This window comes from Dipodomys spectabilis, unplaced genomic scaffold (genome assembly GCF_019054845.1).
Source record: "Dipodomys spectabilis isolate Male_0828 unplaced genomic scaffold, ASM1905484v1 ptg000030l, whole genome shotgun sequence".
Lineage (NCBI taxonomy): Eukaryota > Metazoa > Chordata > Mammalia > Rodentia > Heteromyidae > Dipodomys > Dipodomys spectabilis.
In genome coordinates, this window is record NW_024870707.1 from 7,097,089 (window position 1) to 7,214,745 (window position 117,657).

The 117,657-nt window shown below is 49.8% G+C and overlaps 2 protein-coding genes and 2 long non-coding RNA genes across 10 annotated transcripts; 2 read left to right on the top strand and 2 right to left on the bottom strand.

Moving 5' to 3' along the window:
• The first annotated feature begins 772 nt into the window (after positions 1–772).
• Cd6 (CD6 molecule) lies at positions 773–44,199 on the top strand. Of its 3 annotated transcripts, XM_042676537.1 has the most exons (14): positions 773–783; positions 10,713–10,841; positions 32,545–32,622; positions 33,863–34,216; positions 35,463–35,774; positions 36,789–37,091; positions 38,192–38,257; positions 39,103–39,243; positions 39,693–39,797; positions 40,860–40,982; positions 42,121–42,192; positions 42,330–42,569; positions 42,841–42,939; positions 43,683–44,199. In XM_042676537.1, the coding sequence occupies exons 2-14, from the start codon at positions 10,781–10,783 to the stop codon at positions 43,745–43,747; spliced, it is 2,019 nt and encodes a 672-aa protein (XP_042532471.1). In that variant the 5' UTR covers positions 773–783; positions 10,713–10,780; the 3' UTR covers positions 43,748–44,199. The 3 variants fall into 3 exon arrangements, with proteins under 3 accessions (XP_042532471.1, XP_042532470.1, XP_042532472.1); XM_042676536.1 differs by lacking the exon at positions 773–783 and having other exon boundaries at positions 10,665–10,841; XM_042676538.1 differs by lacking the exons at positions 773–783; positions 39,693–39,797 and having other exon boundaries at positions 10,665–10,841.
• Positions 44,200–50,669: 6,470 nt separating this feature from the next.
• On the bottom strand, positions 50,670–89,146 carry LOC122105328. Of its 3 annotated transcripts, none has more exons than XR_006147017.1 (3): positions 89,088–89,146; positions 75,813–75,902; positions 50,670–50,974 (listed from the first exon to the last, which is right to left on the bottom strand). It is a non-coding gene; the product is annotated as an uncharacterized LOC122105328 (long non-coding RNA). The 3 variants fall into 3 exon arrangements; XR_006147018.1 differs by lacking the exon at positions 89,088–89,146 and adding an exon at positions 76,820–76,906; XR_006147016.1 differs by lacking the exon at positions 89,088–89,146 and adding an exon at positions 76,715–76,794.
• Positions 89,147–89,995: 849 nt separating this feature from the next.
• LOC122105255 lies at positions 89,996–92,854 on the bottom strand. Of its 2 annotated transcripts, none has more exons than XR_006147012.1 (3): positions 92,815–92,854; positions 90,306–90,508; positions 89,996–90,149 (listed from the first exon to the last, which is right to left on the bottom strand). It is a non-coding gene; the product is annotated as an uncharacterized LOC122105255 (long non-coding RNA). The 2 variants fall into 2 exon arrangements; XR_006147011.1 differs by having other exon boundaries at positions 92,781–92,821.
• Positions 92,855–93,988: 1,134 nt separating this feature from the next.
• Positions 93,989–114,961, top strand: Cd5 (CD5 molecule). Of its 2 annotated transcripts, none has more exons than XM_042676651.1 (11): positions 93,989–94,095; positions 103,154–103,189; positions 106,486–106,806; positions 107,288–107,350; positions 107,482–107,865; positions 109,447–109,737; positions 111,061–111,186; positions 111,757–111,810; positions 113,123–113,236; positions 113,757–113,848; positions 114,530–114,961. In XM_042676651.1, exons 1-10 carry the CDS (start codon positions 94,044–94,046, stop codon positions 113,843–113,845), a joined length of 1,530 nt encoding a protein of 509 aa, XP_042532585.1. In that variant the 5' UTR covers positions 93,989–94,043; the 3' UTR covers positions 113,846–113,848; positions 114,530–114,961. The 2 variants fall into 2 exon arrangements, with proteins under 2 accessions (XP_042532585.1, XP_042532586.1); XM_042676652.1 differs by having other exon boundaries at positions 114,547–114,961.
• The last annotated feature ends 2,696 nt before the right edge of the window (positions 114,962–117,657 follow it).

A 117,657-nucleotide genomic window follows, 5' to 3' on the forward strand; every position in this document is an offset into this window, starting at 1 on the left:
GTAACCTGGAGGGCAAATCCATGAAGGTGTGGGGTTTAGGGAGACAGTGAGAAAGCAGAGCTCTTCACTCAGGTACTGTCTAGTAGCCAGAAACTGTGCGCCTTGCGTAAGGCAGGCAGAGACTACGGGACAGAAGCTGACTCAGGTGAACCACCCCTGCATCTCTTAAAGAAAGCTCGGGATCACAGCCCGCCGGGTTGACATGCAGGCCACCTCAGACCCAGCAGCTTTCTCTCTTGGCAAGGTCATTACCCTGGCAGAAATGCCAAATGACATTCCACAGGGCTGAGTCTTCCATGGGACACGGCTGATGTATTATAGGTGATCTTCAGGGGGTCGTGGATAGAGATAAGGTTTCTGTGAAGAAACAAGAAGAAGAGGAGGAAGAGAAGTGGAGGAGGAGGAGGAGGAGGAAGGAAGAGAAGGAGAAGGAGGAGGAAGAAGAAAATGATGACAATGACAGCAAAGTATGGTGACACATCATCCTATACCCTGGCACCCTGGAGGCCCAGGTGGGAGGATCAAGAGCTTGAGGCCAGCCTGGGCTACATAGACCCTGTCTGCAAACAGGAAGGAGAAGAGTGAGAGTGTAGACATATGGAAGAGGGGAGGGATGGAAAGGGGAGGAGAGGAAATCCATGACCTGTGGCATGCAGCCCACCCAGCCCACCCAGCCTCCGGCTTCCAGCCTCCATGCAGACAGGGGTGGTTTCCAGGGGGAAACCATGGGATATACTGGGCCAGGAAAAGGAAGGGGCGATTTGCATTAGACACACAGGGGAAGTAGTGTTCTGAAAGTAGATGTCATTGTCACCAAGACATGAATAACAGCACTGGTCAGTGTAAGAGGATGAGAGCAGGCTTTCAGCACTGAGGCGGCCCAGGGCTGATAGCTGTCGCCACAACCCATAAACCCGTGAGGCTTGTGCCAGGTAGAGTTTAGCCACATGGTGTCAAGATTTTTCTCTTTGGTTATTTTTTCTTATTAAACATTTTTTTTTCAGAACCGGGCACTGGTAGCCTCATGCCTAGCATCCTAGCTACTCAGAAGGCTGAGATCTGAGGATCACAGCTCAAAGCCAGCCCTTCCAGGAAAGTCTGTAAGAATTCTCTCCAATGAACCACAAAAAAGTCAGAAGTGGTTGGGTACCCATGGCTCATGCCTGTAATCCTAGCTACTCAAGATGCTGAGATCTGAGGACTATGGTTCAAAGCCAGCCCAGGCCAGGAAAGTCCATGAGACTCTTACCTCTAATTAACCACATACAAAATAGCTGGAAGTGAAACTGTGGCTCAAGTGATAGAGTGCTAGCCTTGAACACAAAAGCTCAGGGCAGCATCCAGGCCCAGAGTTCAAGTCTCAGGACTGACAAAAAAAGTCAGAAGCAGAGCTGTGGCTTATGTGGTGGAGTGCCAGCTCTGAGAGAAAAAGCTAAGAAACAGCATGAAATCCTCAAGTTCAAACCCCAATACTGGCATATATGTGTGTGTGTCTGTGCACACACACACACACAGACACACACACACACACACACACACATAATTTTTTTTTTTGTCAGTTATGGGACCTAAACTCTGGGCCTGGGCTCTGTCCCTCAGCTCTTCAGCTCGAGGCTAGCGCTCTACCACTTGAGCCACAGAGCCACTTCTGCTTATGTGTGCTAAGGAATCAAACCCAGGGCCTCATGCATGCAAGGCAAGCACTCTACCACTGAGCCACCTTCCCAGGCCCCCACCCCCCACGTTTTTAAAGCCTGGCTTATACCTATAAACATCTCTAGTCAAGAGACTGATATTTAAGGTCAAGGGTTGAAACTGGCCTGTCAGACAAGTCCTTGAGAATCATCTCCAATTAATCAGTCAAGAATTGGAGGCAAAACAAGAGACAGAGCTTCAGCTGTGAGCCAAAAGTTTTCACATTATTGGGAGAAACTGGGTTCACATTCCAGTGCCAGCACACAATTTAAAAAAATTAGCTAGCTCCTTAAAACTATTTGCTCAAGCTGGGAGCCTGTCATCCTAGCTACTCAGAAGGCTGAGATCTGAAGATCGTGGTTCAAAGCCAGCCTGGGCAGGAGAAGCTGTGAAACTCTTGTCTTCAATGAACCACCAAAAAGCTGAAAGTAGAGCTGTGGTTCAAATGGTCGAGCGCCAGCCTTGAGAAGAAAAACAAAACAAAACAAGGCTTGAGGATAGCACCCAGGCCCGAGTTCAAGCCCCAGCACTAGTACACACAAACACACGTGTGCACGTGCGCACGCGCACACACACACACACACACACACACAATTGGCTCAAAAGTTCAAGTTGTCTGGGATAGAGCGAGGGAAGAGGTGACATTACCCACAAAGAAATCTACTCTTTTTTTTTTTTTTGGGTCCGGTCGTGGGGCCCGAATTCTGGACCTGGGCGCTGTCCCTCAGCTCTTCAGCTCAAGGCTAGCGCTCTACCACTTGAGCCACAGCGCCACTTTCCGGCTTTTTTCTTTTTGCTTATGTGGTGCTGAGGAATCGAACCCAGGGCCTCAAGCATGCAAGGCAAGCGCTCTACCACTGAGCCACCTTCCCAGCCCCGGACTTTCTATCATTAATCGGTATCTATGTCATCTCACCCTGTGCATATAGAACATGAGCATTTCTTTCAAAGAAAAGCCTTACTCCACTACCACGATCTCCCCAAATTGAATTGGCTAGCTCCCGACCCTGAACTTCTAGAAAGAGGTGTTTTTTCTCTCTTCTCTTTTTTTTCCCACTTTAACCCTGTTGTACTAAAATAAATTCCTTGCTAAAACTTCCACCTTGTGAGACTCTCCTATTTTTTTCTCTGGCGAGACACCTTGAAATGCTTTTTGCACATGGATCTCAAGGGCCTGCAATTCTGCATGAAAATTGGGACCTCTGGCGACATCATGACAGGTCAACCTGCCATCAGAAAACAGTAAGGGACAATCTCCCCTGGAGACAGCAAAGAGCAAGCCAGGGCTGCTGACATCTGCACCCTGATTTCAGACTTGTAGCTTGCAGATCTGTCAGAATCAATTCCTGTTGCTTTAAGTCATCAAGTTGTGGACAGTTCCTGAGTGTTAGAACCTCATAGAACCAGAGGCTGCAGTAGTACAGTTACTATGTGCCAGTCAAAGCCCTTATGCTGAGACAACCGTGTCTTCTCTCCATCAAGAGGCTGAATTAGCTCGGTGGCTCACATCTGTAATTGTAGCTACTCAGGAGCTAGAGATCTGAGGATTATGGTTTGAAGCCAGCCCCAGCAGGAAAATCCATGAGACTCTTTTGTTGTTGTTGTTGTTGTTGTGGAGCTTGAATTCAGGGCCCTGGGTGCTGTCCCTGAGCTCTTTTGCTCAAGGCTAGTGCTCTACCACTTTGAGCCACAGTGCCATTTCTTCTTTTTTTTAATTTTTTATTTTGAGTGGTTCATTGAGGATGAGTCTTGTGGATTTTCCTGCCAGGGATGGCTTTGAACTGTGATTCTCAGATCTCGGCCTCTTGAGTTGTTAGATTACAGGCGTGAATTGCTCTCACCAGACCTGAGACTCTTATCTTCAGTGAACCACCAGAAGACCAGAAGTGGCTTTGTAACTCAAAGTGGTAGAGTGCTAGCTTTTTGCAAAAGAGCTCAAAGACAGCATCCAGGTTCTGAGTTAAAGCCCCACAACCAACAAAAAGCAAAGCAAAGCAAAGAGGCTGAATTATCTATGGGTCCAAGTTCAAGGTGCTGGTTGGATAGACAAGTGAGTTCAGGGCCCACTGCTAGAAGAATTTACCCCCTGTTAGCCATGGAGTCTTTAGCAAACATAGCCCTCTAATGTCAGTGTTCCTACCAGCAAAGAATCCCTAAGAATATAATCTATTTAGCAAACTAAAGCCTTAATAGAATGAAACTTTCCTTAAGGCTTCATAGAAGCATGAGCCAGCTCTGGTTCTCTTCCTTCTGGTTTAGAGATTTAGATCTCTTTCCAGAATATTGCTTATTCTCTTTTACTGGGCCAAGATCAAGAGAGAGAGGCAGACTGGATGGAAAAAAAATAAAGCTTGGATTCTTCAAGGATGGAGAATTACTAGGTGCTCCTTGGAATATGAGATCAAAAGATCCTGATTCTGAGAATTATAAATAAAGATGAGCTCATTGATTCAGCATCCAGCTAAGTTCATCTTCCAGCTTCCTGGTCAAAGCTTCGCCCATGCACTGTGAGTGGCTTGGGGAAGAGCCTATCACTGCAGCCTGCTGGCCAGCCTTTAGGTGGTCAGCGCCCCCTGCCAGCAGGCCCCTTCCCGCCGCCCTGCAGCCACCTGCCCATCCTCTGTTTGCCTGTTCTATTTCCTTTTTTTGTTCCTTTTCCTTTTCAGTTTTTAAAGAAAGGTATAGCAAGCCTTCTCCCTCTACTCTAGTTTATCGCTCTGCTAGTTTGTCATGCACATTTCATTTAACAACGTCAAAAACTACTCAACATTTTCCCCTCCCACCAAATGATGTGTGTGTGTGTGTGTGTGTGTGTGTGTGTGTGTGTGTGTGCATGTGATCACATGTTCAAGTCTACGCATGGATGCATACGCATCAGTGCTAGGACTTGAACTCAAGGCCTGGGTATTTTTCCTGAGCCGTTTTGCTCAAGGCTAGTACTCTATCACTTGAACTCAAACTCCGCTTCTGGCGTTTTGCTGGTTAATTGGAGATATGAGTCTCACAGATTTTTCTGCCCCCCCTTTTGTTTATTTTTTTTGCCAATTCTGGGGTTTGAACTCAGGACCTGGGCACTGTCCCTGAGCCTCTTTGTGCTCAAGGCTAGCACTCTACCACTTGAGCCACAGCCCCACTTCCTGCTTTTTTTTGAGTATGTGGTACTGAGCAACTAATCCCAGGGCTTTGTGCATGTAGGCAAGCACTCTACCACTAAGCCACATTCCTAGCCCTTAATTGGTTTTGAATCTCGAGCCTCAGATTTCAGCCTCCAGAGTGGCTAAGATTACAGAGTGAGCCACCAGTGCTCACCCAAATACAGCTTTCTAATCCTGATCACTGCTTACCGTTTGTTTGTTACAGCTCTCAGGTTTTTTAGTCTCATACAGGCTTCCCACCAACTCTATAAATTAGACATTATTATAAGTCTTTTATACAATTAGTATTTATTTGGTCTACCTATAATTCCATAATTTTTTAATTAGACCTTCTTTCTAGGTTTAGTTTCCTTATTCCTTTTTTTTTCTTTTTGACCAGTCCTGGGGCTTGAACTCAGGGTCTGAGCACTGTCCCTGGGCTTTTGTGTTCAAGGCTAGCTCTTTACCACTTGAGCCAGAACAGCTGATTTTTTTCTAAGTAGTTTTTTGGAGATAAGAGTCTCAGGGGCTAGGAAGGTGGCTCAGTGGTAGAGCGCTTGCCTTGCATGTATGAGGCCCTGGGTTCGCTTCCTCAGCACCACATAAGCAAAAAGAAAAAATCCGGAAGTGGTGCTGTGGCTCAAATGGTAGAGCACTAGCCTTGAGCTGAAGAGCTGAGGGACAGCTCCCAGGCCCAGAGTTCAGGCCCCACGACCGGACCCCTGCCCCCCCCCCCCCAAAAAAAAGAGTCTCAGAACTTTTCTGCCTAGGTTGGCTTCAAACTGCGATCCTCGATCCTCAGATCTCAGCTTCCTGAGTAGCTAGGATTATAGGCATGAGCCACTGGCGCCTGGTTTTGTTTCCTTATTCTTGAAGAAGATTCTCACAAATTCCTTTAGGAGAAGGTCTATTCATTTAGCTGTAAATGTTCTCAGGCTTTTTTTGGTCAGGAAATGTTTCTTCCTTGGTCCACTTTCTGTGGCGCTAGCAAATGTCACAGGCTGGAGAAGGACAAACTCATCTCTCCTAGTTCTGAAGGCTGAGAAATCCAATGTAAAGAAGCTGGGATCCGGTGAGGGCCATCTGGCCATGTTGAAACCTTCCATGGTGGAAGGTATCATGTGATAAGAGGCAAGAACCACAAGGCATGAAGTGGAGATCTTTCCTCTTCTTACAGTTTCCCTTTCTGGAGCAGGGGATCCCGCCCTTGTGGCTCCCTGTAACCCTAATCACTTTGTAAAGGTGCACCGTCAAATAGCATCAATGTATGCACTTGGAGACTCAATTTCCAACACGTAAGCTTTTCTCTTAGTACTTTGAGGTGTTAACTGTTTGAGTTCTGGCTTCAGTTGCGGACAGTGAGACATTAACTGCCTGTCTACTTCATAACTCATCCATCATCCCTCTAAATGAGCAGCTGCTTTCCCACCAGGCAAGCCTGGTGTAGACTTTTGTAAAATTCAAATTATGTTGGGGTTGAGGAATCTTCTCTAGGAAGATCTGAGGAGTATGTCTTTCATCCATGCTGGAAATTTCTCCATTTTCTTCTGAAGCACTGATAAAAACAGACCCAAGCTCTTCCCTGCTGCCTCTGAACCTCAGTACCAGGGTTTCTATGTCTCTGTTTCTGTGATATATTCTGGGTTAAGTTCTTCAGAGCAACTTTCCAGATTCTGAATTCTCTCTTCATGTAGTCAATCTTCTGTTTAATCTGGCCATTGAAATGCTATTTTTCTCCATTATATATATATATATATATATATATATATTGTTTATACAAGTACTACTTAATGTTTGCCAGTCTCTCTGATCATTTTTTTTAACTTAAAAGTTGTTATTGTAAAGGTGATGTATGGAGGTCTGGTTACAGTTATGTAAGTCAGGTAATGAGTACATTTCTTTTTTTATTTTTTTATTGTGAAAATACTGTACAGAGCAGTTACAGTTACATGAGCAAGGTAATGAGTATATTTCTTATCAAGCATTGTTGCCTCCTCCTTTGTTTTTCCTCTACTATTCCTTCCCTCCCATCTCCACAACTATACTCTCCCTCCCCACACGTTGTAAAGTTCATTTTTCAACATAGTGTCTTGTACATCTCATTGTTGCAATGGGTCCACCTGTATCCCTATTTAAACATTTTGTTTTTTCCCTTCCTCTCTCCAAATTATACCAACATCAAATACAGTGAAAACAGGGGTTATACGTGGGGGAGGAACATACAAAGCAACAAAAAAATCACATGGTACCTTATAAATACGTTAAAACCAATAGCAAGAAAGAAAAAAACCACTTGTGTCTCTATCTTGGGGTTCATTTCACTTAACTTCATCTTATCTGGTCATAGAGTACATTTCTTTTTGAACAATGTCATCCCTCCCCCCTCTCCCAGTTTTTCCCTCCCGTTCCCACCCACAAGATGCACAGTTCATTTTCAACATAGTATCTAGTGAGTACCACAGCTGCATTTGTTTACCCTTTGTCCCCCCCATTTCTGTGTCCTTCCTTTCCCTCCCAAAGACGGATAAACAAACAAACAAGACAGAAAAGAAAATGAAAATAGCAACAAGGAAAAGACCTCTTGTCTCCATTTCCTGGAGTTCATCTTAGATAAATATTATTTTATATGATCAGATACACATAGGCATTGTGCCTTTGTGTTCTTCCCCTAAGAATATCCTCCTTCAGTCTCACTGTGTGTGAATGCCTAGAGACCTGTATAACTTATCTTGTTCCAGTGTTCCCTGATCAGTTTTAATAAAGTCTACTCATTTTCTGTACCTTCAACTACCAACTTTTAATTCTTATTTTATGTGTCCGTATACCATAACTCCAACATCTCAAGTTTTTGAAGATCTCAGTCTATTGTCAACTGTTTTGTTTTACAATTCATTTTTTCATTCAAGCTCATGTTCCTTGGATCTTTTTCTCTGTGGGAAATCTTTGAGGCCAGAGCTTAAGGTGAGTAACTCTAGTGTTGTAAGGTGTAATTACTCCAGAAGCCGCATTTTGAAAGATGGAGTATTGGCGTCTTTATTATACAGTTAGCAGGCTGCAGGCAATTAGTTGTTACAAAGGCCTGCAGCCTCAAATACACATAACACAGCTAGGCAACAGGCCAGATAGAAAGAAAGACACAAACAACACCAACAAGCCAATTCATTCAGCTCTGATGGAGAGCTGAATTGGGACGCCATGATGCCCAGAGATAAGCCAGGAGACAAGACACAGGGTAGGATCACCAGCAGAATCACCGAGACATACATAGCATGGCGTGATGGCAGCTAGTCTTGTCTGGGCCTAAATAGGTTGGTGCAGGCAGAGTGGGGGGGGGTGGGGGGTGGGGGGAAGAACAGGTCTACAGGAAATTCCCAGTCCCAGTCACTGAACTGACAGATTCAGTAACCTATCAGCCAAGTGCCCTCCCCTACCTCCAGGGATCTGGGCACACCCATCACCTGAGGGGCAGGTGATAGGAGAAGGTGATTCCTTCCCCCAGCATGAAGACAAGATGCCAGACCTTACCATCCACCATGTGGCCAATATGGTACCCACCAGACGTGACCTTACTTCACTAGGAAGGATGTCCGCCATTTCCCCCTGCCAAATACATAGGGCACTGCTGTTTAAATTCTTACATCATGTGTGCTTGTTGGGTTGGAGGTATCGTGAATGAATTCTACTTCCAGACTCATGTGGGGCACAGCAGGGGAAGGGAGGGCTTGGAGGGCTTAGAGCATTCAAGGTGAGCTCAGAGCCCCCCCGGCAGAGCCTGGTCTGTTTTATCCAGGACCATTATTCTGAACTTCATGGCCATTCAAGAGCAGCAGCGGCTGCACAACCACCTCTGCCTTCCCGGTCATGTTTGACCTCTGTTGATTTTTTTTTTTTTTTTTAACATTTCTTGCCATCCCAACTGTGCTTTAAAAACAAGAAAAAACGTTGAAAGCTAGGCACTGGTAGCTCTAGCTACTTGGGAGACTGAGATCTGAGGATCTCTGTTTGAAGACAGTACAGGCAGGGAAGTCTGTGAGGGTCATATTTCCAATGACCCACCAAAAAGCTGGAAGTGGAGCTCAAGTGGTAGAGCACTAGCCTGGAGCAAAATATGCTATAGGACAGCAGCACAAAATAGTTTAAAATAATTTTCGCTGGTGTTCTGTATCAGGACAATTTCCCGCAAAGGCTCTCTACCCTATTGTCAAGAATAGAAGTCTCCATCCCCTCTGGTCTGTTTCAAAGGTGTTTTCCTCAGGACCAGGAGACCTTTCCTGTGGTCACCTTCCCCTGGTCTCTGATGGTCCGTTGGATTTGTGGGCCGCGAGCTCCTTGAGGGCAGGAAGCTGGTTTCCTCTCTCCCCTTTCATGCAGTTCATTCCAGAAATCCATATGCCCAAGTCTGGAGAACAGTGGAATTGAATCCAGCTGTTGGATCTACCCATGAGTCCCCTGTGCTGCCCATGACTGTAACTCTCCACTAGAGGGCAGTCGCAGCTGCTGCCCAAGCCGATCCTACCCCTCCAGACCCCCACCCACCCAGGGCCTGGTATGGCCTTCCGGTGGGTGGGGCCTGGCTCCAGGTGACTCCAAAACCTGCCAATCAAATAATTGATTCATCTTGAGGAATCCATGACATTCCACAGGTGGAGGGGGAAGTCGGAGGGCCGTAAGACTAGATCCTTCCAGGCAGGGCTAGAATGGAGAATCAGCTCCTTCTTCGACTCCACAGTTCTGCCTGGAGAGCCAAAATGATCTATTCCTTCATTTTTCTCAGCAAGCATTTATTCAGCACTTAGTGTATGCAACAGAGGAGAGCAGTGCTGAATCAAACCTGCTTCTTCCCATCTCTTTCTTACCCAGTCATTCACCGCAATCCAACGGGACCATGAAGCATTTCCCAGACAGCCCCTGCCACCCTCCACCAGCAACTTGCCCCTGTCATGTTTGTGGCTCAAAGACCCCCCATCTGCTTAGAGCATGTTGATTCCCACAGAGGGCACCCAGCTGGTACTCAGCTAGACCTTCTGTGCCATCTGTGGACAGCTTGTAGTTGAGTGGAGTCTGCCTCTCCTGCAGAACCCTCAGGGAGGACCACTTTCTCTCTGGTTCTTTTGAGAGAGAGAAAAAGAGAAAGAAAGAAAGCACATAAGTGTTCTCAGGGCTTGAACTCAGAGCCTGGGTATTGTCTTTTAGCTTTTTCACTCAAGGTTAGTGCTCTACCATTTGAGCCATAACTCCACTTTTGGCATTTTGGTGGTTAATTGGCGACAAGAGTCTCATAGACTTCCCTACCTGGCTTGGTAGCTTCAAACCTCCATCCTCAGATCTCAGCCTCTTGAGTAGCTAGGATTTAAGGTGTGAGCCACCAGAGCCTGGCTTTCTCTCAGGTTCTTTGTCGTCACTTCTGCTGGTGGAAAACTTAGGCTGTTGTCTCCTGAATGTGGCATTAGGACCACAGCCTTGCATTACGACCACAGCCCTCTTGCTCCTCAGCACCGTGGCCCGAGGAGAAGGGAAAACTTGGGACTGAGTCCCATAAGAGTCGGTTCTATGGAGAGGTTAACAGGGTGCCATTCGTTTGCTCTTGTAGCTTGTGTTGGCTTAGCATCTACTATGAGCCAGTGTGCCCTTGGGTCAACCAGAATGGAGGCACAGCATCTCACTTCCCTTTGCTTTCCTTGGAAGCTGTGTGTGTGTGTTCAGTTGGGCTGGGTGGGCTCATGGTAGAGGCATCTGGGGCTTCCTCCCTACCCCAGCCTCAGTAACACCAGCCTAGCTTCCTGGAGATCAAAACCACAAGCAGAAGCGTGAGATACTCGCAGGCCGCAGAGCAGGGCGGAGACAAAGACACCCACGGGAACAAAGAGGGCACCAGGGTGACAGGCACACAGTGTCCGTCTCCTGGCCCCAGGATGGCCCTTCCCCGGGGCAGGGACGTGTGATGCTCAGAGATGACAGCAGCCATGTGGTTCTTCGTCGGGCTCACGGGATTGCTGGCGACCACCCTCACAGGTAGCCCTTTCTGTCACCTCAGGCACGCAGGGACATGGGTCCCACTTACTTGGCCTCTTTCTGGCTACCTTTCTGGGATTTTTAGCCAAGGTCACACTAGGGAAACAGGGGACCCTGGTTGTGACAATAGTCTGGACTGTGTGGAGGGGGTGGGGGAGGGTGAGCAGGAACTCCCCTGAGGACCAGGACTGGCTGGACAGTACCCCGTGCTCAGAGACCTCCTGAGAGCTGCCATGGGCAGTGACCTTTGTGTCTTTTCAAGGATGTTTGAGGAGAGGGGCACAAGTCCCACCCACGGGCTTAGAGACTCTTCCCTCCCCCATTTCGTGCCAACTCACAGAAAGAAACTTCACCTTCCACAGGGACAGGACCAGAAAGGCATAGTTTCAAAATCAAGGCCAAAGCTTGGGGTTCACTAAGTCCCAGGAACAGGAGGTCCCAAAGAGCTACCACTAGCTAGTCACTGGTGGCTTTAGTACACTTACAGAGGGGTGCTCGTTTGAGCAGGAACGATCTCCAGGGCCACCTGCACCATCATGAGCTTCCCCGAGTGCTGAGGTATCGGCCAAGGACCAAGGCGCCCCTGGATTGTGTGCACTAGACCCTTGCTGGGCCCCGCAGAGTGCAGAGGCCATGCTGGTCACGGCTGGGCAATAGCTCAGAGACCCAGAATCCTGCCCCAGGTGGGCTTTCATGTACAGAGTTGGGGAGCTGATAGGGAAATGGAATTTGAGGCCTGGCCAGTTGGTGGGAGGCCCTGGGATGGGGTGGCTGAGTGCTTTCAGTTTGTTGCCTGTGGGACCCAGGAAGGCCTGGCCTGGAAGGGGCATTAGGCTGGCTGAGAGGCTGAGGGCAAGTATGCGGGGTGCTGAGATGTCTCCCCTCTGTCTACATCTCGGGCAGGTGTTCTGAGATGGTTCTGGGAAAGTCTTTTGAGGCTGGGAGTGGGATTTGCATGGCTTCGGCCCCGAAGGCCGAGGCCTCAACTTGACCAGTAGGTTCCAAACACAGTAGTTCCAGCCAGGCACTAGTGGCTCTATGCCTGTTAATCCTAGCTACTCAGCAGACTGAGATCTGAAGATCATCACTCCATCCCAGACTAGGAAGGAAAGCCCGTGAGACTCTTATCTCCAATTAATTACCAAAAAAATCAGAAGTGGAACTGTGGCTCAAATGGTTAAGCACCAGTTTTGAGTAAAAAAGCAAAGGGACAGCCCCCAGGCCCTGAGTTCAAGCCCAGGTAACAGAATTTTTAAAAAAGTAGCATTAGGGACTCAGCTGCCTTCTACCCTGAGCTGAGGGCAGATGATGGACAAGGCCCTCTTCCTCTACATCACCGCCGGCCACTCTGCGATTCTCAGGATTAAGCAGAGACCCAAAAGCTTGGTTATGACCTCCACTGATGTCCCAGGCTAGCTCCATCCACAGTTGCCCAATGAGAAGGAGAAACGGGGCTAGGCCAGATCCTCTGCCCTGGAGCCAATGGCTGGCGGGCCCAGACCTGTGCCTGTGGGGGAAGCGGGGCCACTGCGTGTGGCAAGATTCAGTGGACCCAAGGGAAGGCCCAGGATCTACTCCAAACCCCAGGTCTTTGTCACCCCCCCCCCCCCCACGTTCCTCTTACAGGCGCAGTGGTCTCTACTATGTTTTTCAAATGGTGTTGACTCATTGACTCGTTTCTTGTTACTCATACACGTTTAGATTGAGAGAAAAATCGACCTCACTTTTGTGAAGTGGAAAACAGCTATTCTTTGTCATAAATAAAGAAGAAAAAGAAAGTGGTGGTCAACACCGGTTTGTGATCCCATGTAGCTCATGGTTGAAAGGGGGCCAAGCAAGGCCCTGGAGCCAGAAGCCACAGTCCACCCTGTTAAAAGGGGACATGGAGATGAGAAAGGCATCCTCATTCCCAAGTCATTTTTTTCTCATGACCATTCAGGGGGGTTCCAAGCACTCTGAGCAGGGGAATGGCCTTCCACTGATGTGACTGATCGTCAGTCCATGCTGCTCCTGAAACTCTCGCGATGACTGGTCAATGCTTTCCCGCCGAGAAATGGTGGCCTGCAGGAAGGGCTTTAGAGGCAGAAGGAGAACTGCACCCCAAAGAAGCCCCGTGACCCCCACTGCAGTGCTTAAGTGAGGGAGGCCGAGGCGCTGGCTCCCAAGTCTAAGCATTTCTCTTCACCTAGTCTGAGGCCCAATGGACTCAGATCTCGTGGGGGACGGAGGTCTATGGTTGGGCCAGCTGTATTGGGGAAGGGTGATTCGGGATTCCAAGAAAAGGGGAGACAAAGGAAAGAAAGAAAAATGATATAGAGTAGTAGGAGAGGGAGGGAGATAATGAAGTAGAGGAGGGGATCTGGTCCAAAGGGCTGTGCCCAAATCCTGGGTGGGCTGCCTGGTTCTGTTTGCAAGACTTGGCTGGTGAAATCTGGACCTCCTGGGCACTGGTGGACCTCCTCTGTACTCAGTCTCGGCACTCAGCTATCTTCCCTGAATCCCGTTTCTCACCCAGGCAGCCTGAGGTCTGGGCTGGTGTCTGATTTGTCCTTTATGTCGTCGGGTGACCGGGACTTGGAGATCCCAGTTCTCTAATTCACTGATATGCTGCCCAGTGGCCGAGGTCCAGGACACTCCACTTCTGTACCTCAGTTTCCCGATCAGCCACTGGGAGGGTAAAAGAGCAGAGAGAATGAGCTAGAAGCCAATGATGGTGGTAGGTAGATGAAGTCAAGGCCTGAGGTTTTGTACCAGTCCTGCTTCTGCTTCTGCTTCCACTGGTACCCAGGCTCCGTTTTCCTTCCTCATTAGTGGAATGGCGCTGTGGGCCCTGGAAGGGCTTGCTCAGATCTGAGACGATGATGCGGTGTGAGAAGTGAGTGTTTCTCACCAGAGCAGGCGAGGTCTATGACTCTAATACCTTCCACAGTGCAGGGCGGTCCAGGAGAACCTTGTGGGCTGCTTTTGTGAGCTGAAAGGAAGCTCGTGCTTATTTTACAAATTAATAATTCCATGCCAGGCACTAGTGGCTCACACCTATAATCCTAACTACTCAGGAGGCTGTGAGCTGAGGATCATGGTTCAAAGCCAGCCCAGATGGGAAAGTCATTGAGACTCCCATCTTTAATAAACCATCAACAGGCCAGAAGTGGAGCTATGATTCATGTAGTACGGGCCATCCTTGAGTGAAAAATCTAAGGGACAGCACCCAAGCTCTGAGTTCGAGCCCCAGGACTGGCACACACACACACATACACACATACACACACACACACACACACACACACACACACACACACACACACACACACACACACAAAATGTCTTCTAGCTGGAACGGAGGCTCAGTGCTAGATTATTTGCCCAGTTTGTCCACGGCTCTGGGTTCAATCTGAAGCACAGAAAAAAAATATTTTTAAAAAAAATTAAGACTATTTCCTTAACTTGGAAATTCAATTTACAACTTTTTTTTATTTTTGAGGGAGCAAAAATACCATTACTGGGCCTTGAACCCAGGGCCTCATGCTCTCCCTTAGTTTTCCCTCAAGGCCGGTGCTCTAGCTTTTTGCTGGTTAATTAGAGATAAGATTCTCACATGTGTTTCTACTCAAGCTGATTTCAAATCATGATCCTCAGATCTCAGCCCTCTGAGTAGCTCAGATTACAGGCATGAGCCATCAGTGCCCGGCTCATTTCATTTTTAACAATGACTTTCAAGAGCCGTTGATTAATATTTGAGTCAATCAAGCTAAACAGGGGAAGCTGCCTTAAAAAAAATAGATGTCTTGTTCAGATGTAGCTAATTAATTCCCTTAAGATTGTGGTGTCTAATGTAGTAATCACTAGAGGTATGTGTTTAAAACATGGTAGCTTGATAAGATGCATTGCACTCATAAACTGACAAGTTGAATTGCAACCACTTTGAATAGCTACTTCAAGATAATAATAAAGTAATATGTGGTAGTTTGAATTGAGATATATACAGTGTAACATTTACAGCCGACTGTGAAGATGAGCATTGAAGGGATACAATAACTCTCCTTAATAAATTACATGTGAATCACAAGTTGAAATGCTAGTATTTTAACAGAACACTCAAAAAATTCGATTAGCATTAAGTTGGCTTATTCCTCTACTTTCAATGGAACTACTAGAGAATTTAAAATTATATCTGTAGTTTGCATTGCATTTCTATTGGCTAGATATGCTAAACTACAATTAGGAATTTAATATTTTTTTCTTGGGGTCAAGCCAGGGTCTCACATTTGTTAGTCTTCCAGCTAAGCTTCAACCCTAGTTTTGCTACTCCATTTTCTTATGGAATAGTGGAAAGAAAAAAAAAACCCAAACCAAAAAAACCTTCCTAAAGATTTCACAGTGAACTCAGACACTTGTAACTCACATCTGAAGTCCTAGCAATTCAGTTGGCTGAGATCTGAGGATCACACTTTGAAGCCAGCCCAGGAAAGAAAGTCTGTGAGACTCCTGTCTTCAATTAGCCACCAGAAAATCAGAAGTGGAGCTGTGGCTCAAAGTGGTAGAGTGCTCGTTCTGAGCAAAAAGGCTCAGGAACAGTGTCCAGGCCCTGATTTCAAGCCCCATGACTGACCAGAAAAAAAGAAAAAAGATTTCAGAGCAATTTCAGATATAAAAATTTAGTATAAGCCAAGTGACTATGAAATTCTCTTAAATATGCTAATGAGATTTACAGAGATTTCCAAACTCTTATTTCTTTAACTTACAATTTGAATGGAAGTCAACTACTCCCTCACATGGATCACGAACAAGGGCTACATTTCTGAAGCAGGAACATGGCGGGTAATGAAGGAACTGATGGGCCAAAGCATTGAACTTGACCCAATTTAAACCTAATGTAATCACTTATACTTTATACATTCTAATCTTCCTGGGCTAAAAGCCACTTAGTGCCAGGTGCTGTGGCTCATGCCTGCAATCCTAGCTACTCAGGAGGCTGAGGAATCAGATCATGATTCAAAGCCAGTCAGGCAAAAAAAAGTGTATGAATTGCTTATCTCCAATTAATCACCCAAAAGAGAAAAACAAAACAGAAGTAGAGCTGTGACCCAAGTGGTAGAATGCCAGCCTTGTGGAGAAAATGCCAAGCAAAAGTGCAAGGCTCCGAGCTCAAGCTCCAGGACCGACACAAAGGACAATAACAACAATAATAATAAGCGATTGTACCGTCTTAGGTTATCCTGAACAAGATGGAAATTTTCATCTTAGGACACAAAGTTCAGGTTAGCTTTCCTATTATTATTTATTTTTTTAAACAAAGTAAATATGACCCTTTTGAACAGCTGATGCTCTCCAGCTGGGCAAATCCCTCAAATCACGGCCTCTGGATATACACGAACCCAATCTATGCCTGCCTACTTGACTGGATTTAGTTAAACACACACTTCTACTTTTTTCTTTTTTTTTTTGCTGCTTCTGGGGCTTGAACTCAGGGCCCGTGTGCTATCTCTGAGCTTTTGCACTTAAACCTAGTGCTCTACCACTTGAGCCACAGCATTTTTGATAGTTTAGCAGAGATAAAAGAGTCTCTCGGACTTTCCTATCCCGGCTGGCTTCAAATCACGATCCTCAGATCTCAGTCTCCTTAGTAGCTAGGATTAGAGGTGTGAGCCACTAATGCCTGGCTCACTTTTACTTTTCCATTCTGATTTCTCCTATAGTCTTCCTGCCAGCAGTACAACCAGTGAATGTCACAGGAATATGGACTAGCTTGTGCCTATTTTCAGTGCAATGTGTTTTGTGGCCACTGGTCCATGGGCACACCTTCACTGCATTACTACCGTGGTTGTCCAGAGGTGACAGGCCTGGCTCATTGGCCATATCCCTCTATAGAGGGATCTGGGATGAGTCGGATACACCAGCCACCCGAGTTCAGTTTGAGTTTGGCGAGTCCTTCATGGCTGCCCCTGTCTTGCGGGTGGACAGGAAAAGGTGGGCTGTTAGGTTTTGAGGCTAGAGAACAGCATTGCCAGCCAGGCACCGGTGGGTGGCTCAGCCGGTCATCCTAGCTACTCAGGAGGCTGAGATCTGACAGCCAGGGCAGGAAAGTCTGTGAGACTCTTATCTCCAATAATCTACTAAGAAAAAACCAGAAGTAGAGCTGTGACTCAAGTGGTAGAGCGCTGGCCTTGAGCACAAAGGGACAGAGCCCAGACCCAGAGTTCAAGCATCAGGGCTAGCAAAAAAAAAAAGAATGAACAGTTTCTCTCTCTGGGACAAGGAGGATGAAGCAGGGGCTGCAGGATACAGGTTGGAGGACGTGCAAGGCTGCCGAGTAAGAAAATACCATTGGGGTATTGGCTTTTCTCCACAAGCCCTGTGCACCGACTGGAGCTGCCAACTTTAAAGGCACATCAGGTATAAGGTGATGCTTCAGTGCCCTTCCGCTGTCCATCCACCGTCAGTGCTCACCTCTCTGGCCTGGAGCCTAGAGTCAAGGCACAGGGAGTTATTCATACAGCGTTCTGGGGTTCTCTTTCTAGACCATCTCCCCTTGTCTGCCACGGAAGGTTTCGTCACCTTCTTCACTTAACACTTAAAGTATAAATGCATTTGTTTGTTTATTTGTTTGTTGCCTATATTAGAGCTTGAGCTCAGGTCCTAAGTATTGTCCTTTGGCTTTTTTGCTCAAGGCTGGTGCTCTGTCACTTGAGCCTCGGATCCCCTTCCGGCTTTTTGCTGCTTAATAGGAGATAAAGTCTCTCAGAATTTTCTGCCCTGGCTGGCTTATAACGATGATCTCTTAGACCTCAGCCAAATTCTTTGAGTAGCTAGGATTACAAGTATAAGCCGTTGTTGCTTGGCTACATATGTTTATTTTTACAAGAGACTTTATCTGGCTGGCTTCAGAGGGACACCATTGTAAAGCAATAGTGATAATGTATAGCGGAAACAAAATGGTGTCATTAATTTCTAGCAGATGCTTTGTTGCTGTCCTTTAGCTCAAAAGAGAGGCTAGTGAGTGTCAGGAAGGCATTCGTGACTAGATGCTTCTCAAAGCCATCAGGAAGGCTCGAAAAGAAACAATCGCCTACTCAGCTAGGTGCTGGTGGCTTACTCCTATAACTCCTGGACACATAAGAGTCTGTGAGACTCTTATCTCCAACTAAGCAAAAATCCAGCAAAATTCACAAAGTAAAGGTGTGGCTCAAGTGGAAGAATCCCAACCTTGAGCTAAAAAAGTGAAGCAAGAGTATGAAGCCAGCCACCAGTGGCTCACGCCTGTAATCCTAGCTACTCAGGAGGCTGAGATCTGAGGATCATGATTCAAAGCCAGCCTGGGCAGGAAAGTCCATGAGACTCTTATTTCCAATAAACCATCAGAAAACCAGAATGGCACTATGGCTCAAGAGGTAGAGCACTCGCCTTGAGCTGAAGAGTGCAAGGACAGCGCCCAAGCCCAGAGTTCAAGTCCTACAACCTACAAAAAAAAAGTGTGAGACCCTGAGTTCAAGTTTCAGGAATGGTGAACACACACACACACACACACACACACACACACACACACACACACACACACAAATGTATATAACTTGTTCCTGAGTGTGCTGTGTCTATTGCTAAAATTTTAAAAAATGCATCTCTAAAACCTAAATTCTGAAAGATGGGCTTCGGAGTGCTGGAGCGAGGAGTCAGGACAGGGGAGTGTGCCAAGGGATGACGCCAAGGAAGGACGCTTTGTGCTCTCTGAGCCGCTTCAGCACCGGTGGGAGGGTGGCGAGAACATTCCAGGAACAAAGGCATTGGAAAGCCAACGTTTGCAAGACGCAGCTGAGCGGTGCGTCACTGACAATTGCGGAACATTTGCAAGACCAGCGGCAGCTGAGCGGTGCGTCACTGACAATTGCGTCATCCCTACACTGACTTCCTGGCGGGGGATGTGTTCTGTCACCCTGGGCAGGGTGAGGGGGAAGTTGAATGATGAACATAGGACTTCTCCGTACCAGTTTTGGAATTTCTTGTATGGGATCCTAATTTTAAGGAAAAAGTGTTTGGGGCAAAGTACCCGGCTGAGTCAGACCCATTTGTGTGTGTGTGTGTGTGTGTGTGTGTGTGTGTGTGTGTGTGTGTGTGTGCTGGTACTGGGGCTTGAACTCAGGGCCTCTTGCTCACTCTCATTTGGCTTTTTCACTCAAAGCTGGCATCCTACCAGTTGAGTCACACCTCCACTTCTGGCTTTTAGCTGGTTAATTGGAGATAGGAGTCTCACAAACCTTTCTGCCTGGGCTAGCTTTGAACCATGATCCTCAGATCTCAGTCTCCTGAGCAGCTTAGATTCTAGGCTTGAGCCACCAGCACCTGGTGGGGCCAGGTGCTTCAGCCCAGGCTCTTTTTTCCATGTTGTCTCCTTGGATTGGATATGGGATGAGGATTCCATGATCTCCTGCTCACTGGAACCCACCAAGCAAGCAGTGGCTGACCTGTAGAAGATGCATCCACAGACATTCCCCCAGGCAGTGACAAGGACACTGATCTCTATGGTGGGACTCTGTGAGGTAGGCGAGACTGTATTCATTTTTGTGATTAACAGAAACAAGAGAGAATGCACAGCTAATCAGATCTGTGACCTGTCCTTCTGACTCAAAACCAGTACTCTTTCCCAACCCTGAATATTGGGCAGAGAACCCTACTCACCTCATGTCTGCAGGGAAGTTAGCTCCACTCTCTGAAAGCATTCCACACTATCAGCTAAGCTGTCATGGTCTAATGTAGAGTCTGAGTTCTGCTACTTCCGGGCTGAGCAGCCATTCTGAGCTTGTCTCTCCAGCTGTCAGCAAGACCAACAGCAGCAATCCTCATGGGATTGGAAGGAAGATCCATCAGGGGTTCACTGTGACTCACTTAGAGAAGTCCTAGAGTTGTTGGGATGCTAGGAGAGCCCTAGCAGGTCACAACTGCTGCTGAAGCCGAGGCCAGAGCAGGAAGATGCAGGACACCAGGAGGGGAAAATGGCGCCAAGCTCATTTCCGTCTGCCATTTTGTAGGCTCCTTGGGCTAGGCTGGCTCCTGCCTGAAAACGCAACCGAGAGGGGCCACGAGGAAGAGCAGTAGGCTGTGGAGGAGGCTGTGGGGCCTTCAGAAGCGGGTGCTCATCCTGGGAAAGTCATCCTTTGCTTTCCCCGGCAAGCCAGGATGCTGGTGGGTCTCCATCTTGTGCATGAGGGGGAACAAGGAGGTTGAACCTCCTGAGCTGCCTTGTGACGCGGTCCTAATAGTGGGGGGTCACCCCAAGTAGTGTGAACAGAAGCCCATGAAATCTTCATGAGACGGAGGGGGACACAGGCTGGGAGGGGCAGAGCCTCAGAGCTGGGAGCCTTTGGGGGGCACCTATCTAACTTTCTGTTTGGAACTTACTTGCTGCTCAGGCAGAATCAGAGCAGCAGCGTATCTTCATAGCTAGGTGCACAGTGGAGCACGGCTGTGCCCATTTTATAGAAGGGCAAATCGGGAGAGAGAATTTGGGCAATGACCACTTGTCACTTTCTGGTCCGGCTGCTTTTGCTTAAAGAGAGTGGGAAAGATTTTTTCTGTATGTTGTTATATTTTTAGTTAGGGTGCGCCTCTCTTCTGGGAGGGGTGCCTGAGAGACTAGGGCAGAAATGAGGCTGCACCCCCGGACTACAGGAAGCCCGGTCCTCTGTGTTTCTCACTTATGGGTTTACTCTTTTGGGGGAAACATGCTTGCCAGATGAATTCAGTTCCTTGGAGAACTGTGTTGCTCTGCCCAAATGGAATTCTAGAAATGCCATAGCAGCCTTAAGCTAGAAGAAACCCCAGAAGGCTGCCCACCAACCCATCCCTGGAGTCAGAAGATGAAACTGAAATGTTGAGTGGGAAGTGAGGCCTCCAGGGTCACGGAGCCCCTCGCTTGATCATTTTCCCCCTTCAATGTCGAGTTTGTGTCATCTGTTACTTTGTTCTGGACTAGTTGAGAGAAGGTTGTAGACATAAGGTCCCTTTCTCATACATACTTCAGTGTTTTAATTTTGTCTCCCCCCCCCCCCCCGCCCCCCCAGCCAGTCCTGGGGCTTGAACTCGGGGCCTGGTGCTGTCCCTGAGCCTCTTTGTGTTCAAGGTTAGCACTCTAGCACTTAAGCCACAGCACCAGTTCCAGCTTTTCCTGATAGTTTATCGGAGATTAGAGTCTCACAGACTTTCCTACTCAGGTTGGCTTTGAACCACGATCCTCAGATCTCAGCCACCTGAGCAGCTAGGATTACAGGTGTGAGCTACTGGTGCCAGGCTGATTTTTGCCTGTTTTTGTCTATGCATTTCCCTTTCCTTCTCATTTTTCTTGCCCCACCTCTGCAGTGTCTTTCTTTCTCTCCCTCTCTTTTTTTCCTTCCTTCCTTCTTTCTTTCTTTTTCTTCTTTTCTGGAGAGTCTTAGAGCTTCACTCTGTTCTTTAGGCTGGTCTCAAACTTATGGGTTCAAATGATCCTCCTGTCTAGCCTCCCAAATAGCTGAGACTACAGGCACCTGCCCCCATGCAAGACAGTATTTAGTTTGAAATAAAGACAGTCTCTTAGCAAAAACCAGAAATTAACATGGTTACACTACGGACTAGACTACAGATTTTATTTGGAGCTGTTTCAGTAATAACCCACAGAAAACTCTATTTAATTTGATGCATTTAATTCTCATGTCTCTTCATTTGCCTTTCTTCACGATGATCTATCAGGTTCCCTCTCTCTTTGAAGACATTGATTTTCTATATGAAACGTACAGGCCGAAGATTCATGATTCGATGTGAGTCAGGCTCCTTTGGGAAGAGTTCCACAGCTGTGAGGTTTCCTACTCAGTGCGGAGTCTCAGGAGGAGCATGGCTCATCTATCAACTAGTGGTCTCGTTAAGGTGTTATCGTTTGAGACTCTTTCCTCTTTGTATTTAGCGTGTATCTTGTAGGTAGATTCTCTGAGAATATATTAAATAAATGCACAGATATTTGGATCCATTCAAATCTTCCCTCACTAGCTGTGCTATTATTGATCATCCATGCCCCAATCAGTTATAATGACAGTTGGCAGAGGGTGATGTTATAATTCGATCATCCCTTCTACATTTATTATTTCTGACTTGATCTTCTTTGCTGGCTCAGTAGGCAGGTGAGAGCCAGTTGGGTGAGCACACTGAAGGCTGGCAGGACTGAGGTCAGGTTGGAGTTTGCCCTCAAGTAGAACCTCTGATGGCTGTCATCTTACTCTTCTGATTTTACAGTTGGCTCAACATCTCTTTACCACCAAACCAACTCTTCATCTACTCTTTCAATTTTTGCCATTCGTTTGTTGAGTCTCCACCGTCTGCTAGGCACTGACTCCAGCCACAGAACTTACAGAACAAAGCCCCAGTCCTCAAGGACCTTGTACGCTCACAGGAGAAATAGACAAACAGGTGAAGATATTTGAAAAACTAGCATCACAAGCTAGGTGCCAGTGACTCATGCTTGTAATCCTAGCTTCTCAAAAGGCTGAGATCAAAGGATCACAAATTGAAGCAGAAAACTCTGTGAGACTCTTAGCTAGCAAAATGCCCAAAGTGGAGCTATAACTCAAGTGATAGAGTACCTGCTTTGAGTGCAAAAGCTGACAGTACCCAGGCCCTGAGTTCAAGTCCCAGTATCACACAAGTACACACACGCACACATGCATGTGCATACACACACACACACATACACACACACACACACACAAGTATCACATCAGAAAGGAATATGTGCACCAAGAACACTAATAGAGGCAGAGACCCAGGTGAGGCCGTAGGGGAAATCTGAGCAGAGATCTGGGGAGGAGCAGAGTTGAGAGCTCCATCGGAGAGGAGACACTTGGGCAGAGGGAGCGGCAGCCACAGTGGGCATGAGGTAAGGGAGACCAACACCTACAGAGACGTAGTGAGGGCAGGGGAGTGGGAGAAAGGGAGGTGGAGGGTCAGTGGGGTTTGGAATTAATCCACGGGAAACGGAGAAGTCAGCAGACAGTTTTAAATAGGAAAGGATATATCCACATACACACTGGAAACAGGAACCAGAATACAGCCTGCTATCAAGCTGGTCTGAGCTTCCCCTTTGTTTAAAAACGAGAGGTTATTAAAGACTGAGTAGCATTACAGTGAGTCTTTCCTTCTTCCTTCTACCTCCTTCTTCCTTTCCTTTTGTGCCAATACTGGGGCTTGAACTTGAGGGCTTCATGTTGTCCATTAATTATTTTACTCAGGACTGCTGCTCTACCACTTGAGCCACACTTGTACCTCCAGCTTTTTGGTGGCTAATTGGAGATGAGAAGCTCTCAGATTTGTCTACCTGGGCTGACTGTGAACCACCATCCCCAGATCTCAGCCTCCTGAGTAGCTAGGATTATGGGTGTAAGCCACTGGTGCCTGGCTGAGATTGTCTTCTTGATGTAATGAGGATTGAAGAGTTGGAAAAGGCATTAATTTGCTCACCATGTGATTTCATACCATTACATGTTAAATTCTCTTCTGAACCAAGCCTGCTGCAGGAACTGCTTCATTAGTTGGCGGAAGCAGTAGGTGGGTAGAAGCAGTGGATGGTGGGGGTCTGTGTTGTGTGAGAGGAAAACACAACCTATAATCAGAAGTGGTGAGTCGGGAGGGGGTACCCCCCACTTCTTCAGTCAGACCCCCAAGTAGCCCAAGCCGCCCTGTGTTGTTTGTGACAGGGTCTCTTTAGGACAGGCTGCCCCTGAACTTGAAATCTTTCTGCCTTAACCTCCCAAGTGCCAAGATTATAGGCATGCACCACCACACTGGGCACTAACCCTTCCTCTGATCACGAGGAGATTGAGGCCCTGGTTGGATAAAGATGAACCCAGGGTCATAATAATGGCTCAGTTTTACCAACGTTTATTCCTCCCCACCCCCATTCTAGCTGAAAATTCAGACATGATGTAAACACATTAGTCATCCTTACTTGAAAATGTTGTAACAACCACATTAAATGGAAAATAGAGAGAGAGAGAAGTCTCACCCAGCACTTTTACATAGTAATGACTTTCATTTTTCTTTTTCCTCTTAAGGCTAGTGTTCTACCATTTGAGCCACAACTCTGTTTCTAGCTTTTGTACTGGTTGATTGGAGATAAAAGTCTCACAGACTTTGCTGCCCAGGCTGACTTTGAACTATGATCCTTAGAAGATCTCAACCTCTCGAGTAGCTAGGATGACAGGTGTGAGCCACTGGCACCCGGCATGAATTCCATTCTGGAAGGAGGGAGTTTGTGAGCCATGGGCTCACTGAGGGTAATTGGCACCATGAGCATGAAGGTGGCCGAGCAGATAGGCCTTGGGCTAGGTTGGGACCTGTTCGACAGATGGTTATAGGAACATGGGTTCTGGACTCTGTGAGACCAGAATTGATTCCAGGCTTCACCACTTGCTCTGGGAACTCGGGCAGGGCCCCAAACCTCTCTGAGGTAAAACAAGTACCACTCATAGGCCAGCCCCTCACTTTTCTGCCAGGGGCAGGATCCCAGTTCCCTGAGGACTCTCGAGGCTCATTCTTAGTCATCCACATCTGTGGGACTCAGTTCTAGCCATGGCCCCATGGCTCTGAAACCCACATGTGGGCTTCTGGAGTCTACAGGCCCCTGGCTATGGAGGAGGTTCCGCCCTCCATCTTTCTGGCTCCTCTCCTCCCTCCACAGAGTTCTCTAGAAACCCCTCTGGAGGTGACTTCTAAAAACATTTTTTTGTCAGTTGTGGGACTTGAATTCTGGGCCTGGGGGCTGTCCTTCAGCTCTTCAGCTCAAGGCTAGCTCTCTATCACTTGAGCCACAGTACCACTTCCGGTTTCTGGTGGTTAATTGGAGATAAGAGTCTCTTGGACTTCCCTGCCTGGGCTGGCTTTGAACTGTGACCCTCAGATCTCAGCCTCCTAAGAAGTTAAGATTACAGCCGTGAGCCACTGGCACCCAGCTTTCTAGAGGTGACTTTTGTGATAGTTTTGTGTGTAGGTGACTTAGTCTCTTAGTATCACAGTCTGAGTATCACAAACTCCAGTTTGTTCTACAGTTCTGGAAGCTGATGCCCAAGAACACAGTATTCACTTAGAACATAGTCGCCTCCTCTTCCATGCCCACATTTCTCTCCTTTACCCTTGTGTGTGTGTGTGTGTGAGAGAGAGAGAGAGAGAGAGAATGTCCTGGGGTTTGGACTCAGGGCCTGGGTGCTATCCCTGAGCTTTTTTTGCTTAAATCTAGTGCTCTACCACTTGAGCCACAGCTCCACCTCTGGCTTTTTTGGTGGTTCATTGGAGATAGGAGTCACAGGTTTTCTTTCCTGGGCTGGCTTCTAAATGTGATCTTCAGATCTCAGCATCCTGAGTAGCTAGGATTATAAGTGTGAGCCAATAGCATTTGATAGGCTTCATTATGCTGTTATACACATATATGTTGTATGTACATATGCATATATACCTATATGTATGTGTATATGTGTGTGTGTATGTGTATAAATGTGGGTATGCAGGTGTGTTTTCTGTTTTTTCTTTTATTGTTGTTATTTGCCTTGGTTGCAAGTGTCTTTCTGATATATTGATTTACTCTCCTGACCGACTCCCATGAGTGGTATAGTGGTATGGCAGGGTCATAAGGCAGTATGTTTTTAGATCTTTGGAGGTGTGTATGTGTGTGTGTGTGTGTGTGTGTGTGTGTGTGTATACAAGCATGCATGTGCATGTGCACATGCCAGTACTGGTACCAGGTCTTGAAATTGAGGCCTTATGTTCTCAGATGGAGCTGGTGCTCCATTACCAGCTCTTTGGTGGTTAATTGGAGATAGAGTCCCACAGACTTTTCTTTCCAGGTTGCTTTGAACAGCTATGCTCAGATCGCAGCCTCCTGAGTAGCTAGGATTACAGGGGTGAGCCACCAGTGCCTGGCAATTTATTCTTCTTAAAATAGACTTTCAAGAGTGAAATGGCTGGGTTATGAGGCAAATCTGTTTTCTCCTTTTTGCAGAGCCTCCATACTTATTTCCAGAGTGGTTGCACTAATTTATGTAGTATATAAGCATTCCTTTTTCCTTACATCCTTGCCAGCGAGCTGATTTTTCTTGATGACTGCCATTGTGACTGGAGTGACACGGAATCATTAATTTGGTTTTGATTTGTATTTCTTTTATGGCTAAGGATGTTGCATGGGGACGCTGGTCATGATGATGGATCGGGGCCTCATAACCTCACTGCAACTTGATGTCCTCTATAAAGACCTTTCACATTTGGAAGTACTGGGAATTAGGATTCCAATGTATCTTTTTTGAGGGGGAACAATTCAGTTGACAGCAGCAAGTGCACCTGTGCATGCTAGGTTAGTAATCCATTACTCTGCGTATATCACAAATCGAAAAAGCTCTGACAATCCTCTGGTATGGACAGGCTTTTTAGAATGGCCCCACTAAGTGTGTCCCCCTGCAGGGGACAGGGTCTACTGGTTACCCCTGAAGTGTGCAGCCTAGTGGGGGAAAACTTGCATCTCCCTGTGGCCTTGCTTCTGGGTCCTGTGTATCTTCTCTGAGAAGTGCCTGCTCCGCCTGGCAGCCACTTGCATATGGGTCACTTTTCTGTCTCCCTTCACAGACAGCTAGCTTCTTCCTTGAGGAAGGTTCTGCCCACCACCACCACCCCCTCTCCCTCCCCGCCCCAGTGCAGCAGAGGGGCAGAAAGTCTGAGAAGTCAGGGCAACTTTTCTGGCTTTATATATTCATTGGCAAGGTGTATTGATGTGACTCCAAAGATTCTCTAGATATGCTTTCATTGAAAGAAATGTTTTTATGTTGGCCAGTCACAGTGACTCACACCTGTAATCCCAGCTACTCTTGAGAGGCAGAGATCAGGAGATTGAGGTTTGAGATCAGCCCCAGCATAAAATTTCTTGAGATTTCATCTCAACCAATGACTGGGGACAATTTCACATAACTGTCATTTCCTCATGCAAGGATGATGCTCTACCACTTGAGCCACAGCTCCATTCCTGACTATTTTTGTTGCTAATTAATTAGAGGTAAGAGTCTCATGGTCTCTCCTGCCAGAGCTGGCTTCAAACTGCGATCCACAGATCTCAGTCTCCTGAGTAGCTAGGATTACAGGAGTGATCTATTGGAGCCTCGCTTTGACAAACTCTTGTTAGGCATTTAGAAAGGGCAAGGAATGGGGTTTTCTTGTGGTCTTACTTGAGTCCTGGGAAGTTTTACACGCTTGAGGGGAAGGAGGCAAGTCAGGCACATAAAGAGAATTGCCCACGTAGCACCAAAGACCAGAGGAAGTTAAAATTTAAAGCTCTTCCTCCTTTGATAAGACCAGGCAGATGGCTTCTCCTTAATCAGATGTTTCATCCAAGACTTCCCTGCAGATGGAAATCTAGACATCCTCCTCCTCCACTCCATGCTTCAAGTTCTTGGGAGATGGGGCCAGGATCTCCATCCTACTAAGGTCTCTTGGAGCCAGATCCTTACTGTTATGCCTTGGGGGTTTTGTTGAGGTGTTTGTCACTCTCCAGGCCTCATCTTGCCATCTGGTATCTGCAGAAAAGAGATAGCCTGAGTGAGCCCCGGATGCCAAGACCAGAGAGCCTTCTCTTTTAGAGCAAACTCCCGTTGCCATGGCAACTGCAGCTCACATCTATTCTCCAAGAACATGGGATGCCATGTTTGAAGAGCCAGGTAGCAAGGAGCCAAGTTACTAATGAAAGGCAGCTTTGATATGGGTTAAGAATAAAGACAGGGTGGGAGGAAGAAAGGGCGCATCTCTTGGGAAAGCTGGAATTGTCCCTTTACAGAGAAGGGTGAGGGGCTCTGAGGGTCATCCCAATGCTTGCAATGGCCTTGCTGATCCAGGGGTACCTGGTATACCAAGTCCACTGAACCACAGCAAGGAGGGAAGATTCGGGTGGAAGGAAAATGCCAGCAGCTGGCACATACCAAGTCCTGTGCGGTTTTTGTGAATCACAGTACCCTCCTCGAAGCAATCCTCCAGGGCACCTGGACTATGTATACTCAGAGAGCTTGTGCCCCAGCAAGATCTAGCTGAGCTTCATGACTCCCAAGATCACACAGCTAGAGACAGGCAGGCAGGGATGGTGCAGGCTACTGTTTTGTTTGCCTACCAAAGCACCTCTCCTAAATCATGAAAACAAAAAATATTCTTGAAGCCAGGCACTGGTGAGCCATGCCTATAATCCTAGCTACTTGAGATCTGAGGATCACAGTTCAAGTGATCCAAAGCCAACCTGGGCAGAAAAATCAATGATTCTCTTCTCTTCAATGAACTACAAAAAGCTAGAAATGAGGCTGGGAGCTGGGAGCTCATGACCTGTAGTCCTAGCTACTCAGGAGGCTGAGATCTGAGGATCTGGTTCAAAGCCAGCCTCGGCAGACTCTGATCTCCAATAAACCACCAGAAAATGAGGAGCAAAAGAGCTCAGGGACTGTGCCCATGACCAGCAATACCAGCAACAAAACAGTCAGAAGTGGAGCCGTGGCTCAAATGGTAGAGCACCAGCCTTGAGAAAAAAAAAAGTTCAGGCTAGTGCCCAGGCCCTGAGTCAAGCCCTAGGAGTAGCCAAATATGTATGGTGTGTGTGTGTGTGTGTGTGTGTGTGTGTGTGTGTGTGTGTGTTTTCTTGAGTGGAAACTGTGATGCAAATAAATTGGTGCCTGGGGAAAGACTATGCTACTTCTACTCTCTAGATCATTCCATTTACACTTATCTCTTTAATACCTGCCCAGCCATGGCCTGCGGAACAAGTTCAGCCGATGTTAATAGAATTGGATGCAGGAATGGCTAGACTCATTTCTCAGCTTTCAAGAGGGCAAGCCTCACAGGCTCTCAATGTCTTCAGCGACACAAAGAGAGATTGCAGAAATTAAACTTCCCACAAAAAACCTATCGCATTGCATGAATCTTGTCTTCTCGCCACCTCACAGCAGAAGCCCTCTGCTTCTCCTTGGATTTGGTGATGGAGGAGAGGCAGAATTAAAATCCAGACATGCACAGAAGACACCTTGAGTGTAGGTGAACATCGTCTGTTGAGTGACACAGTGCGAGAGTTTAAAAGGCTGAATTCAGCTCAGCACTGGTGGCTCACACCTATAATCCCAGCTACTCAGGAGGCTGAGGTCGAGGATTGAGTTCAAAGCCAGCTGGGGCAGGAAAGTCCATGGTACTCTTATCTCCAATTAATCATTGGAGAACCAAAGGTAGAGCTGTGGCTCAAAATGGTAGAGCACTGTCCTTGAGCAAAAAGAGCTCAGAAACAGCACCCAGACCCTAAGTTCAAGCCCCATGACTGACTAAAACAAACAAAACAAAAAACAACAAAACAAAAAAGGCTGAATTGTACTGCAGTGGCTCCTGCCTCTTAATCCTAGTCACTCAGCAGGCTGAGATCTGAAGATTGTGGTTCAAATCCAGCCCAGACAGGAAAGTCTGTGAGACTCTTTTCACCAGTTAACAATCAAAAACCCAGAATAGGGTTGAATAGCCTTGAATAGGGAAAGCTCAAAGATGGCTAGGATTACAGGCGTGAGCCACCAGTATGAAGCTTTATCATTTTTTTTTTTTTATTCTATCAGAGAAACAGACTACTCCATGATGGAGTGTTTTTGAACATTTCTAACAGGATTTTATTTCCAGTGTGTTTATAATGACCTTCTACTTCAGCCAAGTGATATAAATAGTCCCTTCTGGTTTTAGTGATTTCTATTTTTTTTACATGTTAACGTATGTACTTAATTTTCCATATCTGGGCTTAGATCATATGTGATTTATTTTTAAACTTTAGCCACCCCCCTCCATACACACACTTTTTACATTCTGTAATTTTCTAATGTCATCAGCACAGGAAGAAGGAGGAGGCATAAAAATCCTAAACAACAGACAGGCAACTAATTTAATGGTACAGCACAAGACTGGGAACAGACAGCAAGTATAAATGGTCAGAAGTGGAAAAAATTTTCACTCACTTTTAACAAGTACATGTTTCTTTGGGGGTCCATCAAAGTATTTCTGGAACTAGTAAACTTTGTAAATGAATCAATATATATTATAAATATAAGTTATATATCATATTTTTGTTGTTGTTGCCAATCCTGGGGCTTGAACTCAAGGTCTGAACACTGAGCTTTTGTGCTCAAGGCTAGTGGTCTACCATTTTGAGCCACAGCTCCACTTTTGGCTTTTTTGGTGATTAATTGGAGATAAAAGTCTCACAGACTTTCCCTCTTGGGCTGGTTTCAAACCATGATCCTCAGATCTCAGCCTCCTGATTAGCTAGGATTACAGGTGTGAGCTATTCGTGCCCGGCTTGTAAATATTTTTAATACTGAATTTAATAAATTTACTTTTCATAAACTTCAGCCTTTTAAAAATTCTTTTTTTCCATTGCTATTTTCTTCTCCAAGTCTTGTTTTCCTTATTCAATACAGCATGAAAATCCCAGCATCCGACATGGTTTGATTTCTTTCTTGTTAGGCCAGGACTCTATTGCTGGAGTCATACCCCGGGCTCAATTTCTTTATGAGTGCTTCCTAAGATGTCACGCCATGCTAGGCCATGATTTATTCAGTAGTCTCTGCAGAGCTGGATAGCCACTCCATTCCCATTGCTCACTGTTCTAAAAACTGCAAGGGATATTTTTAAGTCTGGGCATTTTCATGGTCTAAAGCAAATTCACGGGAAAGGACAATGGTTTCTTTGCAAAGAAATGTTATTGCTACAAAACTCTGGAATCAACTTGAAATGTAAAGAGAGGGATTAGACTAAAGTGATCCTAGCTGGGCACTGGTAATTCACATCTGTAATCCTAGCCATTCAAGAGGCAAGATCTGAGGCTCGAGGTTCAAAGCCAGCCACAGCAGACAAATCTGAGAGACTCTTTTCTCCAATTAACCACCCAAAAGCCAGAAGTGGAGCTGCAGATTAAATGGTAGAGTGCTAGTCTTGAGCAAAAGCGCTAAGGTACAGGGCCCAGGCCCTGAGTCCAAACCACCCCCCCCCAAAAAAAACCCACAAAGTAGTCCTGACTCAGGAGGGCCCCTCTTCTGCCTGGAGGGGGTATGGTTGCTTTTGGCTTGGCTCCTATAGAAGTTAGAGGAGTTTGTTTTTGGAACAGGGGACAAGGGAATGCATATGACACGCAAAGGGTTTGGGTGTGAGGTATTTCATTAATTTACCTTGGATGGCAGCTTCTTGCTCACCCTCTGTTAAACCATATCAGACACCATCTCAGATACCGCGAGGGAGATTATGCCTTGAGTCCAGAATTTCCTGGTCTGAGAGAAAACGTGTGTGTCTTTTAGTACGAGAAAGGGCTTCCCAAGGCCAGAGAGAGGGGAGGCTCAAGGGAGCTGAAGCCTCCTTGTAAAAATTTGCTCTCACACAAGCTCAGATACAAACAAGGTAACAATAATGTACTATCACACACACACACACACACACACACACACACACACACACACACACACACACCAGCATTCCAACCCCCCTTCCTTCCCTCCCCACACATATGCAGAAATATTGAAAACTACATGGGAGCCCTGGGACCGTTGCTGTGGGAACTAGGATTCACTTGTGGGCCTCTGAATTCTTGCTCTGAATATTACATTTGCTACAGTTTGTGCTCTGAATTCTGAGCCATTTCTCCTTTGGGGATCAGGCTAAGACAGTCAGCCAGGGAGTTGGTGAGGATGCGCAATTAAAGGGCTGATTGCTTTCTGTCTGGGTGATAAAATGGCCCAGATGGGAGCTGGTAAGAGGGCCATGTCTGCAGAGGGGTATGTGCATGCTCAAGCTTGCGCTCATGGGTGTGAAGGTAGAAACTTCTCAGGGGAGCCTCTGAGAACGAGCTGCCTGTAGCTCAGCCCACTAAGCTGAGCTATTGTAACAAGTATACTCCTTCCCCTTAGATGGGGGTGCTGGTCCCGGGTCTTGAACTCCAAGCCTAGGCACTGTCCCAGATCTTTTTCCCTCAAGACTGGCAACTCTACCACTTGAGCCTCAGCTCTACTTTGGCTTTTTGGAAGTTAATTGGAAGTAAGAGTCTCACAGGCTTTCTTGCCTGAATTGGCTAGGATTACAAGGCATGAGCTACCAGTGCCTGGTTTAAAGTTTACTTTTGTAGTTGGTGATGGTGGTGGTCATAAGGCTTGAATTCAAGGCCTGAATGCTTTCCCTGAGCTTTTTCACTCAAAGCTAGTGCTCTACCATTTTGAGCCACAGCGCCACTCCTGGTTTTCTGGTGGTTAATTGGAGATAAGAGTCTCACAGACTTTCATGCCCCAGCTGGCTTTGAGCTGTAATCCTCAGATCTCAGCCAACTGGGTAACTAGGATTACGGGCGTGAGCCAGGTGCTCGGCTAACGTTTACTTCTTACTCATGCAAAATTCAAGTGCAGTTGTCACCTTGCCATTACACCTGGAACCCAGGAGCCTCTGATGTCCCATAGTAGAGGAGATTCAGGTACAGGAGGCTCACCATTTCCGTCTTACCCTTGGCTCAACCTGTCATTCTGCCCAGGCTTGAATGCCCCAAACCTACGTACATAATCCACAGGAACAGGAAATGCCCACAGCAGGCTCCAGAAGGCATGTCCTGCCATTGGGGACTTTTGTGACCTCCACATCCGATTTTACTCACTCACGTGGTTGCTGTTGGTTGTAGGTCTCCCATCTCCAGCCCCGGCTGACAAACACAGTACCAGCAGGGCTGAAAACAGGCTTCTGAAGGCAGGGAAGCCAGGTAAGTACTCAATCTTTCCAGGGGCCCACAGCCAGCAATCTGAGATCAGAGAGACGCTGGGGTAAAAAGGAAGGAAAACAGATTTTTTTTTTGGTCAGTCATGAGGCTTGAACTCAGGGCTGGACACTATCCCTGAGCTTTTTTGCTCAAGGCTAGCACACTACCAGTTTGAGCCACAGCTCCACTTCTAGTTTTCTTGTAGTTCATTGGAGATAAGAGTCTCACAGACTTTCCTGCCCAGCCTGGTTGTGAACCAGGATCCTCAGATCTCAGCCCATTCTGAGTTGCTGGAATGACAGGTGTGAGTCACCAGCGTGCGGTGGGAAGTAGACTTTTTAAGGAAAATTCAGATAACACTTCTGGCTGGTCCAGGGACTGAAGTTCACCTCTGGATTCCCCCTGTGTCATCGGTGTAGGCCATGGAGCTCATGGAGGGGGTTGGGGGGAACATGCCATAGCTCTTGTGGGGTGGAAGGTGCCATCAGACCTGCCTTTGATGTGTTCAGTGGGTGTTTATTTGAGGACCTGCTTTGTACAGGGAGAAGGCTTTGTTTGCACTGGTGCACAAGCCTGGACAAAGATGATGTATGGCTCCTATAGAAAGGGATGTGGAGGGGGGAAAAGCCCCTTTCCCATAGAACAGTCCATGTTTCACACCGGTTCTCCAAGGGTCCCACATGGCCCCAAGGGGCCAGGACTCTGTCCTGTCACACATACCAGGTACCCCATGTGCTGGGCTCTCTGGCTCACGCCTGTCATCCTAGCTACTCAGGAGGCTGGGATCTGAGGATCGCGATTCAAAGCCAGTCAGAGCAGGAAACTCTGCAAGACTCTTCTTTCCAGTTAATCACCAGAAAAGCTGGTAATCGAGCAGTGGCTGAACTGGCAGAGGGCTAGGCCTGAGCATACACACAAAAAAGTTCAGGGACAGCACTCAGGCCCTGAGTTCAAGCACCAGGGCTTGATCTTGTAGACAAGGGCACACAGAGGATTGTGGGACCCTCACCTCCACCCCCTCTCGTCTAACCTCCAGAGCCCCCCTGGAGCCCCTCATCTCTTGACTCCAGGAAAGTCAAGCCTGCAGGGGCACCTGGGAATTCCCACGGGACCCCCTCCTCCTCTTGCAGACCTGCAGGGCCTTGGCTAAGGTGGTGCCCTGGGTGAGTGGTGTAGACCCAGCCACCTCCATTGGGGAAGTCTGAGCCCCATGAGGAGCTCACCTCTGGTCTGACACTTCCAGGGGAGCTGGAGGTCCGCCTGGTGAATGGGAGCAGCAGCTGCAGCGGGACGGTGGAAGTCCAACTCAGGGGGACCTGGAAGCCCGCCTGCGGGGCACTCTGGAACTTCCAGGCCGCCCAGGCCGTGTGCCAGGCCCTGGGCTGTGGCATGGCAGAGACCCCTGCCCAGCCTGTATCGCCCACCCCAGAGCTGCAGCCTGTGCCCACTGCGGCGAACACCAGCGGGCCCCTCAACAGCACACGGCCGCTGGCACCTGCCATCGTGTGCAACGGAAGCGGCTGGCAGCTGTGCAAGGTCCTGGACCAGCACCAGGAGTGCAGTAGCGAAGGGAGGCCCGCCTGGGTCACCTGTACAGGTGAGAGTGGCCGTTCCCCACCCCCACACTGACCCCTGGCCTCAGGGCTTCAGCCACTGACTCTGGATCCAATCACTGCACCCAAGTCTCCTCTACTTGTGTCAAAATGGTGTCATTTCCAGATCTGCACGTGTCCCCAGATCCAGGTTCTGCCCTGCTAGTGCGATCTCCAGATCACCCCCTTGATCCCCAGTTCCAGCCCCATGTCTGCAACTAACCAACTCCCTGATCCCCTTCCCTTCAAAGACCTCTGTAGGCCCATCCTGCCATATATGCCAAAGCTTTCTTTTATTTATTTCATTTAATTTCATTTTGTTAATTGTGGGGCTTGAACTCAGGGCCTGAGAGCTGTCCCTGAACTCTTTCCCTCAAGACTAGCACTCTACCACTTTGAGTCACAGAACCACTTCTGGTTTCCTGGTGGCTCATTGAGATAAGAGTCTCACAGGCTGGCTTTGAACCATGACCTCCTGAGTAGCTAGGATGACAGGTGTGAGCCACCAGCGCCTGGCAAGGCTTTCCTTTATTTTAAAAAGAGATCAATTATTTTGAACGGTCTTTAATTAGTCATTCAAAGGGATTTCAAGTTGACAAGTCAGTTTGTGAGTACAATGCATCTTGATCAGTGCCGCCCCCTCCATCATCTCCCCCATCTTCTCCAACCCCACCCATCCCCTCAAATTACCTGGCTCCAAGGAAGATACCAGTGGCTCATGCCTATAATCCTACCTATTTAGGAGGCTGAGGTCTGAGGATCACCATCCAAAGCCAGCCCAGGCAGGAAAGTCCATGAGATTCTTATCTCCAAGAAACCACCAGAAAACCGGAAGTGGCACTGTGGCTCAGGTAGTAGAGCGCTGGCCTTGAACTGAAGAACTGAGGGACAGAGCCCAGGCCCAGAGTTCAAGCCCCACGACCGACAAAATAAAATAAAATAAAAATTACCTGGCTCCATTTTCACATGACCCCATACATTGAGTAATAATACACATTGGCCTACCCTTCCTCTCTTCCTTCCTCTTCCCATCCAGGCTTGCCTTAGCACTGTGTTTTGGGGTCCAGCCCCCAGGCTGCCCTCTAGGCTGGGCCTGGGGCCTCCAGCCCTATACCCGGGCCTGCACCTCTGCCTACCTGGTCAGCATAAGTAGCCCGGCCCTCACCAGCTCTACAGCCCCGCCCCACCTCCTGACCACCTGCCCGCTTTCTGGACCCTAACTCAAGATCCAACCCCCTCCCACCCTCCCAGAAAACAGGGCCCTGCGATTGGCTGACGGTGGCAGCCGCTGCGCTGGCCGGGTGGAGATGCTGGAGCGCGGCCGGTGGGGTACCCTGTGCGATGATGCGTGGGACCTGGAAGATGCCAACGTGGTGTGCCAGCAACTCCAGTGCGGCCTCGCCGTCCAGGCCCTGCCCGGCCTGCACTTCGCCCCGGGCCGAGGGCCCATCCACCGCGACCAGGTGAACTGCAGCGGGGCGGAGGCCCATCTGTGGGACTGCCCCGGGCTGTCGGGAGACCTGTACTGCGGGCACAAGGAGGACGCAGGTGTGGTGTGTTCAGGTCAGTGGGTCGCGTGGCTGGGTCTGAGCGCTGAAGGCAGATGGCCTTGTCCTTAGTTGGGGTCACCATCCAGGAGGGGAGATAGAGAGGACCCACGCAAACAGAATGCAAGGAAGGCAATGGATGCCCCACTGGAAGAGAGCTGGCAGCCAGGCAGACACAGCTGGAGAAGTGAGGGTCTTCCTTGTTTTGAGCAAGGGGACTGAAGGCAGGATGGATGGATTCTGGAGAGACTTTGGGCCATCCAGTTGAGACCAGGAAGTTCTGGTCCAGCCAGGGCTCCTCATTAATACCAGAAAGAAAGAGGAGTGGCATTAAAATATAAATATGTACTGACGCCATAAGCCTGGGCCTTAAAAAAACTGTCTTTTCTATCAAAGTGTGTTGTTTAAAAGTTCCTGCTGTGGCCTGGTCTCTTGGCTCTTGTTAAGGAAACGAGGAACTGTAGGATAAGAAAGGGTTTTTGAAATGTATTTGTCTTAACTGTTTTTTTCCAAGATGGACTTAAGATACATCTCAGAAGGCAAACCTCGGATTGTTCAAGAAATAACAGAGGATACCGGTATATTCTGAGATGACTTGTGTAGTGTTAATCTTATGTCAGAGTCACCTTATGTCAATACATCTTACCTATTCAAATTAGCCAATCATGAGCAGGTTGTGATCCTGAGCTCCACCAATCTGAGCAGAGGGGCGGGGCCTGCTGCATTAGGGATAAATAGGGCAGCAGCCAACCTGCTCTGTGTGCTTGCTTGCCAGATGTTTGACTGATGGCTCATTCCTCTGCAGAAATAAGTTTTGCCTTGCTGAGAGTCATCCTGACTCTGGTGGTTCTTGGAAAGCCTGTTTATAACACAGGGTTGGCCAGAACAATTGGGGCAGGGGAGGCAGGCACAGATCATGGGCAGGGGACCTAAGGTTAGCTGCATTTCACCTCAGCATGGGGGTTCTGAGTGGCAGGGATTTGGGCCTATGGGATCCTGACCTGTGTCTGCTCTCTCTCCTCCCTCACAGAACATCAGTCCTGGCGCCTGACCGGGGGCATTGACCCCTGTGAGGGACAGGTGGAGGTGTACTTCCGAAGGGTCTGGAGCACCGTGTGTGACAGCGAGTGGTACCAACCAGAGGCCCAGGTGCTCTGCCGGGCTTTGGGCTGCGGGGATGTGGTAAACTGGCCCAAGGGGCAGCCCCACAACCTGGAGGGCAAGATGTCCTACTCATGTACAGGAGAAGAGCCTACTCTTTCCGAATGTTCCTGGTGGTTTAACAACTCCAACCTCTGCAAACAGTCGCTGGCAGCCAGGGTCCTCTGCTCAGGTATCCCTTCTCCTCCCACCATAGGCCATCCTCTTAGATTGGACCAGAATCTTGCCTGAGTCTCCATTTACAGCTTGGACTAGATTAGCAACAGTGAATATTGAAGGAACCATCATCATTACCATGCCCAAGCAGACATTACTAATTCATTACTGAATTCTTTTTTTCCTACAGATGCTTGCCCTAGGGTTATGAATCAAGTATTTGTTAAGACTTCATGGTATGCAAACCTATGGTCCCTGTTGACTAAGATTGGTCCAGGAGATAAGGACCAGTTTGCTATCCCAGGGTTGATGATCATAAGGAAGATTAGTATTCCGAAAAGAACACTGATTTGGAAGAGCACAGACACCTGAATCCAGCTCTGCCTTTTATTGGCTTCCAGGCTTGGAGGCTTCAGATTCTGTGATATGAGGATTCTGAAGTTGCTGATCAAAACATTCCACAAATTAGCTGGGAAATTAGACAAAATGTGCTTACGGGCCTTTGTAAGCTCTGCCCCTTTGTAAGCAGACCAGTCATATGGAAGTTCAAATTAGGGTAACGAGGGTAACTTCAGCTCCCTAACTCCTGAGGTTACAAAGAAGAACAAATAAGTCTGGCAGCCAGGCAGCCAGGCATCATGGCTCATGCCTGCAATCCCAACTTCTTGGGGAGGTGGATTTCAAGGGTTGGAGAGATCCTATCTGAAAAAGAACTGAAAAGGACTGGAAGTGTGGCTCACATGGTAGAGTATCTACCTAGTAAACATGAGGACCTGAGTTCAAACCTCAACATCATCAAAATATAACAACTAAAATAATAGTAAAGGCTGGGCTAAAAAAGAGGCTTGGGGTCTGGGGCAGATTATACAGTCAGAAGTGCCCATTCTTTTATTATCTTCTTAGTCTAAGCAGAGCCCCTCCCTGGGCTTCATTCTGGAGCCCCTCCTTGTTGCTGGAGGTGGAGGCTAGAATGGGATCTTGCCTCATGCCCACATGCCCATGTTGGGATCATCCCCGCCCCCCATTTCAGGCCATTTGTCTGTCTTCTAGACCTGGCACCCAGTAGGTGCTCAGGAAATGTGTTGAGTGAGTGAATAGGGTGGTGCTTTCTGACAGGCTCCCGGAAACAGCAGCATCCGTCTACTTCTGATGGCCCTGCGAGTATTCAGCCAGTCACTATAGGTAAGTGGAGCTTTTCCTAGAAGCCCCGGTGCATGAGTGCATACACATGTGTGTGCATGAATGTGTGCCTTTGTGTGTGCACATATGTGTTTCCATGTCCTCCCACCTCCATCCCAGCTGGTACACATGTCCCCTGGGGACTCTGAGTATCTTGTGTTGCCCTATTGTGCTTATTTATTTATCCATTTCTTTGATTGGTTGGTTATGCAGATAATGGGCCTCGACCTCAGAGCTTTGCTCTCTTGCCTGGCTTTTTTGCTCAAGGCTGGTGCTCCACCACTTGAGCCATACCTCCATTTCTGTCCTTTTTGCTTATTAATCGGAGATGAGCGTCTTATAGATGTTTCTATCCATGATGGCCTCAAATCTCGATCCCCAGATCGAGCTTCCTGAGTAGCTAGGATTACGGGTGTGAGCACCAGCACCAGCCCCATCACCTTTATTTGCTGCCTTTACTGCTTTCAGAGCCAATTTGATGAGGTTTCACTGTATCTTTTTATGTGAAGAAAGAAGCCAAGGCTGGAGGCTGAAAGGACAGCCACTGTGATGGCTAGAACCTGCACCCCTAGCGCTAACTCCAGTCCCACACTCCATCTCTCTACCAGCGGCAGGACAGGCTCCCAGCAGCGCCTTGCTAGCTGTGTGACTTTGGCTAGTTCTTAAGCTCTCTGAGCTTCAGATTCCTCTGTTTCAGAGCATGATACTCACAGTGCCTCTTTCCTGGCTCTACAGTTCAGCCTTCAGTGAATTTCAGGCATAAGACAGGATGACAAGGAAACGGTGAAGAGAGCACCATGCTCATCATTCCCCCCCCCCCCTCACTGAATTGGCATTCTTGTTTCCAGAATCTTCTGTGACAGTGAAAATGGAGGACAGTGAATCTTGGGAGCTAATGCTTCTCATCTCCTGCATCGTTCTGGGAGTGCTCCTCCTTGGTGCAGTCATCTCCATAATCATCCTCCTCTTGAAAGTCAAAGGAAAATACGGTAGGTGGGAAGACCTTTGAGCCGTCAGAGTGGCGTGACCCAGCAAAGGTCACGCAGCCCAGCCCCAGGAAAGCTCCCTCTGTCGTGGGAAGAATTTTCCCAGCATGCCCAGCAGGAGCAAATCCACTAGTGTGGGTCTCCAAGAGGGCCAGGCTCTGTAAATGACATATATGCACGTATACATGTCTTCATATGTGTGCACACACTTGTATACATGCATGCATGCATATATGTGTCTCTGTGCATGAACCTCTCTGCATGTGCACATGCATGTAAGTGTGCAAGTGCACACATGCACGTGCAGATTGTGCATGCACATGGTTGCATGCAGCGGACGTGTGTGTGCACACATGTATGTGTGTGAAGGCTGTGTGTGTGTGTGTGTGTGTAACCAGTAGACTGGAGAAGGCAGAAAGATGGCTGTAGACTCTCTGCCTCCCCTCCCCCAGCACTCCCTGTAACCGAGAACCACCAGCAGTCTCCCTCCACCACCCCAGCGGGGCTCAATAGTTACCAAGCCGTTCCCATCACCATCACCATGCCCAAAGACGAAGGTAGGACATCACCCATCTGAAGATGGGGAGGGGAAGGACAGGCCCTCTGGAGGGTTGGCACTGCTGAGATCACAACGTACTTGGTTGAGAGAAGCCCAAGCCAGTTCACCCTAGCTCTGCCCTTGGGCAGGTCATGGTGTTCCCTCTCTGACTAGATGTGTAGATCACTCACCCACTGAGTCCCTCCTAGACTCTGGGGTTCTGCTGACCAAGGGCAGAGGAGGGGTGGGGTGTCAGTTCTCAGAAGAAAGCTTGCCCTGCTCATTGGCTGTTAGGTTTGTGATGTGGTCACATTGCACAAACCACGGCCTTGCACAGCCCTGTTAAGATTCTCCTGGAACGTAATATTATTTCACGGTTCCTGAGTAAACACAATTGGATCGCTCATCCGTTCTTCAGGAGACATGGATGTAGACTTCTTGAAAATCTTGCCAAAGAGTGTGCATTTATGACTTTGAATTGTGAATATAACCAGGTGTCTTGTCATGCTTAGATAAGAATGCAGCAACGGCAAAACAAATCCCCCACCAGACAGAATGACTAGTAGTTTGTACACACAGCATTCATGTGTATAAGTAAGGGCTGGAGAGCTGGCATCTTGCACAGAGCAGTATTTAAACACAGAACAGTCACTCACCACGTAATATCATCTACAGACTGAGATTCGAGTCAAGTGAAAACCTCCGGGTCCCTCAGTTTCCTCAGCTGCAAAACGGGACAATGGGGTGTACCCAACTCCTCAGCCTTCTCTCGAGGGCTAAATGAGCTCAGATGGACCAACATTAGCATAGTGCCTGATGCATTGTGGGTACTGTCATGCTGGTTATATAAGAAAATGTTTAGGTTTCCATATGTGAAATGGGGTGGGGTTGCGGGGGGGGGGCGGCGGGGGGAGTCAAGGCTAGATGGTCTTGACCCAGCTGAGCTACATGGAATTCTGTCCCCACCAGACCCCACCGTAAGTATTCTGGGATACTTTCCCTTTGTCTGCCTACCATGTCATCATGCCGCCCTCCATCCCCCCTCCCTCCCTGCCCCTGGCCCACTCTGTTTTCTCTCCAGGTCTCAAGTTGCCTATCCAGGTCCGGGACCCACACCCCGAGGACTCAGACTCCAGCTCGGATTCAGATTATGAGCACTATGACTTCAGTGCCCAGCCTCCTGTGGCCCTGATCACCTTCCACAGTGAGTCCATGCTGGGGCTCACAAGGGCACCCCACACCTTCAGTAGAGACCCATCTGCATGGTATGGGCAGATGCAAATGCCCTGCTCTGGAGTTTTCAAAGTGCTTTGCCATCCTGGAAGGGCTTCTACTCTGACCCCTGCCCCTGCCATGATTGTCTTTCTCCATGAGGATCTCAACAAGGCCCTCAAAAGCCATCTACAAGGGCTGGGAAGGTGGCTCAGTGGTAGAGTGCTTGCCTTGCATGCATGAGGCCTTGGGTTCAATTCCTCAGCACCACATAAGCAGAAAAAGCCAGAAGTGGTGCTGTGGGTCAAGTGGTAGAGCGCTAGCCTTGAGCTAAGGGACAGTGCCCAGGCCCAGAGTTCAAGCCCCATGACTGAGAAAGAAAGAAAGAAAGAAAGAGAGAAAGAAAGAAAGAGAGAGAGAAGGAAAGAAAGAGAGAAAGAAAGAAAGCCACCTGCAAGTAGCTGTCTTTGTCACATGTCATCAGGTCCAAGAGAGAGACACATTCAGAACTATCCCTTGCACCTCTGTACCCGGTGTCCGACCTTCTGGTTGCTTTGTTTTGTGTTTATGCCAGGACTCTTGACCTCAAGGCCTCATGCTTCTTTTATGCTCTACCACTTAAGGCACAGCTCCACTTCCTTTTTTTTTTTTTTTCCTTTCTGCTTGATGGGAGATAAGAGTCTCATGGACATTTTTGCCCAGACTGCCTTTGAATCACAACCCTCAGATCTCAGCCTCCTGAGTAGCTAAGGTTACAAAGCGTGAGCCACGGAGGCACAGCGGGACACTGGAATTCTTAACACCACCAGTCTCTGAGACTGGAAGCTTCCATAAAGCCTGTAATGCAACCATCCCGGACTAAGCAACCTCTGCTCTGGGCAAGTATTAGAGCCCATTTCCAGAGCCGCCAGGTTGTGAAGGGAGACCCCAGACTGGGATCTTGTCAAGAGGCAGGAGGGGGCCACTGGCAGGCAAGCAGGCCCCTAGGGGTTTGGGGTTTGCCTCCCATGCTGGCACCAGCGTAGATCTGGGCCTGCCTAAGGTTGAATTGAGCTCTGCTGGGTTAGGATGGGAGCCTGGGGCCCCGTGTCCCCCTTCCCGTCACCTTGCCCCTCCCTGACTTCTTGCAGATTCCCAGCGGCACCGGGTGACAGAGGCGGAAGCCCAGCAGAGCAGGTTCCAGATGCCACCCTTGGAGGAAGGTGAGTCGCAGCAACCTTCTAGCGGTTCTCCCTGACTGTAACCGTTTCCCTAGGCAGGGAGTTCTTTCTGGAGTCTGATCTAAAGCCCTCTTGCAAGCATTGTTTCTTTCCTTTTTATTTTCTTTTTCCTGGCCCAGGACTTGAAGAGCTACATGTTTCCCACGAGCCAGCTGTGGACCCCAGACCTTACATAGCAGACCCCCCTTCTGTGGGCCCTGGGTATCACGCCCGGAGCCACAGTGGGTCCAGCACATCTTCTGGGGAGAATTACTGCAACAGCCCCAGCAGCAAGCCACCCCCGTGGGACCCCCAGATGTTTTCTTCAGAGCAACAATCCCCCAATTTGGAGCTAGCAGACTCTCAGGCAACTTTTTCAGGTAGCTGTGTACCCCGCTTTTTAGCCTCCCCTCAATACTCTAGTTAGTGAGCTGGCAGACCGTGAAGCTGGGAGCCTCCTTGCTTGACTGAGGTCAGGATTCAAGCCACCGGCTCTTACTGGATGTCCTTGGACCAATCTCTGCCCATCTCTAGGCTTTGCTTTGGCCTCTATTCTGGCTGGAGGCTTGGCTCGCTCTCATCTCTGGGCCCCCTAGCTCTGGCAGGGACTGTCTGCCCAGAGAGGATGACTGGCATGGGGGTCTCCTGCAGGGCCCTTCGCTGACAACAGCTCCAGCACCTCGTCGGGAGAATGGTACCAGAACTTCCGGCCGCCCCAGCCTCTTCTGCCGGAGCAGTTGGAACATCCAGGTGCTGGGACTGGGGAAGGGGGCCGGCAGGAGGGGGGACAGCTGTGAGCAGGGAGAGGCAGGTGAAGTACAGGTATCTGGACCCATGGGAAACCTCAGCCCAAGGGGAAACGGAGGGGGAAGGGGAAAGGGAAGGAGAGAGATTTCAAACGTATGCATGAAGCGAGATGCCGGTGGCTCACGCCTGTACTCCTAGCTACTCAGGAGGCTGAGGATCCCGGTTCAAAGCCAGCCCAGGCAGACGTGTCTCTTATCTCCAGTGAATCGCCCAAAGTAGGAGGTGGCGCTGTGGCTCAAGGGGCAGAGCACCAGCCTGGAGTGAAAAAGCTAAGGGATGGTGGCCAGGCTCTGAGTTCAGTCTCCAGGACCAGGACCAAATAGAATAAAAGCAGGAGCAGAGGGGAAGTGGGGTGGGGGAGGGTTTTGGAAGGGGGGACGGGGTTGTGAGAGGAAGTGAGCTCCCTGTTACTGGAGGCATTCAAGCAGAAGCAGCCAGATGGCCAGCAAAGGGAAGAGAGTGGTGACAGCCCCCAGCGCCCGATCACCTGCGCAGTGCCGCAGTGGGACGCCTAGTCTTGCACCTGTCCCACCAGGCTCTGCCCAGCCTTCTGGCTGGGGGAATGACACACACTGAGAAGATGGGATGGCTTTGATGTGGACGGAGCCTCGCTATCCCTGAGTGGGTGTGAGGGGCATCCAGGCTAACCTGGGCCTCCTGCTAACCTGAGCCTTCTGACCCCACAGGCTCCCTTACACCCCAGCCAGACTCCAGTGATGAGAGTGACTACGATGACATCGGAGCCGCCTAGTCTGGGCCCATCCTGGTGGCTCCATCCCTCTCTCCTCCTGTTCTCCCTTCCTCCCCTCCCCCTTCTCTCCCACAGGCCACGGCCTCCCACAGAGAGATGGACAGAGACTCGGCCTCCTGGCACAACTCCAAACAACGGCCCAGGATGGAGGGCGGGACTTGAGGATGAGCTCTGTGTCAATCAATGGCTGTGGAGCTCCTCATTGGGTGATCCTTGGGCACTTTGATTCTGAGTCTCAGGCAGCAGCTCGGGGCAGGAACAGGCCGTCTAAGCCCTGGATGGCTTCTGACCCTGTCACCTGGCCATGTTGTACAGGACTCGGACTCCAGCCTTGAATCATACTGGTCTCTCTACACCTGACAGGGGACATGAACTTCCTGGGCTCTGACAGCTCCCAGCAAGCAGGGTGACCTGTGACCCCACCCCACGCCCATCCCCAACTGAGGAGCGGGGTGGGGTGGGGGGGAAGGAGGGCAGGGCGGGGGGGGGGGGTGTGAAGTCAGGTCCTGCCACCAAGACTCTGTGAGCCCTCCCGGGACTCTGGCCCTTTCCACTATCCCAGGACAGCCGCCTTACTCTAAGCTACAGTGGTTCACTAAGACTGTCCAAGCCAGCCCTCCCCCTGTGCCCACCCTGTTCCTGGGTCAGAGGCCCAGTCGTTGTCCAGGTAGGGGTACACAGATAAGGGCTGGAGGCTACACTAGGTCCTGGAGTCCCTGAATGTCCCATTGGATTGCTGGGGATTCTCCCCCTCAGCCCCCGCTTCCCACCCCAAGGCCCAGGGCTCGGGCCAGGCTTCGGTGGCCAGTTCTGAGTGTCCTGAGATTAAACTGTTGTTGTATGAAGCCCAGGGTCTGGAGTGTCTTATTCTTGAACTGTTATAGAACCCAGGCTGTGTGTGCAAGAAGGCCAGGCGTTAATTTCAACTCAAATTCTTCATTTGGGAATGGTCCCAGGGGGGAACAGAAAGGGGGAGGGGGGGAAGAAGAGCAAAGATGACCCTGTGATCCTGAACACGCCGCTGCCCCAGGCCGCAGGGGCTCAGTCCTGTGGGGACATGAAGCTTAGAATGGACTTGCCCAGGAGCAAGACAGCTGGATTCGGGTCCATCCATCTTACCTGGCATTGGTTTGGGGACCACCCAGCCCCTTATCCCTCTGCCCCTACACTGCCTTGGGAGGTGAGCTGAACAGCTCCGGGGTGCAGAGAAAATGGAGACCAAGGTGAGGGAGCTCTGACCTTGATGACCTTGACCTCTAAGAAGTCTTCTTTCCAGAAACATCCAGGAGGAGCCCAATAGTTGGGCCTGCTATGTGGAGAGGGCATGTGCATGTGTACCACATGGGCAACACCAAGGCTGCGTTTATCCACGGGGGAGGAAATGGCAGGTGAACGGAAAACCTATGGTGGTTCGGCACCCTAAAAAATGTTGGGGGCACAGGGACAAGGGGACATAGAGCTGTTACCTACGGCTGCTCCCACCAGCCCTGGCTCTGCACTGAATCCCACCCCAAACCAGAGCTTCTGGGCAGGGATGGGGTCTGGTTTGGGGGGGCCTCAGGCATTGCAGGACACAGGTGAGTCTGGTAGAGGTGATGGAAGGGAATGTGGGTTCCCCCTCCCCGCCCCCATCCTGGGTCCGAGGTCTATTCTGAAGATGTGATTTTAACTCCACTGCAGTGACCAGTGCCCAGCTCTGTCTATGGGATGTGCGGTGAGGGCTGGGGGTTCGGTTCCCTGAAAGGTCAGGGTGTGCCACTGTTCTACCCTAACATTGGGTCTCAGAGGCACAAAGAAGCTGCAGGCCCTCCCCAGGGCAACTGTTCCAGGATGTGGTTGTCTGTGATGTGCACCCCTCACCCCCCAGTAAACCTCCCCAGGGCTCTGGGGGATTCCTAGAGGAGGAGCCCCAGCTGCGGAGGATGAGGTGGTGAGGGCGAGGCAGCTGAGTTTTGTCCTTCAGCTCAGTTCAGCTCCTGGCTGTGTGGCCTTGGGCAAGCCCTCAGTGTCTCTGAGACTCCAAGCCCAGCAGGTTTGGTTGTAGGGTGAGCACAGCAAGAGTAGATAAGTTACAGGCTGATGAGGCTTAGGGGCTTGGCCATAAGTATACCTCCATAAATAGATCCTTGAAAGGAAGAAATGGAAGCTGGGGCTGGTGGTTCCCACCTGTAATCTTAGCTAGCCAGGAGGCTGAGGTGAGAGGATCGCTGAGGACAGACGTGTTTTTGGACAGAAGAGTCTGTGAGACTCAAGTAGCCAGTCCCCACCCACTCCAAAAATAAAAAAATAAAAAAAGCCGCAAGTGGAGGTGTGGCTCAAGTGATAGAGTCCCAGCCTTGAACAGCAAAAGCCAAGTGACAGAGACCCCTCGAGTTCAAGCCCCAGAACTAACTCAGGAAAAAGGAGAAACAGAAGAGACATCGATGTTCAGGCAGGAAAGGACTTGTCCAAGATCACTGTGCAGAGTTACAGTGCTCCGCTCTGCCTTGCAGCCTCCATAACCAGGTGACATCACTAATGACAGCTTCCATGTGGGTCCTGGCACCTAGCAGGTGTTTCGTCATTCATGGCTACAGCGGCCCCTGGTGGTACCAGCCTCACCTGCACCTTATATCTGAGAAAACAAAGGGTCTGAAGTTGTCCCAGGGCTGGCTGTCCTGTCATGGTGTGGTCCGGCCCCAGGTGCCCCTCCATGTGGCCTCCTGAGGGTGGTAAGATCCACGAGAAAGGCTCACTTCTGTACCTACTGATCTGAATGTCAGACCCCAGTTCACCTGTGTCTCCCAGGTGTCTGGGGGAGGGGCGTAGGGGCGGGGCCAGAGGAGGCTCTGGCTGGATTAGCCTATCGGAGGCCACCTGGACAGGCTGGAGGCCACTCCCAGGGAGCCCAGGCTCAGACTTCCTTTTCCTGGTGGGGCATCACCGACTGGCACCTGACCTGCGCTGGAAACCTCACCTGCAAAGTACACCTGCTGCGTTCCCTATCTCCCATCTGTGGTTTCCACTTCCCCCATCCCTCAACAAAGACCTATGGTGAGGATGGTTCTGGAGGTGGGCAGAGGTGTCTGGAGGCTTGGGGCTGCACCTCGCGGACCCCCTCTGGGCTGTGGCCTCAGACCTCTCTTCTGGCCTGCTGAAGAGGGAACGGAGTCTCCCAGCAGGGAGATGCAGGGAGCCCCCGCCAGGAAGGGGGCCAGTTCAAAGTCGCCTCAGTGGAAAGTTCATCTCCTACCACATCCTTCAGCTGTTTACCAGCTTGGCGGGGCTCTGGCATCCTGACATGAAAGGAAGCGCACCCCACCACCATCATGGAGGAAAGACCAAAATAGCAGCTGAGGAAGACAGAGACAGAGAGACAAAGAGAAACACCGAGAGAGAGAAAGAGAGAGACAAAGGGAGACAATGAGAAACAAAGACAAAGTCAGACAAAGAGAAACAGAGAGGCAGAGAGACAGAGAAGTCCGAGAGAGAAGAAAGACACATAGAAAAGTCAGACAGAAAGAAAGGCAGACACACAAAGAGAGACAGAAAGAGGGAAAAGAAAAGGAGGAGGAAACTAAAGGAAAAACTAGGGAGGCTCATCCAGTGGGCTCAGGTTCCCCCCACCCCAGCCCCTAAGGAGTGCAGAACTCCGGGCTCCCCATCGTTCTAGTGTTAGAGGTTGCAGAAGGAGTTCAAGGTCTAGGTCACCCAGCTAGGAAGGGAGGAGGCCAGATTCACAGTCTGAGGATAAGACTGTGAATAAGGATAAGAAAAGAATGCTAGATGGCCCGGGATGAGTTAGTGACCCCCAGGGGACCCCACCCATCCTCTCCAGGGCCATCATACCAAGCCCCTCCCACCCAGCCACCTTCAGTCACGAGAGGGAGAAGACTTGTCCCCAGTTTGGCCCAGACACAATGGCACAGTGACCACCCCAGACCCAGGGCCCCATGTGTCAATGGGGGTCAAGGCGCAACTCCACAACTCCTTGCCTTCGCTCTGGGTTTCCTGCCCTCACCCTCTGCTTCCCACCTCCCATTGTCTTGGTGGCCCTGCTGCCAGCTGCAGAGCCGCCCAGAGCCGCCCTGATGCAGCCCAGAGCAGCTCCCTCCCCAAGTGGCTCAGGACATGACAGCTGGAAGGTCCAGGGTTGGGCCAGGCCATCTCTCTTACAGACAGCTAGTGCAGAGCCAAAGTAATCACCTGCAAAATGTGGCCCCATTAAGGCCCCCAAGGATGGGGCAATGGGTGTAGCATCCTGGCTGTAGCCCCAAGTCTCCTCCCGAGTCCCCTCCTTCCTCCCCTTGGGTTCCAGGACTCGGTTTCCCTGCCCCAGCTCAGCATCCTGCTCCTGTCTGTCTGTCTGTCTGTCTGCTCGGCTCCTCACTTATGGCAAACTGCAAATGGGACATGCATGCGCCGGGCACCCATCCAGTCTTCGACACATCCACAGAGGGTTCAGTATCCGGGCTTCCTGCCCACTCAGGAGGGATCCTGCTCCTACTGTGCCAGGGACAGGCTTTGTGTCCCCACTTTATCCACCATCCTGATCCCCGTGGGATGGAAGAAGGACCCAGGGGAGGAATGGAGTTCTGAAAGAACATTTCTTAAACCCGTGTACCCCTCCTTAAACCATGTACCCCTCCATGGTTTTTGCTCAATCTGGGGGTCATTTATTCTTCTGGTCACTTTTCTCTATTATTCTTTGAATGGATTCACTTTTTAAATGCAATTTTGTTATTATTGTTGTTATTAGTTACTTTGGTGGGGTTTGCGTACCTTGGTCCTTGTTCTTACTAGAAAGGCACTTTACTGCTTACGCCATATCTCCAGGCCTTTTTGCTTTAGTTTAGTTTTTTTTGTTTCTGTTTTTTTGTCAGTTGTGGGGCTTGAACTCTGGGCCTGGGCGCTGTCCCTCAGCTCTTCAGCTCAAGGCTAGCGCTCTATCACTTGAGCCACAGCAGCACCACGTCCGGCTTTTTCTGCTTATGTGGTGCTGAGGAATGGAACCCTGGGCCTCATGCATGCGAGGCAAGCGCTCTACCACTGAGCCACCTTCCCAGCCCCTAGTTTGTTTGTTTTTTAAATAGAGTCTCAGAGTTATGCCCACGCTGTCTTGACCTCCATCCTCCTATTTACACTTTGGATACAGCTGGGATGACAGGCTTCTGCCACCATGTCCATCTTTTTTCTGTAGAGATGGGGGCGGGGGGGGAAGATCTCTTGAACTTTTTTCCTGGACTGGTCTTGAAACTCCATCCTCCTGATCTTCAACTGACATGTAGCTAAGGGCATAGGCAAGAACCACTCCACCCAGGATGCAAATTTATTATTTTTTATTTTCTAATTGTTATTATAAAGGTGATACACAGAGCAGTTACAGTTATATAAATGAGGTAGTGAGAAGATTTCTTTTTGGATGTCACCCTTTCCCTTGTGCAAATGTCTTTAGACATTTTACAAAAACATCTGACATGTACTCAAAATTGTCAATGTCACGAATACCAAAAATGCTTTCAGTTAAAAGCGCCAAAGAGATGAGTGACAGCAGATGTAGATAAGACTTCCATTTTCTTTTGCTATAGAGGGCATTGGTGGGACTGGTGGGGAAATAAGAATGAGGTGTGTAAATAGATAGTAAGTGCATGGCAATGTCATTTTTCTGATTTTGAAAAAGTTTACTGGAGTTACATCAGAAAACATTCTTTTTTGTTGTTGTTGTTGTTGGTCGTGGGGCCTGAACTCTGGGCCTGGGCACTGTCCCTCAGCTCTTCAGCTTAAGGCTAATGCTCTACCACTTGAGCCACAGCACCACTTCCAGCTTTTTCTGCTTATGTGGTGCTGAGGAATCGAACCCAGGGCCTCATGCATGCAAGGCAAGCACTCTATCACTGAGCCACCTTCCCAGCCCAAAAACATTCTTGCTTCTAAGAAATACAACACAGGTCAGATGCCCATGGCTCAGGTCTGTAAGCCTAGCTATTCAAGAGGCTGAGCTCTAAGGAGTACAGTTTGAAGCCAGCCCAGGCCAAAAAGTCCATGAGACTTATCTCCAATTAACCACCCCCTAAAAAAGCTGGAAGTAGAACTGTGGCTCAAGTGGTAGAGCTCTAGCCTTGAGCACAAAAAGCTCAGGGACAGCACCTAAGCCCTGAGTTCAAGCCTCAGGATCTGCACGCACACACACACACACACACACACACACACACACTAAGACAAAGAGATGGAGAGGGGAAGGAAGGAAGGAAGGAAGAAAGGAAGGAAGGAAGGAAGAAAGGAAGGAAGGAAGGAAGGAAAAAGGGAGGGAGGGAGGAAGGGAGGGAAGGAGGAGGGGGAGCGGGAAGGAAGGAAGGAAGGAGGAAAGGAAGGAAAGAGGGAAGGAAGGAAGGAAGGGAGGGAGGGAGGGACGGAGGGAGGGAGGAAGAAGGGGAGGGAGGGAGGGATGGAGGGAGGGAGGAAGAAGGGGAGGGAGGACACAGTACTGACATACTTGTGGGTAAAAGGGCAACAGACTTTTAAATGATTAGGGAAGAAATCTGTTGTGTGTGCACATGTGCGTAGGTAGTTTGGAGATGGGGGATAGGAGTGAAATAGAGAGAGGCAGAGGTGGAAGACAGAAGGGGGAGGGAGGGAGGGAGGGAGGGAAGGAGGGAGGGAGGGGGAAGGAAGGAGGGAGGGAGGGAGGGAGAGAGAGTCAGTCCAGGAATTCTTTGTACTATGCTTGCAACTTTTTGTGTATGTCTGAAATTACATTAAAGAAACTATCTATTACTATCTTAAGTGTAAAACCCAGTGTCGCTTGCTACACATTGGAGAGAACTCGAGAACAGGGCAATGCTAGATCCACTGTCTGGTCTGCTGGAGCCTGAGCAGAGGCTCTGCCTGTCTTTGTGTGTGTGTAGAGACGGGCAGTGGGGAAGCAGAGCTGTCCTTGCCCAGCCATTATAAGGACCTCACACAGGGCTCACAGGGGCTTTGCATTGCCACTCATCAGAGATCCATGAGTTCCAGAACATTCAGCTCATGAAAGTTTAATGAGAGCCCTTCAGGCCAGCTCCATGTGGAGTCCTGTCACCCAGAAGACAGGCCAGTGTTCTCAGGAGTTTCGCACCAGGACAGTCATTGGGCAGTAGGGGGATGGGTGGGCAGTATCTAGCTTGTAGCGGGCTTGCAGAATCCCAGCAGGAGATCGGGCCGGAGCAGAGCCAGCAGCTGCCCTGGGACGCACAGCAGAGCCGCTGAGAGCTGGGGAGGGAAAGAGATATCATCAGAGTGGGAAAAGAGAGGTGGCTGACCCTGCCCACGGCCTGCCGCGCCCCAGAAAACTGAGCCGCGAGTCTCCTCACTCCACTCTCATCATTCCACAATCTTCCACCTGCAAGCGGGGCATTCTCCTCACCTGCCTGACGGCAGTTTGCGTGTGTGTGTGTGTGGGGGGGGGTTACTGGGGCTTGAACTCAGGGCCTTGGGCACTGCCCCCTGAGCTTTCTCACTCAAGGCTGGCATTCTGTCACTAGCTCTGCTTGCAGCATTTTGGTGGTTAATCAGAGATAAGAGTCTCATAGTCTTTCCCTGCTGGGCTGGCTTCGAATGTCCATCCTCAGATCTCAGCCCTCTTGAGTAGCTAGGATTACAGGTATGGGCCACTGGCACCCAGCTCACACTGGCTTTGGAGTGGGGTACCCCCAGGCCCACGTGACATTCAAGGCACAGATTCCATGGGGTGCCCGGCCTCAGCTCTGCGGCTAGTTGTCGGTTGGAGAGGGAGGTTTACGTGTGTTCTATAAATAGACTCTGCTACAACCTGAACAGCTGTGTCCCACAAAGGCACGTGAAAAGTTGCAAATGGGAGTCACTGGTGCCCCTCACTCCTGACCCAGTTTGTCACCCCTCTCCACACTAATGCCCCCTGGCACATTGGTTTTTAATTAAGCCAGCCAAAAAGATGAAATACAATTAGAGACAAGCCCCTAGGGGAACAGTGCTGGAAATCGTAAGGTCTCATCTCAAAGGCAAAGAGAAATAATTTAGTTTGTATTAATTAATTACGAATTAATTTTTTTAAAGAAGTAATCATTAGCCAAGCACCATTGACTCATGTCTGTAATCCTAGCTACTTAAGAAGCTGAGATCTGAAGACTGTGGATTGAAGCCAGCCCAGATAGAAAATCCATGGACTTTCTCCAATGAACCATCAAAAAACTGGGAGAAGAGCTATGGCTCATGGTGGTAGAGAGCTAGCCTTGAACAAAAGAGCTCAGGGACAGCACCCAGGCTCTGAGTTCAAGCCCTGGTACTGCCACAAAAGGGGAAAGAAAGAAATAAAAAGAAAGAAAGAAGGAAGGAAGGAAGGAAGGAAGGAAGGAAGGAAGGAAGGAAGGAAGGAAGGAAGGAAGGGAAGGGAAGGGAAGGGAAGGGAAGAAAGAAAGAAAGAAAGAAAAATTAAGAGCCATAGAAAAAGGCAGGCTGGAAGGATGCTTCACGTCTTAAAGAGCCAAATATGTAACTAACACATTCATTAAAACGAACATCGATCCAGTAATTATTCAGTAGATAGGAATATAAATAACACAGAAATTAGTAAACATAAAAATGAATAAGCAAGAAAACAAATTCCCTGAATTCAAATCCCAGTGCAGACCAAAAGTAAAAATGAAAAATAAATGAATAAAAAGAATTAATAGTTAGTTGCCCGTGGCTCACGCCAATAATCCTACCTACACAGGAAGCTGAGATCTGAGGATTACAGTTTAAAGCCAGCATGGGCAGGAAAGTCCGTGAGACTCTTATCTCCAACTAACCACCAAGAAGTCAGAAGTAGAGTTGAGGCTCAAGTTGTGGCTTAAGCACCAAAGTTCAGGGACAGCACCCAGGGTCTGAGTTCAAGTCCCAGGACCCGTGCGTGCATGCATACACACATTAGAATTAAGAGCCCAGATTGGCCTCAAACAGATAATCCTCCTGCCTCCATCTCTTGAATGCTAGGATTAGAGGCATATGCCGCCAAGCCTGGCTGAGAAATAACTTTTGTGCCAAGTGTTTAGAACAAATGCAATGCCTCTTCTATTCAGTACTCTTTTCGCTCAATTTGCAAACATTGCTCCTGCACTATGGCTCCTCTTCCTCCTCTTCTTGGGTCTCATTTGCTCCGTTTTCTCACTTCGTTCCACCCTGGGTGACAGCTGGTTACTGCCTCTTTCGCTGAGGGGAAAAAATGATGAGCAGCAGAATGGAAACTCAAAGCCAGATCCATAGCATCCAAAGTCTAAGTTCTGTTAGGCCTCTGGGGTTGGCAGGGGAGAGAGAGAGAGAGAGAGAGAGAGAGAGAGAGAGTGTATGTGTGTGTGTGTGTGTGTGTGTGTTGGGGATGGGGAAAGGGAATAAGCCAATGTACCCCTCCCCTACATCCATTCAAGGACATCTGATCGTCCTCTAAGAGAAAAAACGCCCACATTGAAACCAGAAAGCAGCCTTGTGTATTGAGCGACGCATTTATCATCGCCATCTGAACGGCCGCCCCCTCCCTAGGGTCTCCATCCGTGGGGTGCAGAGCACCTCCAGTCTGAGAGGCTTCCTTTGGTGGGTGGAGGGGCTGCAAAGAGGCCTTGAGCGGCACCGGCAAGAGCAAAACGGGTGAGCACCGACACACAACGGGCAAGGGCCCCCCGTCAGTCCTCACTTCCCGGACTGATAGAGCTCAGTGATGGGCAGAATCCTCAAATCCACCAGCCCCAAATGTACCAATCTGCCATTGGAAACCAGTGCCAAGGTACAAGCCAGAAAAGCAGTGACCTTCCTGAGGACCAGTTCCCCCTCAACCCGCCCCCAGCCCCCAGCGCACGTCCCAGAGTCCGCAGCCTCACACAAGCCTCGTGGAGGTGTTTCATTCTCAGAGGTCTCGCTGCACTGGCAGGATGGGGGTCAGATGAGAACAACGATGTGCTGTGTGCACAGGGTCCCTCCAGGGGACCTGAGGCGGGGCCGCTGGCATGTGTGGCCTGTCCTGAGTCTGCCTAGAATTTATTTATACCGCACCTCCCACTCCTCCCTGTAGGACCTGACAACAGGCAGAGGCAGCACCAGGGCTGCGCTGGCGTGGGTGCGGGGTTTCAGGCTGGCTCTGAACCTGGCTTTTCTGAGGCCTCCCCAGAAGTGGGAAACTCGTGGTCTTGGGATGGGCAGGATGGGCCTGCAGGGAGTTGGTTGGGTACTTGTATCCGAGAGACTGGGTTATACGAGATGTGTGTGCTCACCACAAACCGGGAGGAGCTCCTTCACCAAAATGTCCACCATCAACCACACAGGTGCCTGAATGCATGCTCTTAGCATCTTACCCCTTGGCATTAAAGGGATTGCCAATGCCAGAGTCATTTTTTTTAAATTGGTCGTGGGGCCTGAACTCTGGGCCTGGGTGCTGTCCCTCAGCTCTTCAGCTCAAGGCTAGAGCTCTACCACTTGAGCCACAGCACCACTTCCGGCTTTTTCTGCTTATGTGGTGCTGAGGAATCAACCCAGGGCCTCATGCATGCAAGGCAAGCGCTCTACCACTGAGCCACCTTCCCAGGTCCTGCTAGAGTCATTTTTATTTATTTATTTTTGTTGGTTTAGGGCTTGAACCTCAGGGCCTAGGCACTGTCCCTGAGCTCCTCTGCTCAAGGCTGGCATTCTACTACCACTTTGAGCCACAGCTCCACTTCTGGTTTTCTGGTGGTTCAATGGTAATAAGAGGCTCTCAGATTTTCCTGTCCAGGCTGGCTTTGAACCACGATTCTCAGATCTCAGCCTCCTGAGTAGCTAGGATTGCAGGCATGAATCATGGATGCCCAGCTTCGAAGTCATTTTTAGAGACTCTTAGGATGTGCCAGACATGAATACCTAAGTATGAATTATTTTCTCAGACTTGTAAAGTTTTGGAGGTAGAAGCAAATTCAGAAATTACGTCAAACGATATATTTTTATTATAGGTTGTTTTTTTTTTTTCCCAGATTTCATTTGAAGCAGAGATGGAGCCCTGAGGAGAGTTTCCGAAGGCAGTCAGATGATAAATATTTCAGGATTTGCTGATCACAGCCTCTGGTGTAGCTATTTAATTCTGCTTTTCATGAACCATGAAAAGCAACCGCTGACAGTATGTAAAAAAATAAGTGTGACTGTGTGTTCCAATTAGATTTACTTAGGGCCCCTAGAAAATGAACTGCACACTACTTGTCTGTGTCAGGCGATATTCTTCTCATCTTTTCTCCCCCCTCCCCCCCACTACCCTCAGTTATTTATAAATGTAAGTGTTGCCCCTCAGCTTTCAGGCTAAAGGGCCTTGAATGGCTGCTTCTTGCTCTAGAGGGGAAGTTTCCAGAAAGTTACATGGCAGATTCTCCCATATTTTGAAGCTGTTTTTTTTTTAAAGACACAAAAACAAAAACATTTCACCAAATGTTTGATGGAGCAGGATATGATTCACGTCTTGCCTCTGATGTCTTACTTTCAATGCTAATGTTTGAAAACCCTGGCTGTTCTTTTAAATGAATGGAGGGAATAGAGCTTTTATATCCACCACCATCACCCACTAGTGAGTTCACAGGATTCTTTTGTATCCTTGAACTCACTTCAGTTTTCCCACACCATCTTTACTTGTATAGATTTTTTTTTTTTTTTTTTGCCTGTCCTGGGCCTTAAACTCAGGGCCTAGGTGATTTCTTTAAGCTTCTTTTGCTCAAGGCTAGTGCTCTACCACTTGAGCTTCAGTTCTTTTTTTTTTTTTGGTCAGGTCGTGGGGCCTGAACTCTGGGCCTGGGCACTGTCCCTCAGCTCTTCAGCTCAAGGCTAGCGCTCTACCACTTGAGCCACAGTGCCACTTCCAGCTTTTTTCTTTTGCTTATGTGGTACTGAGGAATCGAACCCAGGGCCTCAGGCATGCAAGGCAAGCGCTCTACCACTGAGTCATCTTCCCAGCCCCTTAAGCTTCAGTTCTATTTCCCGCTTTTTTGTGATTAATTAGAGCTAAGAGTCTCACAGATTTTTCTGCTAGGGCTTGCTTCAAACTTAGATTTCAGACTCCTAAGCAGCTAGGCTCACAGGCATGAGCCATTGGAGCCCAGCTTAGGTTTTTTTTCTTTGTGCCTGTACTGAGGCTTAAACACAGAGCCTGGATACTATAGCTCAGCTTTGTTTCTTCAAAATGAGTGCACTATTACTTCTGGCTTCTTGGTGCTTAATTGGGGATAAGAATCTCAGAATCTTTCCTGCCTGGGTTGGCTTCAAATCAGCATCCTCAGATCTGAGCCTCCTGAGTAGCTAAAATTATAGACATGAGTCATTGGCACTCAGCAGGCTATACTAATTTTTAAAACTTCCAGTTGCTAATCTTTGCTCTAGCTGGAAGCTGATGGCTCATGCCTGTAATCCTATTTACTCAGGAGGCTGAGATCTAAGGATCAAAGTTTGAAGCCAGCCTGGGAAGGAAAGCCCATGAGAATCTTCTCTCCAATTAACCACCAGAAAATCAGAAGTGGCACTGTAGCTCAAGTGGTAGAGCACTATCCTAGAGCAAAAGAGCTCAAGGACATTGCCCAGGCCTGAGTTCAAGCCCCATGACTAACCAAAAATAAAAAATCCTTTCTCGGTCGCTTTGAGATGTACATCTACAATAGCCCAGTGGTGACCAGAGAGAAATTCCTGTGGGATTTCATCCTCAGGGACAGAGTCTGGGCCTCAACTCCACTCTCCACTGGAGGCCAGGGCCTAACTTTGACACATCCAATGGTAAAGGTTGTCTAAGAGCATCCACATTGACATTGTAATTGACCTTGACATAATCTTGCTCTGGGTGGCTTGGCCAGCCCTGGCTCCCTTCCCTGCACATCCCTCCCCACCCCCCGGAACTCAGCTGGGGTCTGAGGGTCTCTTTTCTGAGACACCCATCACCGAGGCCCGACAGGATCGGGTGCCTTCCAGCCCCACTAACTTGGATTCTCTGGGAGCCTTTCTTCTTCCTCAACTTGGGGTTCTGCGGAGCTCAGGTCAAACCCTGGGCCAAGAGAGTATACTATACTTCTGTGCTGGGAAAAGGCCTCTGACATTTAGGGCCTAGAAGAAACTGCAGCAATCTGTAAGGATTGACAAGCACACAGGAACATATGACTTCCAATCACGGAGCTGCCAGAGAATGACATTCTCTCCCATTTCACATTGGCTGTCCTGACCCATGACTGACATGTGCTAAATGTGTGTTGATTGACAGAGTAAACCCCCCTCCCTACATGCCTCATACTGCTCAGAGCCATTCAAGTTGGCACACTAAAAGCCAAGGACAGAGCCTGCTCCAGACATAGGAAACCAGCATGGGAAACATGGCACTTTTATTTTGAAATGTGGCCATACCCTTCCTCTGTGGGGAAATAGAAGTAGATTCTGGAAGCTCCTGTCTCTCCCCGCCCCCCCAGGCTCAATATTCTACATGGAATATGGGAGAGGGGATGTCAAAGTGTTGAAAGACATTCAGACATGTTTAATGATAGTCCTTTCGGGTCAGGGGTTCTGACCCCTTGACTCCCAAGGAGCCCCGGATGCAGTCCCACGGATGGCCTCCAAGGCCTCTCCAGAGACCAGGCATAATTTATGTGCCAGGATTCAGTCCCATGGCCCCGGAGGGGAACTGGAGACAGCTGTCTCTGTGCGACAGAAACTGGATCATTACATAGACCTAACCACTCTATTTTAAGCTCAAGAGAAAAAGAAGGCAGGAAGGGAAATGCTTTTTGGCAAACCACCTCTCAAGTAGCACCCTAGAAACTGCGGCTGGGGTGGAGGGGCAGCCTGCTGGGAGGGGCCCAGAAACTTCTGTTGTTGAGAGCCCTACACCATGTGGGGGCTTGGTGCTGATAATGGGGAAAGTCAGGGGAGGCATACCCACAATGCAGTGTTCAGGGGGAAGGATCAGGAGCTAGGCCCACTGACCCATAGAGGAAACCCTTGCAACTACTGAGTTCAAAATGAATTCAAAAACAACATTTATGAGCCAGTCTCTAGTGACTCACACCTGTAATGAATCCTAGCTACATCGGAGGCCGAGATCTGAGTTTCACGGTTCAAAGCCAGCCCAGGCAGGAAAGCCCATGAGACCCTTATCTCCAATCAACTACCGAAAAGCTGGAAGTGGGGCTGTGGCTGAAGTGGTAGAACGTTAGCCTTGAGTACAAAAGCTCCGTGCCCAGGCCCTGAGTTTGAGCCCCAGAACTGGCAGGACAAATAAAAACAAAATAACCAGTATGTATGGTAAGACCCTGTTTGCCTGAAATGCTCTCTCCGCATCTAAGCAAGGCCCCGAACTGATTTCAGGCTCTATTAATGTTGTCTGGATTCTTAATTGTATAGCTGGCCCATCCTGGAATGAACCCTCCTTCTTTTTCTTTTAAACCATCAACTTTGCTGAAATATAATTTACATGCCACAACAAAACCATCCATTTTAAGCGGACAGTGGTAAGAGAGACACAGACAGACAGACAGTGGTTGCAATCAAGACAGTACCCACAAAGTTCTCCCTGTATATGAGGGGTGCAACTGCACATCCACCCCACCCCTGGGCAGCCAGGACACCAGGACCTGCCCTGTCATTACTGCTTGGTTTTTGGCTTCCTGAATCTAATACAAGTGACTCACTCAGTCCACTCCGGCCCCACTCTCACGTTCCACCTTCATTCTTCCCTTGGGGCTGAGTTAATCACTGGTCACTCTGCTGTCATCAGTGTCTGTATCTCTGTCTCTATCTGTCTGTCTGTCTCTCTCTCTCTCTTTCTCTCTCTCTTGCCAGTCCTGGGGCTTGAACTCAGGGCTTAAGTCCTGTTTCTGAGCTTCTTTTGCTCAAGGCTAGCACTCTACCACTTGAGCCACAGCACCACTTCCAGCTTTTTCTGAGTAATTTATTGGAGATGAGAGTCTCATGGGCTTTCCTGCCCAGGCTGGCTTCAAACTGAGATCCTTAGAACTCAACTTCCTGCATAGTTAGGATTACAGGCATGAGCCACCAGTGTCAGGCTTTTTTTCTTTTTCTTTTTTTTTTTTTAATTTAATAGTGTATACGGAGAGATCAAAATGGCGCTGTGTGCTTGTTTTCTACTAACATGAACATTTTTAGTAATGTGTAATTTGGGGCTGGAGCAGCTCTGTTGTATCATTCTGGTACAGGCCATGGGGTCACACGGTCCTCTCTCACCAAAACCTACAAGCGGAATTACAGGGTTGCATGACGGGTGAGTATGTGCAGCTATCTGAGAAGCTGTCAACCCATTTGCAAAGTGGCTGCACCATGGTTAGCAAACAGCCTGCTACACTGCAATACCAGGGTCAATACCGTGCTCTTCTTGAATAATTCTAATGTCACAGACTTTACAGCACCCAGGATGTCTGCAAACAGGAGTTAAAGAGATCACTTATTGCACCTTTTTTCCCCCTCAGATAAATAGTTGGACTCACTGCTTATAATATAGAGGTAATTCACCTGAAACATGTCTAAAGGGGGAAGGGAAATACAGTGAGCATAGTGGTTGGAAGTGCCATTCCCATTTCCACTGTGTGTGCATTAAATCTGTACTTTATAGTTTTGTTTTGTTTTGTTTGTGTTGTAGGGGTTTGGTTTGGTGCTCATCCTGGGGCTTCAAATCAGGCTTGAACACTGCTCTTAAGCTTTTTTTTTTTTTTTCTTTTTGGACTTTTCTGCCCAGCTAGCTTTGAAATCTAATCCTCCTATCTCAGCTTCCTGAGTAGTTAGGATGACAGGTATGAGCCACTGGTGCCTGACTTCCTTTTGTAAAGATTTTTTTTTAAATCTATTATCAAATATACCCTTCATCAGATCAAAATTCAGCGGAACTGTCCTAGCATTTTAAAACGGTTTTAGAGGTGAAAAGTTATCTCTGGGTGTCAAGTTCATTTGTATCTCATGATTATTAGGGAGGATCCATTTTCTTTTCTCTATCTCTTTTTCGTTTTTATCTCTAAATAACTGTTCGAAAGGATTTCAGTTTAACCTGTCTGCTCGTAAGTACAATGCACCCTGATCAGCGTGACCCCTTCCTTCATCTCCCCCACCCCCTGTCTCCCCCACCCAGCCCCTCCTAGTTCCATTTTCACGTATGTACATTGAGTATTATGACTGTATTATGACTGTATTCACCCACTATTTCTCCTTCAGTGTTTTTTTTTACATTTACTGGCTATTTGTAATCTTTCCTTTTGGAAACTATTTGTATTTTCACCCATCTTTCCAGTGGGCTCATACCTCTCTCTTGTGGGAATGTAAAAGCATTCGTATATTTTTGAGTACCCAGGCTCTGCAGTGGTATCTCATTCATGGTAAGCCCTCCACATGTGTTCACTGAACGCTCACAACGTTAGAGTCATGAGATTTCCATCCTTTCTCCGGTGGGTAACAAATATGTGTTCTGTTCTTAGCATACAGATTACATTGTTGCTTTGTGATCTAAGCTGCAGTTTTCCCTTGAGAGCTTCCCTCTCTTGTATTTTTAGTCTCTCCTTCATCCTTTCAATGAAATAAACATCACTCCTGTTGCGTGGTATCTTTGAAAAGCACTGATGTCTATCTTTTTTCTTTTTGTCATGCTGGGAATGGCACCCAGGACCTCACACAGGCTTGTCTACCACTAAGCCAACTTTCAGAACACTTAAATCTTGATACCGATAAGGGTACTTTCTTTTTCACCATTCCTTTTTTCTTTTTCCTTTTCTTCCTTTTTTAAATTTTTCTTGGAGCCAGGCATGATAGCTCACGCCTGCAATCCCAGCAAGAAGTCATCAATCTAATGGAGCAATTACCCCTGATGTTCTTGATGAGAAGATTAAATGGGAGCTCTTTCTTATGCTACTTTCAAAAAATAGTTTTCTGAGTTGTATACCATCACTCTGTTCTTCCTTGATGATTTTTGAAACCTATTTCCCATGAGCACCAGACATGTTCAAAATTAATGTAACCTGCTACAATAGCAAATCCACACTCATCAAGAGGAAAATGAAAAGGCCTAAGCACCATATACTTCACAACACTTAAAAATGTATTTTTTAAAAAATCCAAATCTGGTCACCTGTGGCTCATGCCTGCAGTCCTACCTAGTCAGGAGGCTGAGATGAGATCTAAGGATCCCAGTTCAAAGCCAGCCCGGGCAGAAAAGTCCAGTGTCACTGTGTCTTAAGTGGTAGAGAACTAACCTTGAGCACAAAGAGGCCCAGAGACAGTGCCCAGGCCAAGTTCAAGCCCTAGGACTGGCACACACATACACACAAAAAATCCTATCACTGACCCCGCACTGGTGGCTCATGCCTGTAATCTTAGCTACTCAAGGAAACTGAGACGTGAGGATCGAGGTTCAAAGCTAGCATGGGAAGGAAAGCCTGTAAGACTCTTATCTCCAATTAATACCAAAAAGCAAGAAGTAGAACTGTGGCTCAAGTTGTAGAGCATCAGCCTTTAGAGAAAAAAATTAAATAAAAGCTCAGGAATAGCACCCAAGGCCCCAAGTTCAAGTTCCAGGACACACACACACATACACACACACACACACACACACACACACAAACACACACACACACACAAACACACACACACACACACACACGTTGATTTACAACCTGCTTATTTCCCTCATCAATATGTCATAGACATCCTTTGACATCAATAAAGGTCCATTTACCTCATTTCTTTTTTAATGGCCTACATTAAAATGTTTACATCTTGTCTGCTCATATCATTATTTATTGAGTCACTGCCTTTCTAGTGCCCATCCGTGTTTTGCAATGTTTCATCCGGTCCTGAGCATAGCAATGTGACCTGGGTTGGGAGCTGGCCTACATTCCACTCTCCTCTTAGCTTTTTATCCCCCATCTTCAGGTTTAACTCAGGGCCTGAGTGCTGTCCCTGAGCTCAAGTGGCAGCACTCTACGCTTGAGCCACAGCTTCACTTTCAGCTTTTTTTTGGAAGTTTTTAGTGGAGCTAAGAGTCTCATGGACTTTCCTGCCCAGGCTGGCTTTGAACCGCAATCCTCAGATCTCAGTCTCCAGAGTAGCCAGGATTACAGGTGTGACATACCAGCGCCCAACTTCAGCTCTTTTTTCTTTTATGGCTGCACTGGGTCTGAACTCAGGGCTTTGTGCTAGTCAGGAAGGCACTCTACCTATCACTCGAGTCCCTCCTCCCCAGTGTTTGCTCTGGTTAGTTTTGGAATAGTGTCTTTTTTTTTTTTTGCCAGTCTAGCCTAGACCACGATCTTCCTTCAATAGCTGGAATGACAAGTGAGATAAGGATCTCAAGAACTTTCTCTCTGATCTTCAGCAGCCATACTTCCAGCAAGGGCTTAATATCCAGAATATACAAGGAGCTCAAGAAACTACCCCCCCAAAATAACCAATTAACAAATGAGCAAAAGAGCTAAATAGAGACTTCTCAAAAGAAGAAACAAGAATGGCCAATAAGCCAATGAGGAAATGATCAACATCTCTGGCCATAAGGGAAATTTAAATCAAAACAACACTGAGATTCCATCTCAGCTCAGTAATATTGAGAATTCAAACAACAACAAATGCTGTCAGGGATGTGGGGGAAAAGGAATCCTAATACACTGTTGGTGTGAATGTAAGCTAGTACGACCACTCTGAAAGGCGGTTTGGAGGATCCTCAAAAGACTAAGCATAAAACTTGCCTACCACCCAGCCAAACCACTCTTGGACATCTACCCAGAATATCACAAGCCAAGATAAAGACGCTTGCACATCCATGTTCTTTGCTGCACTATTCACAATAGCCAAGTTATGGAAACAGCCCAAATGTCCTATAATAGGTGAGTAGGTCAAGAAAATGTGATATTCATGCTTAATATATAGGTATATAACTATAGATATGTAGCTGTATAATGCAATTATACAGAAAATGCAAAGTTATTAATCTATCAGAAGCAACAACATTATTTCATTTGCAGGGAAATTGATGTACCTAGAAAAAATACGTTAAATGAAGTTAAGTCTGGCTCAGATAAACCAACAATGAATGGATGCTAGATCTAAACTGCAAGTGTACATATACAAGATTTTATTCACATACACACAAACTGACTAAAGGATGGTATCGTTAGGAGAGGAGTCTAAAGGTGTAACTCCTTGAAGCAACAAATGGAGTATTTATCAAAATGAATACCAGGAAGTGGAAACATGTTTTTGGGTGGGGAAATGAATCTGATGGAGAGGTCATGCCCATGTGCATCATACCCAAAAATCCAACCACACAACAGGTGGTAAGCCTAGGTTTACTTCAGGGCTTCCTGGTGGCCAAAGCAAAGAAGTAACCCAGAGGCTGGAGGAAAGATCCTCTCTACTTTTGCAAAGGATTCTTGTCTGACTTAAGACAGGCACACCCTGGCATGTTCAGCCACTGGATATCACTTCTCCTCAGAGACTCAATCTCTGCAGGTTGAGAACTAGACACCAGTAAAGCTTGTGGCGTATATGCCCATGTCATGCCATAAAATCATTGTATAGAGCATTGTGATTCATAGCTGTGCATATAAGAGACATTAAGCATTTTGTGATGGATGCCTGAAGGCATTATAGGGGCCATAAACTGTCCCTCAAACCCAGAGTGGGGAAGCGGGGGGCGGGAAATCAGCAGTGGACAGGACAGCTGGACACGGTGGATCATGCCTGTAATCTGAGTTACTTGTCGAGCAGCGGGGAGGGTAATGAGATTGTGCAGATTGTGGTTTGAGAACAGATTGAGGGAGAAGGTTTCTAATATATATATTGTTTTCTTCGGCCCATCCCTACCTCAAGTTACATAGCTCAATTTTTACATGATGTACATTGAATATCATCACCACACTTGCTCGCCCTCCCTCCCTCCATTCCTTTGCCCTCCCTCCAGCAAAAAGCCAGAAGTAGAAGTGTGTGGTTCAATTGGTCAAGCACTAGTGTAGAAAAAGCCAAGTGAGAGCAAGAGGCCCTGAGTTCAAGCCTTAGTATTGGCGCGCCTGCACACACACACACACACACACACACACACACACACACACACACACACACACACACACACGCACCCCAAACCCATTCTTCATGCACAATAGGTAAAGTCAGTAAAATTAGGCACTTCAAGTGACCTGGACAAGCCACATCCTAGAGACCCAGAACTCTAACCTGGCGGCCTGTCAGGTTCTGAGTTCACCGCCAGATGCTTACAACACACCTCACACTCATCCCCTCCCTCCCTCTTCCCGCCCAGCCACCAAGTGCCATGGGGATCCTCAATTCCCACAAAGCAGCCCTATTCCCCTGCCCCTCCCCCCCCCCCAGGCCCAGTGAGCATGCTCCCTCCACTCCATCCACTCCAAGCAGGTGACAGCTTCCTGTCCCTACCCCACCCCTGCTGCTGCCCTCAAGGAAACCACTTGGCCTGCCTGGCTGGTGTGCCAGAGCTGTCATGGGAAGGTGGGCATAGCCAAGAGGGACACTGAATTCCCATGCCGGGCTGTGGATGCAGAGCATCAAGTAGCAATCCACGTCGGTACACAGCCCTGAGCAATGGTGCCTGGTGTGTGTGTGTGGGGGGGGGGGTGCTTCTAAATACAATCTGGTGTTTATTGTGCAGATTCCTGTGACCTTGAACTAAGTACTTCATCTCCCTTCAACGTCTCACCCACGAGAAAGGATGATACCTACAACCCTCCCTCAAGCTTCTGGGTTACTTCTTTGCTTTGGCCACCAGAAAGCTCCAAAGCAAATCCATGCCCTATCCTATGGATGGACAATGAGTGTCCCCTAGCCTGTGGCTGGGCAATGAATGCGCCCTCATGCGACTAGCTAGTTGTTGCCTTGCCTTCTCGCTGGGCTTCCTCATCCCTCTGAGGATGTCCCTCAGTGTCCCATCCTGATAATGATGCGATTATCCATTTACCGTGATAGTGTGGCCATAACTGGTGCCCGGTGAGCCCAAGCTGAGCCCAAGCTGCTGTATCCTCGTACCAGTGCTTCAACATTTCCAAAGCCTTCGCATCTATGTCTCATACACTGACAGTGCTGAACTTTGCTTTCGCTGCTCAACCACTGTGGTTTCACTACTTGCCTTTCCTGTGTGTTTTTATTTTGTAAAGAAATGGCGCTTGCTGATGGCAAACTGACAGTTTAACTCAGTTTTCTTTTCCCTTTTTAAAGAAATCGGATAATTCCCCACCCCTTTGGGACCTTCCAAGTTTAAAAATGACGTCAACAAGCCAGTGTTTGTGGCTCACACCTGTCATCCTAGCTACTCAGAAGGTGGAAATCAGAAGGATAGCAGTTCAAGGCCAGCCGAGGCAAAAACACCAAGAGTATCCACCATAGAAAAGACTGGTGCTGTGCTATGGCCCTATCATCCTAGCTACAGCAGGACAAGTAAATAGGAGGCTTGCAGTCCAGGCCAGCTGGGAGCAAAATGGGAGACCCTATCTAAAGCTTCACTTGAGCAAAAAAGGGCCGGGGTTTAGCTCAAGTAGTAGGGTACCTGCTTAACAAACACAAAGCCCTGAGTTCAATCCCAACACCACCAAAAATAAATAACTAAATAAACGATAGCACCAATGAAACAACAGATATGAACCTGAAGACAGAAGCCACCTACAGCCCTGTTCTGTGTCCCTTACAAACCCAGTCCCTGACGCTGCCCTCTGTCCCTAGGGCCCAACGTGCCCCATGTGGCTTCCCTGGGTTCTGCCTCAAGTCTGGTCACAGCGGTGTCCAGGCTGCTCTATTTCCTCCTGGCCTATTGTGTGTGTGTGTGTGTGTGTGTGTGTATGTGTGTGTCCTGGAGCTTGAACTCAGGGCCTGGGCACTGTCCCTGAGCTTCTTTTGCTTAACGACTAGCACTCTACCACTTGGAGCCATAGCTCCACCTCTGGCTTTTTTCTGAGCAGTTTATTGGAGGTAAGAACCTCATAGACTTTTCTGCCTAGCCTGGCTTTGAACTGTGATCCTTAGATCTCAGCCTCCTGATTAGCTAGGATGACAGGTATGAGCCACCAGCCGTCTGGGCTGGGCTGCCATTTTTAACAGCTTCTCCCTCTGAATGACTTTTCGTTGGGTCCTTTCCTTTGAGGTTTTTTATTCTGTAAGTTGCACATCAGTTTTCTACCCAACAGGTAAGTGTGCATTGGAGATTTTTAAATACCTAGATCTATCTCCATTAAACCCAATCCTCCAAGTTGAGTACATTTAAAGCAAGAAATGTACGGGGATTGGAGCATGATCCCTAAAATGTGCCATGGTGGAGTAGGGATTGGTTTTGAGCTGAAAGCAATGGTCTCTCTGCCTTCCTCTTCCCCAGCATCAGTTTCCTGGGTGTAAGTGTCTGGAACCTCCATTTGTACAGGTGGTCCTAATCCCATCAGGAGACTAGGACAGCACTTAATCTTATCAACCCACTGTGGTGTGGGTGAATCTCAGGGTTACTTTGTGGAACCCTAGCTTCCATCTCTTCGTTCCTGTCGTTACCTCCCCATGATTTAACAGCCCTGAAGCTGTCCCCGTCCCCTCCCTAGTGACTTCCCCACATTTATCACTCTGTGTGAAGGCGGTATGGGAGCCCACCGGCTAACGCTTCCTGGCGTCTGGGTCTAACCCTTCCTGTAGGATTTCACTTCTCTCTGTGAAGCTGGTCATCTATTACCAGTATGATTATTGGTCCCTCAGCCATAGCAGAGTAAAGGGGGGTTGTCATTATTTTGAACCTCCCCCTGCACAATCGTATGTTGGTATTTTAGAAAATGCACAAACATCTGAACAAAACAAAATTTAAATCGTTCATAAACAGCCTCTCCATGCCTGAGATATGAAATGTCCCAACACATACACTTTCAAATTGCGTCTGTACAACAAGCACAAAGAATGGAGATGCTAAGTAGGCAGGATGGCTCAAGCGTGCAATCCTAGCTGCTTTAGGGGTGAAGAGCTGGAGATCAAGGCCCAAAGTCAGCTAAGGGGATAAAGAAACCTATGAGACTCCATCTCGACCAACGGCTGGCCTCAGGGGCAGGTACCTGTCATCCCAGCTCAAGGGAAGCACACTGGCTGGACACAGCGATGCGTGCTTGTCATGCCAGCAACACGGTGAAGCACAGCAGGAGGACCACATTCCAGCCCAGCGAAGCATAAAGCAAGACCATGTCCCACATAACCAAAGCAGGCCAGACAGTCGTGGCTCACTTTTGTAATCCTAGCTATTCAGGATAACAGTTCAAAGTCAGCCCAGGCAGGAAAAGTCTGTGAGACTCTGATCTCCGATGAACCAGCAGGAAGCGGAGCAGGGGCTAAGGTGGCAGAGTGCTAGCCTTAAAGGAGAGCATGAAGCCCCAGTACCAGCACACACACACACACACACACACACACACACACACAAATGTAAAAGGAGCTGGAGGTGCAGCTCAAGCAATAAAGCATCTGCCTAACAAGTGAAAGGCCCTGAGTTCAATTCCTAGTGCTGACCCAAAATAAAACAAAAGCAAAACCAAGTGTAGCGAAGTCCTTGAACACAGGGTGCTGGGGAGTGACTCCACCCACAGCCTTGTTCCCTTAGCCTGGCCTCTCACCTTCCTCAGACTTGTTTCCTGCTCCGTGGGATGGAGAGAAGGGTTTATGCAGATCCCCACAAAGGGAGAGGTGCAGGGCTGTTCACAACCTGCCACGCACTAGTTACTGCTAAGTAGTAACTATTCACCCAGAAGCTTTCATTTTAAGAAGTAATGAGAGGGGGAAATGAGTAGAAATGGGGTGACATTGATCAGAATGCATTGCACTCTTACCCTGACTTCCGGAACCGAAACAACTTTTTAAACAACTACTTAATAATAAAAATTCTTAAAGAAATATGCACATTGACCCATATAGACACGCATGAGTGACAAACATGTTTATATAGGTAGGAGAATAGGTACAAATACCTGTGCAGATAGGTTTGTGTCTATTTGTAGACATGTAGGTACATGCATGTATTTATAGACAGATATATGTACATGAGATGCATGCGTTCCAAGAAACTTGCCTTGGTTATTGTCAGCAGTAGGTGGAAAACAAAACTGAATAAACTGAAAAACAAAACAACAAGAAAGAATTAAATATCAGTAGCCACTATTTTATAAATTAGAATGATAGCTGGGAGCCAATGGGTCACGCCTGTAATCCTAACTACTCAGGAGGCTGAGATCTGAGGATCATGGTTCAAAGCCAGCCCGGGCAGGAAAGTCCATGAACTCTTATCTCCAATAAACCACCAGAAAACTGGAAGTGGTGCTGTGGCTCAAGTGGTAGAGCACTCGCCTTGAGCTGAAGAGCTGAGGGACAGCGCCCAGGCCCAGAGTTCAAGCCCCACCACCACCAAAAAAAAAAAAAAAGAATGATAGTACATTCATAGATGAGAGATTCGATGTTTTATAAGAACACAACGTTATAAATGACAAATTAAAATATACGCTGCAGCCATTGTCACCCTGAGTTCTCCAGGGGGCCCTGGCAAGTGGCACACAGGCCCCATATGTTTAGGATCATTATGAGCTGTCATTCCCATGGTAACTAAGAGCCACTCCATGATATCTTTTCTTTTGAACGGAGCCCGCTGCTCATCTCTATGCCATAAAGTCAGAGCCAGTGAATCTCCTGGGAGATTCTCTGAGACATCCCCCACCCCCACCCCCCACTTCCCAGCCCCTAAAAGGACCATTTCCTCCCCGGCTCCTATCAGCATCATTAGTCAGCTGTGAAGCGGCTTCCTGGGCATTCAGGCCTTTGATTTACAATCACCAGCTAGAAGAATACAGCATCTCTGGAGGGAATCGACAGCCAGGATTTCAACTCCAAAGGCTTGCACAGAAAGCTTTCTTCCAGGCTCTGAAGGCCCGAATGGTTACTATCCAGCTCTTACCCAAACCACCACCCCTGAGCCTTGGAACTGGGCCAGAACCCTTGCCACATCTCCTCCTGTGTCTTTTCACGCTTCAGCTGGTCTGTTGCTCCCAAAAGAGATGCGCATAGCCGATGCACACAGGTCAAGGGTATTAAGTCACAGATATAAACATCCCCTCTGCATCCACCTTCCTAAACAGGGCTCGGCTCCTGAGGTTGGGGAGTCTGGTGTTCACACCCCATCTTCCCCTACCTCCTCACTCCTCTGGGCCATCCACCATCCTGGGTGGCACCCAGCAGGCCCTGTCCACCTCGCCTCCCTGGAGGAGGTCTTCCACACCTGTCACCCACAGTGCCTTGTCTTCAACCCCCCCCCCCCATAACTACAGGAGCTGTATTGGGTGGTCGGGAGCCTCGCCTGATCCCCATCCTCCCAGCCGTGAGCAGTGTGGGGAAGACGAGAAGTGGGTGTCCCAGGAGCAGAACCATGAACAGTGAGTCCCCAGAAGTCTCCCCTGGAGACCAGAAAACTCACTCCGTACGCCCCCAGGACAGCTCATTGTCTGGGTCTAGCTCTTCAGCACCTGGGAGCCTTGGAAGTTAACACCAAAGAGCTTCCTTCAGCACATGGCTGTCTTCCTGCCCCTTGCAGGCAATGACCTCTGCCTCTTGGGAGCGAGTTGGGAGCGTGTGAACCACTATTGGAGTTAAATAGGTTTCCATAAACGGCAGCATCCCTCTGCAGAAGGGCTTGGGGGGATGTGAGCAGAAAGTCCCAAAGACAGATGGGACCGCGGCCGCCCAGGCTTGTGGCTGCAGCTAGGGACCTTCTGAGACCATGGAATGGGCAAGCCCTTGGGCCCCACCATTCCACGTCAGGTTCACCAACAAGGAAGTTTCATCTGTGAAAGGAGGCCAGTTTCTTCAGCTGTGAAATGGTGAGAGCTTAAAAACCACCCCAACATGCCCAACCACAACACAAGACTCACACAGTGGGACGGCACCCAGCCACAGGAGAGCAGCAAATACTACCCCCCTGCTGGAATGGAGGTGAGCCCCCACAAATGCGAGTTTGTACCAAGTAAACAAGCAACGAGGTACAATTTTATCCGACAAAATGTCCACAGGAGCAAAATTACGACTACAGTAAACAGACCAGTAGCGGCCCAGAATGGAGATTGGGAAGATCCAAGTTCCCAGCCTCCCCTCTTCCCCAGGAAGAAAATTCTCGAGACCTACCTCAACAGAAAAGAGCTGAATGAGGTGGTGTGCACCTGTCACCTTAGCTACAGTGGGAAACATAGATAGGATGATTGAGGTTCAGGCTGGCCCGAGCACAAAGTAAAAGCTAATACAAAAAGTAACAGAGCAAAAAGGACTGGAAGTGTGATTCAAATCAGAGAACACCTGTTTAGCAAGGACAAATACCTGGGCTCCAAACCCCAGCACCATTCCTCCCCCCCCAAAAAAAAATATTGATTTGTGTTGATGGCCATATACCATTTCGTGAATTGACTTTAAAAAAGTCCTTCAGTTATACAATGGAAACAAGCAAATTTTAGTGCATAGAAAGCATATTGCGGGCTGGGAAGGTGGCTCAGTGGTAGAGTGCTTGCCTTGCATGCATGAGGCCCTGGGTTCGATTCCTCAGCACCACATAAGCAAAAAGAAAAAAGCCAGAAGTGGTGCTGTGGCTCAAGTGGTAAAGCGCTAGCCTTGAGCTGAAGAGCTGAGGGAGAGTTCAAGCCCCACAACCAGGTCCCCCCTCCCAAAAAAAGAAAGCATATTGCACTAAAGTTGCTTTTAAAAGTACCTTGCAAGCAGAATGCCAGCTAATCAGGAGGCCGAGATCTGAGGATTGCAGTTCGAAGTCTGTGAGACCCTTATCTCCAACTAACCACCAAAAAGCCAGAAGTGGCACTGTGGCTTAAGTAGTAGCCTTGAGCTACTTTTGAAGCTCAGGAACAGTGCCCAGACTCTGAGTTTAAGCCTTTGGGACAGGCATACACATGCATGCAGGTGCGTGCGTGCACACACACATGTACATACACACAAATACTTGGGAAAATGTGTGACTGTAAGGCTCAGCTTAGATCCTGGGATCCAATGTAGGAAAGTATTTAGGAAATCACAGTACTGAGGTGACACTGGTCCTGAGTGCTAATCAGGCTGAGGCAGAGAACAGGTGATCTCACACTATACACAGGGACCAAGGGGGTCCCCTCAGCCCTCCACCCTGCGCTGCACACACAGACAAGCAATCTAGGTCTCTGGGCCTTCGTCCCTGTGTTTCTACAATGCAGAGAACTCCAGGTCCATCTCACAGCTGAGCTGAGGCTTGGATATGTTAGGCCCAAAGTGTCCCCTCATACCTGGCTATGGGCTCAACAAACTACCCCTGTCATTACCCTCCGCCCCTACCCCTGCCCCTTGGAAGACACCCTGCAGATCGAGAGCGGGCCTGGAGACACACCCAGCTCCTCCGAGTCCCTTCTCTGGCCGGAGCTGTGTGCTGTTTGTCCCACTGCCTGGCATGTCAGACCCCATTTGATCTTTGACATCTGCCACTCAGGCCCAGAGCTGGCTCTGCCCAACTCAGAGCTCCTTCCGGTGTCCCTGGGAACACCTTGATACAAAGCTGGCCTGAAAGCCCAAGAGAGGAAGGGTGGGGCCCCTGGGGGGATGGGGGTGGCGTGCAGGGTCCAGGAGAAGCCACAGATTGAGTGGCAAGAGCCACACACATACACCTAGCACAAAGAAACAAACACTGGTTGATTTGTGTTGAGCCCCAAATTGTGCTCTGTTTCGGAGATGAGGAGAACCACAGGCTCAGAGACTTTCAGCTATGTCCTAGGTCACACAGCTGTAAGTAGCCTATAGGACTCAAACCTGGGCCATTTCTGCTAAGTAAAGTAAATGAGGAGAAGGAGGGAATTAGGGGTGAGGGAAAGGAAGGAAATCACCCAGATAATGCTTTCCTAAGAGCATTTGGGAAAATGTAGGTGGCTTGGCCCCACCCCAGACATACTGAGCAGAATCTCTGGCCTGGAAATGGAAGACCTGCATTTCAGCAGCAACAACACAAAACAAAAACACCGCGTGCGCCAAGCCACCATCTGGTGCTCATGCCTGTAATTCTAGCTACTTAGGAGACTGAGATCTAAGGATGAAGATTAAAGCCAGCACCAGCAGGAAAGTCCAGGAGACTCTTATCACCAATCAACCACCAAAAACGTGGAAGTGAAAGTGGTCTCGAGTGGTAGAGGTACCTCTGAGTGAAAACACTAAGAATGCTCAGGCTCTGAGTTCGAACCCCAATACTAGTGCATACATCCGTGCGTGCATGCGCGCGCGTGCGCACACACACACATACGCACACACACACACACACACACACACACACACACACACACCCTGGAAGTCATGAAGGTGGTACCTGATGGCTCTGGCCGCCCACCCAGAGCTATGAGCCACGGAGCGCTGGCCGCTCCACCATTGTCTATGAGCCCTGGCCCAGGCAGAGCCCACATGAGCTCCCTGAAGCCCCCAGAGGTACTGTCCCCAATCTAACCACTGTCTTTGATGCCCAAGGGGCCAGTACTACAACTAGCTGCTGCAAGACTCATTTGTCAGTATAAGGAAGCAGTTACGACCTGTACCCAAGGGGTCTCCTAATGGCCTACAAAGTGCTTCTCCAGCATTCCCCTTGTGTGCTTACAAGGGCAATTAGCAGTCTTACTCACAAATGCTCCTTCAGACTGTGTGTGTGTGTGTGTGTGTGTGTGTGTGTGTGTGTGTGTTTGTACACAAATCTGAACTCGGGACCTAGACAGTGACAGTGCTGGCACTCTACCACTTGAGCTACAGCTCCACTTCCAGATTTTTGATGATTAATCGGAGACGAGAGGCTCAGACCATTCTGCCTGGGCTGGCTTCGAACCTTGATCCTCAGATCTCAGCCTCCTGAGTAGCTAGGATGACAGGGGTGTTGAGGACCAAGCTCAGAGCCACTGCCTAGAACCCAGGCTGTTCAAAAAGTGCCTTGTGCTCGTGCCCACCCCAGAACGCGGACTCAACCGGTTTGCACGGTACATAGGCTGAGAGATTATTGTACTGGACACTCCCCCAACAAAAGAAGCAGAGGTTATATGCCCTGTGGATTTTCCCTGGCCGGCTTGCGTAAGGCCATGGACCTGTGGGCCGGCCAGCTCCCTGGCTTCAGCCTTCCTGGCCCCGGCACCCCGGCTACATCTTGACAGCCCCATTAGTCTCCAGGAAAACACATCTTAGTCAGATCCCAAGTGCGCCCCAGCCAGCCTGCCAGCCCCCTCCAGTCAGCTCCAAACCGCCTCTTCAGCGAAACAAGCACAACAACTCCAAGCCACAAAGATCGGAACCCCAGCCGCACCCCCCACCTCCCCAGCCAGAGGCCCAGCACCAGCACTCCAGAGCCGGGGGAGGAGGGGGAGCGTGCGGGCTTGCTCCGGGCAGTGCTCACTCCTCACCACACCTGGCCAGGGGTGGACTCACTGCAAAATGCGTGTGTGACCTGGTCTACACAAGGTCAGTGATATCCGATTCCTACCCTACTGCAAGAATGCTTTGGCTGCATGCTGTGTGCTAGGCAGTGTATCCTCTCCCTGGTCCTTCCTCCAACCAACTTGTGTTGCTTCCACTTTACAGGCAGAGAAACTGAGGCTCAGAGAGGTTAAATAACTCAGGGTAAATGACAGGACTAAGATTCAAAGGGTTCAGGCAGATGGCCAGCCTGTGCTGTTCTCAGGAAGCTTCATTGCAGCACACACACACACACACACACACAAACACACACACGAGTCTTTCTCATGCAGAGCGAGATGGGGAAGAGCACCAATACATCATCGGGGCACTTAGTGCCAAGGACTGGGCCAGAAGGCCTCACATGTGTACTGTGACTGAGCCCCTGAGTCAGGACATTTTGGGGGAGAAAAGTGGACCCTCAATAGTGATGGTAGGACATCCAGAAAGGACTATCAATAGCGGCATGGGTGCAAATCAAGACTCCTAGGCATGCAACATGAACCTAAGCTCACCCAACATGGCGTCAAAGATGTCCAAACTCCCTGGGCCTCAGCCTCCTCCTACACCAAGTAAGGATATTGTCCAACCACATTCAGTAATTAACTATAACACCGCAGATTCAAAGGTCAAGGCTTGTTAACTTACAACAAGCAACACAGAGACTCACTCATAATCCAACTTGACCTTGGACAAGACCGTGATGGCATGGAAGGTTGTTTGGTTGGGTTTTTTTTACCATGTATAAGATGCCCTGGGGCTGGGAAGGTGGCTCAGTGGTAGAGCACTTGCCTTACATGCATGAAGCACTGGGTTCCATTCCTCAACACATAAGCAGAAAAAGCAGGAAGTGGCGCTGTGGCTCAAGTGGTAGCCTTGAGCTGAAGAGCTGAGGGACAGTGCCCAGGCCCAGAGTTCAAGCCTCATGGCAAATAATAATAATATAATGATAATAATAATAATGCCCTGTATGACATGCCTTGTGAGAGTTTTGGAGTGTTTGAACTGAAGGACTCATTCCCTATTGGTTTGTACCTGGCCAGACTCACACAACACAGTTACCTGCCTGCCCCAATGGCCATCTAAATTTGTAAGCTTTGTGTCCACCATCCCCCGGAGTCCTGAGGGGCTACTTCCTACTCCACTGTACTGACTGACACACAGCTGTCCCTCAGATCAGCAAGGGACACTAAAATCCACAACTGCTCAAGTCCTAGAGATAAAATGATAGAATCATTTGCATAAAACTGACACACATCCTCCTACAGAGTTTAGGTCATCTCAAGATTATGAATAACAATCTAAGAAAACTTCGGTGCCATGTAGATACGTGTTATACTGTTTTTTAGAGAATAATAACAAGAAAATGGTTTGTACATGTTCAGAATTAACATGACTTAAAAAGAAATTTTTTGGAATTGGGAGAGAGCAAGGGAAGGGGTGACATTGTCCAAAAAGAAATATACTCTTTACTTGACTTATGTAACTATAATCCTTCTGTATATCACCTTTATAATAACAAAATAATTCTTTTAAGAAACAAAACAGTTTTCACCTGGCATCAGTGGCTCATGCCTTTAATCCTAGCTACTTAGAAGACTGAGGTCTGAGTATCATAGTTCAAAGTCAGCTTGGGCAGATAAGAGTCCATTAGACTCTTATCTCCTATTGACTACCAGGAAGCCGGAAGTGGAACGGCAGCTCAAGGGTTAGAGCGCTAGCCTTGAGTGAAAAAGCAAATAAGACTAGGTAAGGGCCAAGCAAGTGCGGGACCCCGCAGTTCACCTTCTCCAGCTTCTTGGCCAACCTGCCTGCACCTGTCTGCACGTAACTAACCATCCTCTGATCCTCCATCACCAAAGAAGCATCAAAGAGGAAGACTCGGGGCTCAGAAATCTAAAAGAATTTATCCAACAAATTAGTTCAAGAAAGATGAGATTTGGTTGATTCCAAATCCCTCCTTTTATCCACAGGCATCGCTTGAACCAATGATAGACAGACTCGGAACTGACCAATGGAATAAAACTTTGAGGCAAGGTTCAGATTCTGTCCTTAGGCACCCCACTCAACTCCCACAAGACCTCCTGAAAAATCACTTAACATGGTATCAAGACCCACACACAGAAAAAGTCCCAGGCCATTTTTAGAATAATAGAAAATGAAAAAAGAAAAAAGAACCTCCATGATTCCTAGCAAAGACATAACAGGCCCTTCAAAAGCTCGGCCTGGTTCTCACTGAGGTGGCTTCCGGCAGGCGCCCCAGCCAGCAAGAAACAAGAGTCGTGCAGGATCACAAATTCATACCCCCCACTTGATTGTTCTCTTGTGATGACGATCGAGTTTCACAGCACCCTCAAAACGTGCCACAGTGGGCTGGCTGAGACTCTCAGGAGCCGGGGGACAAGGGACTGACTCTATCCTTGCATCTTGATTGCGACCACAGAGAAGGTGTTGTCTTTTAAGCTCCCAGCTCAAAGGCAAAAGACTATTAATCAGGGCTCTGAGGTTCCGGATTGCTACTCTCTGGGGCCACAGACCGCCCTGTAAGGCCCCACGGCTCAGCCACCAACCCCACTGTGAGCAAAGAAAACTCCCAGGTACTTACCAGACACCCAACATCGTCCTGTTCCAGGCTAGTCATTTGTTATTGCACAACTTGTAGTAAAAAGAGTTTCAGTGCTTCATGCTTGGGAAACTGAAAATCACATTGAAGAAAAAAAGGCAATGACACACCATGACTCACCCCCTCACCCCTCACCCCCAAAAAAGCCCAGAAAGAGAAGGATCTCGCTCAGTCCTCTTTATTCCCATCTGCCTGAAAACCAGGTTGGTCAGTGTCTGCCCACTTCACTTCCTGTTTCCTTGCTTCTAAGAATGTGGGTGGGGGCTTCTAAGAGACCCAGTCAAGCCTACCCTGTTGTGCTGCTATATGAAGCATGGCCTTTTGCCCTCATGGTAAAATAATAATAATAATAATAAGGCATAAGGTTTCCAGGCCATCCATTTAGTAAGCTACTTCCATTCACTTCCGGGTCAAGGGTTTGTTGGCATGATGGAAGAACAGATGCTCCGCCCCACTAGGTGGCTACAACCAAGGAGAGATGAAATAAGCCAGCCCAGGAAGAAAGACTGCGAGACTTTTATCTTCAATAAGCTACCAAAAAGCTGGAAATGGAGCTCTGGCTCAAGTGGTAGAGCACTAGCCTTGAGCGAAAGAAGCTCAGGAACAGTACCCAAGCCAGTTTAAGTCCCGGTACTGGCACGCACATGTACACACACACACACACACACACACACACACACACACACAGAGTCCCTGTCTTTTCCTCCTTTGACAGGAAGGAATATCAAGGAATAAGTCTCCAGGGGTGGTATTTCAGGAGGCAGGAGATGACTCTTTCCTAAACTCTCAAATCCTACCCTAGCAAGATTAAGTTGAGCTGAAGCCTGGATAAAATGAAAAAGAAAAAAAAAAACCATCTTCTAGAACCCTCCAAGATTCCATACTGTTTGGCAGGTTTCAGTCTGATCGTGCTGAGAGCCGATGCCCACTTTCTATTGACTCCAATGACGTCCATCTCCTCCCGTCTCCTCCTGAAAGCACCCTGTCACCTTTTATGTTTCCCCCCAGGAACCGGCGACCACGGAAGAGAGAGAATCGAGATCCCATTCCCCTTGATGGATTCATTTCGATACAACTTCACTCGAGATCTAGCCGCTTCCTCATTTCACATGTGACCATCAAAAGATCTGTAGAGGGCAGAGCCCAGAGGGTGGGTGGGGGCTGTTACTGGCATCAGGTTGGGCTCAGTGCTAGCGTTCTGCTTGGAGATGTGATTCTAGGATGGCAGTGTTGGGCCCCCAAGCAGACAACAGGAGGAGAGGGGAGAGGAGGCATTCAAAAGATCACCTGCTTCTCCAACCCACAAGTGGAAGAACAGCAGCCCCAGGAGATTGGTACTACAGTCAGGCCCAGAGAGGGCAATGGTATGGCCACGGTCACACTTCAAAGCTCTGGGATCCGGCCTCTTCATTTTGGTCCCTCATCCCCGTCGCACACACAGCTGCACACTGTGTGATGTAGAAGGCCCTCACCCCTTCTTCCCACCCCAGGCGGAGATAGCCGCACTCGGGGCTCAAGCAACCAAGACTGTAACACGTAGTGGTTTCCTACGGATCTGAAGCAGCAGAGGGGCAGGTCAAGGACTGCGGACTTCAGAGTCATCCTAGAAATTTGCATAGCAACAACGCTGTGTGTGTGTGTGTGTGTACATGTGCATGTGCAAGTACTAGGGCTTGAACTCCAGGCCATTCACTCTTGCTTGGCTTTTTCACTAGTACTCTACCCTTTAAGCCACAGCTCCACTTCCATCTATTTGGTAGCTAGAATTACAGGCTAGCCACTCCTGAGTAGCTGGGATTATAGGCATGAGCCACCAGTGCCTGGAAACCACTCATTTTTAACAGAAGCTCCCAGTGGGACTGAGAGGCAGACCATGAACATGGCGACCACCCTATGACTAGCACCTGCTAAGGCTAGAGTCCACTAACACATTTACTCATTCAATCACTCACTCAACAAACTGTCATGCTCAGTGTCAGGCTCTGTTAAGGCCCCACGTGAAGGATTTCCTGTAGCTTACAACAAGACTGACAGCACGGATTAAAATGTAGCTACTCATACAATGGAACACAACACAGCAATAGAAGAATAAAACGCACAACTCTCTCTACATTAAATACATGATGATGCTGGTGGCTCACACATGTAATCTGAACTACTCAGGGGGCTGAGATCTGAGAATTGTGGTTCAAAGCCAGCCTGGGGCAGGAAAGTCCATGAGACACTTATCTCCAATTAAGCAGTAAAAAGCCAGCAGGGGAGCTGTGACTCAAGTGGTAGAGCACCAACCTTGAGCGAGAAAGAGAAGCAAGAGGGTAAGCCCTGAGTTCAAACGCTGGCACTGGGACTAAAAACAAACAAACCAACCCTCAATGAATTTCACAGAGAGACAGTCACCAGTGGAGCAGACGAGAAGGAGGCAGAGCTGTAGTTGCTGATACAAAGCTAGTACAAGGCTAAGCTCCTGGCTGAAGGCTAAATGAAGGGAGAGAACCTTCTAGAAGGATGAAAATGTACTTCCGGAGCTGGAGTGTGGCTGTGTTGTTTAAAATCACAACACGTATCTGTCTACACCCAGAAATGTGCTGATCGGTGATAGGGAAACTCAGCCTGATTTGGGTTCTGAGGCCGAGGACCCGGGGACTCATCCTGCCCCCTTGTCTGTCCTTGTGCCCAGGGTGGACTGTTGTGCACACACACACACACACACACACACACACACACACACACACACACACACACATGAGGCAAGGCTGTTTCCGGAAGTGCAGTGGACACACAAACATCCTTTCTCAAAGAGAAGAGCAATGGGGTGGTAGAAGTCCTGTGGGACCCAGACAGTCACTGCCAGGCCTGGGGACAAGAGTCTGTGGTGGGTGACAGACGTGGTTCGGAGGCCCTGGGCTACGGCATGACCTTGCTTCCAAGGCTGGGCACCGTGGATGCCTATCAGCCTCTCTCCTTGGCTAGAGAGGGGTGCAGGGAGCCCAATCCACACATAGACGGCAGATGACCAGGACGAAAGGCTGGTGGGGACAATGGGCAGATGGCTCGGGGACCAATGTGTGGCTCTCCTCTCTGCAGCACAGCTGAGAGGCAGGGAAGGGAGTGGCCAGGGGCGGCTGTCGTGAACACAGGGCGTTACGTGCACAAGTGTCAGCGTGGGCCCAAAGGGAACATTCTCTTTTTTGGATGGGGGTGCGGGGGAGAGTGGGAGGTCATAGGGCTTGAACTCCGGGCCTGGCGCTGCCCCTGAGCTCTTTTGCTCAAGGCTAGCACTCTACCACTTTGAACCACAGCACCACTTCCAGCTTTCTGGTGGTTCTTTGGAAATAAGAATCTCATGGACTTTCCTCCCCAGGCTGGTTTCAAACCGAGATGGTCAGATCTCAGCCTCCTGAACAGCTAGGGTTACAGGTGTGATCCAGCAGGAACGTTCTTTTTTTAATTCTTTCCTATATTCTATGAATCGTTTTACACCTGGCCTTTACCCATATGTGTAGTATATCAAACAGAAGAGCTGCACCCACCTTAGAAAGATCAATACTCTCACCGCTTCTCACAGGCCCCCTCTGCGCCAGACCCCAGACTTGTCAGTGGTAAAGCCTCAGGGCCCCAAGATGACAGGTCCCTCACATGAGTGTCACCCTGACAAACAGGGATCAGAGAGAGCAGCCACTTCCTCCTGAGCTAGGGGTGGCAGCCAGGAGGGAAATAGGGCCTACCCAAGGCAAGACCTTGGAGATGTCCTGACTCCACAGGAGGTGGCCCTGCATTGTGTCAGGAAGATAGATAGGCTGAGACAGCTCCACCTGGGAGAGATAGGCTGCCATCAGCTGGGGCTGGGGCCTGACCCACAGGCCACCAGCTAAGCAGGTCTGCAGTGGGGATGCCATCCAGCACATGCTGGGCATGGGAGAGATTTGGGGGATCGATGGGGGAGGGCAGGGAGGCTGGCTTCTGTAGCAGGGTAGGAAGTTAGAGTGAGCACAGAGAAGGCTGCTGGCTGTGCATTCCTCGCTGGTCTCCAGAGCTCAGGGAACAACGCAGCCTAGGCCCAGAGGCCTGCGGAAATGCCTCCCTGCCCCCACTGCTGGGAAAGGTAGAATCTGAATCTATGACTTGCACTGGGCTCTGCCCAGCTTTGTAGGCAGGATCTGGCTCAGCATTTCTGGGCTTCAGTTTTCTTCTTTCATGAGTGGATGAGTCCACACTGGGCTTGGGAACCTAGGGAAAGAAAGGGGAAGGAAGGGGAGGCCAACCACATAGTTAAAATTTGGGGTCAGGCATCCATGGTTCATGCCTTTAATCTTAGCTACTCAGAAGGCTAAAGCAGTTCAAAGCCAGCCTGGCACACAAATCCAAGAGACTCTTATCTCCAGCTAATGGGCAAAACGTTGGACGTGGAGAAGCGGCTCAGGTGGTACAGCACCAAACTTGGGGGAAGGGGAGAGCGATTTGATTTCATATTTTTGTTGCATTCTTTAAGCATGGTTGATATTTGACTGTAGGTATGATTTTGTATGTTAGAAAACAACATTGTATCAGAGACATTTTCTCAGGTCATTAATGATGTCATTAAAGATTTCACGAACATCAAAAGCATTTAAAGACATACAATTAACCAAACAATAAGGGTAAGCCAGGTGCTAGAGGCTCGTGCCTATAATTCTAGCTCTTCAGGAGGCTGAGATCTGAGGATCACAGTTCAAAGCCTTTGAGAAAGTCTATGAGATTATTTATCTGTAATTAACTAGCCAAAGTGAAGCTGTGGCTCAAATAGTAGCGCTCTAGCCTTGAGCCAAAAAGCTAAGGGACAGCCCAAGCCCTGAATTTAAGCCCCAGGACCAGTACTAAATTAATACATTTTAAAAATAAAAAAGGGCTGGGAAGGTAGCTCAGTGGTAGAGCGCTTGCCTTGCATGCATGAAGCCCTGGGTTCGATTTCTCAGCACCACATAACCAGAAAATTTAAAAAGCCAGAAGTGGTGCTATGGCTCAAGCGGTAGCGCGCTAGCCTTGAGCTGAAGAGCTGAGGGACAGCGCTCAGGTCCCACAACCGGACCCAAAAAAGTAAAAAATAGTAGTGTTTGACCTACTATTAAATTTTACCCTGCTTCCCCAACCAGAACACCACAGATTCCCAAGTGAGATAAAAAAAAGTACGCAAACATACTCAGTACATCTCCTACACCACACAGAGACGACTCAGACACCAAACCTCATGTCTTACAAGGACATTAATTCTGAACTAGATACAGGGAGAAAAATCACAGAAAGACTTGAGCAGCCCCTGACGGGGGAGGCCTGTCTAACCAAAGGCAAAAACAACAGAAACAATCGACAGATGTGGAGATCTAACATTTTGATACGCTGCAAAGCAGCACGAATGAACACGTAAAGGTCAAATAACAACCTTGGGAAATTGTTTGCAACAGATATGACAAAGAGTAACAACCATAATAAATAAAGAGCTCATCCAAATCAATTTTTAAAAATCTCCCATCAAGATGACGATACGTAATTAAGAAATTAGGAATGAGCTGTCAAACACAATAGCTACAAGTTAACATCATACTTAGATTTAAACTACACCTTTAAGTAAATCCAAATTTAAATGAACATTTCAAGTGCTTTATACTTACATTTGGCTAAGAGCCAGTGGACAAGACAGATATAAGCTATTTTGAACATCCCAGAAAGTTTGATTTGAAGGTACTATTTTCAATAGTTCACCAGAAAAAGATATCACCACCACAGATAAGCAAATTGACAGTTTCAACTTCAACAAAGAAGGGAATGCATAGCTGGGGGCCAGTGGCTCACATCTGTAATCCTAGCTACTCAGGAGGCTGAGGTCTGAGGGTCTATAATCAAAGTCAGCCCAGACAGGAAAGTCTATGAGATTCTTATTTCCAATTAACCAGAAAAAAAAAAAGCCTGAAGTGGAGCTGTGGCTCAAGTAGTAGAAGGCTAGTCTTGAACAGAAAGCAAGCAAACCATCTTCTTGTGTTTTGCATATTTTCACTACAGGACATGCCACCTTCCCAATAAAGAAAAGCACGTTTCGGGCTGGGAAGGTGGCTCAGTGGTAGAGCGCTTGCCTTGCATGCCTGAGGCCCTGGGTTCGATTCCTCAGCACCACATAAGCAGAAAAAAAAAACCCGGAAGTGGCTCAAGTGGTAGAGCGCTAGCCTTGAGCTGAAGAGCTGAGGGACGGCGCCCAGGCCCAGAGTTCAGGCCCCACGACCGGACCAAAAAAAAAAAAAAAAAAGAAAGAAAGAAAAGCATGTTGCAAGTTTTCAAAAGAAAAACCATGATTGAAATGTATCAACGTTTGGCTAGTTTTGCCAAAGTGGGAAAGCTCCCTGCCCTGGCTTGGGGAAGGGAGACTGAGTCAGACAGAGGTGAGTCCTGAGAGGGAAGAGTATAGGGAACAGAACGAGAGCAGCCCAGGGGCCCCCTCATCCCCAGGAAAGAAGGCCCACCCGCTGATTCCCCCTGGAGGGCTGGACTCGGAAGGCCTGCGGATGTCCTGCTCCCCTTTGGCCTCCAGGTTCCTTCATCTCCAGGCCCCGCCCAGCTGCAGCACCAGCACCCCAAGGCGATTAGGAAGCTGCTGTGTTGTCCCCTTCTGGTAAGAACCATGTGTTGTCACGCCTGTAATCCTAGCTCCTCAGGAGGCTAAGATCTGAGGACCAGTGGTTTGAAGCCAGCCTAGGCAGGAAAGTCCATGAGACTCTTACCTCCAATGAATCACAGAAAAAGCCAGAAGTGATGCTGTAGCTCAAGTGGTAGAAGGCTAACCTTGAGCCACAGCTTAGGGACATCGCCCAGGCCCAGAGTTCAAGGCCCAGGATCAGTTTAAAACAAAACAAAATAAAACAAAACAAAATGAGTGCATTGTCACCGGAATGATGAGGAAAGGAGCTTGTAGCTCCCAAGGGGCCCAGTGAGCCCATCTGCCCCTTTGTGGCTACATTTCCTTGGAGAAACTGGGAGTGGCCCTCCCCTACCGCCCGCACAAGCCAGAACAAGAGCTTCCACCCCACAGGTCCTGGTTTCCCAGGCTTCCTTGCCACCAAGGCCAGGCAGGGAGCACTCACAAGGGGAGCAGCCCCTGCTGGGGGGGAGGGGGGGGGCGGGGGGGAGGCCATGCTACTCCCCCCAGCAGGTCTCATGACACAGGATGGGTTTGTGGGACACGTGGGGACCCCTGTGGTCAGAAAGCAGAACTATGGCCCTGGCTGGTATCTATCCAGTCTGGGTCACAGCAGGACCATCCAGCAAAAGATTCCTGAGGTTATTGAGCTAGAGTAATGGCTAATTAATTGCCACATGGAAAGTTCTAGAATGTTCTAGAAAATACAATCTCCCTCTGGCTGCTTTTTTTTGTGGCTGCCATAGCAACAGGGAAAAACCTGCAGTTGGGGGAATTGTGGAAAGAAAGGACCTAAGACCTAGAGCAAGTGAGCAGTGAGGTGTGTGTGTGTGTGTGTGTGTGTGTGTGTGAGAGAGAGAGAGAGAGAGAGAGAGAGAGAGAGCATGCATGCTCACGCACACACATGCACACACAAGTGTACTAGTACTGAGGATTGAACTCAGGACCTCATACTTTCACTTAGATTTTTCACTCTACTATTTGAGCCACACCTCCATTTCCAGCTTTTCGTGGTTAAATTGGAGATAATAGTCTGTTGGATTTGTCTGCCTGGACTGGCTTTGAACCAAGAGCCTCCTGAGTAGCTAGGATTACAGATAAGCCACCAGCACCCAGCTAGAGCCACCGTTCTTGCTTTACCACTTGACCTGGGTGCCTCGGTTTCCCCCTCTGCACATGGGGAGCGTTATAGCTCTGAATAGGAAAGGAACAAGTCCTCTGTAGCAGAAGCAGGGCTCACCTCATGGCAGGATGGGGTGGGGGGGAGGCATGGATGTGCCAATGACCTGGGAGCTCCAGCAGGACAGTCGTTTGCACCCAGCGCAGAGACAGTGCACAAAGCCAGGTGACCACATGGCAGTTTCCTGAGTAGGGAGGGACTGAGCTCTCTGCTGCACAACCCAGCAAACCAACAAGCACCAAACCACACTTCCAGGGGCACGCACTCCAGGTTCCTGAGCCTCAGGCCCTCCTAGCTGCGTGTCCTGGGGGTGTCACTGAAGTGGCCAGACTGTGGCCCTAAGAGAATGCTCCCTCAGGCCCAGGACAAGGGCTGGAGTGGCTAGGGGGGAAGAGAAAAGGGCAGGGTGGGGGGGAAATATTGGGCTGAGACTCAGGAACCTGGGTCCTGTGGGCTCCCTGACCTGCCACGTGACCATAGACGGACACATGGATGGACCATTGGTTTTAAGCAAAACAGGACAAATGTCCCCAGCGAGTGTGTCCCCCAGGGCTGTGGTGAAGACTACAAGGCCCAATAGGGAGAGTAAGAGTCCCGCTGCTACCACGGAGGCTGCTTCTTGGTTCTGACTCTCTCCACCTTGCAAAGGAGCTAAAGTGAGGCTCAGGGGAAGGCTACCCCCCCCCCCCACACACACCTCCTCCAGGCAGCAGAGGAATATCACATCAACCGCACCACAAAACCTGTTCTGACCCAGGTTTGTTTGCTTGCTTCTAAGTCACCTCCTCCGTGCCTAAAGACAGTCACGGTCTCCCTTCCCCCGGCCCAACACCTGCCACAGGGGCCCCCCAGGCACGAGCTAGGAAAAGCAGCTTCACAAAGTGGGATGTTGAGAGAAAAACACAAAGATGTACAAACCATCCTGTCCACTGCGTCAAGGCCAGTCTGCATCCGAGCACCTGCCCTTGTCTTGTGTGTCTCACACTCTTTCGGGCCTTCAGCGTCAGGAGGCGCAGTCCTGTCTACTCTGTGGGTGGCAGCAGGGCCACAAAGATTTTTTTTAATGGCATGAATATCTTGGTAGAATGGGTGAATAAGTTGGGGCCTCGTTATGAAATGGAATACCATACAGCAATTTAAAAAAAACAGTATCAGGGCTGGGAAGTTGGCTCAGTGGTAGAGTGTTTGCCTTGCATGCCTGAGGCCCTGGTTTCGATTCCTCAGCACCACATAAGAAGAAAAAACCCGGAAGTGGCGCTGTGGCTCAAGTGGTAGAGCGCTAGCCTTGAGCTGAAGAGCTGAGGAACAGCGCCCAGGCCCAGAGTTCAGGCCCCACGACCAGACCCCCCCCCCCAAAAAAATAAAATAAAATAAAAAAACAGTATCAAACTCCTACACCAAATAAATCCTCAAGCACCACGTTGAATGAGGTAAAGCAAGAAGCCACCATTTGGGTGATGCATTTAGATAAAGTTCAAGGACAGGCCAACCCAATCAATAAATCAGGGTTATAAAAACATGTTCTATTTATGAAGCAATGGGTTTATGACATATGCAAGTTTAACCTTTTTCTCTTCAACACCTGCTTTAAGTTTGAGCTCTGTAGATGATCTCAGGCGGATTCAATTCCCAATTTCTACCCTGCCCTTTGCAAAACAGGAACAAGAATGATGTCCCAGAATTCCCAAATTCACTTAAGCCAACGTCACTTTCATGGTCACTTCCTCCACCTACCAAGAGTAGTTATTCCCTTCCGATATGTCCTTTAAACCAACTCAGTTGTTTTGTAACCTAAATAAACAAGATAAAAATAAAACTATCACTTCCAGGAATGATGGGTTTGCTGTGTTCACTATGCTCTAGCATATTAATGTCAATAACAAGCAAACACACGGTACTAAGATAAAAATGTCCCCCTCTGAGCCACCTCCCATATGAATAAAGGTGGCTTTCTTACTCTAAAAAGGACCAAGATAAGGCCAGACACAGTAGCTCCTACCTGTAACCCCAGCTACTCTGGAGGCAGAAATCAGGAGGATTGAAGTACACGATCAGGCCAGGGAAAATGTTCACAAGACCCCATCTTAACCACCAGCTGTGTGCAGTGGAACATGCCTGTCATCCCAGCTACAAGAAAGTTGAAATTCAAGCCAGCAAAAAACTTAGCCATCTTGGGCTGGGAAGTGGCTCAGTGGTAGAGCGCTTGCCTTGCATGCCTGAGGCCCTGGATTCGATTCCTCAGCACCACATAAGCAAAAAAAAGAAAAAAAGCCGGAAGTGGCACTGTGGCTCAAGTGGTAGAGTGCTAGCCTTGAGCTGAAGAGCTGAGGGACAGTGCCCAGGCCCAGAGTTCAGGCCCCACGACCAGACCCAAAAAACAAAAACAAAAAAAACAAAAAAACTTAGCCATCTTCCCTAAACAATATCTAATGCATAAAGGTATGGGAGTGTGGCGGAAGTGGCTGGTTAGGCAAATGCAAGGCCCTGAGTTCAAAACTAGTACTGGAGAAAAAACACAAAAGTCAAATCCTGTAATTACAGGATCTGTGGACGTCTTTAGCAAACTGGAACCACTGTCGCTCCCGTCATCTTCACTATTGATACCATCCTCATCATCACCATCACCCTCAGTGCCAAGAAGTAAATACCTCCACTCATCCTTCTGCATCAACCCAGAAGGTTTGCCACAGAAAGTTCCTGAAGTCTAGGGGCTGGCTAGGTGCACATCCAGGTGGGGGCTTTGTGTGCAGGTGGAAGGAGCTGCTCACTCCACATCCAAGCTATTCAGATTGGCCTCCAGGACCTTTCTTCCTAAGCCAAGGCTAACCCAGCCAGGGGTCTGGTTCTCCTCTTCAGTCTCTAATAGCACACAGCTGGGGGCCTCCATCATCCTCCTGGAGGATAAAGGATCAAAGCCACAGAGCAGTCTTCAGACAGCACAGACACTCTGAGTCAAACACCTGCCTTAAAGGCTCAGATTTGAGGCTGGGACCAGCTGGAACCCTTCCTCTACTGAATGCCCAGGGCCCATGCCACTGAAGGCAAGTAACTCTGGCCACGCCCCTCTTTAAGCTCAGCCAATCAGCATTCACACTGGCTAGCGATCAGCTGGAGCAGGTAGAGTTTGTTGTTGTCTTTTGGGTTTTTGTTTGAGATAGAGCCTGGCTTTGTAGCCCTAGCTGGGTTCCAACTCACAGACCTCCCAGCCTCAGCCTCCAGGATGCAAAGATTACAGGATACCTATTCTAATCCAATTCTTACTAATAGCTTTCAGTATTTAAAGCTGTCGTAACATTGTCTTTTAAGCTATTTTATCTATCTATTTATTTATTTATTTAATTTTGTTAGTTGTGGGCCTTGAACTCTGGGCCTGGGTGCTGTCTCTGAGCTCTTCAGCTCAAGGCTAGAGCTCTGCCACTTGAGCCATAGCGCCACTTCCGGCTTTTTCTGCTTACATGGTGCTGAGGAATCAAACCCAGGGCCTCAGGCATGCAAGACAAGCATCTACCACTGAGCCATCTTCCCAGCCCCTATTAAGCTATTTTTTGTTAGTATATTCATTACACAAAATAACAGGTTTCATTATAAGTTGTCATAATCCAAATAGTTATATTTGTAGGAAACAAAAGCTTTTTTTTTCCTTGTGCCCATCCTGGGGCTTGAACTCATGGCCTGGGTGCTGTCCTTGAGCTTGTTTGCTGAAGGTTAGCGTTCTACCACCTGAGCCACAGCTCTGTTTTCAGCTTTTTGGTAGTTGATTGAAGATAAGAGACTCATGGACCTTCCTGCCCAGGCTGGCTCTGAACTATGATCCTCAGATCTCAGCCTCTTGAATAGCTAAGATTACAGGCATGAGCCTGGCTAGAACAAAGGATTTTTTGTTTTGTTTTGTTTTTGTTTTTGTTGGTTGTGTGGCCTGAACTCTGGGCCTGGGCGCTGTCCTTCAGCTCTTCAGCTCAAGGCTGGCCCTAGCGCTCTACGACTTGAACTACAGCGCCACTTCTGGCTTTTACTGCTTACACAGTGCTGAGGAATCAAATCCAGGGCCCCATGCATGCAACTGAGTCAACTTCCCAGCCCAAGATGACTGCACAAAGATCGTTATCACGAAGTTATGTTTAATCGCACACACAAAAAGAATAAACAACACAATGTCAGATAATAAGGACTGAATACAGGACTATGAACCACTAGAGAGAGTGTGCAGAGGGCTGGCTGGCTGGTTCAAGGATCCCCACACCCAGGGCCTCTGTGGAAAATGCTGGAACAGGCCTAAGCTGGCTCACTCTCCTACTGGGGGCACACAAGAGTTTATAAGCACTCACATCATTATCATGGAAACTTCTAGAAGCCCCAAGATGCAGGAAGATGGTGAGTTTCAGAAAGGGGAAATGACCCACCTCAGAATAAAGCCAGCCTCTAGACAGATCCCCTATATCCTATCCTCCAGGCCCTGAAATCAACCACTGGAAGCCAACAGTGAAGGTGTGGAACCGGGCTGGGCTGCCATAGGGATCCATCTCCAAGTCTCCCCGACTCCGCAGTGAGGAATTGAGGTACATAGGCTCCCCACAGATGGGTGGGACTGGTGTTGTCTGAAAGGAGGCAGTGTGAAAGCCTCCCCCTGCCCCACCACACAGACACACAGACACACAGACACACACACACACACACACACACACACACACACACACACACACACACACGTCTCACTCTCTCCTTCCTGCCCGCAGCTCAGGAACAGTGCACACACTGAGCAACCTCACAGAGCCCTGTCCACACCACTGGGAGCCTCTATTCTCAGCTCTCCCCACACAGAGGCCCCCCCACTTCTGATACACACTAGACCAAACCCCCACTTCTCACACAGCTATTCCCCACCCCAGCCACCCCAGCCTGCCACCCTCCACCCCCTCTCAGAAGCCAGGGTTCTGGAATAACGCTGCTATTTGGAGACCTCCATTCTCCCCCACACACACCCCATTTCACAGATGAGCCAGCTGAGACCCCAGACCCCACAGCACTGGCCCTGGGTCAACTCAAATGCAGGGGCGGCAGGCCCAGGGCCCTTCCCCCACACAGCCCACCAGCTGTTTTCCCTCCTCCCCCTCCCCCATCCACACTCAGAGACCCTCAAGCAGAGACAGGGTTTCAGGGATTTCCGGTCACTTGGTCATTCAGCAAACAAGTACTGTCTAAGTACTGCCTCCTCCGGCCACCAGAATACCCTGCCATCTGCGGGAACCATCCCACAGATCCACTCAAGAAACACCCACATTCCTTCTAAGCACCCTCCTCCCTCCCCTCCTGCGGCCCCTCCCCCTCTCCCCATCCCCAGTGGCCCCTGGGCTCTAGTGATGTCTCTTGGGAACCCCCCCCCTCAGAGTCCAGAGGCTCGCTTTCCTCCCGTGGTTACCTGATGTGGCCAGAGCCGCCGTGGCAGGTGTCTGTCTCTCCTGGCAGAGGCCACAGAGGTTCTGACATCACTGGCCCAGGGGGCTCGCTGACCCCTCCCCCCCCTGGGCCTCCACCCTGTTGGGCTGCATGGAAAACCCAGCCTGGCTCAGCTGACTTCCTCTTGTGTCATGGAAAGTGTGGTGGCAGGGACAGGAAACTCACCAGGGATCTAGGGTCTAAGTGGGGACAGGGCCTGGGGGAGGGGAGTTAGTGGAGGAGGGGAGACAGGGTGCAGGGGGCACTGGACAGAGGCAGAGGCAGGGCCCCACCACTCAGAGCTACCCGGCCAGCCTACTTTCAATTTTCTTGTTTCTTTTTGTGCCCATCCTGGGTCCTGAACTCACAGCTTGAGCAGAACTTGAGCACTGCCTCTGAGCGTTTTTACTCAAAGCTAGTTAGTATTCTACCACTTATGCCACAGTTCTACTTCCAGCTTTTGGGTGGATCATTGGAAACAAGAGTCTCATGGACTTTTTCTACCCAACTTGGCTTTGAACCGCAATCCTCAGATCTCAGCCTCCTGAGAAGCTAGAATTACAGGTGGGAGCCACCAGCACCTAACTCCATTTTCTTTTCTTTGAAATGTTTTTATTGTTATTATAAAGGTGATGTACAGCGGTCTGGTTACAGTTACCCTTCCCTTATTCTCTCCCGTTTTTTTCCTCCCATTCCCACCCACAAGCTGTATAGTTCATTTTCAACACAGTGTCCAGTGAGTACCACTGCTGCCTTTGTTCACCCTTTGTTCCTCTCAATTTTCTTTTTTCCTTTTCTTTTTTTGTGCTGGCACTGGGGCTTGAACTCGGATCATGCACACTATCTCAGCTTTTTCACTCAAGCTGGTGCTTTACCACTTGAGCCACGGCTCTACTTCCAGCTTTTTGGTGGTGAATTGGAGATAAATGGTCTCTTGGACTTTTCTTGGACTGGCTTCAAACCAATATCCTCAATCTCAGTCTGCTGAGAAGCTAGAATCACGGAGATGCCATTGCCGCCCAGCTTACTTTCAATTTTCCAAAGACTAAAAAAAGAAATCAAACACAAGAAAGTAGAAATCGTACCCTTGGGCAGGATAGACTCGAAAGTTAACATTTTTCGTTTGCTCTCTGCTCTAGATAAAGAGGACAGGGGAAAGAGGGAGAACACTGCGGGTTTAAGTCTGGAGCCAGTCTGTTACCTTCAGAGACTCGATCTTGCCATCTGTGAAATGGGACGCTGCCCCCACTTCCTGTGGCTGAGGAGACTGAAGTCGGTGAGGAGATGCCCGGGGTTCAGATGGTGCTTAAGGAAATCGCCCTCTTCCTTTGGGGCTACTGCTATGCGAGCCGAATGTGGGCACTGGAGGTAATATACAGCCCATGGGCCCAATAAACACCAAACCTGAAAGATGTGAAGAAGAAAAAAAAGTCACCCAGTCAGGTCCCCAGAGGGAAGGCAGGATAAAGATGTCTCTCCATCCTGTCTAATCTCCAGGATCAAAGGACCTTAGGAAGGCAGATGTGAGCAGGGGCAAGGAGCAGCTCCCATGGGGCCAATACCACCGTGGAGGGAGGGGGCACCCCCAATCCTGTCCCAGTAGGTGTGATCCCTAGGGCCACCACCATGAGAGCCCTCATTTCCCTGTCTGAGGAGAAATGGGCTCCAGCACCTGGAAACCCTCCAGGCCCTGAGGCAGCAGAAAGTAACTTGGGAGCATTGCATGCTGGGAAGCGGAGCTGAACAGATAGGTTGCTATGGCAACCTCACCATCCAGGAGGGAGAAGCACAGAGGGTCCCTGCTGTTGGGGGCTTAGAGTCCACACCCTTATCCTCAAACACTGATGGCTCCAGTCATGTCCTGGGCACACTCCACACCTGCTTAGGATAGCCCAGAGAACAAAGTGAGGAAGGAACTGGACCAGCCCAGGCAGGAGCCCTGCTCCTGCCCCAGGCCCCACTCTACCCTGCAGAGTCCCAGAGACCTCTACTCAGCAGGCCAGAGGGTGATTCCTGCCCCTCCAAGAGCCAGATGCACCTAGAGATCACACACACATACACCCCAGCATGAAGATCACATGTACACAGCCACATGAAGATCTCTCTAACACACACACACACACTTCAACATGAAGATTACACACACATCCACGGCAACACAAAGATCACATGCATCACTCACCTGGAGGTCTCTCTAACATATACACACTCCAATATGAAGATCACACATGTACATATCCATCCCAACATGAAGATCACATGCACAAATGGAGATCTCTCTAACACGCACACACACACACATACACACACCAACATGAGAATCACACACATTCATCCCAACACACAGATCACATGCACACATCCACATGGTGATCTCTCTAACACACACACACACTCCAACGTGAAGATCACACACAATGTGGAGACTGCCCACAACACAAAGGTCACACACAACACAGAAACCACGTGCAACAGGGAGATCACACACAATAGTGCAACACGGAGATCACGTACAACATGGAGGCCACACATGCCAACATGGAGGTGGCACACACAGGAAAGTCAGCCGAATTACCCATTGCAGCAGTGAGAGAATCCAGGCGCCACACAAAGTGTAGTGAAAGTGACAGGAACATTACTAGGGAAGGAGCAGCCTTTTGACATACAGAAAGCTGCTTGTGTCCAGGGGGTGAAGTACAGCATTAAGTACCAGGCATTACATTCTTCCTGGGCTTGCCTGTGGGAAATTCGGGGGTCACTGAGACCACAGGGAAGCTAGCTAGCATGTCGGGGGTTGGGAGTTTACAGAAAGAGCGAGAACAACCCCTAGGCTCTGATTTATGGGCCTAGGTCTTTGTTTTGGCAAGTTAAGTCTATCTTTCCAGACACTGCATGTGGTTAAGCCACCTGTAGGCTGGAGAGCCTTTTCTTAACCATTAGGTGGCTAGAAGCCTCCCAACCATCTTCCAACAATTTGCTGGATACTTTCTTCCTATAGTTAGTCCAGTCACCTGTGAGGGGGAGAATCTAATTACAATGTTTTTCCCTCAGATGTCTTGTGATCACATCTTCTTCATCCCTCATGGCAAACAGCTCCCTGAGCATGTGGAGATAGCGATCACATGTGTGCTAGTATGTGGAGATCACGTATACACACACACACACACACACACACACACACGTGTGTGTGCAAAATCCCAGCTTTCAGAGAGAACCACCCTGTACTCACTGGTCAAGACCAGCCATGGGAGTTCACCTTATACTTTCACCTTCAGGACTACCAAAGGGTGGTGGGCTACTTCTGGGCCCCTGGCCCAAGCTCACAGCCCCTGATTAATTATTGCTGTTGTTGTTTTACTTTATTGTTACTGTAAAGGTGATATACAGAAAGATTACAATTACACAAGTCAGGTAATGAGTACATTTCCTTTCATACAGTATCATCCCTTTCCTCACTCTCTCCCAGTCCCTCCCTCCCACCTCCACCCACGATTTGTGCAGTTCACTTTCACCAGGGTCCAGTGAGCTCCACTGCTGCACTTTTTCACCCCGGTTCCCTCGAGTTCTGTGCCCACACACACACACACACACACACACACCCTCCCAAAGACAGACAAATGAACAAACCGAACAGAAAGAAAAGAAAACACGAAGAACAAAAAAAGAGACCTCTTACCCAGGTGCTGGTGGCTCACGCCTGTAAATCCTACCTACTCAAGAAGCTGAGATCTGAGGATCGCCGTTCAAAGCCAGCCCAGGCAGGAAAGTCTGTGAGACTCTGCTGTGGCTCAAGTGGTAGAGTGCTTGCCTTGAGCTGAAGAGCTGAGGAACTGCACCTAGGCCCAGAGTTCAAGCCCCACACCTGACAAAAAAAAGAGAGAGACTCTTGTTTTCCATATCTTGGAGTTTATATGTATGTGTGTATGTATATGTATATATACATATATATACATATACATGTACATGTATATATATATAATTTTATATAAAGAATCCTGCTTAGTTTTTACTCCACATTGAACCTGCAGCAAGAAGTGGTATTATAGCTGGGTGCTGGTGGCTCATGCCTATAATCCCAGAAACTCAGGAGGCTAAAGTCTGAGGATCACAGTTCAAAGCCAGCCTGGACAGGAAAGACCATGAGCCTCTTATCTCCAATGAACCACCAGAAGACCCACCAGAAAGTGGAGCTGTGGCTCAAAGTGGTAGAGCGATAGCCTTGAGTGAAAAACAGCTCAGGGACAGCACCCAGGCCCTGAGGTCAAGCCCCATTACTGTTTTAAAAAGGAGGAGGAGGAAGAGGAGGAGGAGGAGGAGGAGGAGGAGGAGGAGGAGGAGGAGGAGGAGGAGGAGGAGAAGGAGAAGGAGAAGGAGAAGGAGAAGGAGAAGGAGAAGGAGAAGGAGAAGGAGAAGGAGAAGAAGAAGAAGAAGAAGAAGAAGAAGAAGAAGAAGAAGAAGAAGAAGAAGAAGCAGCGGCGGCGGTGGTGGCATCGTGTCTCCTCTTTTCTCCCCTTGCCCCCCCCCAGCCCAGCTCGGAGCCCTTTGGCTGGCTGGGACCCCAGCTTGGACCTTGCCTGTCCACACCTCTATCCACCTGCTCTCACCTCCTTCCGCGGCCCCTGCAAACCACAGCATCATCCCACCAGGACGATGGCCCTGTCTGGTGATGGGGTGGTCGGTCAGGGGCTCTGCCCCAGTCCTGGGCATCTGGGGCAGGAAGCTGGAGAAGCCAGGGCCACCATTCGAACCGAGACAAGTGGTTCGTTGCCAGGAGGAAGTTGACAGTTCAACTTCAAACACACGGGTGACGCAGGCACCACGGCCTGCTTCCCTAGCTCTCCTCACCCCTCCCTCCCTGAGAACAAGACACCCCGCGGGGCCAGACACCCTCACCCACGGGTGCTGAGCTTGGAGGCTGAGGCGGAAGGAGGCTGTCCCCATGGGCTCTCAGAAAGCATCGTTGGCCACCACGTACCTGCTGGGGATGCTGGGTGAGTACCTGCCGGCTCTGTCTGGACCCCTACACATGCTGGAGTGTGGGGACAAGATGGATGCTCTCCAGATCATTTCTGGAATGTTCGGGAGGTTTGGGGCTACCAGCACCCTCCCTCCTCTCCTCTCTGGCCCCCATTTGCTCCTCTAGCCACATCCCTAGGCCCTACTCATCCCTCCACCTCCACTATCCCAACTCTGCACGCCACTGAGGGCGTCCTGGAGATCCGTGCTCAGGAGACTCAGCCCAGAAGTCGGGCTGTCCAGCCTCATCCTGTGCAGCCTCTCTGCCCCGCGCCTCCAAAGGGCCCAGCCTTCCCTCAGTCTCCTTTGGGGACAGGGCAGCTGTGAGGATGCCTGGGGAGAGTGGGCCGAGGCAGAGCTGACCCCTCTGAAGCCTCCATAGTAGCTCCTGACTCTTCTCACACACAGCCCTGGGGGCCAGTGAGGAAGGTCATGGGCATGTGGGGAGCGCGCAGGCAGGCACTGGGTCTGGAGGCCCAAGCCTGAGCTCTAAGCCTGGCTAGGAATGGCACTGACAGGCCCCTACCCTCTCCACACCCCCATCTGCCCATTGACAGCATGTAGGGAAGGGGTTCTGCCAGTTCCAGAAGGCTTGTTGGATAGGCCAGGGCGAGGGGTGCCAGGCTCTGGGGTGGTTAGGAAGAAGCGAAGGGTTTCCCGCTTTGCAGGGAAGGGGCTGGGGTCTCAGCCTCAGCAGAGGCCTTGATCTGCACCTAGAGTGAGTGTGTGTGTGTGTGTGTGTGTGTGTGTGCATCCATGCGTGTGTGTGGAAATTTGGATGTGTGCCTCTATGCATGACTTTCCTGGGCACTGCATGGCCGCCTCCCCTCATCGTGGAACCATGGCTTAGGCACGCGTGAACTCACATGGCCATTTGTACATGGAACCGCCAGAGGCTCAAAGTGCTTCTGTCCCCAGATAAGCAGCCACTGGTTGCCTTTCTGTACCCTGCTAGGGTGCTGTTGTTAGCCTCTGGTTCTGGGGGTTCCTAGAGGGCAGGCCTTTACCCTCCCCAGCCCACATCTAGCCCAGAGAGGCTGAGCCAGCTAAGCGCCCCATTGGCCATGGAGGGGGCCCTAAGGGTCCTGGTCTACAGTGCCTCCCACCGGAAGCCCATCCTGGCAGGGTCTTCACCCATGCCACCTACAGTGCAGGTGTGAGGACAGAGCCTGTGTGAATGGCAGTCTGGTGGTTAATAGATACCCTTGCTCCAGGGGGTCACTGTGGACAAAATACTTTTAAAGCCATTTATTTTTATTTTTGTCGGTCGTGGGGCTTGAACTCAGGGCCTGAATGCTGTCCCTGAGCTCTTCTGCTCAAAGCTAGTACTCTACCACTTTGAGCTGTAGCACCACTTCCAGTTTTCGGGTGGTTCATTGAAGAGTCTCACGGACTTCCAGCTCTGGCATCGAACTAAGATCCTCAGATCTGAACCTCCTGGCTAATTAGGATTACAGGTGTGAGCCACCAGCACCAGGCTCCCATTTATTTTTTTCTGTGAGGCTTGAACTCAGGGCCTGGGCGCTGTCCCTAAGCTATTTTGCTCAAGGCTAGTGTTATACCACTTTGGCCAAAGCTCCACTTCTGACCCTATTTTGGTGATTAATTAGAGATCAAAGTCTCATGGACTTTCCTACCTGAGCTGGCTCCGAACTGTGATCCTCAGATATCAGCCTCCTGGGTAGCGAGGATTACACGCGTGAGCCACCGGTGCCCAGCTTTAAAGCCATTTATTACTGATGCATCTCTGCAGTGCAGGAAGTAGAGAGGCCTATCACGTCCATTTTTCAGTGAGGAAAACTAAGGCCCAGAAAAGCCAAGTGGTCAAGCCAAGGCCAGCCCCCACGCCCTCACAGGGTCCCTCTCTGTCCCCTTAGCTAAGAGGACAGTCCCTCAAAGCCTTGGGACACAGCCTTCACAGTGATATGCAGCCCTGAGGATGGGGGGGGCATCCCTAGGAGACATAAAAACAGACCCATTAGCACCCCAGCTCTAGGGACACCACAGCCTCGGAGATGGAGGACCCTGTGGCCCGCAATGTTCCTGGGGTGAGCATGGCAGGCCAGATTCTCCACGCTGGGCCTTCTAGCACAGCCTGCCTGGGCCTCACCCGCTGGGGGTGGAGGGAGTGGGAAGCAGCTCAGGCCAGGCCTGGCTTACCAGGCCGCCGGGCCACAGGCTCCAGAAGCCAGTTTGGATCCTGGTCTGCCATTTGCCAGTTAGGTGACCTGGGGCTAGTCTTATAAGCCTCAGTTTTCTCATCTGTACACTGAAAATGGTAATATGCTTCCTAGAGATTTAATAGGATTTGATAAACGAATGCACATCAAGTGCCATGCATTGTACAGTAGTACAAGAGCTCAATACACATGAATAATAATAACAGCAACGGTTATAGCTATTACCAGGCCAGCAGGAAACACGATGAAGTAGGATGGGGCGGGAAAGAGTGTCTCGCTAGATGCTCACCTAGCCATCAATCTTGACCCCAGGCCTCTGGTCATTCATTCATCTATTTAGAATATACACTGGGTGCCCAGCTCTGTGCCCAGAGGCAGAGCCCAGCAGTGACGCCGAGGCCAGCAGTGACTCGGGTAGGCCTCGGTGTGCCACTGACTCCCCAGCCCACAGGCTCAACCAAGGCCAGGCAGAAACAAGCGCCTGACATTCTCACCCGAAACCCTGACAAAGCCAGATGCCGGTGGTTCAGGCCTATAATCCTAGCTTCTCAGGAGGCTGAGATCTGAGGATCACATTTTGAAACCAGTCCAGGCAGAAATGTCAGTGACACTCTTATCTCAAAGTGGTAATGGGCTAGCCTTGAGCACAAAAGCTCAGGGACAATGCCCAGGCCCTGAGTTCAAACCCCACAATGGAAAAGAAAAAAAGGAAGGGAAAGGACAAGAGAAACCCAGACAAGTGCCACACAGGAAACACCAGCTGGCTGGATGATGAGTTGGCCCTCAGATGGCCCTCTTAGCCTGGCAGGCCAGGCACCCCGAAGGTGAAGTCCCCTGAGATCCAATAGAGTCAAAGAACCAGCCCGGCAGAGAAAGGAGGAAAGAGTCCCAGGCAGAGGGGACAAAAACAGTGAAGGCTGTGGAGAAGGCCAGGACTAGAGTGGCTGGGTGTCCCCAGAAGTGGAGGCAGGTGCCTCGGATCTATCCTCAGGAATTGCTCTGGTCCTCACTCAGACCTGTCAGAGCAGGCAGGCTCCTGGTGCTTCCATTTCTACACACACGGAACAAGACAGTGACCTGCCCAGGGCCAACCCTCTGCGGCTCTTCAGGCTTGAGCATTGTGCAAGCCCTACATTGTGAGGCTTGGGTGTGTGTATGGGCGGGGAGGGGGGTTAGAGTTAGTAGAGATGGAAAGGGGCCTGGGAGAATCTCATCCAGGCCCTAGTTGCTCAGAGGAAAGGTGTGAACTGCACATGAGAGAATAATGGAACGCTTCCAGGTCCTGTGTCCCCAGTGCCCTTGAGTGTTACAGACCACACAGCCCGGGCCTCGGGCTGCAGGAGTTCTAAGCAAGAAGGAGTAGTCACTCAGGGGAGGCCCCAGAGAACTTGAGTTCAGCCTGGAATTGCCCCGACACTGAAAAGATGGAAAAACGGAAAAGATGGAAAGAGACCGGGGTCGATCATGACTAGAGGTATTGCTGGACACTCCACACCTCACCGCACCTGCCGCTCACCACGCCCAGACACCAGGACCCACTGGGCCAAAGATTATATGTAGTAGGGAGAGGAAGATGAAGGACCATCAAAGGAAACTCTGTCTCTTCTCCCTCTCTCTGTGTTCCTCTCTCTGTGTGTCTGTCTCTGTCTCTGTCTCTCATGTTACTACTAAGACTTGAATTCAGACTCTGGGCGCTGTCCCTGAGATTTTTTTTTCCCTCAAGGCTAGCACTCGACTACTTGAGCCACAGCTCCACTTCCAGCTGTTTGGTGGTTAATTACAGAAAAGACTGCCTCATAGACCTTCCTGCCCAAGCTGGCTTCGAATGGCAATCCTCCCTTCTCAGCCTCCTGAAGAAGCTAAGATTACACTCATGAACCAACTGCGCTCGACTTTTGAAACGTCATCTCCTTACCTACCAGCCAACTGAGCCCACTCCTGCGTTGGGGATTGAGTGGAGTCCACCACTCATCCCCACGACAGGAACATGCAGCAACTGTGAGGCACGGAGGGGCCTCGCAGGCTTCCCTCCAAAGCCCTGGGAGGCCGCTGCACCCCGTAGGCAAAGCGCAGCCTCCGCCCTGGGCTGCGTGGGACAAGCTATTTAACCCCTCACAGTATATAAAATAGGAAAAACCTACTCTACGGCATTGTGGTAAGGACTGGGAGAGTTAAGAAGAGTGCCAACAAGGTGACGATGGTGGTGGTGGTGGTGGCAGTGATGGTGATGAACGGTAGTGATGGTGATGGCAATGGCGGTGACGGTGGAGGTGAGGACGGTGGCACTGGGGACAGCGATGACGTCAGAGGTGGTGGCGGTCATGAGAGCAATTGTGATGTGACAATGAAGATGGTAGTAGTGCCAGTGGAGGTGACGGTGGTGTTGGTGATGGCGGTGATGGTGTTGGCGATGGTAGAGAAGGTGGTGGAGGCAATCGATGGTCATGTGGCTGTGCTTGAGAGAGAAGACGGGAAATACACTCCTCTGTGGACCAGGCAGGCACCCAGGCAAAGGCCACACAGCCTAGACTTTGGGTCATTTCACCACAGGACACTTTCTTTTTTTTTTCTTTCTTTTTTTTCAAAATCGGTCATGGGACTTGAACTCAGGGCCTGGGACGCTGTCTCTAAGCCTTTTTACTCAAGGCCAGCGTTCGATCACTCTACTTTGAGCCACAGCTCCACTTCTGGTTTTCTAGTGGTTCCTTGGAGATAAGAGTCTCACAGACTTTCCTGTCTGGGCTGGCTTTGAACCGTGATCCTCAGGTCTCAGCCTCCTGAGTCACTAGGATGACAGGCGTGAGCCCCCAGTGGCCAGCAGCACTTTCTTTTTCAGTGCTCCCGTGGTTCTCGCTCGTCTGATCTTTCCTGAGAGTGATCTGTGAATGGAGCCTGGGCTGGCCAATAGGGATGGACAGGGCTGGCCTGGCCGAGTCCCTGCCCCAGGACTTCAGCGTGTCTGCTGCAGACCTTAGGGTCAGGTTCGTGTTCATGTCTACATCTCCACTCAGCACCATGAAGGAGCATCAGAGGCCCTTTCTCCCTTACTCCCAAGCTTGAGCCCAGTGCTACCTCTGGCCAGCCAAAAATTAGCACCACCTCAAGCTGGCCAGCTCAGATACGTGGCGTACTACAAGTGCTGTTAAGAATGGTGGATTTGATGGGTGCCGGTGGCTCATGCCTGCAATCCTAGCTACTCAGGAGGCTGAGATCTGAGGACCGCAGTTCAAAGCCAGCCCGGCAGGAAAGTCCATGAGACTCTTATCTCCAATAAACCACTTGAAAACCAAGAGTGGCGCTGTGTCTCAAGTGGTAGAGCGCTCGCCTTGAGCTGAAGAGCACAGGGACAGCGCCAGGCCCAGAATTCAAGCCCCATGACCGACCAAAAGAAAAAAAAGAATGGTGAGTTTGGGAAAGGGACGTGTGGAGCCTTGGTGGTCTGGTCTCTGTGCTTTCTATAAAAGGGATCCTCCCATAGGGAAATCCCCGAGGTGCGGTCTGTCCCAAGCCTAGCCCACCACAGATCAGTTACCCCAGCTCTGAGCACCAAGCCCAGGCCTGCGAGGCCCTTCATCAGCACTGGAAAGGTGGTCTTGTGCTCAGTTCAGGCAACGGATGAGCAAACCAAGGTTGAAAGGGGTTCAGAGACTTCCTAGGTCCCAGGCCCACCTGCAGGAAGCATCCGCACCAGCACTAGGTACATATTAGTGCCTACAAACTGGTTCTGTGCCATAGAGCAGCAGAGGTCCAAGAGTCTCCTCTCTCCCCTACTGACACCACTTCGAGATGCTTCAGCCCTCATGACTTAGCCAGAGGCATGGCTGCGTGAAGATGGACTGCCTTGCTTCCTGGGAGCCAGCAGGGCAAAGGGTCTCCCAGCTTCTATACCACTTCCTGCTGAGGTCGCCCCGCCCACTGTGATAGATCAGATGATTGACAGCTGGGCCGTCCATTTCTACCCAAGCCAGGGCTTGGACACTGCTCCATGCCTGACACGCTCTGTTCCAAGTCCTGCTATTTCAGGACAACTGTGGTGGTGAGGCCTAGCCCAGGGCCCCAGTGACTTGGTTACAGTGAGTCGGGGAGGGTGGGGTGCTGTCCCCTTAAAATTCTACCGCCAGTTTGAGACTACTCAAGACAAGAACCAGCTTTTTAAAAAAATCTGCTGTTTCTTTAGACCCAGAGAGGATTTCTCCCAAGCAATGGAAACAGCTGCTTCCTATATAAATGCTGTCGTTCCCAGCCTCCAAGAGAAGCAAGGCTTAGGCCCACGGATGGGAGTCAGGATGCCGACCTGAGACTCAGGCCCCAGTCGCCTTCCCTACCCCTCCCCACGGTGCATCCTGGGTAGAGCCGGGTCCCAGCCCCTGTTCTCTGGCCTGTCATGGTGATGGTAGTGGTGGTAATGGTGGTGGTAGTGTCTGGTGCTGGTGATGATGGTGATGTTGGTGTTGAGGGTGATGGCGATGGTGGTGATGACGATGACTCCCTTGCCAACTAGAGAGCGAAGCCACAGGTCAGCGTGGTCAGGTCCTTCCACCTGTCTGTGCCACAGTCTCCTCTAATAGAAGCCTATGCTGGGCTGTTCAAGGCCGCTGCTGGGCCTCCGGTCCTGCCTGGAGGCCCAGAAAGGAGCAAACGCTTAGAGTTTCCTTTTTGGTTGATTGTTCAGATGCCTGTAACTACAGGGTCAGACTTTCTGGAGTGAAAAATGCACACGGGGGGGGGGGGGGGGGGGCGGGGGGTGTTAATGCCGCAATCCCCCAACCCGCAAAAAGCGACTCTCACCCTCCCAAGACGCAGTGCGCTCCAGTGGTCTCTGTTCTGTCATTTTGCTTTTTTGAGGAAAGGGATGGTTGCGTCCTACAACTCCAAAGGGGCGGCGTGAGGAGGGCTGTGGGCGATGGAGCCGGTGCGCATCTCCATCAGCAACATGCTCCAGTGTACACCAAAGAAGAATCATTCCCTGCAGAGTCATTTTATTTATTTTTATTTTTTTTGGGGGGGGGGGGTCCAGTCGTGGGTCCTGAACTCTGGGCCTGGGCGCTGTCCCTCAGCTCTTCAGCTCAAGGCTAGTGCTCTACCACTTGAGCCACAGTGCTACTTTTGGTTTTCTGGGACCTAAGAGTCTTACAGACTTTCCTGCCCAGGCTGCCTTTGAACCATGATCCTCAGATCTCAGCCTCCTGAGTAGCTAGGATTACAGGCATGAGCCACCAACGCCCAGCTGGGACAAATTATTTTTCCTTTCCAAACCCAGTGTTTTACTAAGCCAGGCTTTTTTTTTAATTATTATTATTTTTTATTGTGAAAATACTGTACAGAGGGGTTACAATTACATGGGCAAGATAGTGAGTACATTTCTTATCAAGCATTGTAGCCTCCTCCTTTGTTTACCCTTCCCATCCCTTCCCATCCTCCCTCCCCCCCACCAAATCCTCCCCCTCCCACCCAAGTTGTAAAGTTCGTTTTTGACATGACAACTTGTACTTCTCATTGTTGCCACAGGTCCACCTGTATCCTTATTTAAACGACTTGTTTTTCCCCTTCCCCTCCACAAATTATACCGACATCAAATACAGTGAAAGCAGGGGTTATACTGTGAGGGAGGGACATACAAAGCAACAAAGAAATAATCTTATAATTGCGTTAGAAACAAATGCATGAAAGAAACAAAAAAAAAACATTTAAAATACATATCTTAGGGTTCATTTTCCTAACGTCACCTTATCTGACCTTTTTTGCTTGACTCATACATATACTAGATATTGCAAATAAGGGAAATCATGGGACCTATGTTTCTTTGGGCTTGGCTTACTTCAGTTAATATAATTTTTCCAAGTCTTTCCATTTCCTAACAAATGGGGCAATGTCATTCTTCCTGATGGAGGCATAGAAAAGCCAGGCTTTTTGCCTTTTGTTTTTCTTTTTTATTTGGGGGGATGTCTGATCGTGGGGCCTGAACTCTGGGCCTGGGCGCTGTCCCTCAGCTCTTCAGCTCAAGGCTAGCGCTCTACCACTTGAGCCACAGTGCCACTTCCGGCTTTTTTTTCTTTTTTCTTATGTGGTGCTAAGGAATCGAACCCAGGGCCTCAGGTATGCAAGGCAATACCACTGAGCCACCTTCCCAGCCCCTGCAGAGTCTTTTTAAAAACTAGTTGTGATCAGTTGCTGGTGGCTCACGCCTGTCATCCTAGCTACTCAGAAGGCTGAGATCTGAGGATTGTGGCTCAAAGCCAGCCCTGGCAGGAAAGTCCGTGAGACTCTTATTTCCAATACACCACCAGAAAACTGGAAGTGGCGCTGTGGCTCAAGTGGCAGAGCACTTGCCTGAAGAGCTGAGGAACAGCGCCCAGGCCCAGAGTTCAAGCTGCATGACCGACCAAAAAAAAAAAGTTGTTGCCAGCCACCCAAGGCTCACACCTGTAATCCTAGCTCCTCAGGAGCCTGAAGGGAGGATTACAGTTCAAAACCAGCCCAGGCAGGAAAGTCCATGAGACTCTTCAAGCAATCACCAGAAAGCCAGAAGTAGAGCCCTAACCCAAATGGAAGAGCGCTAGCTTTGAGCAAAAGAATCTAAGGGACAGTGCCCAGGCCCTGAGTCCAAGCCCCAGAACCAGCTCCCCCCTACTCCCTCCAAAAAAAAAGGAGGTGTTGCTTTTTTTCAAGAGGAAAAAAATGGACAGTCATAATCCCCTATAACAAATTCAGGCTCACTTAGGAGTTCCAAGCCCTGGAATGAAAGCCCCTGCATTTGGAACCCCATGGCCATGGAGTGGGGGGCAGGGAGCCGTCAAGGCCGCTGCCCAGGGCGTGAGCTTCACTTCCTGACCTTCCTCTCTCCTTTCTACAGTCACTTCCTGCCTCGGGTCCAGGTGGGACGGGCCAGGTAAGGAACAGCTGTGTGAGGGGAGGGCCTGGGGCTGGGGGGGGGAGGGAAGGGAGGGAGGGAGGTGACTCCACCGAGCCCATGAAGAAGCTGTCACCTCCACCAGAGCAAGTGCTACTTCATATTCAGACACAGGTGCGCAAGCTCAGGTGCACGCGCGCACACGCATGCACACGCAGAAGATGCCCCTGTGCGGGTGGCTGCCCTTGATGACCGCAAGGAACCATGCAAACACGAGTTCTCATGTCAGTTGCTATCCTGACTCTGTCTCCATGCATCAGAGAAACACTGACCAGTTAGTGCTCCTTTACAGTGCTCTGACTCTGAGCCATACCCTCAGTCCTTTCCACTTCTTTTTCACTTTCTCCTATTGGTTTTTGCCCAGGACTCGCCTCAGACCAGGATGCTCCTACCTAGGCCTCCCACACTACTGAGCTTACAGGCACTCACTACCACCCCGATCTTACTGGCTGAGATGGAATCTCACTCATTTTTTTGTCCAGGCTGGCCTCAGTGTTTCTCCCCATCTCAGGCTCCCAAATAGTTGGAAAGTGAAGCTTTCTTTTTTCTTTTTCAAAAAACTCAGGAGTTTCCTCACTCCTCCCACCACGGGCCTCTCTTTCATCTTGATTCAGATCCCATTGTGCTGAATTTACTTCAGAAGTACTGAAGCTAGAAAAGGCTGTAGGGGCTCAGCAGCCCCCGGGGGGCCAGGGCCTGAAGCTGCCTCTAACGCTGACCTCTAGCAAGTTACTTGCTCTCCGAATGCCCATCTCCCCACCCATGAGATGAGGAGAAAATTCTCTTCCCTGGGAGCAGCCAGTGAGTGAGCTGCTGGGCACAAAGCCAAATAAAGGATTCAGCAAATGTGAGGTGTCGGATCAGCCTGGCCTGCCCCTCGCTGGCCCACCTGACCTTGGCAAGGCCCACCCCTGCCCTCTAGAGCCGCTCATGTTCTCATCAGTGAGAGAAAGCAGTTCCCAGACAGGAAACACCTCCACCCCAGAGCCTCCCCAAAGAACCTTTCACCTTTCAGAACTTGTCTTGAATAAACATATTCACTCTGCTCGGATTTACATGGGAAAAAGAAAATCCACAACAAAGCCTTGCTTCCATCTCTGCTCTATCTGTCCAGTCTCCACCCATACCCGACACCCCAGGCAACGGCCATGTCCATTCCTCCCTTGCATCTCCCTCCAAGCTCTTCATGCACACACACACGCACACAAACTATATATACGCACACCACACGCATCACACACAAGTGCGCATGCGCACACGAAGCACAAACACAAATGTGCATGCGCAAACCACATGCGCCTTACATGTGCGCTCACGCACCTGCACCCAACATACGCACACACACACATGCATGCACACACAATTGGCCCTCCCACCTCTGGTTTCAGCCAAGTGAAGATCAGAAATGTAGCTAGGCCCAACAGGGTTAGCTCTGAACATTCATAGATAGCTTTTCTTGCTCTCATTCCCTCAACGATACCGTATAACCATTTATATAGCATCTATATTGTATTAGGGTTATAAGTAATGTAGAGATGGTTTAAAGTATTCAGGAGAATGTGTGTCAGTCATATGCAAATACCATGCCTTTTTATTTTTCTGCAGGAAAAATTAATAAAGGACCTGGTCCCAGGCCTTTTGCACATGCTAATCACACACTCTACCATTGAGCTATTTCCCCAGTCCCTATACTATTTTATGTAAGGACCTTGTGGATTTTATTAACTGTGGGAGGTTTGAGACCCAATCCTCCATAGGTACTGAGGAGCCATTTACTCCCATGGAGCCTCATAAAAATCACAGAAGTCACCAAGCAGCAGTGGCCTGTGATGCTAGCAGTTCAGGCAGTTAGTATCTGAGGACTGCTGTTCAAAGCCAGCCCAGGAAGATAGATATGAAAAACCCTTATCTCCAACTAACCAGCAAAAAGCCAGAAGTAGAGCTGTGGTTCAAGTGGTAGAATACCAGCCTTGAGCAAATAAGCCAAGTAAGAGAGATTGCAAGGCCCTGAGTCCCAGTACACACACACACACACACACACACACACACACACACACACACACACACACACACACACTCCCAAAGTCACCTACCTATATGACCTAGCAATTTCACTGCTAGGTATTTACTCCACAAAAAGTGGAAATACACCTGGCCTACACTAAACCATGTACCTGGGTGTTTATAACAGCTTGATTCCTAGTAGCAGTTCCCAGAAACAATCCTAATAGCAAATCTATACAGTGATATGTTACTTATCAATAAAAAAATGAACTGCCGATACAGGCAGCAACATCCACAAGTTTCAAATACATAAAAATAGGTGGAGCAAAAGAAGCCAGGCTCAAAAAATATGCATATAATTCTGTTTAAGTCTATGACCTTGTGGAATAGGCAAAACTAATTTCTTCTGACAGAAAGCAGATCCGTGGTCGCCTGAAGCTGGATTTGGGGAAATTAATTGTCGAGGGCCATTCGAGAACTTCCTGCTTGATGGACATGCCTCAAATCTCCAATTAGGATGGTGGCTGTGTGCTTGAATAATTTTTCCAATCGCATTAAACAGTCTTCTTAAAATCAGGGCATTTCACTGCATGGAAATTGTACTGTAGTGAAAATAATTTTAAGCCGGGCACAGTGACTCAAACCTTGTAATCCTAGCTACTTGGGAGATGAAGATAGGGTGATTAAAGTTTGAGGCCAACCCAGACAAGAAGAAGTTTGTGAGGCTCCATCTCAACCAATGGCTGGGCACCAGCATATGTACCTGTCATCTCAAGGGTTGGGCGTGGTGTCACGCACCAGTCCATCCCCAGCAAACATGGGGACCCCCGGAGGATCAAAGCCCAGGCCAGCCTGAGACGAAAGAAAGACCTTACTTCAAATTAATCAATGCAAAAAGATACTAGAGGTCTAGCTTACGTGGTAGAGCAAGTGCAAGGCCCTGAGTCCAATCTCCAGTATTGAAGGGGGGAAAAATAGATTTTAAGAGTTGAAACACAAACAAATAGACCAGTCAGGACCCAGTGAAAGACAATTTCCAGGAATGGAGGCGAGGTCTGCCGGAAAGAGAGGCTGAAGGCATTTTGTCTCCTGCCCTGAGTTCCCCTCCAGCCATTTCCCCAGAAGGTACAAGGTTCAGGGGGGGCAAAGGAGGAGGCAGCAGGAGGGGCAGGAGGGAACCTGGCTGGACCTGAGGACACAGGCTCAGGCCGGGGTGGACCGTGGAGACTCCCCACCCCCCTGATACCTTCTACTACCTCTTTGCCCCCCAGATTTCCAGGTGAGGTTAACTGGCTCCCCGTCAAGGTGCCAGGGCCAGCTGGAGGTCTCCACCACCGGGGTCGTGTGGCTCTCGGTGTGCCGGCGGAGCTGGGGTGGGAGCCTGGACCGTCTGGACGAAGCTCCCCAACACAGGTGGGAAGTCTGCCAGCAGCTGCACTGTGGGGAGATCTTGGCCTTCCAGTTTTTCCCAAGGTTCAGCATCCCCCGGAACCAGAAACAGATCACCTGCCACGGCCCCACGGGGTCCTTCTCCAACTGCAGCACCAGCTCAGCGCCGGCACAGTGCCCTCCGCTGGGCCTCATCTGCCAGGGTGGGTCCCAGACACCCCAGACATAGTGGGGGTGAGGGGGTGGGAGGTGCTAGACGCCCACTGGGCCTGTGACCTGGGCCTCCCCACCCCGAGCAAGCACATGGAAGGAAAGGGGTCCCCTGGCTTATAGGGGACTGGCAGAGGAAGAGCGGGGGGGGGGGGGGGGCACTGGCATCTGTCTGGTAGGATGAGTGACACAGGACCTGGCTCTGCCCAGTGACAAGTTCCTTGTCCCTCGTAGCCTCCATTTCCCCATCTGTAAACTGTGGGAGGCCCACCTCAGAGGGAGGCTGAGACAGTGTGAGGTGTGTGCTGGCGTGTCCATGTGTGTGTGGGGGGGGGGTCACAAAGCTTGTTTGGCAAGTGGCACTTGTGTCACAAGTTCCGAGTCGTCCTTCTCCTCCTCTCCCTCCTCCCCACACCCTCATTCTTCCCTCCTCCTCCTCCCTCCCTTCCTCCTCACCACAGTGTCTCCTTACAGGCTTCCAGACGGCACCTCCACCACCCACGAGCCCCCCACCCACGACTACCCCAGAACCCACAGGTAAGAGGGCTTTGAGGCCTGGTGGGGAGTGAGGCAACCTGGGAAGGGCCAGATCTAGCATTCAGCTGCCCCGGGCACAGCAAGGTGAAGGTGTGCTCAGACCCATCCTCCTCTCCCTCCTCCCTCCCCAGCTCCCCCCAGGCTGCAGCTGGTAGCAGCGCCCGGGAGCCCGCAGTGCGCAGGCGTGGTGGAATTCTACCATGGCAGCCAGGGTGGCACCATCCTCCACGAGGCCCAGGAGCCGCTGGACAGCCTGGGCAACCTCCTCTGTGCGGCTCTCCAGTGTGGAACCTTCCTGAAGCATCTGCCACAGGCTGAAGTAGCCAGAGCCCCAGGCCTCCAGGAACCAATGAGAGAGACAGAGACAGAGACGGCCAATGCTGATGGGGCTGAGCGAAGGAGCCCTTTGCCAGCTCGATGGAAAGTCCAGAACTCCAGCTGTGCCTCCCTGCCTCAGTGCTTCCAGAAAATACAGCCCCAGGAGGGCAGCCAGGTGCTGGCCCTGGTCTGCTCAGGTCAGTGGGACTGGCCCTGGGGATGATCACATTCTCCGTATAGAGAATACAAGGGACAGAGACGTGGTGTCCACATCCCCAGGCCTCTAAAAAGTAGGAAGGGTAGGGGCAGGGAGGCTGCCACTGAAACCCAGCCCAGAGAATGGCTGACTCTCTCTACCCTGGAAAGGGCCAGCCTCGGCCCAAGGAAGTTTTTAAGTCACCAGAGATGCAATTGGAAGGATGATGAGGAAGAGGAGGTTCCTGGGGCCTGGACATCAGAGCGCAGCTGCCAAAGGAGGGGGAGGGGCGGTGTAACCAGAGCCAGCCCTCCCTCCACCCCCACCAGGAGGGGACGATGCCACAGATCTGGGTGGCACTGGTGTAGCCGAGGGGAGGCCGAGGCGGTGGCCAACAAGGAACAGCAGGTGCTTTGAACAGTTCAAAGCAAGGCAGTACGACTGGTGAGGTGGTGGGTCTCTGTTTTCAGAAGTGTTCTCACGCAGCCTGGACTCTGTTCACAGACATCCTACCTAGTGTGGGGACCACTGCAGGGCATTCATTAAGTTTTACACTCACCCCTCTTTTATGGGTGGGAAAGATGAGGCTGAGAGAGGTTCCGTTTTGTGCCAAGTATCAATCACACAGCAATCACTAGGTTTTTCCCTCAAGCCATGTCTACCCAGATCCTGTTGCCTCTTAGCATTTGGTTACAAATAGAGACTGGGCACCGGTGGCTCCCACCTATAATCCTAGCTACTCAGGAAGCTAAAGATCATGGTTTAAAGCCAGCCCAGAAGGAAGGTCTATATGACTCTTAATTATACTTAACTAGCAAAAGGCTAGAGGACCAGCTGTGGCTTAAGTTGTAGAGTGCTAGTAGCCTTGAGTGGAAAAAAGCTAAGGGACAGCATGTAGGCCCTGAGTTCAAGCCCTAGTACTGGCACACACACAAAAAAAAAGGTCTCTGTGATTCCTGCCCAAATATAGGAGGCATAGCTCTGGATTCTTGGGACTGGGGCTCTAGATTTGTGAAATATACTGTCCCCTCCAGGCAGAAGCAGCGCCCAAGGGTCTTGGCCCAGGGGCTGGTTACAGCCCCTCTCCCTCTGCTCCTATCAAGGAGCTCTCATGCAGACTACAAACATGCAAAGCCATGCCAGGGTCTTCTTGCCTTTGAAGGTTCTTCTAAATAGAAGATTCACTAGGGCTTTGAAAGTGGCTGTTGCCATGGAAACTGGCCAAAGTTGGTGAGATCATAACTCATTCTAAATGGAGCAGAGAGGCCTCGTGCTCCAACAGAGGAGACTTGTTCATTCATTTCTACTCATCAGGTCTCATAGCTCAAAGTCTGGCCCTCAGAGCACGGGGCCTGGGCAGTGGGATACCTGGGTTCTGTCCACCAGGCCTTGGAGCAGATCCTCCCCACCCCTGGGTCTCCCCACTCTGAAATACATCTTGGCTGCCAGCAGCTGCTCAAGGGGCCCCAGGCCCCAAGCTGGGTCAGGGGAAGTACAAGAAGGAGGGATATGGAAAAGGAAGTCCTCAGGGTGCCCCTCCAGTCAAGTCTGCCTCTTATCTCCCAGTGCTTCTCCTCCTCAGGTTTCCAGCCCAAGGTGCAGAGCCGCCTGGTGGGGGGCAGCAGTGTGTGTGAAGGCAGTGTGGAGGTGCGCCAGGGTGCACGGTGGGCCGTCCTGTGTGACAGCTCTGTGGCCAAGCGTCTGGCCCGGTGGGAAGAGCTGTGCCAGGAGCAGCAGTGCGGCAGGGCCATCTCCTTCCATGCGCTGGACACCAGTGGGACCTCTGCAGGGCTCTCCTGTCCCTATGAGAAGTTGTCCCAGTGCTACAAGCTTCAGGAGAGAAAAACCCACTGCAAGAGGGTGTTTGTCACATGTGAGTTGATTGCAGGCCACTGTAGGCAGAGGGTGGGCTGGACTTTCCCTCTGGGACCTCATCAGTGCCCCAGAGCCTAAGAGTGGGAAAAAGGATTTGGAGAGCAAGTAGGCTCAGACAGTAATGGGTATGAACAATAAAGAGAACACCTGATGAGATCGCTGTCCGGGAGATAAGGGATGGCACAACTCTCCTTATAGCTTGTGCTCTCCCAGGGTGAAGTTAGAAAACCAGGGGTGGGTGGTACATATTTGCCATGTGCATAGTAATTTCATAATGGATAAAAGAGGGATGGATGGATAGATGGATGGGTGAGTGGGTAGGTAAATAGATGGACTAATGAGAGTGGATGGATGGATGGATGGATGGATGGATGGATGGATGGATGATGGACTAATGGGTGAGTGGGTAAAAGAATGGATGGGTGGATAGAGAGATGGATGGATGGATGGATAGACTAGTGAGTGGTTGGGTAGATGGACAGATAAATGGATGGATGGATGGATGGATGGATGGATGGACTAATGGGTGAGTGGGTAAAAGAATGTTTGGGTTGATAGATGAATGGATGAATGGATGGATGGATGGATGGATGGATGGACCAATGGGTGAGTGGGTAAAAGAATGTTTGGGTGGATAGATGAATGGGTGGATGGATGGATGGATGGACTAGTGAGTGAGTGGATGGGTGGATGGATAGATGAATGGATGGATAGCTTAATAATTGAGTAGTTGAGGTGATGAATCAATGAATGGATGGACTAATGAGTAAGTAGATGAATGGATGAGTAGATGGGTAGATGAATGGATGGATAAATGAGTGAGTGGATAGGGTGGAAGGGTGTATGTGTGGATATAGATGGATCAATCGATTGATCAAATGATGAGTGGGTGAGCAAATGGGTGGATGGATGGATGGATGGATGGGTGGGTGGGTGGACTAATGGGTGAGTGAATGGGTGAGTGGATGAATGGAGGGATGGATGGATAAATGGGCATTGTTTTGCCATATATATATATATATATATATATATATATATATATGGTAAATCATGGGAAGTTGATCACCTTTAAGTAGAAATGATGGGAAAACTAACAGTTGATCACAAATGTAAGTAGAAGCTTGATGATCAACTGCTAGCTGGATGAATGCATTTCCTGGAGACAGAGGGCTAGCCAGATAGGTAACTCCCTTCCACACATACTGGTGGATCTGTGGGAGGAGTGAGGGGCTTGGGGGAGTCAGACTGCAGCCATGCCCTCTGAGGGGACAGCTACCCTACTCCCATGGCCAGGACTGACCTACGCCCTCCCCTTGCCCAGGCCAGAATCCAAACCCAGCAGGCATGGCTGCAGGCACCGTGGCAAGTATCATCCTGACCCTGGTGCTTCTGGCTGTACTGCTGATCATGTGTGGACCCATCGCCTACAAGAAGCTGGTGAAGAAATGTAGGTACCGAAACCTCAGCCATCTCCCTCTCACCACCCAGCCTCCCCCTCTGCCCATCAGCTCTGTTCAGTAACAGAAAGCAGGAAGGAGGCCCCAGCCATTCCTTGAGCTGAAGCAGGCCCAGGGCTGGGACAGAAGCAGGGCCTCTAACAGCGGGAGACACTGGACCCAGACCCCCAGGTCTACCCCGTAGTAGCTGCTGTGACACTGACTGAGCCACGGCATCCCTCTGAGCCTCCATTTCCCCATCTACCAGATGGGCAGCTCCGCAGCTTGTGAAGGCCAGGGGTTGTCAGCTGGCCTTGCAGAACTCGAGAAACAAGGAAGGACGATTAGGGGAGGTTAGGGGTGAGATTTGGGTGCTGGTCCCAAATGTCCTGCTGGGTCTGTACACTCCTTCGCACCCTTCTCTGGCACCTGAGGGCTCCATTTCCCCTCATTAGGAAACTGAGGCTGGAAAGGCTGGAGGGACAGAGCACCTGGACCTCTTCCTCCCTCCTCACCCTTATCCCCCCCTGCTCTACACCCTCCCCCACCCTTCCTTACTGTGCTTCCTGTCTGTCACTCAGTTCGCCAGAAGAAGCAGCGCCAATGGATTGGCCCCACCGGAATGAGCCAGAGCAGTAAGTGTCCCCAGAGGTGGGGATTCCCCTCTGGCTCAGGCCAGGGGGGCTGAGTCAAGGTCTGTGCTGATGACAGACTGGGCAGTGGTGTCTGGAGGCTCAGATCTCCACCACACTCCACCAAAGTGTGATTGTGGCTGACCGCCGTGTCTATGCTGGGGAGGGCCAAGGCTTTTAAATGGGGCAGACAGCTGAGTGGTTTTTGCCTCTGAAGCCTCAGACACCCTGATGTCCCCTGTGTCACCTGCCCAGTCTCTGTAGTTGATTTAAGCAGAGATCCATCACCAGCCTTCCCTTCCTGTGAATTGCCTAACTCAGGGGCCAACAGATCCAACAGACCACAGAAGCAAACAGACCTGGGAAACCATGAACTAAGCAAGGTTCAACTCAAGTCTCTGTTTCAGGACTTAGCAAAAATCCTTATTCATGGGCATTTTATTTCCATCATTCATCTCCGAGGCAAGGAGGTGTTGAAGAAAGATTGTCCAAACTGATGTTATCATAGAATAATTGTATTTTTTTGCTGTTTTATTTTATGCTGATACTAACTAGAGCTTGAACTCAGGGCCTAGGCACTGTCCTTGAGCTTTTCAATCAAAGCTGAGGTTCTATCACTTGAGCCACAGCTCCACTCCAGCTGTTTGCTCATTAGCTGGAGATCCGAGTTCTGCCTTGGGCTAGCTTTGAATTGTGATTCTCAGATCTCAGTCTCCTGAGTAGTTAAGAGTGATCCTACCATCTCTCCTACTCAGGAGAGATCTGAGTTCTGAGAATGATGGCTCAAAGCCCAAGCAGGAAAGCCCATGAGATTCCTATCTCTTAATTAACCACCAAAAAAGAGCCAGAAGTGAAGCTGTGGCTTAAGTGGTAGAGCACTAGTCTTGAGCGAAAAAGCTAAAGGACAGCACCCAGGCCATGAGTTCAAGAACCAGCACTAGCACAAAAATAAATTATGATGACAATGAGGAGGAGGAGGAGGAGGAGGAGGAGGAGGAGGAGGAGGAGGAAGAGGAGGGAGGATGACAACCCTCAGCTCCTGGGAGTACATCTCTCAATTACTACTGAGAAAATGCTTGATAACTGACTACCAGCCATACCAATCAGATTACTACTGGCCAGTATCAGGCTGCTCTCGAGTCTGCACTTGGCCTCGTCAGCACAAACACTCACTACCCCAGGGAGATGTACTGTAAAGGCTGTGGGTACCTCTGCCCCTTCCCCTGGAAACAGAAAGACCCTGGGCCTGTTGGGGACTGAAGCAGAGGACAGCACAGGAAGTTTTAACCATGCCGCTGTCCCCACATCTGCTCAGTGTCTTTCCATCGCAACCACACCGTGCGGTCCCAGGTTGAGAACCCAGCTGCCTCCCATGTGGACAACGAATACAGCCAGCCTCCCAGGAACTCCCACCTGTCCAGTTATCCAGGTGAGTGGCCCGGGGTGGGGGTGGGGCAGGGGCGAGGACAGCCCTGCTGAGGCTGTGCATGTTTTGGTGGTGCAGGGGATCAAACTGCCCACTTGACAGCACACACCTTCCACAGCAGGGCTGTGGAAAGCATTCAGCTTCACAAGCATCAGAGGCTCTTCTGAGACCTTGAACCACTCATCCCGCCCTTCTCGAGAGAAGAAGGCACTTGGATGGATGCCATTAAGCCCCGGCCTTGCTGGGATCTAAGGGGCCTGCTTCTCTGCAGGGCTTTAAGGGGCTGGATGGTAAATGAGGCCGGAGCAGAGCCACTAAGGGGCCGACCCAAGGCTCTCATTGCTGGCTCAAACAATGAAGCCCCAGGGCAGCTGGAGCCTCGCATCATTAGTGAGCGCTTGACTGAGTTGATCAAAACCCATCTAGTGTGTCAGCAGCTCAAAAAGTGCCTGTGATCTCCCAAGCCACCAGGCTCTGAGGAGTCCTCTGTATAAACCTCGCTCTCCCCCCGGCCCCCCTCCAGCTCTGGAAGGGGCCCTGCAGCGTGCCTCGGCCCAGCCCGACAACTCCTCCGACAGTGACTATGATCTTCACACAGCTCAGAGGCTGTGAAAGGTGAGCTTGTTCCCCGCCCCCCGCCCTCCCCCCCCCCCCCCCCCCCCCCCGCTCCTTGGCACCTGGGACTCCCACCCCGTCTGGTGATGCCACTTGGTGGTCCCCACTCATCCATATACAAGTACGGCCCCAAGCATGATTCTCATAAAGGGGAAGAAAATGCACTGGCAGTTTTGACAAGGGAGACCATTAGACAACTCGCAGAGGATCATGGATCTTTTTGCTCATTTTTTTTTTGGGGGGGGGGCGGTAAGGTGAGGAATGTTGGTCCTGGGGCTTGAACTCAGGGCCCTGGGTACTGTCCTTAAGCTTTTGTGCTCAAGGATAACACTCTACCACTAGAGCCACAGTTCCACTTCTGGCTTTTTGGTAGTGAATTGAAGAGTCTCAAGCATTTCCTGCCTGGGCTGGCTTTGAACAGCAATCCTTGGAGCTCAACCTCTTGAGTAGCTGGGATTACAAGCATGAGCCACATGCCCGGATCATGGATCTTAAAGCCATCTTGTCCACAAAGCTCTTTTGAAAAGATTCCTAAGGGTCTGGGACAGAATTGAACCTCCTCAGAGCTTCCAAGCTCACAGCAGGGAGACAGGCCCCGGAACTGCTGTTCCCAAGCTAAGCACGGGCACCAGCCCTTCCTCTCCTCCCGAGTCACCTGAGTGACAGCCTCTCCTCTGACAGGTCCCTTCACCTCACAGGACTGGGACCCAAACAGAAGACCCAGAGACACCCTCAGCTGTCCTGAGGACATTCTGCTTTCACCATTTGAAAGCCACATCCCCATTCCTACCCCCGGCCAGAACCTGGACACAGAGACCACGCCCTGCCACACATCCTGTGCCCTGCAGTGGTGCCCAGCTCCCACGGCCCTGTCCTTCCAACCACAGCAGCTGCACAAGCCCGATCCCCACCCCAGGAATGGAGTTTACAGGAGAGTAGAGCCCAGATGTTACCTGCCCTCCCAAGCAGAGATCAGGGTGCCAGAGGGGGTCCCCTTTCTTAAGCTCCAGGCCCTTCCCATCTGCTCAGAGATCTGCCTTTGAGGAAGTGCATGGATCTCTCTTATGTATTTTTAATGTGTTCTTTGTAAATAATGATTTTTCTACTTCTTGAGAACCTGTGTACTCTGGCTTCTTCTGCCTAGGGGATCACCCCCATGGGCCCCTCTGGGGGTGACCAGAAGGGAACCCTACCAGGCTGTGCTGCCTTCCTGGTTAAAGGGCTGCACACCAAAAGAGCCAGTCAGGACTCCCACATCCATCATGCAAAGATGCCTTTCTCTCTAGACCGCAGGGCCTGCTGGCTGGTGCGGTTGTGTGTGAGCCCTAGGTACCCAGCAATTGCTAGCCAATTAGGGCTTATGTTAAGGCACCTCAAGGCACCAAGCTAAGGTGGTTGTAGCCATTCAGTCAACCAGAGAATGGGGATGGGTGTGTCCCTTAGGTTCCAGTTATTTCCTCCACTAAAATAGTCTCCTCTACTACTCAGAGATCAGAGATGTAGCGAACCCCACTCATGCCTCAGTTTCCCTATGGCTGAGAGAAGGGATTCTAAGCAGGAGCCCCAGATCTAACAATACAGGAATAGGCTTTGCTTGGTCACTAAGCCATCAGGCATCAGTGGGTGACAGGTGGAGGGGTGGAGCCTCTTTCCATACTGGGAGCACAGTTCAAGCCACAGCAGACAGTTCTAGAAGAGCAAAGGGGAGTGCAGAGACAATGGAGCATTGGGGTGGGGAGGAGCTCGGGGGAGGTGAATCAGAATCAAGGACTTGGGCCTCCAGACCCTCCACTAGGCCTCACTTCCGACAGCCCAGGGTGCAGGGCCCAGGTCTCCAACCTGCCCCTGGCTATGCTGGGATTCCAGACAGAGCAGCCATGCAGCTTCCCATGACTGATAGAATGAAGGGACACCCCAAAAAGACACCACCACAAGGCTGCTCTAGGGAGAAGGTTCAGAGGCACCTGTGTCTCCCATCAGGGCCTCCCCTGCTAAGTTCTTTCGAGTCCAGCCACCATACCGTGGCATCGAAGCCACCATGGCCTACTTAAAAGACAACCCAAACCCAAGAGCGAAGCTGAGAAGTCTCTGGAACACTGCCTCTAAGTGCTGTGGGCTGGGTGACTCATCCAACAATCCCTGCTCAGTTACACAACTGAACGGGAACTGTTGCCAGCCTTCAAAGCCTTTGTCTACTTTCCATCTTCAGCGACCAGACCCACCGACCCACCCTGCAGGCCGCGGCCGTGGCTGGGGGAGTGGCAGGTCCCGCTCAGCTGTGGACACCCTGGGGACCCCTCCTGGGCACCCGTGCACCAGCACCTGCTAGAACAGAACAAGGGCTGCCCCTGCCCCTTCCCTAAATGGTACTGGATGTTTTTTAACTCTTTAAGTAGTTGTGCAAGGGGGTTTCAAGGTGTCCGTTTGTGAGTGCAAAGCATCCCGACCATTGTCACGTTTTTCGTCTTCCTCCATCTCTCCCAAGCGCGGCTCATCCCCTCTAGTGACCTGGTTTACCTGGCTCCATTCTCACGTGGGCAGTGAGTATGACTGCATTCACCCACCCACCCCCTCTCCTCCACGAATGGCATGTGTGCCAATTCCTGTGTCTAGTATTCTCCTCAGGCTATCCAGGAAGCCAAGAACCTGACAGGAATGCTCCTGCATACACCTTCAAAGTTACTGGGTGCCCAGGAAGTGGGGATTCAAGATGGAGGATGAGAGCGCTTGCTAAGCCAGGGATCTCTTCCAGGCTCTAAACTGGACACAGGGTGCCTGTCCCCATGCAGCCCACTCTGCCCCACGAGGCCTGCTGCCACCTGGCAAAGGGCACTGGTGGCTGCAGGGGCAAGAGGCCAGGAGGGCACCTGGGACCAGGCAAGTGCTCTATCTCAGGTGTGCGGCTGGGAGGAGGGGACGGGGCAGAGGGGCGCAGCACACAGACACAGTTCACATTCCTCAGGAAGCAGGCCCATTGGTGCCCCTGCCACCACGCTGGCCCCAACCCAGGACAGGGCCAACTGGACTGTGCCGCCAGTGATTTTGCATGTCTCCAAGTTGTCCCCTGGCTCTCCCTGCGGTAGGTCCTGTGTCCTCAGCCACAGACTCGTGCGCAGCAAGGACAGAGGGCAGAGCAAAGGGCAACAATGCTGGACTGGAGCCAGGGCCTCTCTCAGGTCCTAGGAGACATCAGTGCCACGGAGGCAGAGACTACCTCCACCGCCAGGCTACACAGCCCGCCCGCAATTAGAACTGGGACTGTAGCAGCTTAGCGGTACTCAGGAGATGTGGCCCTGCTGAGTAAGTCATACTGGGGACTCAAAGCATCCCTGGAAGCCTGTCCCAGGAAGGACACACACGAGGACCAACAGAAGGGACTATGAGCATACCTACCTCAGCCAGGTGCCAGTGGCTCATGCCTGTAGTCCTACTCAGAAGGCTGAGATCTGAGGATCCTGGTTTGAAGCCAACACAGTTAATAAAGTCTATGTGACTTTTATTTCCAATAAGCCAAAGCCCAAAGGCTGGAAGACATATGGATGGCTGCAGCGGTTGAGTGCCAGTCTTGAACTAAAAGGCTAAGGGACAGAGCCCGGGTGCTCAGTTCAAATCCTAGTATGAGAAAAAGGAGGGAGAGAAAGGGCGAGGAAAGGAGAGGAAGGGAGAGAGAGAGGGAGAGAGGGAGAGAAAGCTCATCTCCAGCTTCTCTCGCTGCCATTGGTCCTGAGGCAGGCAGGTGATCCTCAGTTCAGCTCAGCGGCACTGGAAGCATGCTGTCCCACATCCACTTTACAAACCGGATGGCCCAC

What these genes read in the sequence shown, in the direction of transcription:
- Cd5 (XM_042676651.1), top strand. Translation starts at nt 94,044, where the DNA reads ATGGGCTCTCAGAAAGCATCGTTGGCCACCACGTACCTGCTGGGGATG. An exon ending in GTACCTGCTGGGGATGCTGG is followed by an intron (nt 94,096 to 103,153) that starts GTGAGTACCTGC and finishes TCCTTTCTACAG; the next exon opens with TCACTTCCTGCCTCGGGTCC. An exon ending in CAAGAGGGTGTTTGTCACAT is followed by an intron (nt 109,738 to 111,060) that starts GTGAGTTGATTG and finishes CCCCTTGCCCAG; the next exon opens with GCCAGAATCCAAACCCAGCA.
- Cd6 (XM_042676537.1), top strand. Translation starts at nt 10,781, where the DNA reads ATGACAGCAGCCATGTGGTTCTTCGTCGGGCTCACGGGATTGCTGGCG. An exon ending in GAAAGTCAAAGGAAAATACG is followed by an intron (nt 39,244 to 39,692) that starts GTAGGTGGGAAG and finishes CCCCTCCCCCAG; the next exon opens with CACTCCCTGTAACCGAGAAC. An exon ending in GGAGCAGTTGGAACATCCAG is followed by an intron (nt 42,940 to 43,682) that starts GTGCTGGGACTG and finishes CTGACCCCACAG; the next exon opens with GCTCCCTTACACCCCAGCCA.